A 139,550-nucleotide genomic window follows, 5' to 3' on the forward strand; every position below is an offset into this window, starting at 1 on the left:
GCGAGGCCCGGGAGAAGGAATCGATGAGCTGCGCTTAAAGGCTCCCCTCAAACGACCGTTCGGACCCGGAGGGACAAGCTGCGGGCCGGGGCGGTGCGTGTGCAGGTTCCGCGTCCAGGACACACCGAGCGCGGCGGGAAATCAGGGCCACCAGCAACTCGGTGCAACAATCCTGGGTCCTTCGCCAGAGGAGTGCCTATTTGCATATATGCAAATGAGCAGATGAAAAGATTCTTACATCATCGGTCATTAGGGAAATGCAAATTAAAAGCCTCTGGATACCACTTCACACCCATCAGGGTGATGCTAATTAAAGAGGCGCCTCCCCGAGGAGGAGTGGCGGGAACACGGAGGGGGGAGGGGGAGGGGGAGGGGGAGGGGGGAGGGGGAGGGGGATGGGGAGGGGAGGGGAGGGGAGGGGAGGGGGGGGGGGGGGGGGGGAGGGGGAGGGGGAGGGGGGGAGGCGCCAAGTGGCGCAGTCGCGGTGATGTTCACCCACCAGGAGAGGAGCCGCGTCCACACTAACACTCGCGCATGCGTGTTCGGCAGCTTTCCCGTCAAGCACCCAGATGTCCGTCAGGAGGCTGAATTCGTGGCCACAGCGCTGTGTCCACGCGCGGGCCCGCGTGTCAGCAGGAAGAAGCTGTGAACCATTCCCTGGCACAGAGGAGCATGGAGGGGCTCAGCACGATTCCCTGCGTGAACCCGACGGAGGAGAGGAGGGACGTGTATGATTCTGTGATTACGGACATTCAGGAAACGCACACGAAAGGGCAGCAGCCAAATCCACGGGGAGCGGGGGGCGGGGGGGGGGGGAGCGGGGGAGGAGTGGGGGAGGGGCGAGGAGGAGAGGGGAGGCGTGGGGGGCGGAGTTGGGGGGTGGAGTGGGGGAGGAGTGGGGGAGGAGTGGGGGGAGGAGTGGGGGGAGGAGCGGGGAGGGGAGGGGCGAGGAGGAGTGGGGGAGGCGTGGGGGGCGGAGTTGGGGGGTGGGAGGAGTGGGGGGAGGAGAGGGGGGAGGAGTGGGGGAGGAGTGGGGGGAGGAGTGGGGGGAGGAGCGGGAGGAGGAGGGGGGAGGATGGGGAGGAGCGGGGAGGAGGATGGGGAGGAGTGGGGGGCGGATCACCAGGGCCAGGGCAGCGGTTTGGGGACGGACACGCTCATTCCCGCGACTGTGGCCACGTGGCCGGGAGCGCTCATGGCAGAACGTAGACAACTGTCCGCTTCAAAGAGGTGCTGCTCGTTCTGTGCAGCTGAGCCTCCTGGACGGTCAGTGCCGTGTCCACGGGACCCGCTGTCGTCCCAGGTCAGCCTGGCTGCCGCGGGGAAGGCGTCTGTTAGATGCGATGAGTATTGAAACCAGGAAACTTCGAGCAGAACAGGTTCACGTTCATAATGTGGGTGGGCCCCGCCCTCGCAGTGGAGGCCTTAGGAGAAAACAGACTGTGGTCCCCAAGAATGGAGAATTCTGCCTCCAGGCTGCCCCCCGTCTCTCTGTCCCTCTCGGTCCCTCCCTCCCTCCCTCCCTCCCTGACGTGGGTGCCGTTTCTCCCGAGAACCCTGACCCCCACAGGATGTAAAGCAGCTTGAGGAGATGAGCCCCTCGGCCCGGCGCCGTCAGCGCATTTCCATCCCGAAAGGCAGACTGGGCGAGAGGCAGTCGGCAGCTGGAAAGACGGGTGTGCGACGGGCGGGAGAGCCGCCAGCCCCTGTTGCCTTGCTTACACCTTTCTGTGTGCTTTCCGTCTCAAAAGCATTAAAAGGCATGAATTCCCCCAAATTAAGAGTTCTTACTAATCAAAAGACACACACACACACCGGGAGGAAAACTCGCTGAAGGACATGAACAGTGGGTTCACAGAGACCTTACATGCCATTCACATCCACACCCTGAGCCCTCGTAGCTCGAATAACTGCGAAGACAGCAGCGCTGACGGCGGCGTCGCCAAACAGCCGTCTAAGACGCCGGGTGAGTGACAGGCCCGGGATACGGGCGGACCGAGGCCGGTACCGCAGCCTCCCTGGGAGAAACTCACGTTAACGTCACATTCGTTTAGAAATCCATTCGGCAACTTCCAGCCGGCAACTCACACTGTGTCCCTATTTTGGCCTAACAATTTCTAGTTCTCTGTTTCTTTACAAATCGCCGTAACTACAGAAAAGGATTTAAGTTCCAAGTGTGCTCATTGCTGAAACGTTTAAAAGAAAAACTAACTCCGGGGGGCGTGGGGAGGGCGGCTGGAGGGCGTCGATGGGGAAAAGGGGGTCCATAGGCAATACTTTCAACAATGAATAAACAAATGAGTGAAAAGAATAAAATAAAACACGAGAAATAATCCAAATGTCAAAAAAAAGGCCGAGTAACTGCACGGCCGCCGTCTGCCTTGCCGACGTCCAGGCTGCTGTGCGGCACCGCCAGGAGGCCGGCCCCGTCCGACCGTGAAGGCAGGGCTGGCCCGCGGCCCCTGAGCTCCCGCAGGGCGCGGTGCGGGCGCGGAGTGGCAGGCGGGAAGAAGGAACGAGTGTGTCTCCTTGTCGCTCCCTCGCACACCATTCCCTCTCCAGGAGCTGGATTAGTGATGGGAGGCAGCTGTGGACACACCCACCAGTGCAACAAAACAAACAAACACCAGACGCGGCGACAGGAAGGACAGCGCAAGCCGGGCGTTGGGTGGCGGCCTGCGAGACTGGGTGTCTGGAGGGCAGGTGCGCCCACAGCGGTGACGGTGACAACCAGCCTTGTGCCCTGGTGCGCATTCCCCCCGGCCCCTGAGGCCAGTGCCATGGGGGCACAGGCTTCCCCGAAGCCCCCCGAGTTTCACTCTCCCCACAGGGTTCTTTCCCTCCCAGTGTAGACGCCTGTGTCAGCAGCCACCCCGCACCCGCCCGCCGGGCTCCCAGGGGCCTGAGCTTGTCGGGCGCAGGTGCCGTGCAAGCGGCCACCAAGGGTTCCCATCGGGGTTCACGCCTGACCCGACGCCTAACGCAGGGAGCACCTGTCTGCAGCCAGATGGCCTGGAGCCCCTCGGCCAGCCGTGTCAGCCGGAAACCCAGCCCGCCCCGCCTCCTCCCCACCTTCCCCCTCCTGCGGGCGCAGGTGCGGGCACTCAGGGTTCCCGTGAGGACGGAGGCCGGGCCTGTGCGGAGAGCCCCGCGGTGGGACCTGAGGGCACGGCCGCCCTTAACATGACGCATCACTCCCCCCCCCCCCCCCCGCCCCGGCCCGGCCCCACCACCAGCCCCTGCCAGGCCCTGGCTCAGGTGCCGGGGCTCAGCAGCGGCTCCTGCCCCCGGCCCCTCTCACCAGGTGCTGCCCCCCTGCCTCCTCCGCCCCCTCAGGCGGTGGCTGACCCCCGATTTCGACATCTGCCCCCGCTCCTGTGGGCGTCGCTGCCACCTTCCCGTTTCCCCGCCGGAAGCACGGGACCGTCTGGCATCTCGTCACGGTCCACGGGGGCCGGTTCCCCATCCGACCACCGGCCCCCAGAGAGCCGGAGGCCAGTGCGCCCCCGTCCTCACAGCTGCTCCGAGGAGAAGCACCGGGCCCCGCCCTCCCCTGACCCCACGCCCGCCGGCACTGCTGCCCGCCCTCCCCTCCCCGTGGCCCGGCCACAGCACTCAGCCGCGTGGCAGGTGGCTGCTCCCCGACGAGGCCTGGACCGGCCCGCACCGTCCACCCCTCCAGCTGCCTGTGCTCCTGGGCCGCAGGCTTCTCTACGCAGCAGCGCCTTTTCCTGAAACTCGCCTCCTTCCTGTCCCAGGGGAGGCCCCCCACACCTCACCCAGCCGGACCCCCCTCCCCCGCGGACTGCCCTCGGCCCGTCTGGGAGCCACGAGTAAAGGACCTGCACCTCCGTGCGGAGGAGCGGGGAGACGCACAGAGCAGGGGCCCTCCGTGCTCCTGATGGAAAGGCAGGGCAGGGGCTGCCCGGCCGGCGTGGCTCGGTGGTTGAGGCCAACCTAGGAACCAGGAGGTCAGGGTTCGATTCCCCGTCAGGGCACCTGCCTGGGTTGTGGGCTCGATCCCCGGTGTGGGGCGAGCAGGAGGCAGCCGATCCATGATTCTCTCATCGTTGATGTTTCTGTCTCTCTCTCCCTCTCCCTTCCTCTCTGAGATCAATAAAAATATATTCAAAATAAATAAATAAAGGCAGAGCAGGGGCCGGGACAAACTGTGTCCTGAGGAGGCTGAGCTAAGATTCCCGCCCAGACGTGGCCTGGGTGCCCCGGCCACCACCCCCGCAGCCATCTCCCCGCCCCTCCTGCACCCCTGGTGCACCCCGCGGGCACCCGAGCCGTCCACGGCGAGGACGCCCCTCACCAGGCCAGGTCTCGCCGCCAGGCCTGCCGTCGGTGGGGGACACCAGGGCCCCCCCCCTTGCCTGCTGGGCGCGGAGCAAAGGGGGAATGGCGTTTCTCTGCTACACGTTCGATGCGTCTGTCAGTCCTGGCCGCTCATCAAACCCGCCAGTTAACAGCAGCACTGGCCACGCGGCATCGGGGATCCAGCTCCCAGCTTTCTGTCTCCTAGCAACAGAGCCCAGTGCTCGGCGCCCCCACCCCCGTTTCCATCTTGGTCTGTGCCCAGCCCCCAGGAGCCCTCAGCCCACCCTCCCCTCGGGGCTACGTCCTGGTTGAGTCTTTGCAGGGAGACCAGGGCTGCCCAGTCCCTTGTCAGGGGGCCCGATCTCACTTCCAGTCCCAGCTCCGGCCTCTGGGTCCACACTGGGCTCCAGGCGCTGCCCCTCCTGGGCTCCGGGGCCTGAGGGCCCAGGGCTCTTCCCTTCCTCGTCTCTGCAGGGGGTTCAGTCCATGGGGAGCGGCCAGCACCCGGCTTCCCCCCAACAGCCTTTGCTGGCTCCGCCTCCAGCGGCTCCTGCGCCTACTCCCAGGCCCACCTGTGCCCACCTGTGCCCACCTGTGCCCGTGCTGGTTCGATCCAGTCTTAGCAAGAACCCTGCTGAATCCGGGTAACCAGAAGGCCCCCCTCAATATCGGACCAGGCTCCTCACCCAGCACGCCCCCCCCCCCGTGACCTCTGACACCTGGCTGCCTTCAGCATGGTTCCGCCAGACCCCCCTCCCCAGACCCTGCTCCTGGCGGGGACCCCCACAAGCCCCACCCACACTGTGACCCCTTCCCTGTGGCCCCCACACCCTCCCAAGGGCCTTGAAGATCCTCCTTGAAGGCGTCCGGTCCCCCCCTCCCCCGCACAGCTGCACAGTCTCTGCCTGGGGTCCAGGAGGAAGTCGCCCTGAGCACCCCGTCTCCCCGCCCCCTCGGAGCCTGCCCAGAGCCCCTCCCAAGGCCAACACGGACCCCCTCCCTGGACCAGTACCCGCCGCCCGGACCATCAGTGCACAGGACGGGCGGCCAGCTCGTTAGGACCGAACAGGAGCTGCCAGGAGAATGGAGGGGGGGGGGGGGGTGCTGGGACATTTCCAGTCCTGTGTCCTGGGGACCCACCAAACACGTGTGAAAGCCACTCCCCCGGGAGCTTCCTGAATAGCCGCAGGCAACCCGATCTGATTTGGGGCCAAATACTGCCCACTCCACCCCTAATACTCCCCCACCCCACCCCTATAGTCCCCCCCCCCCACCCCAAAAACTCCCCCACCCCTAATACTCCCCCACCCCACGCACTAATAATACTCCCGTCCCCCACCCCCACCCCAAAAACCCCCCCACCCCTAATACTCCCCCACCCCACCCCTAATACTCCCCACTCCACCCCTAATACTCCCCCACCCCACCCCTAATAGTCCCCCACCCCCACCCCAAATACTCCCCACTCCACCCCTAATACTCCCCCACCCCCACTCCAAGTACTCCCATCCCCACCCCACCCCAATAGGCCCTTTGTCCCCACCACTGGGCACCCACATTGGCCTGTACCTCCCCATCTCCCCCTCTGCCCCCACCCACCTGACATTTCCTGGGGCCAGAGAGCAGGTGTGTTGACCCGCCTCCCGCACTTGGCAGCCAGTAGGTGCTCAGTGAAGGAGGCGAGGCTGGACGGAGGATGAAAGGGGTGCGATGTGTTGAAAGGGCTGTGCTTTGTAGCAGATGAAAGGGGGGATCGAAGCAGAGGGAGAGGTTCAGGCCCCAGCCGTCCTGCCCCAGCACCCCTGCCCCTGCCCCCGCCCGGAGGCTCTCCCAGGGCCTGCAGTCCCTGCCAGCAAGGGCATCGGGAGGGAGCGCAGCTTTAATTAGACAGAAATAGAACATTTATGAAAACTCAGCCTGCTCGCCAGCATGCTACAGCGGGAGGCGCTCCTGGCCGGCAGCCTGCTCCCCGGCCTCGCCGTCCTGCAGGGGAGGGGGTGCGTGCGTGCATGTGTGTGTGCAGCATGTGGTCTCTGTGTGTGTGTATGCAACCTATGTGTGTACGCAGCATGTGTGGTGGGTTGTGGTGTGTACATGCAGGGTGTGTGTGTATTAGGGTGTGCAGTGTGTGTGTGTGTGTAGGGTGTGTGGTGTGTGTAGGGTTGTGGTACATATATGTGTGTAGGGCGTGTGTGAGCATGTGTGTAGTGTGTACATATGAGTGGCATATATATGCTGTGGGGTGTGTATGTGTGCACATGTGTGTACGTGGGGTGTGTGATGTGTACACACATGCATGTGTGAATGGCATGTGTATGCTGTGTGGTGTATACATACGTGTGTGCATGTGGGGGGTGTTCAAATTCTGGGGAGCCAGGGCGGGCGGAGGGAGGGGCTGTGGCCGTCTGGGCTCCTCCGGCTCCTGGGAGGGGCGCCGGGCTCCGTGGGGTCGGGAGCGGGGCGGGCACTGCCCTGGACAGAGGCACCATCTCCGCCCCCGACTTGTCCGCTGGCGGGGGCAGGTTTGCAAGTGACGGTTAGCGGTTAGCGATGCGGCTGAAACGAACGGTCGTTGCCATCCCGCTGGGAAAACCCACGCAAAGGGCCCGGCCCTGGACCCGAGCTGGAGACACCAGCCCGAGGCCCGGGGGAGATGGGGAGGAGCCCCCGGACACGGCCGCGCCTGCCGGGGCCTGGCTGCTCTCCGTGGCCGGGGCTCCACGCACAACCACGGACCCGGCCACACCGTGTCTCTGGGGAGACGGCCCGGCCGCTGAGACTTGGGGTGACTCGGACGCCTCCACCCAGGCCGACCCGGGACCGGCTCTGCAGGCCGCGCCTGGGAGGATGGGCGCGCCACGGGCCTGCAGGTCCACAAACTTCCGCCGCCCGGCCCCGCCGCCCAGAGGGGCCCCAGGCGGGAGAGCCCGGCCACCTCCGCCGCCAGCCAGAGGCGCGGCTGGGGCACCGCGCGCTCCGCCGCCTCCCGCTCCGGCCCGGCCCGCGGCCCCCACAGCGCCCCTCGCGGCCCGGCCACGCGCACCGGGCGCGCTCCCCGCACGGAAGGCCGCGCGCCCAGCCCTCCGCTGAGCGACGCCCAGAGCGGCGGCCGCGTGCCCGGCGGGGCGGTGCGGGGCGGCGCGGGCGCGGGCGCGGGCGCGGGCGCGGGGCGGGTGCGGGGCGGGCGCGCGCGGGGCGAGCCGGCGCGGGGCGCACTGGGCCGGAGCCCGGGCGCGGCGGCGGCGGATGGCGCGCGCGGGGCCCGCACGTGGAGGCCGGCGCGGGGGCGCGGGCAGGGCCGGCCGCTGAGACGCGCTGCTGCCCCCCGCGCGGGCGCCGCGGCCCCAATGGCGCCGTCGCCCAGGACCGGCAGCCGGCAAGACGCGGCCGCCCTGCCCGGCGTGTCCTCAACTTTCTGGGCGCTCGTCATCCTGGCCGGCCTGCTCGTCGCCTACTGCAGTGAGTACCCGCGCCTGGAGTTGCGATCTCGGGGCGCACGGCCCCGGCGCCGGCCGGCCGGCCTGGGCGGGAGGGGGGTCCGCCCGGCCCCCGGCGCCCGGGCAGGGGAGGCGGAGGCGGCGCCGCGGCCCGAGCCCCCTCCCCCGACTCGGAGTCGGCCCCGGCGCCAGGCCCCGGCGATGCCCGCGGCTGCTCGGCCCAGGCCGGCGATCCGAGCCCAGCGGAGACTTCCCGGCCGAGCCCCGAGCCCCGGGGACAGAGGCAGGTCTGGGGGTGTCCGCGGAGCCCCCGGCTCAGCGCTTCCCGCCGAGAATGAGGGGGACGTGGTGGCCGAGCGGAGCGGGCGCCTGGGGCCGGGCGGGCGGGACTGGCTGGGACGGGGACAGGCGCTTCTTCCGAGAGAAGCAGGTGGTGCCGGGAGAGGGTCCCGCCGCGGGCATCCCTCCAGGGGCGTCCGGGGTCTGAGGCGGCGCCCCAGCGGCGGGCGAGGGTCTGGGGTGTCGCGGGCTGGGGGGCGCCGGGCTCAGGCGGGGGGCCGGGGCGCCTGTGGGCTCACGGGGTCGGGAACCGGCTGTAGGTCGGCTGGGGCGAGTGGGGTGTGGGCTGTGCCCCGGGCACAGGCTCAGGTCCCGGAGAAGGAGGCGGTCAGAGCGGGGCCAGCTGGAGTGGGGCGGTGGGGGCGGTGGGGAGGGGTCACCGTGCTGGACACAGGCTTGGCGGGTTGGCACGGGCTCCTGGTGCCCCATCTCCGTGGGGAGAGAGGACGGGTGCTGGGGACACCTGTCCTGGATCAGCCAGGGGCGCGGAGGTGGTGGGAAAACATGGATTCTTTAAAAAATTTAAAAAAAGAGGCAGCAGAGCAGGCTCCCCAGTCACCACCTGCAGCCCAGCCCGGGCGTCCGCGCTTCCTGCCGGAGCCTCTCGCTTTCTCCCCAGTGAGACTGGGGGGCCATGGAGCCCGGGGCCCAGGCGGGGTCCCCGAGTCCCGGGACTGGACAGCCAGCCCTCAGACCGCGAGGTGACGGTGCCAGCGCAGGAAGTGTCCTGCTGGGTCCAGCGAGGCTGTGAATTTCCCTGCAGTTGCTGGGCACCTCCGGGGAGGGTCACGGAGTGGAAGGAGCCGGGGCTGTGACCCTGAGTGCCAGGTGGCACCGCCAGCGCCCCTGGGAAAACGCTCCTGGGCCGAGTGCCAGGAGCCGGTCTGGGGTTGGAGCGAGTTTGCGCCCGACCGCCAGCGCCCCTGGCTCGGCTTCCTGCTCATGTGCAGAGGGCTCGAGGCAGATACACTCCGCTGCGGGAAGAGGTGCCATTTGCCCGTCCTCCCTGGTGGCATCGCTGGAGGGGTGCATTCAGCAGGGTTTGGGGAGGGGACTGTAGCGTCCTGAGCCCCTGGCGCCATCCCTGGCAGCCCTGGCGGCGGCGTCCTTGGGGCCATGCCTAGAACGTGAGGGCAGCTGGCCTGGAGCAGGCCTCCTTCGGGGGGGAAGAGCAGCTGCTAGTTGCTGTTCAGGGCAGACACCCGGCCCCGTGGCTTCAACACTCCACAGCCCAGCGCACACCCCAGCGCCCAGCCGGGGCCCCCCCACTCCCACCTGCTCAGTGTGTGGGATCTGCCCGCTCCACCCCCAGACCCGGAACCCACCCTGACACACACCTTCCTGGCCGAGGCCTGCCGGGAGTCAGGGGTCAGAGCCCACCGGCCTGCGGCGGCTCCGATGAGGGACCGGGAGGCCAGGGCCCCCCTCACGGGCCCAGCGGCCTTCCGGAGCCTCGCGGATTCTGGAATGGGTCTTCCACCAGCACCAGGCATTTGCGAACAGTCGCACCCGGAACAGCCGGCATCGTTCCTTCGCAGGAGCTCGGGCAGCCGTCTCGGTGCTTCCCCGTGTGTGCAGTGGGGTGGCTGACAGGCTGGTGGCATCCCCGACACACCCCAGGCATGCACTCGGAGCAATGAAAACATTTCCCTAAAATACAAAACAGACACCATCAGAGTCCACAGCTTGGAACAGCGTCCTGGGGAGGAAAAAATACTCTCTCTCTCTGTCTTTTTTTAAGGCTGGAAAAGGCCAATGAAACGCAGCCGAAACAGTGCCCGTGGCCCTGAGTTCCGCCCTCTCTCCCAGCGCATCTGGGGAGGAAGAGAGTTAGCATCCTTGCTTGTAAACCGTTTTTGTTATCAGTCGGGACTGTCAGCACGCCCAGCGCGTCCGTGTTACAGAGCAGATACATGGAATCATATTAATTAGGGAAAGTGAGCCGTCGTCCCCGGGATTCAATTTCCCGGCCTGTTCCGTCTGTGCGCCTCGCAGCAGCGCGCAAGGTGCCGTTTCCTGGCGCTGCTGCTGCGAGGAAACCGGATTACTTCTTGGCCTGGTTTCCCCCGTTCTTGGCGGGTGAAAGGCCGTCCTTCTGTGCAGCCGGCTCCCGGCCCGGTTCAGGCGAGGGGCGCCACCCGCTGGCTGGAGAAAGACCTGCAGTCCGCCCGCCAATTAGGTTAGTTGCTATAGTGACACAGCCTTGTCATTTTTCTCCGATTGGGGAAGAATTGCCAGGAAAAGCGGCGGCGGAGGAAGGGGGGCCGCGTGTCTTTGCTGAAGACGCAGACTCCATCCCCGGGCGCGTCCGTGGGCAGCGGGCTGGTCGGTGGCAGGGCTGACGTGGGCAGCGATGGGCGTGCGTGAGGCAGTGGAAGGTCCCTCCTGGCCTGGCAGACCTCTGCCCCGGGGCTCAGGTCACCTTGCCCGTCGCACATCTGGAGAGCAGGGCGGCCCGGGCCTGGTGGTGGGTGTCATGGGACCGCCCTGCGCTGTGGGCTTTGCACACCAGCTTTCAACCCGTTGGCTGTGGTATCGCCGAGGGACATGGTGGGGGTGGGCGCCTACACGCTGGGCCATGACGCGGACGCTGGCCGTGACGCGGGCACCGGCCGCAGTATTTAATCCAACAGTGGAGCCCGGTGCTCCCGTGAGGACTGCACGCCCCTGTGAGGAGCGGCTGGGCGGACAGAGGTCCCCAGCGTGGACGCACGCGGCGGGAGGAAGGGCTGTGTTTTAAAGTTTCCACAGAGCCCTAGCTGGTGGGGCTCAGTGGGTAGAGCGTCGCCCTGTGGACTGAAGGGCCCAGGGTTCGAGTCCGGTCAGGCTCCATCCCCAGTAGGGGGGCGTGCAGGAGGCAGCCAATCAGTGATTCTCTCTCATCATTGATGTTTCTATCTCTCCGTCTCCCTCTCTGAAATCAATAAAATATATTTTAAATAAATTGAGTTTCTGGAGGATTGGGGGGGCAGGGTGCCTGTGCTTTGGGCATGAACTTCCCCCAATAAATCCCACCCGCACGGAACAGTGTCTCACTGATCTTGGCCTTGGCGGAACGATGGGAGGAAGTGACAGCTTCAGGCTTCCTTCATCCACTAGAATGTGAATGGCGCGCAGGCCCCGGGCGTTTCCTGTATGAGTGCGATTCAGGGCGTGTCCAGGGGCGAGGGGGAGACGCCACTCTCCGCTCCAAGTGCACCTCTGGGTGCTTGGAGAGGAGGCGGAAACCGGAGGCTCGACGGAGGGATGCCTTTCAGAGTTCACTTCTCGCCTTGTCTCTGTGACGGGCAGAACCAGGGTGCCGGGGCCCCGCTGGACCTGGGAGAAGCAGGACCCCTGCCCTGTTGGCCGCGACTGCTTGTTCTGGTTAAAGGAGGCGCGTGCTCACCTGCTGGGAGGTGCCCGCGGGACCTGGGGGCTCACCTGGAAATGCGGCCCCTCCTCCCCGTCCGGGAGCCGCCCCTGATCACCGAAAGATGAGCAACTGGTGGCAGAGACCAGAGTCTCCAGCCCTTTGACGGCCCCCGGCCTTTGCCCACCCCCGGCCTTTGCCCACCCCCGGCCTTTGCCCACCCCCGGCCTTTGCTCACCCCCGGCCTTTGCCCACCCCCGGCCTTTGCTCACCCCCGGCCTTTGCCCACCCCCGGCCTTTGCTCACCCCCAGCCTTTGCTCACCCCCAGCCTTTGCTCACCCACAGGCCTTTGCAAGCCTCCAGCCCCAGGACCTGTGAACGGCCCATTTGGCTCACCCTGTGCCTCCTTCCCATGTCATCTCTGTTCTTCTGCCCAATATGAGCAGCGGCTCCTGGGGGGCAGAGCAGATGTTTGTGGGCGACCTGCTGCTCTCCCTGCTGCCGGCAGGATTGGAATACACGCCCACGTGATCCAACCCTGTGCCTGCCCAATTGGCTCAAGTCGTGCCAGGTGCCCGGACCCCTTGATGGTCCTGTTACATCTCCTGCTGTTTGCCGTAAAGGATGTGTTAGCGCCATTTGAGTCTTTCGCCCACAGAAGGACGTGCTGCCTCTCCGTGGGGCTCCTGTGAGCTGCCCCGATGCCCCGGCTCAGCCCTGTGAGGACACGGAGAGGGTCTCGGACCATGTCCCTCTGGTGACGGCCAGCTAGGCCGCCTGCCTCCACTGTCCCCTCCCTGGGCCCACCCCCTTCCCTTTCCCCGGTGACATCGCAGGAGAGCTCAGGCCCCCAGGTCTCCCTGGCACCACAGAGGGCAGCGCACCCACCTTCGGGCCTTGTGCCTGCTCAGCTCTCCGCACCTGCATCCCGGCCCAGTTCCGCTCGGCCTCCCCTGCCCAGGGCCCGCCACTCCGCAGCCGCCGAATAGAACATGCGGATCCCCTTAGTGGCGGAGGTATTTCCTGGTGACTTTACGGCGTAATCACGGGGAGAGGCTACGACGACGGGGCTCCGGAAAAGGGAGAAGCCAGGCATTAAGCCCTGTCTCCTTATCTAGCCTGCAGCTGTGCTGGTTCCAGGGTCCGGCTGGCAGGGGACGCGGCGCCCCGCCGTTCGTGACCCAGCAAGTGCCACCTGTCGGCGCATGGGGGACAGCGGGTGCGGCCGCGGAGGAGGCTCGCTAGGGGGACGGGCACCTGTGGGCGGCGGTTGGGGGTGGGGGGTGGAGGCTGACCGAGCCCATGGAGAGCGAGAGGCCGTGGGGCTGCCGCGTTTGCTGGTTTGGGGGGTTGTCTCGCTGCCCTCTCGGGGCTGCGCTGGCACACGGCTGGCGAGCTGTGGCCTCCCTTGCTGCACGGCCCCTGGGCCCTGGCCGGTGTGGCTCAGTGGACAGAGCCTCGGACAGGGACTGAAGGGTCCCAGGTTCCATTCCGGTCAAGGGCACGCACCTCAGTTGCGGGTTCCATCCCCGGCCCTGGCCAGAGCGCATGCAGGAGGCAGCCAGTCCCTCACATCAATGTTTCTCTCTGTTTCTCCTTCTCCTTCACACGCTCTAAAATAATCCCTGAGAAAGTACCCTCTGGTGAGGATTAACAACAAAACCAGACGTGGCTGACGGCGGCCTGCACGCGTTCTCGGGTGCCACACCGGGGTCTGGGGTGGCCGCCCTGGAGCGCCTGTGACTTCAGGGAGGGCCCGGGGCTGGCCTGGAGGTTCCCGGGGGCCCCGGGGCCACACGCCGCCCAGCACCCCTGCTCCCCGCCTTCCAGGTCAGCGTGGCGCTGGCACGGCTTTCCCGGCGCAGCTGTCTGGTGGCTCCGTTTCCAGGGCCAGCCCAGCAGTTGGCAGAGGATCTGGGACACTTCTCATCTCCCTGTCACCCCGCGAGTGGGGCGGGGGCTCCCCGAGGCTCTGTAACGGTTACTGATGTGTTAGCGTGGCTGGCAGCTGTCGGGTGTGGAATCCCTTCCGTCTCCAGCCCAGGAAGCGGGACTCCCGGGTGCCCTGGTCCCCTGGCTCGCAGGAGGCGCAGCTCCGAGCCCCTGGGCCAGCGGCAGCCTCGCGATGGCGTCCTGGGCCTGGGCCTGGGCAGACTCCCCTGACAGTGTGCCTGAGGGGCCTCACTCCTCTCCTGGGGCGCCTGCCTGGGCCCCTGGTGTGTCCCTGAGGGGTCTGCCTGCCGTGGGGGGTTGGTGGGCCCAGCAGGGACCTGGCTCCCTGTCCAGCTGAGAAGGACGCGGGAGGGGCAGGGCTGGCGGCGTCTGCAGGCGGCGGAGGCCCAGCCTCGGCTTATTCCTGCAGCTGCAGTCCGGGAGCTGGGCACAGAGACGGCCAGTGGCAGCCCCGGGCTGGCGTTCGGGGGCTGGGTGGTCAGCAGAGGCGGTGGGGAGTGGACATGCGGCCCGGGCCAGGCATCCTGTGCTGGGCTCAGAGCCGCCCCAGCCTCTGAATGGCAGGTGCCTTCCACGGTGGCGGGTGCAGCCCAGGACTGCCCTGAGCCCCCCTCCATTTCTCCTCTTTCCCTGCCGGCCCCGCTTCTCCTGGCCATGTCTGCCTCGTCCCTGGTCCCTCTGCCTCCCGCTGGCCCCGCCCCCACACAGCCCCCAAGAATGCAGCTCTGCACCGCCTCCCCTCACCCTCACTCACCATCTCCCTCACTCCTGTCGCCAGGGCGGCCCGAAGCCGGTCTTTCCTGCCCAGGGGGGCTCTCCATCCCTCCGTCTGGCCTGGCCAGGGCCTCCCTCATCGGCTCTGGGTGTGTGGGTGCCCCCCCTGCACTCCGGCCTCTCTCGGTCACGGTCACTGTGACGCCCACAGGGCCTCCACGTGCTGCTGTGCAGAGGGAGCCCCAAGTCAGGCTGACCCAGTGTCAGAGCCCCCCTCCCAGGAGCCCACGTGCACACACTGCCTGGTCCCCTCCCCGGGTTGCTGTGTGCCTCTGGGTGCCTGGGGGCTCGCTTCCTGCCTGTTTTAGACGCTGAGCTCCTGGGCCTGGCTTATTGCTCCTGGGCAGTGGTTGGCAAACCGCGGCTCGCGAGCCACATGCGGCTCTTTGGCCCCTTGTGCGTGGCTCTTCCACAAAATACCGACTTCTGCGCATGGGCCATGAAGTTTCAATCGCACTGTACGTTCGCGCCCGCACGTGGTATTTTGTGGAAGAGCCACATTCAAGGGGCCAAAGAGCTGCATGTGGCTCGCGAGCCGCAGCTTGCTGACCATGGCTCCTGGGGATTGACTGGCTGACAAACACTTATTGATCCTGGCACCTCCCGACTGAGCTGAGAGGAGCAGGCAAGCCTGGGGGCGGGGCCTAAGGACAGGGCCCAGCCAAGCTCTGGGTGGGTGTTACCGGCTCCCAGTGACGGAGGAGGGGCCAGAGGCCTGGGGGCGGGGCCTAAGAACAGGGCGGAGCCGGAGCTCTGGGTGGGTGTGACTGGCTCCCAGTGACAGGGGAGGGGCCAGAGGCCTGGGGGCGGGGCCTAAGAACAGGGCGGAGCCGGAGCTCTGGGTGGGTGTGACTGGCTCCCAGTGACAGGGGAGGGGCCAGGGGCATGGGGGCGGGGCCTAAGGACGGGGCGGAGCCGAAGCTCTGGGTGGGTGTGACCAGCTCCCAGTGACGGGGGAGGGGCCAGGGACCTGGGGGCGGGGCAAAGATAATCAGGGCGTGGCCAGAGAGGTGTCCTCTGAGAGATGGAGGTCAGGGCCCCTGAGGATCAGTCTGGGGCTCACACATCTGGTGAAAACGGAAGGGATGGGGAGTGTGCGAGTCCCAGTGCCACGCCCACTGATGCGCAAGGCTCCTGGCCCAGGGGGAGCAGCCCGCCCGCCCCGCCCGCCCGCAGGTCTCGGCACTCCCGGCACCTGCGGCAGGTGCAGCACCTTCACGCAGGCCCGCAGCTGGGTGCGCTCAGCCGACCGCGCTGGAGTAAACATGGCTCCAGCCGCCTGGGTGCCCGTCTGGTCCAGGCTCGAGTCTCCAGGTAAGGGGTGCCTGGGTGCAGGGAGAGGCGGCGTAGGCCTGGGGTGCAGGAGAGACAGCTGCTTCTCTCAGGAGGCCTCTGGGAGCAGGGGGTGCAGGCAGGTCCTCTCAGGGTCCGGGGGAGAGGGGGTGCACCGCAGGGGGCGTGGCTGGAGAGGGGCGTGGCTTCGGAGTGCAGATAAGCACTGGCTGCCTGTAGAAGGCCCTGCCCTCCCCACCCACGCGAGGGGTGACCCAGGCTGGGCGAGGTCATGGCCTTGGCTGGGGCAACAGGAGCCAGGCAGAGTGGGGCAGCACCAGGTAACTGCCGGCTCCAGAGGGGGGTCCTGCAGAGACGCTGTGGCCCCGACCTGGCCCCTCCCTGGCCCCCCCATCTCTGTGTCCTGGGCCTCAGGCTGTCGGGTGTCTCTGCGGGGTCCTGGCCCACGGCCCTGGGGCGGCTTCTTGTCTCCACCCGGGTCTCACCTGCTTCAGCAAAATCCAAACCAGAATCACATGGTGATCTCACCCCTGGCTGTTGAATTCTGGGGTAAGGAGAGGCCGGGGCGTGGAGCTGCGCCGTCTCCTGTGAATGGACCAGACTGGACTGGCGGCCGCTGCGGGAGGAACGCGCTGTCTCTGAGGACGTGGTGTGTGCTTGTGGGGAAGCCAGAGCCGGTGACCAGAGCCTGGGGCTGCATCCGGGAGCTGGGCGGGTTGGGAGCGCTTCCCTCACGGCTGCCACTGCGCGCTGAGGCCTCCACAGCGGCTGGACTTAGGGAGCCCGGTGGTCCCCAGGGGCAACTCGGACACAGCCAAGGGCTGGGGGCTGGTGCTGATGGACGGCCTGGGTGAACGGAGGTGGCCCCGGCGCCCTCCCTGCGCTGCCCGTCGGCGTCCTGGCTCCTTTACCCGCTGCTCATTTGGGGGCCCAGCGGCTGCGGGGGAGCCGGGTGCTCCCTGCGCTGCGATGGAGGCCCCCTCGCCTCCGCCGAGCCCTTCTCATCTGCAGGCTGAGGGGCCCTGCTCCCCCTCTCACTGCCGGGAGGAGGGGCGCCTTGAGGATGGGTGGCTGCGGTCCATTTGTTTGACCGGTGCGGCCGAGGTGGGAAGCGCTGCCCCGTGCCTGGGGTGTGCGGACCTCCGGGTCCTGCCTCCCGGGCAGAGGCCTTTGTCCTGCTCTCCTGGCCCTCCTCAAGCCACACGGAGGCTGCACGGTGTCCTCAAGACCCGACTCCGAGGAGACGGTGCGAGGGAACTCGAGGAGGCCGCGTTTGTTGTATCAGCCATTCACACTTGAGTATGAATGAGGCTCTGACGCTGATTTTGGTCGGAGGCCTGCAAAGAGCAGATTCGGAAAACATGAATCCAGATCAACTGCCATCGTCAGCCATTCACACTTGAGTACGAATGAGGCCTGATGCCGGTTAGGCTGACGGGGCGGTCTGGACATAGGGTGTGCCCCTTGTGTGACCCTGACTTTGAGGACCCGCTGTGTCAGGTTGTACCTGGTGGTAGAAGGGCCTTAGCCACTTCCTAGTCCATTTACTGCAGGCGGGGCCTGAACTCCCTCCCAGCCCCAGGCGTCCTCGTGGCCAGTCCTTGCTGCTTCCGGTTCTGGTTCCAGCTGGGACCCCCAGGAAGGTGCTGGCCCAGCTCCATTTGGCTCAGAGAACACCGCGTGTCCACCGGGGAGGGTCTCTCAGCCAAGAGCTGCATATTCCGAGGCCACAAAAAGGTGGGAGACAGGAGAGGGGGAGGGGCTGGTCCCGTACCCCTGCTCACCGGCAGGGACCTGGAGCGGGCCCCCCGCTGGCCCAGCCACGCTGTGACATCAGGAGGACCCAGCATTGCCCTCCGGGGACGAGGAGGGAGCGTGTGCCCAGGCCGTCAGCACCTCCGTCCCGTTGAGCTTCCTGGGAGCCATGGCAACAAGGGAACCTCCCCTGGGTGTGTGGCTCCCTGTCCATCCAGGACACATCTCAGGACGTTCCCCGGGGCTGTGACAGGGCTGTGCCACCCCCGACAAGTCTCCCCCCAAACCTGCCAGGTGGGCACTGTCATTCCCTTTTTCACTGGAACCACAGAGGCTAGAAGAGGGTCAGCCCCACCTCCCACCCGGCACCCTGACTCCCACCCGGCACCCCACCTCCCACCGGCACCCGCACCCCGCCTCCCACCCCGCCTCCCACCGGCACCCCGCCTCCCACCCCGCACCCCGCCTCCGCTAGGCACTGCGCCAGAGTCTGAAGGAAGAAGGCACATTGTCAAGCAGGAGGGCCCGGGCCCCTGGGGGCTCCCTCAGCCATGTGGGTGCTGTCCTTCCTCCTGGGGTCTGAGCACCGAGACCTTGCCCTGCCCAGGGCCACCCTGCAGCCGTCCCACCAGCCCCTCGCCTCACACCTGCTGCCCACGCCCACCCCTGCCCACCCTGTGCCTGCCGCCATGCCCACCCTGTGCCCACCCCGTGCCTGCCGCCCACGCCCACCCCTGCCCACCCTGTGCCTGCCGCCATGCCCACCCTGTGCCCACCCCGTGCCTGCTGCCCACGCCCACCCCTGCCCACCCCGTGCCTGCCGCCCACGCCCACCCCTGCCCACTCTGTGCCTGCCGCCATGCCCACCCTGTGCCCACCCCGTGCCTGCTGCCCACGCCCACCCCTGCCCACCCCGTGCCTGCCGCCCACGCCCACCCCTGCCCACCCTGTGCCTGCCGCCATGCCCACCCTGTGCCCACCCCGTGCCTGCTGCCCACGCCCACCCCTGCCCACCCCGTGCCTGCTGCCCACGCCCACCCCTGCCCACCCCGTGCCTGCCGCCCACGCCCACCCCTGCCCACCCTGTGCCTGCCGCCATGCCCACCCTGTGCCCACCCCGTGCCTGCTGCCCACGCCCACCCCTGCCCACCCCGTGCCTGCCGCCATGCCCACCCCGTGCCCACCTTGTGCCCACCCCGTGCCTGCTGCCATGCCCACTCCGTGCCCACTCTGTGCCTGCCGCCATGCCCACCCTGTGCCCACCCCGTGCCTGCTGCCCCCCACAACCTCCAGCTTGACCTCCGTGGGCGCCAGGGGAGCGGCAACCTTGGAGAAAGGCGCGCGTGGCAGCCGCCCCGCGATTGGCGCAGCGGTGTCCCCATCAGCGCCGTGGCTGCCACCCGAGGACTAATTAGCCAGATGGCGGTGGAGCCCGCGTGGAGACGTGGGGATGCTTTACATTTAAGTTGATCAAAATGAGGGGAGCGGCATATGCTCGCGGAGATTAAGGATTTTTAACTACATATTAACGGCTTTTCCTAATGCCCTTCCCGGGACCGGCTCAGCCCCCCGCTCCCCGCTCCTCGCTGCTCCCCTCGCCCGTCCTGAGGCCGGGGCGCCGGCTTGGCGGGTGTCAGTGAGTCTGATGTCCGGTCATCGCGCGTGGGGGGCGCGAGCCGCTGGAGGAGGGCGGCCCCCTCTGGGCAGCAGCTGCGGGCCTTTCCCCGCCAGGACCCGCCGTGGTCGGGCCTCTCCCTGGCGCCGTGCTGCGCCCAGAGCTCCGGGCGTCCTGGGGTCCCGGCCGGGGCTCAGGGAGCCTGCCCTCCCTGGAGGAGGGGGGTGAGGTGCCTGCCAGGAATGCCAAGCCCCCTGCGCCTGTGGGTGGGCGGGCGCCGGCCGCAGGAAGCGCTGCCGTCTGGGTGGGGACCGCCTGCTCTCAGAGGCCGGCTGGCCTCTGTCCTCGCGGCTTTCAGGACTGCGCGCGCGGAGGTGCGGCTCACAGGACATCAGCCTCTGTGAGTGCATTTCCTGTGCGTCCGCACGCTCGGTGTCACATGACCAGCGTCTCTGTCAGGGTCTCCTGGTCCTCACCCCAGAGGAAGCTCGTACCTGTTGAGCAGTCACCGCCCAGACCTCTTCCGCCCCCTGGAGACCCCCCAGGAGCCCCTCTGGGGCCCCCAACCTCACAGCCTTTTGAATGAAGGCAGAGAGACCGGCACGTTGACATCCAGGCGTGTGGACGCCCCAGCATGTGCACGTCCAGGCGTGTGGACATCCTGGCATGTGCACGTCCAGGCATGTGTGTGTCCAGGTATGTGCGTGTCCAGGCGTGTGGACACCTGGCATGTGCACGTCCAGCCGGGATTCTGGACACTCTGCAGACGTGCGCTCCTCCTTCTCCCCGAGCAAACAAAGACGGTGGCTCTGCCCCAGGCCGGCCCGCTGCCCCGCTGCCCAGGGTTGCCTGTGCCTGACCTTCGGGGAGACCCTGGGCACGAGGGAGGAGAGCACTCACTCCTTGACCCACCCCCCTCTGCCGCTCTCACCCGCCCGCCTCCTGCCCCCCTCTGGGATGCCAGCACAGCGCCAGCCGCCTCTGGCCTGGGCTCCGGTGGGTGGGATGGAGGGTGCAGGCTGTGGCTGCCAGGACAGCACGGGCATCGGGGCGTCTGCCCAGGTTTGCTGGGCCCCGGGGCCTCGCCCTGAGTCCCGTGGAAGTGGCCCCTCCTCCTGGACACCAGGTCCCTCTGCCCCTGGCAGCCGCGAGGTCGGGGCCAGGTTGCCTGCGGGGCCTGGGCCTGGGCACCTCCCTCCCTGTGTCCTCTGTCTTCCTCCCCCGCCTGTCCTCCGGGCAGGCCCCGCGGGCGAAGCCTGGCAAAGCCCACTCTGTCTCCAGCCCAGTGACGCTCCCATGTGACGGCCCAGCGGGCAGCGCTCATGAAAAGCCCTTTGTCCACTCGGCTAATTAAGAAATAGCAGCAGGCCTCAGAGGGCAGGCCACGGCTCCTCTGGACGTCGGCCACGGTCAGCAGGGGCTGGACCAGCCGCCCAGCAGCGGAATAGCGTTCCAGGGAAGCCTCCCAGGCCCGCAGAGCCCTCCCCGGGCCTCCAGCTCCGACAGCTCGCTGCCGCCTTCCGTCCCTCAGAGCCGTGCTGAACGGGCCTGGGAATGGGCACAGGAGCTGGGCACGTGGACTCGAATTTGGGAGGCCAGGCGGGGCCCCCTCCTGGGGCTTAGTCCTCCGACCTGTGAAATGGGCGGGGCGGCCGCTGGTCTGCTGGGAGGGCCCGAGGCGGACGAAGCATCGAGGGTCTCTGTGCAAGTCCCGTCCAGGCCCCCACACCGGCCACAGGCGCTGCGCCTCCTGGGGGTTGTCGGAAGTGGCACCCGAATCCACAACCCCTGGCCCAGCGGGGTGCCCCCCCGTGTCCCCTCTGCACGGCTGCGGGTGCTCGCGGGCACGGGGACCCCTGCAAGGCTGGACAGGATCCAAGTTTGTCCCTCAGCGGCTGTGCCCGCGTGCCCGCCCTCTGCCCGTGACCGTGCAGAGCAGCAGGCTGTGCCCAGCCGGAGGCTGGCTCCCCCCCAGCTTGCCCCTCGCCGACGGTGCCCATGTGGCGGGCATGGCACTCACTCTCGTCTGCTTCTCACGGGCGCTCCCACCCCCAGGCTCCGCCAGCGGCCACAGGGACACGGGGTTTGAGTGCGTCTTACAGACGTGCCGCGGCTGGTCCTGTGTCGCTGCCACAGGCGGGGACCACAATGCGGACGAGTTGCTCGGCCTCCGGGCCTTGGGGGGGGGGGGGCGGGAGCCGAGGGCCCTCACCCAGGCTCCTTGGTGGCCGCGTGGCCCATGCAGGTGCATGCCGTGGTCAGGGCACTGCCCACCCGGGGCTGCCCGGCCCCTGTCACCGTTGTCCGAGTCGCCACGGCGACCTCCCGGGACTGTGTCCGGCAGTGACCCCGGGTGCGGGCAGAGGGCCCAGGCACCCCTCCTGCCGACAGGCACCTCAGGCGCCCGCCCGGGAGCTCGGAGAGCGGCAGCTGGGGCGACGGTTACAGATGAGAACAGAGGACCCCCAGGAAATGGTTGTCCCAACGAGCCCGGGAAGCTAGGGGGCTCTGCCCAGGTCCCCCCGTGCCAGGCGGTGCAGGCGGCACTCTGAGGTGGGAGGTGGCCCACACCCGCTGCCCCGGATGCAATATCGGGCGTGGGGGTCACGTCTGCACCCTGGGCGGGCGGGTCCAGGACAGCGAAAGCACCACTCTTCTCCCCAGCGTGACATGGGGACCGAGGCTGGTCCCCCAGCACCCAGTCACCAGCACCCAGTACCCAGCACCCAGTCCCCAGCACCCGGTCCCCAGCACCCGGTCCCCCAGCACCCGGTCCCCAGCACCCAGTCCCCCAGTACCCAGCACCCGGTCCCCAGCACCCAGGGCCGAGGGGAGGCCCGAGTGCGCGGTGCCTCCCAGACCCCGTGCAGTCAACAGGCTCTTAGGGGCTGACCCCATGCAGAGAGCTCGAGGGCCCTTTAAATTTGAAAATTAACGTGGAATCAGAAGAGACAGAGTAATTTTTCATTCTCCGGAGAGGTTGTTTGCCTTCCCGGCAGACGCACAGCGTGCTGATCCACGGTGTCAGAAGGTAAATGATTTTAAACCAGATTCAATTTAAATTTCATTACGTATTTGTAGGAGACACAGGCTCCGAGAATCCCTCGCCCGCTCCTGGAAGATTTTTCACTTTTAATAACTCGGCTCCTAATGCCCTGATCTACTCTCCGTGCCCTGGCGAGGGGGGCGGGGCCGCTGGTGGTGCCAGGGCCAGGCTCGGAGAGTCCGGGACAAAGGCCCGGGCGGAGGGCTGCTGGCTGGGGACCGGCGTCCCAGGGGCAGCTCGGCGCGGACTCGGGGTGACCGCAGCGAGTGCACCTCCTGAGCCCCGTCATGGCCTCCCATGGGGTGACCTGGAGCCAGACCCCCCGGACCTTTCCAAGGGCGAAGGGACTCCCTGGCTCCTGCCGACCCTGGAATGGGCTCGCCACGGACGGCTGTGCCAGCTCGGACCACGCACTCGGCCTCTCTGTGCCGGTCAGACACGGGTGCTGGTCGTGCGTGTCGCTGGGTTGAATGTTGTCCCCTCGGGATCCGTGTCCCCCCGGGACCTGGAGTGGGACCGTGTTGGAAGTGGGGTCTGTGTGGGCGTAGCTGGGGGGACGATGAGGGCCTGTGGGGCCGGGCGGGTTCTGCTGCAGGGACTGCTCCTCACAGGAAGAGGGTCCCAGCCCGGCCGGCGGCTCAGCGTCGACCTGTGAACCAGAAGCTCACGGCTCAATCCCCGGTCGGGGCACAGGCCCGGGTGGCGGGCTCGATCCCCAGTGGGGGGCGTGCAGGAGGCAGCCGGTCCATGATTCTCTCTGATCATGGATGTTTCTCTCTCCCTCTCCCTTCCTCTCTGACATCAATAAAAACATATTTTTTAAAAAGGGGGGTCTCAGACACCCCCCTGGGAGGGCCCCGTGAGGACAGAGCCGGTTGGAGGCCCCTCCCCCAGGGCCCAGGACGCCCCGATCCCAGCAGCAGCAGCGACAGGGCCCTGGCAGGGCTCCCTCGGGGCCGCGGGACCATCCAGCGACACCGTGACCTTGGACTCCGGGGCCTCAGCACCAGCGTTTCCTGTGCCGCGCCCCGTCCCCGGAGGGCGGGAGGCTCCAGGCCAGGGCCTCTCTGTACAGACAGGGACACAGGCACACAGTGAGGGCCCCGCCAGGCGCCCGGGGACGGACACCGGCTGCGCTGTGCGGTGGGGACGCCCCCACGCTGCCCGTGGACGGCCGACTCCAAAATCCTTCTCGACGGGCAGTGGGGGCAGGTGCGGGGCCACGCAGCCCATGGCCCCTGCCCGTGGTCGTCCGAGGCCCAGGAGTCCCCCTCGTCCCTCGTCCCTGGGGCCCTGGTCCTGGAGGGACAGGATGGGCGTCGGAGCCGCCGTGTCCCGTCCCCTCTGTGCTGGCCGCTCCGCACAGCGCCTGCGCGGTGGAGCTCCCGGGCAGCTCTCATCAGCTCTCATCGTCCCCCCCACCCCCCCGGTCCCGCCGGCGGAGACCACGTCCCGAGGGTGCGTCCGCGTGTCCACACGCTGCCTCTGTGGGCCCGGGGTCGTGTCGGGAGAAGCATGAGGTCATCGCGCCGGGCGGCGGCGCTCTCTGAATAGACTCAGGAAGATTGCGAGGCGGCACTTCCACGGAGCCGGCGGATTAGCCTAAAAAACACGCTGTCAAAATATGTTGTTGCAAATGCCGGGTTGACGGCGATCTTGTTTTGCTTTGTTTCTTAAATGTGTCATTAGAAAAGTTAGCGATGACATCAGCCGCCAGCCGGGCTGAGGGAGGCGTTGGGTGCCCTTGGAATCTTCTGAAGTGATTTCGTTGCCGTCAAACACTCCATCTCCCCTCGAGCAGGCCCAGCGGAACTTCGTTTTGTTTTGTGACTGTCAGGTGCGCGTGCGGGAAAATCAGACATGAAATGGGACCAGGTGGCCGCCCAGGCCCAGGGGCCTCCCCAGGTGCCCCCGGCCTTCCACCTGCTCCCCGTCCGGCCGGTCCAGCGGGTTGGACTCGGGGCAGGAGGTGGAGGCTCTGTGGCCGCGGTGACGCTGCCCTGCCCTCCGGCACTTAGGAGAGGAGGCCACATAGCACGTCCAAGACCGATGAGCAAAAGCAGGTGTCTGCACCCCGACAGGTGTCTGCACCAGTGGGCGAAGGAACAAACAGATGAACGAAGGACTGAATGAACAAAAGATTGAGTGAATGAATGAATGAAGGTCTGAATGAATGAAAGGAGGAAAGAAAGAAAGAATAAATGAAAGCGAAGGAATGAACGAATGAATGAATGAACAAAAGAATGGATGAATGAACGGATGAATGGATGTGAGGTGGTCTTCGCGGGTGGGGGGGGCGGTGTGGCCCGGGAGCCCCACCTGCAGAGCCGAGGCCGCCCCTGGTCCTGGAAGCCCCTCGGGCCCGGCCTGAATGAACCCCACGCTGTGCCGTCCCCAGGAGCGGGCTTTGTCCGTCCCTCTTCATTCTCCCGTTTCCTGCGTCCTCTCTCTCAGGACAGAGGAGCCGGTGTCTACAAATGCGACGGGAACGTGTGGCCGAGCGGGCAGTGCCTTTGGAGGGACCAGACGAGAGGGCACTGGGCGTGGTTGTGGCCCCAACGTGTGCCAAGGGGGCCTCGGAGCCCCAGCTCCTGGGGTGGCCGCGAGGGGCACAGGGAGGGGCCGACAGAGGAGCCCCCGCAGTCCTGGGGAATGGGCGGCAGCGTCCAGACGGACTGTGGCGGCCTCCACACACCTAGAGGCGCGGAGCCCGGCCCTGGGGTCCGGGAGGGAGCGTGATGGCGGCCTGTTTCTCTCCTCCTCCGGGCTTTCTGGGGCACGCGCTTTATGAGGTAGCAGAAGGGCCACGAGGTCAGGCAGGAATAAATCCGTCTTCGGGGGTCACTCGTCCGTGAGCCCCAGCAGCACAGGGGGCCTGGAGACCTCCGGCGAGAAGCAGCACCTCCCGCTCTGGCCGGCGGGCGGGCTGCCTCCTGCAGAGAATCCCCGGGGAGAGGCCCAGCCATCGCCCTTTCAGACCTCGCTCTCCCGGTAAATAGCAACATTTCCCACCCACAGAGGAGGCCGCGTGTGGACATGAACTCACGCCGCGCGGCCAGGCCCTGGGGAGGGTCCAGAGGCCGCCGTGAGCCCCGTGTCGGTTTATCTGCCAGATAATCAGAGGCAGAGATGGCGCCGTGACAGGACACGGCTCCCGCGGGGCCTGCGTGGGGCCGAGCCTGGGGCCTGCGCGTGGGCGGGGGGTGGCCGCCCCGACCGCAGCTACTGGCTCCCCGGCAGGAAATGCTGCTGATTTCCCCGCTGGCCCCGGCGAGACACAGAGAATTACTGTGTCGATTTCTCCTAAAGACGAGTTTCGTTTAGGCCGGTGCCCTGTGTCACGGCAACTCCTCTCCCCGCCTCCGGGGCTGTTTGTTTGGAGTGGGCAGAGCCCTTGGGGAGCCGCGGGCACGCAGGCGGGTGGCCGTGCAGGGCGCGGGGGGCAGCCATGCACCGCTCCGGGCGCCAGGCCGCGGGCTCCGCGCTCTCCGTGCTCTCCGCCGCCGCAGGCGTCCTGTGTCCTGCTCCTTCTCTGTGCCCTGTGGACGCCTGGAGGGGCTCCGGGAGGGAGATGTTGCCTGACCCCCCAACAGACTACCTTCCAGAGGCCGCTACTCCGGGGTCACTTGGAGCCGAGATCGCACACCTCATGGCGAGGTGACCAGGTGCCGGCCTCTCCGTTCCCGGGTCCCCACGTCAAATGAGGCCTCTGCGCCTTCGACCCCCAGGGACCCCTCCAGCTCTGGCAAAACCGACCAGCTCCACCCGGAGCCGGACGCCCGGGGGCAGGTGCGCATGGCTGCCCGCTCGGCGCTGCCGGCCCCACGTCCTGCTCCTGCTCCTGCCCCGCGCCCTGACCCCCTCCTGCCCTCCTTCCTCCAGCGGCTGCGCCGAGATAATCCCATAATCCGCCAATTACTCCCTCCCCGCACACGGGCCGTGCAGGCTCCATCGCTGACGGCCGGGAGCGTGGCCGCGGCCTCGTCGTCCCCGTGTGGAGGGAGCCCAGGTGCAGGTGCTCGCGCTGCGGGGGCTGTCGGCCCGGCGGCCGCTCCCATCGTCAGGAATAGAGGCCGCTGTTTAGGGGACGCCCGCCCCACGGTGCCTGGCGGTGAGCCCTGTGGGGACACGCAGCCTGTCCTCGCAGGAACCTCGAGGGGCTCGCACTGGGCACGGGGCCGGGCTGGGGCGCGTCCCGGACACCAGGCCAGGAGGAGGCCGGGCCAGCGGCCAAGCCCCGTGTGTCCCAGGCCCAACTCCAGGCCTTCCCGCGGCCCAGCCGCCCGGGTGTGGGCACAGGGGCCCCGGCACCCCTGCCCCGACTTTCCCAGAACTCCCGGCTGCAGCCACGGCCCCCCTCCCCACGCGGGAGACGGGATGGAGCCCCCACTGGCAGGTGGTTCCGGGCGCCTTGTGGCTGTGGACCAGGGGGCGCCCCCTTGTCGCTATTCGCCCCTTTAGTGGGGGGCCGATGGGCAAGGGCCGTGGGCCCCAGGGTTTCGGGACAGTTCCCGCCGCCGCCGCCTCCACTCCAACACCGCCCTGGGCTTGGCACCTCCATCCTTTGCAGGGAGGTGGCGTCGACGAGGCAGCGTGGTGCTGACACGGGCAGGCCTGGCACGCACGCGGGTTCGGGGCTTTACTCGTGGGCAGCAGCGGGCGGGCGCCAGGCCGTGACCACGTGTGGACGACATCAGCACCTCCGGCCTCCGGGGCGGCGGGGTCGGGCACCAGCTGCGAGGAGGCGGCTGCGTGTCACCCCGTGACTCACGGGAGAGCGCGAAGCAGTGGCTCTGAGGATGTGCTGCGTCCGTCCGTCCATCTGTCCGTCTGTCCGGGAAGGCCTCACCTTTTCCTGTCGCCTGGGGGTGCGCCTTCTGCAGGAGGCCCCGTGGGCTCCGTCCCCCGCTGGGCCTTGGGGAGCGCCGGCGCCAGGCCTCCCGGGTCCCGCCTTCCTGGCAGTGCCGCCTGCAAAGCACAGCAGGAGGCACGCTGTGACCTTGTTCCCTGCGCCGCCCCCCTCACGTGCTGTAAATGTTACATGTCCCGCGTTCATGGCAGTCCCGGGCGAGGCTGGACACAGGCATAGGCGGGGGGAGGGGAGCGTCTGTTGAAATCTGGGTGGAGAGAACGCGGACGCTTGCGGGAGCCGACGTCCTGAACCCCAACCGTCCCTCCCGCCCCCAAAGGGTCAGACGAGAGGGCGAGGCTCAGGGTCCTTCTCTCCAACCAGCACGCTGGCCCTGGAGTGACCTCTCGGGGGGTGAGGGGAGCAGAGGCCGCCAGTTCCCCACGGCCAGCTCCGTGGGCCAGGACGTGAGTCCTAGAAGCGAGGACCTGGCCGCCTCCGGCTCACTCCCGAGTTGGGCTCCCATGAGGCCTTAGAGCAGTGATGGCGAACCTTTTGAGCTCGGCGTGTCAGCATTTTGAAAACCCTAACTTAACTCTGGTGCCGTGTCACATATAGAAATTTTTTGATATTTGCAACCATCGTCAAACAAAGACTTGTATTTTTGATATTTATTTTATATATTTAAATGCCATTTAACAAAGAAAAATTCAACCCAAAAAATGAGTTCCCGTGTCACCTCTGACACGCGTGTCATAGGTTCGCCATCACTGCCTTAGAATGTGCCGTCCTCGCCCTCTGTCCCTCGGCCTTTCCGTCTGTCCTGAAGCCCATCGTCCTGGCCACGGCCACGGCCACAGCCATGACCACGGCCACCACGTTGCCCGTGCCTCTTGGTTTAGTGTTTTTTTAAGAGAACGTCTCTTTTTTTTTACCGTTGTCAATTTCACTTTATTTATTTATTTTTTAGTATGTTTTTATTGATTTCAGAGAGGAAGGGAGAGGGAGAGACAGAAACATCAACGATGAGAGAGAATCGTGGATCGGCTGCCTCCTGGGCATGTGACCGTGACCGGAATCAAACCCAGGACCCTTCAGTCCCCAAGCTGACGCTCTATCCACTGAGCAGCACCGGCCAGGGCTTCATCTTCTTGGGGCAGTTTTCCTGATGCCACCCGTCCTGTTGTCCAAGCATCCTGGGAACTCCTGCCTCACAGCCCCCACCCCCCCACCCCCCGGCCCCCTGTCACGTGTGATAACATGTGACGTGGCTCTATGACCACATGTGTCCCCGAGAGGGCAGCAACCTGGTGTCTGTGTCCCCAGCGCCCACAGACAGACAGCCCAGCACACAGTGGGTGCGAAATGGATGTTTGTAGCCAGGAGGTGAGGGGCGGGAGCTGGGACAGGGAGGAAGCCGGGGGCGCCCCGCTCCCCAGACGTCTGACCCTCGGACGCCCAGGACCCATGGGGGACGGGACCAGGCGGGCCCGGTGCGGACAGCGGGCAGGCGCGGCGAGGGGAGTGGGGGTGGAGCTGTGGCCGTGGGTCCGGAGCCTGTGGAGGGGACACGGGAACGGCCCTTCGTTTTCCCCGGGTGCCTGCCGGGCCTTGGGGCTGTGCCCTTGGCCAGCACAGCTGGGGGGTCCTCAAAGGACGGGGGGTGGGCAGGGACTCCGCCGTTCCTTGCGCTGACCCCCGGGCCTTCGAGAGCTGTTCCCGGTGCCCACGGGCCTCGCTTGGCCCCCGGCGTGCGGCCGGCGCGGCCAGCAACCAAACGCTTCTCTGCGGTTCCGAAAGGCCCAGGCGGCGGTGCCGGTGTCGGTCGGCGGTCCCAGAGCCGGGCCCGGTCCTCCCGCGAAGCCGGGGCCTGGATGGGGAGGCGGCCGCGGCTCCCACCGCGTGGGCTGGGCTCCGTCGCGAGGCTGCAAGGAGCCAACTGGCCAGCCGCGGCCTTTGTCTTGTTCGAAAGGAGTTTGTTTTCGCAGACGCCGTCCAAGTCTGTTTCCATCCACCACGCGAGGCGCTAAGTCCGATAAATAAAAGAACATTAAAAACGGGAGAGAGATGTGTTTCCCCAGCTCCCGGGAGAGCGCGGCCAGAACTGAGATGTAGACACAGAAATAGAAGCGATCGGAACCCGAAGCTATCTCGGCTTTCAAAGGGGGCGGCCTGCGGTTCCGCCTCCGGAGACCGCCCCTGCCTGCGGGAGGAGGACTCGCCCCCTGCCCGCCCCGGGGCTGGGCCAGGGGACCCCTGAGCTGCTCGTGGGCCCATTGGGGGGCTCCCCGGGCTCAGGTCTCCCCGATGCAGCCCTCCCGCTGGCGTCTCCGTCACTTTGCCTGAGATGTGCCTGCGGGGTGGGGGGTGAGGACGTTTGCCTGGGATGTTCTAGAACAGTGGTTCTCAACCTTCTGGCCCTTTAAATACAGCTCCTCATGTTGTGACCCAGCCATACAGTTATTCTCGTTGCTGCTTCATCGCTGTCATGCTGCTCCTGTGATGAATCGTCATGTAAATATCTGAGATGCAGGAGGGTCTTAGGCGACCCCTGTGAAAGGGTCATTCGACCGCCAAAGGGGTCGCGACCCACAGGTTGAGAACCGCTGCTCTAGAATCTGATGCCAGGCGGGGGGGGGGGGGGGGGCCTGGTGGGGTGCCCCTCCTGTAAGTGAAGCGTAGTGAGGGGGTCGGGGGGTTTCCGAGATGCCGCGAGGGACGGCCGAGAACCCCTTCTCCGAGGAGGACTGCACGAAGGAGCAGTTCACCCCCTGAGCACGGGGCCGCGGGGTTCAGGAGATGGGCACTGGCACCACCCCGTGTGGATGCCCACGGGGCACACTCCCTGTGGGGGCAGCGGCTCCTCTATGCCGCCGGCCTGCCCGGCCCCCCCCACGTGGCCCTGCCTGTCTCGCAGGCCCTTAGGACGTGCCAGCGACAGGGCCCCGGACCCGCGCCAGGCCTCTCCAAGCTCGCACGGCGCCCTGGGGGTCCTGGGACCTCGCAGGTGAGGGCAGGGCTGTGGGTGCTGGCTGCCCCGGCGTCCCCGCCCCACGGGACCCGCCCTTAGTGAGCGATCAGGACCTAGAAGCGGGTGCTTCTCCTGTGGTCCCACGTCCGAACCCCTGATGGGCCGGAGCCCTGGGGGCCTGGCGGAAAGAAGCCCCTAAAAGCGCCTTTGGAAGGAGGGAGGCCTGTGCCCAGCAGCCCCCCCCCCCGCCCCCCGAAGGTCAGCTCCCCGCAGGGAGCAGAGGGCGCGGCCCAGGGGGCGGGGCCGCCGGGAACCCCGCTTGTCTCTGCGGATCGGCCGGGAGCCTGGAACTGTGAATTCCCTCGTGTCGGTTCAGGGGGTTGGAAGGGAACGCAGGAGACGCTGGCTCCGGCTCGGGGGCCCGAAGGCAGTCGGCGGGCACTTCTGTGGGTGTTCCAGCCGGGGGCGGGGGCCTCGTCTCAAAACCCTCCTGGCGCCCTGAGCCCTGAGCCGCGTCGCTCAGAGCCCGCCGTGTCCCGAGGCCCAGGCATCTCAGGAGCAGCGATGGAGCCTGGGATGCGGACAGAGGCCCTCTGGCCTCAGAGCCCCGCCCACGCGTGGACACCCGCTCTCCCTCACCTGCCGGACGGGGCACCCGCTCTCCCTCACCTGCCGGACGGGGCACCCGCTCTCCCTCACCTGCCGGACGGGGCACCCGCTCTCCCTCACCTGCCGGACGGGGCACCCGCTCTCCCTCACCTGCCGGACGGGGCACCCGCTCTCCCTCACCTGCCGGACGGGGCACCCGCTCTCCCTCACCTGCCGGACGGGGCACCCGCTCTCCCTCACCTGCCGGACGGGGCACCCTCTCTCCCTCACCTGCCGGACGGGGCACCCGCTCTCCCCTCACCTGCCGGACGGGGCACCCGCTCTCCCCTCACCTGCCGGACGGGGCACCCGCTCTCCCTCACCTGCCGGACGGGGCACCCGCTCTCCCTCACCTGCCGGACGGGGCACCCGCTCTCCCCTCACCTGCCGGACGGGGCACCCGCTCTCCCCTCACCTGCCGGACGGGGCACCCAGCAGCCAGCGCAGAGCCCCACCAGCTGGGAGGTGACAGGGCGCGGAGGGACCCTTGGTGGCCGTGACATGAAGTTCAGCTCTAAACGTAGCCCCCAGGGCTGTCACATGCTCCCTCCGAGCTGTGTGTGGTGTGTGTGTGTGTGTAGTGTGTGTGTTGTATGTGTATGTTGTGTGTGTATGTTGTGTGTGTGTCGTGTGTGTCGTGTGTGTCCTGTTTGTGTATGTTGTGTGTGTTGTGTGTATGTTGTATGTGTGTTGTGTGTGTAGTGTGTGTCGTGTGTGTCATGTGTGTGTCCTGTTTGTGTATGTTGTGTGTGTAGTGTGTGTGTAGTATGTGTATGTTGTGTGTGTGTGTTGTGTGTGTGTCGTGTGTGTAGTGTCGTGTGCGTCGTGTGTGTGTCCTGTTTGTGTGTGTTGTATGTGTGTTGTATGTGTGTTGTATGTGTGTTGTATGTGTGTTGTATGTGTGTCGTGTGTGTTGTGTGTGTCGTGTGTGTGTCCTGTTTGTGTATGTTGTGTGTGTGTTGTGTGTGTTGTGTATGTTGTGTGTGTATGTTGTGTGTGTTGTGTGTGTTGTGTGTGTGTTGTGTGTGTATGTTGTGTGTGTGTCGTGTGTGTCGTGTGTGTAGTGTGTGTGTCCTGTTTGTGTATGTTGTGTGTGTGTTGTGTGTGTATGTTGTGTGTGTCGTGTGTGTAGTGTGTGTCCTGTTTGTGTATGTTGCGTGTGTGTTGTGTGTATGTTGTGTGTGTCGTGTGTGTTGTGTGTGTAATGTTTGTGTATGTTGTATGTGTATGTTGTGTGTGTTGTATGTGTATGTTGTATGTGTATGTTGTGTGTGTCCTGTTTGTGTATGTTGTGTATGTTGTGTGTGTGTGTGTGTGTCATGTGTGTAGTGTGTGTGTCCTGTTTGTGTGTGTTGTGTGTGTGTGTGTTGTGTGTGTTGTGTGTGTAGTGTGTGTGTCCTGTTTGTGTATGTTGTGTGTGTGTTGTGTGTGTGTTGTGTGTGTATGTTGTGTGTGTTTTTGTGTGTGTGTAGTGTGTGTGTCCTGTTTGTGTATGTTGTGTGTGTGTTGTGTGTGTATGTTGTGTGTAGTGTGTGTTGTGTGTGTGTGTCCTGTGTGTGTGTTGTGTGTGTGTGGTGTGTGTCCTGTGTGTATGTTGTGTGTCGTGTGTGTGTCATGTGTGTGTAGTGTGTGTCCTGTGTGTGTGGTGTGTGTGTCCTGTGTGTATGTTGTGTATGTCATGTGTGTGTCATGTGTGTGGTGTGTGTCATGCGTGTGTAATGTGTGTCCTGTGTGTGTGGTGTGTGTGCCCTGTGTGTGTATGTTGTGTGTGTCATGTGTGTCGTGTGTGTCATGTGTGTGCAGTGTGTCGTGTGTATGGTGTGTGTGTGTGTGTGTGTGTGTGTGGTGTCGTCCAGGGCACTGTCTTTGTGTCTCTCACATTCGCAGCCGCAGGGAGGGAGACAGGCCGTGACCGGGCCCCTCAGCCTTCCCCAAAACCTCGTCCAGAGTGAGGTCAGCCCCTGCCCCACGCCCCTGGCCACAGCGACCCGTCTGCCAGCTGCCCAGGGGGAGCCGTTGGTGGCAGACTTGCAACATCAAATGAGGGGTGTTAGGGCCAGTGGCGGGAGCCATGGTGGACAGGGGCCGCTGAGATTCAGAGCAGGAGGCCGGACACAGCGGCGCCACTCGGGAACGTTCCCCTGGCCCTGGGCTCCGTCCTGCACCGCGGCCTTGGGGGGAGCCCCGTCTCAGGCAGCGGGTCCCGTGGGATGTGGGGCGAGGCTGGGCTGGCCCACGGGAGGGTGTTGATGCCGTGCAAGGCCTCCCTCTGTGGCCGGCGTCTCCATCCCAGGGACGCCTGCCACACCCAACAGCATCGGGCCCTGGCCCTCCGCCCGTGTTCGCCCTGTGATGGGAACTCACTTCTCTGGCCCAGCGGCCTGGAGCCCGCAGTGCCCGGCTCTGAGTGTAATTGGGGACTGACCTTCGACCCCTCGCAGAGCTCTGAGTGGCAGGCAGAGGGGACCTGCCCTCCGGAGGGTCTCCTGTAGATTAACTCAGCTCAGTGGAGCCATTGATTTTGTCAGGGGTCCGTTTATCACCCTGACAACTGGGAAACCTTACATAAATATTTATCACGTGCGGAGGGGCTGGCCAGGCTCCTGCTGACAGAGGGAGCAGCTGGATCACACCAGTTGCTGCGCCTGGTCCGTCCACCCACCCACCCACCCACCCACCCATCCACCCACCCACCCACCCACCCATCCACCCACCCACCCACCCATCCACCCATCCACCCATCCACCCACCCGTCCACCCGTCCACCCGTCCACCCACCCACCCACCCGTCCACCCATCCACCCACCCATCCACCCATCCACCCATCCACCCATCCACCCACCCACCCATCCACCCACCCACCCACCCGTCCACCCGTCCACCCACCCACCCGTCCACCCACCCACCCACCCGTCCACACATCCACCCACCCACCCTCCCGTCCACCCATCCACCCACCCACCCACCCACCCGTCCACCCATCCACCCATCCACCCATCCACCCACCCACCCACCCACCCATCCACCCACCCACCCACCCGTCCACCCATCCACCCGTCCACCCACCCGTCCACCCGTCCACCCGTCCACCCACCCACCCACCCGTCCACCCATCCACCCACCCACCCACCCATCCACCCATCCACCCGTCCACCCACCCACCCATCCACCCACCCACCCACCCGTCCACCCGTCCACCCCCCACCCGTCCACACACCACCCACCCACCCGTCCACCCATCCACCCACCCACCCACCCACCCTTCCACCCATCCACCCATCCACCCATCCACCATCCACCCACCCACCCACCCCTCCACCCATCCACCCATCCACCCATCCACCATCTACACATCCACCCACCCATCCACCCACCCATCCACCCACCCACCACCCATCCACCCATCCGTCCACCCATCCACCCATCCACCCATCCACCCATCCACCATCTACACATCCACCCACCCACCCACGCACCCATCCACCCACCCATCCATCCACCCACCCACCACCCATCCACCCACCCATCCACCCACCCGTCCACCCATCCACCCATCCACCATCTACACATCCACCCACCCATCCACCCACCCATCCACTCACCCACCCACCCATCCACCTACCCACCCGTCCACCCGTCCACCCACCCACCCATCTATCCACCCATCCACCCATCCACCCACCCACCCATCCATCCACCCACCCACCCACCCATCCATCCACCATCTACACATCCACCCACCCACCCATCTACCCATCCACCCACCCACCCACCCGTCCACCCATCCACCCATCCACCCATCCACCATCTACACATCCACCCACCCATCCACCCACCCATCCACCCACCCACCCATCCACCCACCCACCACCCATCCACCCACCCATCCACCCACCCGTCCACCCATCCACCCATCCACCATCTACACATCCACCCACCCATCCACCCACCCACCCACCCGTCCACCCATCCACCCATCCACCCATCCACCATCTACACATCCACCCACCCATCCACCCATCCACCCACCCATCCACCCACCCGTCCACCCATCCACCCATCCACCATCTACACATCCACCCACCCATCCACCCACCCATCCACTCACCCACCCACCCGTCCACCCACCCACCCGTCCACCCGTCCACCCACCCACCCATCTATCCACCCATCCACCCATCCACCCACCCACCCATCCATCCACCCACCCACCCGTCCACCCATCCACCATCTACCCATCCACCCACCCACCCACCCATCCATCCACCCACCCACCCATCTATCCACCCATCCACCCATCCACCCACCCACCCATCCATCCACCATCTACACATCCACCCACCCACCCACCCATCCACCCATCCACCCATCCACCCATCCACCATCTACACATCCACCCACCCATCCACCCACCCACCCATCCACCCACCCACCACCCATCCACCCATCCATCCACCCATCCATCCACCCATCCACCCATCCACCATCTACACATCCACCCACCCATCCACCCACCCATCCACTCACCCACCCACCCGTCCACCCGTCCACCCACCCACCCACCCATCCATCCACCCATCCACCCACCCACCCATCCATCCACCCACCCACCCGTCCACCCATTCACCATCTACCCATCCACCCACCCACCCACCCACCCATCCACCCACCCACCCATCCATCCACCCACCCACCCATCTATCCACCCATCCACCCACCCACCCATCCATCCACCATCTACACATCCACCCACCCACCCATCTACCCATCCACCCACCCACCCATCCACCTACCCGTCCACCCACCCATCCACTCACCCATCCACCATGTACACATCCATCCGCCCACCCATCCATCCACCCATTCACCCACCCATCCACCCATCCACCCACCCATCCATCTACACATCCATCCACCCATCCATCTATCCATTCATCATCTATACATCTATCCACCCATCCATTTATCCATTCATCCATCCACCATCCATCCACCCACCTATCCATCCATCCACCCACCATCCATTCATTCATTCATTCATTCATTCACATCCCTTGAAAGACACAGCAGCCAGGCCTTGTGCTGGGATGTGACATGGGTCCAGTGGTTTCCTGTGGGAGACCCAGTCCACACAGTAGAGGAGCCCTTGGTCAATGCCGGCAGCCATGGGTGCCACCCTTGCCATCCTTAATGTGCTCACCCGCCTCATGGCCCGGGTCTCCCTCTGCCTGGGGCCCTGCTCCTTTCCAGGGGGCCGGGAGGGCACAGCTTTCTGGAAGGTTCCTCAGCGTTCCTGAGCTCACGGTTCATGCCCACCCAGTCCAGGACCATCCCCACAGCGATGCTCTCCTGGCCCATCTGCCTGACTTCCTTTGGGGCCCGTCTGCCCGAAGCCCCCTCTGTTCAGACCTCCCCCTGCTTGGAGGGCATCATGCAGCCTTGGAACCTGGCCGAGACCTTGGCATTGGCAGGTGCTGATGCCCGTAGGTGAGCACAGGTTGCCCACCCCGATCTCAGTGTCCTCCCCGCTGAGTGGGGGACAGCGCGCTCATCCAGGCCACTGACCTCCCAGTGTGAGCACCAGAGACGCGAGCGAGATCCCCCGCGAGGGAAGCAGGCGCAAGCCCAAGGCCTCTCATCTGGTGCCTCTCCCACCGTCATCCTCGTCCTCGTCCGTGCTCCCCTCCCCCCTCCCGGCCCCGCCTGGGCAAGAGGGTGCTGGGGCCTGGGTGGGCGAGGGGGTGCTGGGGGGCTGGCAGGGGAGAGGGTTCTGGGGCCTGGGGGTGGGGGCTGGGGGGAGGGAGGAGGCACCCCTCAGACACTCTGCCTGGCTCCCCGCGAGGCAGCGGGTGGGGAGCGTGGGCTGAGCCTGGGAAGGTACCGGAGTCTGACAGCTGGTTTAGTTCATCATTTTTTTTCATTAATAAAAATTAGGATGGGAGAGAAATTATCATAATCCAACAATGGCAGTGAAGCTTTCCATTTACTTCTCGTTTTTTCTTTTAATCAAAATGAATGGTGATTAATACAGTGCATATTAAAACATTTAACCCGGTATCTTCCTAAAGCCACGAACTGCTCCCACGTCGTCCGTCTGTAACCCTGTGCGTTAGTTACTCTTCAGGGCGCTTTGGAAATTCTGGGAAGGCGGGTGCTGCGATTTCAAAGAATGAGACAGAAACTGTCGTTTTAATGAGAATGCAAATGAGAGTTGGGAGGTTCAGCGAAGGTCACGCAGCTTAATCACCAATTATTGTGGCCATTTATTGCCAGTAACAAATGAATATTAAACGCCATTGTTTTAACAGATTAGAGCAGCACATTATTATTGCAAAACTTCCCAGGCGTCTGGGATGTAATTTAAGAATTACCAAACACTGCCCCTCACGCCTAGAACCCCCTGCATTACTTTCGTTTTCACAAATATGTGGGCGTGGGGGTCCCCAAGTGGGAATTTGGGGGATCGTCTCTGCAGGGAACTGTGGGCAGGCATCACGTCCTCTGGGGTCCCTGCGAGCCTCCAGGGGCAGCTGCGCTGTGTCCGAGAGGTCGCCAGTCAGTGCGTGGGTGGGGCCGTGGCCGTGGCTGCGCGTGGCATGGCCACAGGGTTCTGAGGCAGCGGAGGTGGCGGCAGGAAGTCGAGGGGCCCCTAGGTCTCGGGGTGCAGGAGGAAGGCGGAGGAGACCCCATTAAGGGACCACCCAGCCCCTGGGCTCTGGGCAGCTCTCTCTGCTCACTGACCCCTGGGCACAGCCCGAGCCGGACACACTGGGTGGGGCCTGTGAGCACCCATGGGGGAAGGAGAGAGGGAGTAGAGAGGCCGGCAGCAGGGCCTGTGGGCTCCGTGGTCTGGGCAGCTGTACGTGTGGCCGCTCCCGGGCTCCCGCTCCCCCTCACCGGCCCTGGTCACTCCTCCCGCCGACCTCAGCGCCGCCCCTCCCGGCCGCCGGCTCACCCTCCGGCCTGGCCTGTGCCCTTCCACCTCCCGCGGTGGGTATGCAGGTGCGTCCTGGGGAGGGATCCTCACTGGAGGCGGAGAAGGAAGCCGGGACAAAGGAGAGAGCGAGCGCCGAGGTGCCCAGGGACGGGGTGCCCCCGCCCTGAGTGGACGCCAGCCAGAGAAGGGGTGACTTTGCCGGGTGCCTTTATCCCAGCCCCTCTGCCCACTGAGGGAGCTGGGGAGGGGTCGGCAGGAGACGTGCCCCAGGACACAGGCAGGGAGGGGGCTGTGGCTGATGGCGGGGGGGGAGGGCGGGGGGGCGGTCACACCCACTGGGAGCAGCCCTGCCAGACCAAGGGCCTCACCCTCGGCCCCAGCAGGTGTCCTGCTGCCCAGAGGGTCCACGGGGGAGCCGGGGCCCAGGCTCTGAAGTCAGCTCCTAAGGTGGGACAGGTGACGGGGAGCTTAGGAAAGGTGACCTCTGGCCCCACCCGTGGCCGTGGCCGGTGACAACTCTGAGTGGCATGGGGTGGGGGGTGGGGCCGAGGAGATGTGTCTGTCCTGGGCGCTGGGGGACTTGGAGGCGCCTGGGGCAGGGTTCCTGGGGGACCTGCTCCCACCCCAGGCTCCGTGCAGGTTGGAGGGAGCGGGGGGGGGGGGGGGCGGCCTTCTGCGGAGCAGCCCTGGGTCCCCGGCTCCCAGGGGCACTGTGATCACTGGGTCTTGCTCCCGCCACCACAGGGAGAGGTAATTCCACGGAATGGATGCTGAGCTTTGGAAATCCCACGGTGAGAAGCCGCGGCATACACAGGTGCACCCCACGCTAAGCGGGGATCGTGGAGGGGGGTCTGAACCTGCCTGTGCCATCTGCACCCCCGGGAGACGCGCCCCCGGGGCCGAGCGGAGCACCTTCCGTTAGAGGAAGGGAAGCTGGGTGTCCCCAGGGGCGAGGTGCGCCGGGACCTGACCAGGGACAAGACCGAGCTGTGGCCCAGGGCAGCCAGGCGCAGCTCGGAGGGCAGAGGGCAGAGGGCAGAGGGCAGGGTGCGGGTCCCCCGGTGGGAGCTGCCACCACAGGCCCCCAGTGAGACGGCACCTCGGGCACACGGAGCCTGTCTGCCTGGGTGGCTCCTGGAAGCAGCCGCACGCACCCGGCTTCCTGTGGCCCAGACACCAGTCGTCTCGGGTGGGGTCCCCGCACGGGTCTTCCTTCTGAGCGGCCAGCCCAGAGCACGTGGTGCCGACGAGGGGGTGCCCCTCCGGACCGTGGCTGGGCCGCACGGCCGGTGCACACAGGGGTCAGGGTGTGCTGCCGGGCCCCCTCCTGCCCCCCGGGGAGACCCGCCGCCTGGGGTCCTGCTCAGGCTTCACATGGGGTGTCTCTGCTCTCAAGCCCACCGTCTGGGGTCTGGGGGTGAAGATGGCGGGAGCTCCTGTCCTCACGGCTGGTTGTTCCTCGAGCAGTTTCTGGGCTCCTGCTCCTCACAGGGTCTGGGGCGCCGTTTCGGGATCCCTGTGGTGCGGTCCCAGCCCTGGCACGCCTGTGTGGGCGGCTGTGGGGTGGGAGGCGGTGAGGCAGCCACATGTGGAGGCTGAGAGGAACCTGGTCCCGACGGGGCGCTTGGTCTGCATGTCCTCGGCCTGCAGGCCTGGCCCTGAAGTCAGGGCGCCTCCCAGACCCACGGAAACGACAGGCCATGTGCCACCTCGGCTCCCAGACGGACGGTTCCCTGCAGAGGCTGTAGCAAAGGTGCCTGGGCTCCAGCGGCCATGTCTCTCCATCCCCGTGGGCAGAGGGCGGAGGGCGGAGGGCCGCCTGCATGCCCGTCCCCCGCCCCCACCGGCTCTGCTCGAAGCCCAGCGCCAGCCGAGCGGAGGGACGGTGGCGGCACTCCCAGGGGGACCGGGCCGGCGGCGGCGGTTCATTCGTATTCAGGGCCACCGGCGCCACATCCCAATGTGGTCATTACCGCGCGGTCACTGCCTGTGGCTGCATGACAATGGGAGCTTATGTTCAATTTGCCGGCAGCGGGCAAATCGCTGCCCGCGCTGCCGCGGCACACACTCGTCGCCGGAGCCCAGGCCACGGCGTCCCACACGCAGGCGGGTCACAGCGGGTCTGGAGGTGCCCCCGGAGCCCGTGCGACGTGAGCTCATGGCCACCCCCTCTCGGGCCCCAGAGCCGGACCGTCTGCCTCTCCGGGCAGCAGGGCACTGACGGGGACGTGGCCGCAAAGGCAGCGATGAAGCTGTGGGGGGGGCGGGCCCACACGGCCTGGCCACGCTCTCCCCGCCCTGGGCTGTGGGCGCCATGAGGAGGGGCGGCCGCTTGCAGGAAAGGGGTTCGTTTACTACTGGGCCGAGCAGGAAACGAGTCCCGGCGTCTTCCGTGGGCTGCGCCGGGCAACGTGGACACGAACACGTGGGCACGACATGTGGTCCAGGAGCTGCAGGCTGGGAGGTCCCAGCGGGCGTGCAGGCTGGACAGCGAGGGGCCAGGTCCAGGTGCCGCTGACCATCCACAAGGTCCAGAAAGACACCTGAGTGCCCACTTGGGAATCGTGCCCCCCAGATTCCCATGCTGGATCGTGCCCCCCAAATTCCCTTGCTGAATTGTGCCCCCCGAATTCCCATGCTGAAACTCCACCCCCGAGGTATTTGGAAGTGCGGCCTCTGGGGGACGAGCAGTGGCCCCGTGACGGGACGAGTGAGCTATGAGGAGGGACTGGACAGACGGCGCCCCCGGGAAGCAGGTCCTTGCCAGGGGCCGGTCTCCACACCCTGATTCCGGACTCTGGCCTCCAGAGCTGTGGGAACCAAGGTCTGTTTCCAGCCCACGTCTGCGTCCATCGCCACGGCCACCGAGCCGACAGAGACAGCGGTCACTCCCGTCACCGCGCCAGGACACCAGCAGGGGACCTTACGGAAGCCGGTGACGAGTGATGTGGGCCGCACGAAGGTGGCTGATTTGGGGACCCCCCGCCCCCGTGAACAGCCAGGCCCTCGGGCAGAGCCCTCCCGGGGAAGCCCAGGCCCCGGCCCCTCCCCCCGCCGGCCCTCCCGCGTGGCCTCCCCCGCCTTCCTGCGCTGCCCCCTGGCCCTCGGCAGGACGGGCCTGGGGGGCCCCCGTGTGGCAGCGACGCCAGAGCAGGCCTCCGAGCCCTTTCCTCATGCAGGTCCGGGCGCTGGTTCCCGAGGTCCCGCCGGACAGACCTGCTCCGCGCCCTGTGGCTCAGGACACGCTGTGCGGGCGGGGGGCCGGCTGCCACTGTCTGCTCTCAGCGGACAGACAGACAGGACGGCCCAGCGGAGCCCCCTCCCGCGGCTGCAGGACTGCTGCCCGGGGACCCGTGCTCCTGCTCCGTGACGTGGGTCCTGCAGCCGCTCCACGGACAGTACGGCCGATGGACGGGCCGCTCAGGGCGGCTGGCGTTAGCCCAGGGCCGCAGTGGTTGTGTCCCCCCACGTCTAAAGGGTGAAAAACGCACCCAACCCCCTGGCCCCGGGCCGGGCACTGGACCGGCCGCAAGGCGTTTAGCATCCACCCTCCTCCCGGGCTCACGAGAGCCGGGATGATGGACGTCGGTTATGATGGAGGTGACGGTGGCCGCGGAGACCCAGCTGCCCTGCGGAACGTTCCGGACGCCGGCGGCGGGAATAAACCGCTTTCACAGGCAGCGCTCCCGCATTTGAAAATCAATAAGCCATTTCTGATGTGCTGGCCGGGGCGCGACCTTATTTAGAAGCTGGTGCTCTCGGTCCCCTACGCGGCTGCTCAGGGTCGCCCCCAGCTCACGCTCTCCGCAGAGGCGGCCGCTGACCACAGCCATTGCTGCGCCGGGGCCACAGGGCCTGGAGGGACGCAGGTGGGCATCCGGCTGACGGCCCCGGGTCCTGCCCTGGCCTCGGCTCTGGGGTTTGGGGGCTCGGCCTGTTTTCTCAGGAATGAATGCCATCCACCCCCTCCGGGCCCCTGTGGGGTCGGGCCAGGCCCCGGCATTAAATGAACGTCAGCAGCACAGTTACTGTTGTCACTGACATTCCCAGGCCTCACGCCCTCGGCCCTGTCCAGGAAGTGGGGTGGATGGGGTGCAGAGGGGCTCCTTGGGGTGGCCCGTGGGCAGAGGGGCCCGCTGTGGGGCAGGGAGAGGCCTGGCCTCCCGCAGGGCAGGCATCTCCTCTGGGCAGGAGTGGCCTGGACCCGGGACAGGCCTCTGCAGCCACGTCCCGTCCCTGCCTGGGGGGCGGCGGCCCATTTCCATCTCTTCTCAGGGCCGCCCCGGACTGACCGGTCTCTGGTTAGCGGGGGCTGGGGCGGGAAACAGGGCAGTGCCTGGAGGTCAAAGTCAGGGGTCAGGGGACGGGGAGAGGTGCTGGAGCGAGGGCTGCCAGGGCCACCTCGCTCTCCTTCTGCGGGTCCTTGTCCCTCCTGCGTCCATGTCCCCGGGGAGGGTCGCGCAGACCAGCCCCAGCAGTCCCTTTTGCAAAGGATGCGGCCCAGCCAGGGGCCTTCCTCTGGGTCCCCAGAGCAGCCTCCGGACACGGACACACAGGCCTGCGGCCCGAGGAGCAGCCTCGGGCTTTGGAAGCGCGGACCCTGCGTCCGAGCAGCATTTAAAGGGACAGTTAGGAGGCAGGGTCTCACTGTGCCTGTGGTGAGCAGGGCCTCACAGCTCCCCTCGGGGGACGCCTGTGATGTCTGCACAGAAGCCTGGCTGTTCTCACACTGACCTTCTCTAAGTCCTCTGTCCCTCAGACCTCTAGTGTTCTGTGTCCTCTCAGCCTACACTCAGCTCTCAGGAAACCTATGTTGCCCCCAATCTCAGCTCTGGCTTCCTGGGCTGATAGATGGGTGGATAGAAGCGTGGATTAATATGTGGATGGATGGATGGGTGGATGGATGGATGATGGATGGATGGATGGATGGATGATGAATGGATGGATGGATGATGGATGGATGGATAGATGGGTGGATATGTGGATGGATGGATGGAAGGATGGATGGATGGATGATGGATGGATGGATGGATGGATGGATGGGTGGATGGATGGATGGAAGGATGGATGGATGGATGGATGATGGATGGATGGATGGATGATGGATGGATGGATGGATGGATGGATGGGTGGGTGGATGGATGGATGGAAGGATGGATGGATGGATGGATGATGGATGGATGGATGGATGATGGATGGATGGATGGGTGGATGAATATGTGGATGGATGGATGGATGGATGGATGGAAGGATGGATGGATGGATGAATATGTGAATGTATGGGTGGATGGATGGATGGATGGATGGATGGATGGATGGATGGATGGATGGATGAATATGTGAATGGATGGATGGATGGATGGATGGATGGATTAATATGTGAATGTATGGATGGATGGATGGATTAATATGTGAATGGATGGATGGATGGATGGATTAATATGTGAATGTATGGATGGATGGATATGTGGATGAATGAGTGGATGGGTGATGAATAGCTGTATGATGACTGGGTGAATGGATGGATGATTAATAGGTGGATGGATGGATAGGTGGGTAAATGAATAGGTAGGTAGTTGGATGGATATTTGATGGATGGATAGATGCATGATGGTTGGGTGTATGATGGAGGGATGGATGCACAGGTGGATGATGGATGATGGAGGGATGGAGGGGCTCTGAGGACACTATAACGTCTTCGGGGAGGCAGCAGAGCAGCCTCGGTAGACTCAGCCCCAGCTTCTAGGGCTGCAGGCAGGTTACTGACCTTCTGAGCCTCAGTTTCCTCGGTGGCAAGTGGGGAGCTCTGCCTGGGAGGTGGCTGAGGATGGGCCGGGATAGTGCCCAGGCAGGGACTCCACCCATGACCCTGGCCATGACCTGGGGGAGGGCTCCCAGGGCGTCCTCACGGCCTGTGGGCCCCTGGCGCTGGTTGGCAGCGGGTCTAGGTCAAGTCTCTTCCTCTGCTACAGTGTCCTGTTCCCCTGCAGGCCCGTCCTGGAGAGGGACACGTGGTTTCCAGGGTTTACTACACAGAAGCCGCCCGGCGTCTGAGTGAGGCCTTGTTCCCACGCGCCAGCTCCGCCCCGGACACATTCCAAGGAGCGTGGCCTCCAGACTGAGGGGCGGGACGTCTGTAACCTGCTTACCTGGCCTCAGAGACACTTGAACAGGAAACTATGGTTCTTATTTATTGTTATTGGTTTTTCTTAAATCCACACGAGGATACTTTTCCATTGATGTCCAGAGAGAGTGAAAAGGAGGGAAAGAGACACAGAGAGAGAGACGTATCACGTGAGAGAGACACAGCTATTGGCTGCCTTCGCACACGCCCCGACCATGGCCGGGAAATGAGCCTGCAACCGAGATAACGTGCCCTTGAGCGGACTCGAACCCGGACCCTTCAGTCCGCAGTACGACGCTCTTTCCACTGAGCCAAACCGGCCAGAGCAAGAAATTATTTGTTTTTAAACAAGAAGAAACTCTCCGAGTCTGTCCAGGAGGGGCAGTGTCCACCTGGCCCTTCCCTTGGGCAGCCCCCAGGCCCCGAGGCAGGCTCAGCCCAGGCACCGGCGTCCTCACGGCCTGCGGGCCCCTCCCAGGCCACCACAGGCGATGCTTTCAGGGGGAGCCCGCTGTGAGCAGCGGAGGGGCGCTAACGTGTGCCCAGAGGGTGAGCATTTCGGAAGTCGGGGGGCAGCCCCGGGCAGGGCGGGGGCCGGAGCCAGGCAGAGCTGCTGGCATGGCGGGCGGGGTGAGCTGGGGCCTGTGTGTCCGCTCTCTGAGCCCCTCCTGGGCGCCCAGCACGGCCAGGCCTCCGGGTGCACAGCCCTGCCCTCAGAGGCTGGTCACGCCTACTGCTGGCCCAGGCACCCCGCGGGGCGGCCTCGCAGGACGGCGGTTTCATGAGGCCTCCTGCGGTGCCCGGCCGGGCCGTGGGTGTGGGGGCCCGCGGGGTTTGGTGTGACGTGAGCAGCCTGGCATCCCAGACCCGCGAGGGGGTGAGAGCCGTCGTGGGGAGGCCTGAGTGCCAGCCGGAGGGGGCGGAAGGGGGTGCTGCTGGGTCAGAGCATCTATTTTCTGGGGGGCTTGAGGGGCCCACAGACAAGGGAGCGTGGGAAGAGCGGCCTCCGGACAGCAGGTCTGGCTTCCTCCGTGCGGCTCTCTGGTCTCCGCATCGCAAGCGCAGCCTGTGGGCAAGGCCAGCTCAGAGCTGCCTGGTGACCACTCAGACGCTGCCCAGAGCCACGGACAGGACGCCGCCCCCACCCCGCTGCAGGCCCTGGACGAGGGGACGGCGGGTCTGGGCAGGTGCTTTGTGTGAATGAAGACCCTGGGGCAGTGATGGCGAACCTATGACACGCGTGTCAGAGGTGAGACGCGAACTCATTTTTTTGGTTGATTTTTCTTTGTTAAATGGCATTTAAATATATAAAATAAATATCAAAAATATGTCTTTGTTTTACTCTGGTTGCAAATATCAAAAAATTTCTATATGTGACACGGCACCAGAGGTGAGTTAGGGTTTTTCAAAATGCTGGCACGCCGAGCTCAGAAGGTTCGCCATCACTGGCCTAGTGGGTGGTGATGTGGGGCTGCGTGTGCTGTGCTCCCTCCCTCCGCACTTGGGGTGTCCACAGCCCAAGGGAGGCCCCCAGCCATGCACAGGCCGGAGGAGGAGGCCGCAGGCTGTGTGCTCGCCTGCGTGTGTGTGTGTCTCCGCACGTGGACTCATTAGCAGCTTCCGGGAGAGTTTGTCCCACGGGGACGGACAAATCTGCCTTCAGAGCTGAGGCGTCAGGCGCTTCCCGGCCCCTGGGACCGCGTGTCTCCTCTAAACCAGCTGAGGAGCGTGTCCCAGGGGTGACGCTCACAGACAGACAACCCCGGGCCCCATGTGCACAGAAGCGCACACCCAGACACAGCTCACAGGCACACGTGTGCACACACATGCCCGGGAGCTCACACCTGCAGCCAGGGCTGTCGTCTGTCACCCATGAATTCACCCGGCTCTCACTTTGTCATCACATGGGTCACGTGCCCCCTTCTGTTGTGTATGTATGTGCCCTCCTGCCATGCATGTTACATATCTCCCTCTATGCGCATCATCTGTCATGCCTTTACATGTGCCTGACACGCCACCACAGTGCTCATCATGCATGTTCCACATGTCCTTGTCATGCATGTGTGTCTCTGAACATGGCACCAATGCTATGAGTGTCCCTGTCATATGTTACATGTGTCGCCTCATGTCACGTTATGTGTGCTTCTGTCACAATGCTACAAATGCTCAACCCAGTGTGCCATGTGATCAACATGTGACACATGTACCCGGCCATAGGTGCTCAGTGCCCCATCACATGTGCTGTGTACCCTGTCACATGTTACAGGTGTGTGCACGTATGCACAGTTTCACCAGTTGGGCCAGCTCTTCTGGCCCACTCCCATGCCTGGCTCTGCCGCAGGCTCCCGCACAGAGACCGCCCGCCGCCTCCCGGCCCGGCCCTGGGCCTGCAGGACAGACTAAGGAGCTGGAGGTGTTGTCACGCGCCTGCGTCCGCCCCAGGCCTTCTCCAGCCTGCGTTCCAGGCCTGGCCTCACGGCGCAGCATTCTTACGATACAGGTTTTCTCAATCACAGGACAGGGTAGGACTCACGTGTTAAAAACCCAAGAGCAGATGAAGCTTCGGAATGAAAAGCAGGACTCCGCCTCGGTCCCCCCCTCTCCCCCCCCCCCCCCGGCCTCGCCCTCCCCGTCCTGGCCCTTCCCGCCTGCCTTCTCATGGGCTGGATCCTGCCCGCACGATGACCCCAGGGACCCTCCCCCTCCCTCCTGACTCATCGCCTCGGGACGCGCCGCTCCCTTCCCAGCAGAAAGAGAGCCCTCGCTCAGCGTAACACTCCACCTCCCGGTTCTCAGACATTTAAAACATCGTTGAGGCTGAAGGACTTACATGGCTTTTCTGCTATAAATATTTTCCTGACCTTCGTCTACATGTTAATTCTGAAACGCGACACGCGATGCCTGACATTTGTGATGCGGCACCAGCAGTGTTGTTTACCAGGGACGCCAGGCGCGGGAGCAGGACTCCGGAGAGAGGCGTCGGCGGGTGGGGCAGCTTTACCCGTCGAGGGGAGTCTTCCGAGCGCGGGCCGCATGCGCGCACGTGCGGGGATATCCTCACAGCCACTTCACTGCCGGAGAGTCGGGCGCTCAGCGAGCCTTTCCCCATCTCCCACCCGCAGCCTCACTCCCTTCCCTGCGGGAGCGGCATCCCAGGGTCCGTGCCTGGTAAGCAGGGCTGTGAGCGTGCGAGGGGTAGGCGGCACTGATAGCGCAGCCGGGTATAAAAGTCTGCCTGCCCGTCTTTTCCCTTCAAGACCCAGAGACCCGGCCCCGGGGTTGCTCACGAAGCACCCAGAGTCCGACTGTTTCTGAGCTCAGACAACACACAGGGCGCTGCTCTCCCCGTGTCCTGCAGGCCTGCCCTGCACACCACGGCCTGGGGCTGGCCATGAGGCCTGTTCCGAGCACAGCGGGCCCTGCCACTGTAAGACGCTGTTCCTTTAGGGGACTACCTCCTCCTCCTTGCCGCCTTTCCTCTTCTCCTTTGGAGTTTCTACTAAATGACAGGTGGTCGCCCGCCTTTCCTTATCTCTGTCTGCTCCCCACACGTCTCCGACCTTATTTTCCGCAGCCTGGCTCCCGGTCACGCCTCCGTTACCCTCAGTCCATCCTCCGTGGCTTAGAATTGGTTAGTTATGTTCATTTCCATGAATCCTCTCTTTTGTCTCGTGTTCCTTTTTATCTTAGCCGCCGGATTTTCTTTGACGGGCACTGCATTCTCTGAACTTCTTGGAGAATGCTGCCGTTTAGAGTTGTTATTATTGCTGTTATTGTTACTATTAGCATCGTCCTTTTCCCCGCGTCGTTCATGATTTCCCGCCCCAGGGACACGCGGAAGGGACATGCGTCCGGGGCCTGCCTTCTCTCGCTCCACCGCCGGCCTGCGAATGCCTGCGCCCCGCCCCCGCGGCCTCTCGAGGGGACACAGGTGGAGGACGGACAGCGCCTGGTCAGTGGGGTCACCTCGGCCCCATGTCGCCCAGCGGGCTCTTGCCTGACCAGGGGAGCCGCTTGCAGGCCTGTGGGAGCGGGCACGGTATGAGATGAGGCATGGGTCTCCCTGGAAGTGGCAATGACCTCGTGGACAGGGAAGCTGGCACATGGGCCACGGCCCCCGGGGCCTGTCCTGCCCCTGGCTCCCGGCCCGGCTTGCTGAGCGTGGCCCTTGGCCTCAGCTCCGCCGCCCTCTCCGCCCCTCATCCCCCCTCGGAGCGGGGCCCCCAGCTTCTGTGCGCGATCCCTGGAGTCCATGGAGCCCTTCCCAGACCAACATAAAATATGCGAGATTACGGGGAAAACCAATTATATCGAAAGGCAGTCTTATCAAATGTTGAAAAATCTTTCCTGATAAGGGAGTGCGTCTGCTTCTTCATCAGCACATCCCACCACATGGCTGTGGGGGCAGTGGGAATGGAAGCCAGGGGACAGGAGTGACGGGCTGAGGTGCTCCCAGGAGCCGTAAGGGGATAGGGAGGTTCCTGTCACTGCGTGCGCGGAGCCATGCGGCTAGAGACGCCCAGACGATCCCGCCCCCACGGTGCACCGCTGGCCTCCCCTCTGGGCGCCGGCCTCGGGCTCCCCGCGCCCCACCGCCCCCTCTCCTAAGGGCACCCCCATGTCATGACACTCACTAGAAGGGGTTCTCGGTGTCGGGGGAGGGGGCTCCGGCTGCACCTGGAAGAGAAATCAGGGCACACTTCTCTCCATAGAAGATCCCCCCAGTGCGGGTGCTGAATTCTGACGACTTTCCAATGTTCGAAGTTTTGAATAACATGCACTTGATTGGGGGGGCCCAGCCATGTCCAGGGCTGGGCCCCTGGCGGAGGCCCCTTTGGGGTCCTGGGTAGCGTGTGTCACCAGCATCCCCGTGGCCCTGAAGGCCCAGTGGTAGCTCAGCTGCAGGTGAGGCCGGAAGGCCGTGACCTTGGGGGAGGTCAGGCTCCCCACACACACTCACACACACACACACACACACACACACACATGCCAGGGTGTCTCCCTGGAAAATGGCCGAGGCTGACGGCAGAGGCGTGAGGTGAGGAGCTGCAGGAAATGGGGCTGTGAGAGGGGACTGTCCACGGCGACATTGTCGCCCCTTCCAAGCCCGTCTCTTAGTGGTGTGGCCTGCGTGAGGCTGGGCCCCATCTCCAGGGGAGACTTGGACCCGACATTCCTGCCTCCGGAGCCCCCAGGATGCCGGGAGCTGGGAGGGCTGCAGCCACAGGCGGGGACTCCTCAGGCGGCCTCCCTCCCACCAGGGCCGGGCACGCCGGCTCGGGACAGGCTGGCCGCAGCAGGCCAGGCACTAGTGGAGTGCTGCCCTGTGTTGCTGGAGTTGGGACCCGCGGCCATGTGGCTTATGGGGGCCTCAGTTTCCCCAAATATGCACTGAGGGGTTTGACCTGTCTGACCTCTAAGAGCCCTGCCTGGCCGCGGTCCCTGTGCAGGAAGGACACGGCCTGTGTGAGCCCCCGTGGGCACAGGCTGCCTCCCGCTCTCCAGGGCCCGTCCTGGCCCCACCACCCCACACAGGGGGGCACAGGTGCAGGCAGAGGCCCTCCCTGACCCCGGCCCAAACCCTTTGCTGAGCATTTGGAATTGAACTTGAAATTCAGCTCAGACAAAAATGCCTTGAGGCCCTGGCACTGCTTCCGTGGACTCCGAGCGAGTGGGCGCTGCTCGGGGACAGTGCGGACAACTGGCCGGAAACACACTGTCCCTTCCCAGAGCCGGGCCTGAGGCCGGGCAGGAGGCGCGCTGTGTGTCGGAGCATTGGCTGTGCGCCCACGCTCCGCGCCTGCAGCTGCCATAGCCTGACCCACGCGGTGTGTGGGGGGGCGGGGGGGTGTTTCCAGTCGGAGGTGCCAAATTTTCAGGAGCCACCGCGCGCGGGTCAGCCCTGGGCCGTGGCGATGGGCTCCCAGTCCCTCTGGGGACCGCGGGGCGCGAGGGGGCTGGGGGCGCGGAGGCCGCTCCCGCTCGGCTCCCCCGCCCGCCGCGGCCGCTCTGCAGTGAGGCCCCTGCGCGCCTAGGTGGAGCCCGACCCGCGGTTTTCGGCTGGACCGGCCCCGCCTGACCCGCCGGCGCGCCAGGCGGGGGCGCTGCGGGGCGGCGGGGATCCCCCGGGCCCCTCCGCGGCCCAGTGCGCATCGGCGGCCGGGCGGAGAGCAGTCGGCGGCGGCGGGAGTCGGATCGCCGCGCGGGCCTGGTCCCGCTCCCTCCCGGCGCCTTCCCAGGAGCGGCCGAGCCCAGCGATCGGCGGCGCGTCCCCGGCCGGAGAGCGGCAGCCCGCGGGCGGCCAGGAACACGGTGTCGCCGGCCCCACCTGTCGGCGCGACCGGCACGGGCAGCAGCAGGGCCAGCAGCGCGAGGCGCCGCGGGGAACCGGCCGGGCCCCGCTGACCGCAGCGGCGGGGGCGCGGGCCCTGGAGGGCGCGGAGGCCGGCACCGGCCCGGAGGCACCGGCCCCCCGGCCCCGGCCGCGCAAGTTGCCTCGCTGCGAGCTCTGCCGGGCCGCGCGGGCCCCGGCGGCGGCGATGGTGCGGCAGCCCCGTGCCCAGCGCGCAGCCCCGGCCCCGAGCCCGGCCCTCCGCACAGGCGGCGGCGCGGCGGCCCCTTGAGCCCCAGGCCGGAGCGAGCGCGGGCGGCGGCGGAGGAAGAGGAGGCGGAGGCGGCGGCGGAGGAGGAGGAGGAGGAGGAGGAGGAGGAGGCGGCGGCGGCGGCGGTGGAGGAGGAGGAGGAGAGGAAGGCGCCGCCGAGAAGCGGCAGGAGGCCGGGCCGCCAAGACCCCCCCTCCCCCGTCCCCCCAGCGCCCGGACCGTTGCGCAGTCCCCGGCTCGCCGTCCGGGCCCTGCCGGCGGCGCGGCACCGAGCGCGGCGGCGGGGCTGATTCATGGGGCCGCGGCGGCCGCCCCCCCGCGCCCGGGCCCCCGGCGCCCCGCAGCCCGCGATGGTGGCCGAGTGGCCGGAGCGGCGGCCGCCGCGGCCGGAGACTCTCTGCTAACCTTCCCGCCCCCGCCCCCCTCCCCTTGCCCCCTGCTCCCCTCCCCGCCCCGCACCCCGCCCCCCCTCCCCTCCCCCTGCCCGAAAAGACGCGGATCGCTGCCTGGAGTGGCGCCTCCAGTCGCGGGGAGCGCGCGCCGGCGGCGGATGGAGGGCGCGAGCGGGCGGCCGCGGTGGCTGCACCCGGCGGGGCGCTGATGCGGCGCCGGCACCTTCGCTGCGCGGCTCCGGGGGCGTCGGCCGAGGGCTCTCCGCGATGCAGCTGCTGAAGGCGCTCTGGGCGCTCGCGGGGGCCGCGCTCTGCTGCTTCCTCGTCCTGGTGATCCACGCGCAGTTCCTGAAAGAAGGTAATTGTCCCGGCGCTGTCCCCGCGCCCGGCCTGGCTTCCAGCGCGTTCCGCCGCCTCCGCTGCTGGGCTCGGCCCCGACTCGCTGAGCGCCGCGGGGCTGGAGCGGTGGCCGACGGTGGGGGACGCGCGGGAGCGCGGCGCCGGCCACCAGCGCGCATCGACGTGCGCGGGCGGCCCACGGGGTCCAGCCAGCGCGATGGTCTCGGTGACTCTTGCACCGCCCGTGCCCGGGCCCACGCCGGCTCCTGTGCCTTCTCTGCCCTGCCAGGCCGGCGGGCAGCGCTTCCTCCGAGGGCTCAGTAGATGGCACCAGCACTCCAAGCTGGCGGGCGGGCGCTGGGCTGAGGGCGGCGGGAGCCCAGGGGAGGCCTGCGCGCTGGTACCCTGCTCCTGCGCTGCCTCGGGACCCAGCGGGGAGATCACGGGCTCTGGGAGCAGGGACTTCGCCTGAGCACCAGGCCCCGTGCCACGTTCGCCGCTGCCCACTTGGTGCCTCTGGAGCGCAGGGCCGCTGGGGTCCTGGTCTGGGACTTGGTAGGGGTGCACATGCCAATGGCCAGACCCTGGCAGCTGGAGGTGTCTCGGACTGGGCAGCCCTGCACCAGGGCCCAGGGCACGCGCAGGGGCTGGTACGGGTGGTGCTCACTCCAGGACCCTGGCCGTTCTGGAAACTTCCTGGTCCCCCAGCGGCTGGGCTCTCCTGGGCCTGGTGCACACAGGGCTCAGCCAGGCCACCCCTCGCAGAGCAGCCTCACTCACTGCCCACGCTGGCCTGCCCTGGCCCCGAGGCACCTGCCACCAGTGCTGCCCGAAGCCGTCCCCCCCCTCCACCCCCCATGGCCATGGCACAGAAGGATGGTGTGGCTGTAACGCAGGCAGATCCTCATTAGCTCTGGGTCCTACAAGGCGAGGGCTTGCAGCCTCCAGCTGCTTCCCTCCTAATTAACGGGCTGCTGGCTCCCGGAGGCAGAGGTGTGGGCGGCCAGCCCAGGCCGGTCCCTGCTTCCCAGCCTGGGTCCACTGCCCTGTCTGGATTTTGGGTCCCGGCCCTGAGGGAGAGCGCTGTCCCCGGGGGCTGCTGCAGGCCTGGCTGTTCTGTGAGAGACTGACGGGGGCCTGGAGCCAGTCCCCCGCCTCTGGCTCCCTGCCCGGCTCCGGGACAGTGTGGTTCTGGGGGTTGGGGGTTGCCTGGGGATGGCCAGTCCCCAGAGGACTGTGCGCGCCTGTGTGGAGGAGCCTCGACCCACCCGGTGGCCAGGGTCCCTGTGCGACGGGCCTTGTGTGGGCCGCACGCTTCTCACCCCTCACTGACCTTTCTCTTCTGGGTCCGCTTTGGGAAGGGGAGCGTGTGGAGTCCCGGCTCCTCCCTGAGGTCAGCAGCGCGCGGGGGGCTGACCCTGACTCAGCTGTGATCTGGTAAGAGGACCGCTGGCCGCCCGCTGCTGCCGCCCTGTGCTCGCCTGCCTGTGGGACTGAGCGACCGGACTCCCCAGGTGGCGAGCTTGGTCGGGAAGGAGTGGCTGCCCCTGGAGTAGACGAGGGCGGGGGGGGGGGTGGGCAGTGTGTGCGGAGGCCGGTGCTCTGGGAGCGGAGCCTGTGCGTGGATGGGAACCGGAGCCTCCCGGAAGCCTCCTGCTCACCCCGAAGCCCACACTCAGGTCCGCGCTCAGAGACGGCGACGGGGCAGGCAGAGACGGTGGGGTCGGGAGCAGGTGTGCTGGGAGGGCTCCGCGTCTCTCACGCGCCCCCAGGGGAGCCCAGCACCTGCCCCCACAGCCCTCGAAGGTCCTCGGACGGCCGGTCCTTCCTGAAGGCCTTGCTCCGTGGGGACCGAGTCCCTCTGCCCGTCTCTGGCAGCCAGGGCGGCGGGCGCCGTCTCCTCTGAGATGCCCCTCTGGACCCCTGAGGCTCAGGGGCCCAGGCAGGCCTCGGAGGGGATGGGGGCTGCCCCCGCCCCCGCCCCTGCCCCCGTGGCCACGGGCTGCAGGCTCCAGGCCACTCACTTCCAGCGGCCATGCTGGCCAGCAGGGGTTGGGGGGGAGGGGAGCAGGGGGAGAGGGAGCGGCGGTGGACAATTGCGACTTGTTGTCTGCGGGCGAGTGGGAAGGAGCTGTTCAAATCGCCATTTCCGTGGGTCTGGTTTGTTCGGGTGGAGAATGGGGGACACAGGGAGCCGCTTGTACACACTCCGCCTTTGTGTGGAGATGCAGGTCAGCCCCTGGCCAAGCCGTCCCCCTCCGGCCAGTGTGTCCTCCAGTGTTCGCCCAGATGAATAGGGCGGTGAGCGGGAGAGAGGGCCATTGTGTCCCTAATTGAGGCCTTGGCTGCCACAGTCTTGGTGAGAACGGTCCCGCCGGCCTCGCCAGGCCTGGCCCGGGCAGGGAGGAGCCCCGGGCAGGGCCGCCGGTGGGGTGCGGGGCCACGCCTGGGTGTGCACCTTCCCTTGCTCGCCCCTCGAGACCCCCCCACCCGTCCTCCCCCTCTGCGAGCCAGAGCCCCGTCCTGCACACGGAACACAGACGCCATGTTTGTGAACTCCAGGGCCAGTGGGGGCCAGGGTCTGGGGACCCGAGCTAAGACCCAGCTGCCTGCGTGGAGGGCGCAGAGCGCACGGGTGAGGAGGGGCAGAGGGAAGCCATTCTTTCGTGTCCTTACCTGCGTTTGGTCTCAGAACACAGAGTTGAGGCAACAGCTGGGTTCTTTTCCACCTCCCTCTTCCAAAGACTCTCCACTGTGTCTCCCCCCGTCTCCCCGCCCCCTGGATTACAGCGCCGTGCAGATTAACAGCTTTCATCTCGATCTTCATGTACCAGGAAGAAGAGAGACGTACAGAGAGCAGCAGGGGCACGGAGCTGGCGCCCGTCGGCCAGCCTCTCGAGGGAAGGGTGTGGGGCTCTGGGACCAGGGAGGCCGCGCAGGGCCAGGACATCTGGCCAGAGGGGTGTGTGCGGGTCAGTCTGTCCCTCCCTCCCTGGGTGGCAGGGGCGGTACCAGCTGCACACAGGCCGGCAGCACCATGCGGTTCCCGCGGGGAAGTTGGGGTGAGTGTGTGTGTCTGGCCCCCGTGCAGGGACGCCCCCCAGGCCTGCTCTCGCTGAGTCCCCCTGCGGCTCCAGGGCCCGGCTTCCCTCTATTTACCTCACCAGTGATGTGGGCGCCAGTGATGGTGGGAGCCAGTGATGCTGGGAGCCAGTGATGTGGGTGCCAGTGATGCTGGGAGGCAGTGATGGTGGGAGCCAGTGATGGTGGGAGCCAGTGATGGTGGGAGCCAGTGATGTGGGAGCCAGTGATGCTGGGAGCCAGTGATGGTGGGAGGCAGTGATGTGGGAGCCAGTGATGCTGGGAGCCAGTGATGCTGGGAGCCAGTGATGCTGGGAGCCAGTGATGTGGGCGCCAGTGATGTTGGGAGCCAGTGATGCTGGGAGGCAGTGATGGTGGGAGCCAGTGATGCTGGGAGCCAGTGATGCTGGGAGCCAGTGATGTGGGCGCCAGTGATATTGGGAGCCAGTGATGTGGGTGCCAGTAATGGTGGGAACCAGTGATGCTGGGAGGCAGTGATGCTGGGAGCCAGTGATGCTGGGAGCCAGTGATGTGGGAGCCAGTGATGTGGGTGCCAGTAATGGTGGGAACCAGTGATGCTGGGAGGCAGTGATGCTGGGAGGCAGTGATGCTGGGAGCCAGTGATGTGGGAGCCAGTGATGTGGGTGCCAGTAATGGTGGGAACCAGTGATGCTGGGAGGCAGTGATGCTGGGAGCCAGTGATGTGGGAGCCAGTGATGTGGGTGCCAGTAATGGTGGGAACCAGTGATGCTGGGAGGCAGTGATGGTGGGAGCCAGTGATGTGGAGCCAGTGATGTGGGAGCCAGTGATAATGGGAGCCAGTGATGTGGGAGGCAGTGATGTGGGAGGCAGTGATGTGGGAGCCAGTGATGTGGGAGGCAGTGATGTGGGAGCCAGTGATGTGGGAGCCAGTGATGCTGGGAGCCAGTGATGGTGGGAGCCAGTGATGGTGGGAGCCAGTGATGTGGGAGCCAGTGATGGTGGGAGCCAGTGATGTGGGAGCCAGTGATGGTGGGAGCCAGTGATGCTGGGGGCAGAGCGGAGTCTTAGGAGGGCGGCCGGTGAGGGGCACACTCCGCTGGGGGCCCTTCAGAAGCACTCGGGTGAAGGGAATCATGGCAGCTGTAACCTGAGCTCATGTCTGGTGTCCCGGTATCAGGGTGTCCAGTGCCTGGGTGTCCCAGTGTCTCTGTGTCTGGGTGTACCAGTGTCCGGGTGTCTCTGTGTCCGGGTGTCCAGGTGTCCCTGTGTCCGGGTGTCCCTGTGTCTCTGTGTCTGGGTGTCCCTGTTTCCGGGTGTCTCTGTGTCTGGGTGTCCGGGTGTCCCTGTGTCCGGGTGTCCCTGTGTCCGGGTGTCCCTGTGCCCATGTGTCCCTGTGTCCAGGTGTTCCAGTGTCTGGGTGTCCCTGTGTCCGGGTATCCCTGTGTTCGGGTGTCCCTGTGTCCGTGTCTGGGTGTCCCTGTGTCCATGTGTCCGGGTGTCCCTGTGTCCAGGTGTCCCTGTGTCCATGTGTCCGGGTGTCCCTGTGTCCATGTGTCCGGGTGTCCCTGTGTCTGGGTGTCCCTGTGTCCAGATATCCCTGTGTCCGGGTGTCCCTGTGTCCAGATATCCCTGTGTCTGGGTGTCCCTGTGTCCGGGTGTCCCTGTGTCCAGATATCCCTGTGTCCGGGTGTCCCTGAGGGTCCGTGGGCAGGGCCTGTGGCTGCCGCCCTCGGTGGTAAGGGCGTGGTGGACCAGGAGGCTCGGACAGCGGGCAGCTCTCCTGGTTCTGGCCCCAGGCTGTGCTGAGTCTGCCCCTCAGAGGGCCCAGGTGCCGGGCCTGCTCTAGCCCCTCCCGTCCTGCTGCGCCCACGCCCCACCCAGACTGCAGGGCTCTGGCCTGGGGCTGCCCGCCCTCTGCCCGGGTCTGAGGCTCTGGGCTGCGTGCGGAGGGGCCCGACCAGGGCGGCCCTGAACCCACAGACTGTTCCAGCGGCCAGTGCATAGGAATGGCTGCGGGGAGGGGCGGAGTCAAAATGAAAGACTTGAAAGGTAACCTGCTCCTTTGTCACTGACTGTCATTTCTCGGGGGACCGAGGCCCTATGTGAACCCACACTCACCCGGGGGGCCCCTCCCGGGGCTCTGGCAGCTGGAGCCGCTCAGGCCGAAGGGCTGGCGCTGAGGTGACTGCTCAGAGGAGACGGGGTTCCCGCCGCCTGGCCCAGCCATCGTCCGTGTTACCAGGGACCCGGAGTGGCTGGGTCCCCCGAGCCCGTGAGGTCTCACGTGGGGGCACCAGGAGGGGAGGGCACAGTGGGGCCGGCACACCCCGTCCTGTGGCGAGTGCCAGCCATGGCCTGGAGACCCCTGCTGCTCACGCTGAGGGCGGTCTGCAGGCTCCTGGGCATGTGGGGTCCCCTGTGTTGCTGGCAGCGCCCACTCCCTCTCGCCCCACCCGTGCACTGCACATCCCGGGGGCCCTCTGCCTGCCTCCTGTTATTCTTCCCCTTTCGCTCTGGGAGACAAATGCGGGCTTCGCTGGGTCTCAGGAGCTCGCGTGAAGCCTGTGGGGGCTCTCGGGGCAGAGGGCCGGGAGGGGTGACCCTGGGAGGGGTGCCGCCAGGACGGCCGCAGGCCCCGGTGAGGGCGCCGCCCTGGGGACCTGCTGGGGGCTCCCGTGCATAGTCAGGAGGCCCTGCAGCCTTTAAAACACACTTTTCAAAACGGGCTCCTGCCCAGGAAGGTGCATGTTCTTAGCCAATCACCTCCTCCGCTCACCGCGCCGGGGGCGGACCTCTGACTCGGTTGCCCCAGCGGAGCCCAACTCGCTGATCAGCAGCTGTGCTTTGCAGAACCAGAACCGTAAAACCCGCCTCCTGCCCCGACCTGGGGGCGCCCGCACAGCCACGGCGCCCCGCTCCCAGGGCGGCTGCCTGGGTGACAGCACATGTTGATCGCCTGCTGTATGCCAGCCCGGCTGTGTGCGGGGGTGTGTGCTGGTGAGCCAAGCACAGCGGAGGGGCCGGGCGGGGCCCCAGGGACAGGAGCAGCGTAACCCGTGCGCGTGGCCTCCTTGGTGGAGTTAAGGTGAGGCTGTCCGGACGAGGTCACTGTGGCTTAGGGTCCACCCTGGTGGATCCAAAGACGAGAAGAGACGCGGGGAGAGGCTGTGTGAAGACGGAGGCAGAGGCTGGAGCGATGTGGCCACGGGCCGGGGACGCCTGCGGCCACCACGGCTGGGGTCACAGGAGGGGCCGCCCCCAGGGCCCCTGCAGGCGGCGCTGGCCCCACCTGATGTCGGACCTGCGGCTCCAGGACTGTTTGAAGCCCCAGGAAATGCCGCTCAGCCCAGGAGCCTGAGGGGACACACACAGATGACCCACGCGGGGCCCAGCGTGTCCTGGGGGCCTGTCACCTCCCACCGTCTGCCTCCAAGAGGCAGGCAGGCCATCGGGGTCTCCCATCCGTCGGGGGGTCTGGGTCCCGGAAGCGACGACCCTTGAGTTTCAGGCGGAGGCAGAAGCTGACCCCCCAGGAGGTTGGGTCTAGGGGGCAGCCGGATCCTCCCGCGCCTCCTTGCAGACATTCGGCGTTTCCCAGCCCGAGGGCACGGCGCTGTGGCGGGCAGGCGGCTCTCGGTGGGCGCGGGGGCCGCTTCACTGCCATCGCTGTGTTTATTTTTACGGCACCTTCTATTTATGGGGTGGTGCCGGCTTCCCGTTCACGGGGAGACCGATTTCCTTGTCCTGGCACAGTGATGTCGCCGTGGAGACGTGTGCTGTCCAGACAGGTGTTTCCTGAGCACCTACTGCGCGCTGTGCAGCAGTGGGCTCGCCAAGGAGAGGCGGGTGGTCAGTGGTCTGAGCTGCTCGGCCTCCGGAGCTTGGCAGGCGCAGGTGGGGTGGCCTGCAGGTCTGCCCTGAGACTCCTGGGCCCCTCCCCGGGCCTCCAGGCCGGCTGGGGACTCAGAGGCCCTGAGATGAGGGCGGGGCCTCCCAGTGACAGGGGAATGGAGAGGGGGGCGTGTCAGCTCCCTGGGCGCTGTCACGAGGACCAGGCAGGGACTGGGAGCAACCGACACTACTGCCTCCCAGTTCTGGGGTCAGACGTGCAGGCCCCGCTGTCGGCTGGGGTGCTCCCTCCAGGACCCGTCCGGCCTCCGGGTGCCAGCGGCGTCTGTTGGAGGCCACCATGGCCGGCGGTCACCTGGCCTCTTCTCTCCCTGTCTCTGGTCTCCCCTCTTCTCTCCTGTAAGGACACTGGTCACTGGACTCAGGGCCCCCAGGTCCAGGATGGTCTCACCTCGAGGTCCCTAATTCAATCTGCCAGGACACTCACTCCACACAAGGCCTCTCTCTGAGGCTCAGGGTGGGCCCATCTTTGGGGACCATCGTCAGAGCCCCACTCGGGGTGGAGGGAACCCCCCCCCCCCCCCCAGGGCCCAGCCTCCAGTCTGGCAGATCTTAGAGCAGCCGTGGGCAAACTACAGCCCGCGGGCCGGATCCGGCCCGTTTGAAATGAATAAAACTAAAAAAAAAAAACAAAAAACCGTACCCTTTTATGTAATGATGTTTACTTTGAATTTATATTCGTTCACACAAACACTCCATCCATGCTTTTGTTCCGGCCCTCCGGTCCAGTTTAAGAACCCGTTGTGGCCCTCGAGTCAAAAAGTTTGCCCACCCCTGTCTTAGAGCCACAAGCCCCGGCCCTTGGGCCCATCCCCTCCGTGGTTTTGGGTTCCCTGGGCGGCTGTGGGCCAGCGCAGTTTGTAGGACAACGGGGTGAGAATGGGGTGACAGTGGGGTGACCGCGGTGGATTCTTCCCTCTCGGGGACCCAGTTGCTGGAAGGGGCTGCCCCAGGGAGGCCCCTGCACCCTTTGTCCTGGGCGAGGCCCTCCGCCCACCCTGGGCCCTGCGACCCCGGGGTCAGGCTGACTGAGTGGGCCCAGGGCTGTGCCGCTCAGAGCCGGTAGCTCGTGCCCATCAGAGGGCTCATGTTTCTTTATTTTTTTAAAGAAAATTGTGAAACCAGTTTGACATTTGTGTCTGGCTCCCCCCCAAGGCATTTTTTGTTCCAATTGGAACAGACGGTTGCCACTTTAGCGGGTACCTGGCATGTTATTAAAAACGTGTCTCTGTTTATTCTCTTTATTCCTGACTCGCTCCTCGGGTGTTAACTCGCACCCCTTGACCTCACGGAGCTCTCCGTCCATTATGTGTGCGGCTGAGCGGAGCGCGAAACGCCGAGCTGTCGCTGCTGGGGGGCGTGTGAGCAGGGGAGAGGGGGTGAGGAACCTTCTAGAATGGGAAGCGGTTCCTCCGGGGTGGAAAGCACTGTTAGAGCCAGAGGCTCGGGGAGCAGGACAGGGGCCCCAGGCCAGGCTGCAGGCTCCCGGGGTCCTGCTCCCCAGTCCTCTCATCAGAGCGCACCTCCCGGCCTGCATCCCTGTGTGCCCCCTCCCCCGCCAGCCTGTACCCTGTGCCCTCCTAGTATGTGTCCCTGTGCCCTCCTGGCCTATGGCCCTGTGCCCTCAGGGTGGGCAGCCCTGTGCCCTCCTAGTATGTGTCCCTGTGCCCTCCTGGTGTGCGGCCCTGTGCCCTCCTGGCCTATGGCCCGGTGCCCTCAGGGTGGGCAGCCCTGTGCCCTCCTCGCCTATGGCCCTGTGCCCTCAGGGTGGACAGCCCTGTGCCCTCCTGGCCTGCAGGCCTGTGCCTGCTCTGGTCTGTATCCCGAATTACAGAGGAGTCACTCCCCCTCTAAGATCTTGGTGGGGGCGGGGGGGAGTGAAACCCAGGGCCTTGAAAGGCGTGCAGTCTGGCTTCAGGGCTCACTGTCCACAGATGACTGCCGGCTCCCCTGCCCGCTGCCCCGGGTGGGCGCTCACCATCTCGCCACCAGTCCGGCCGGCGTGGGCCAGGCCCAGGCAGCGGGCCGCGCAGGGCAGGCTCGGACATAGACGCGCTTTGTCTGCAGATCCGCATGCGGCTGCCAGCAGTGATGAGACCCTCGCTGGCAGCAAAGCCAGACCTGGCTCTCGGGGCCCAGCTGAGCGCAGCAGGGCCTGTGGGGCCGTCCCAGTGAGCGGGGGCCGGGGGCAGGAGTGGTCGCAGAGGGTGGGTGTGGCCTCAGCCCGCAGGGAGCAGCCCACCTGCGGGGGAAGGTGCCCGCCCTGTGCCCGGGGCCATCCTGAGCTGATTAGTGCCCGGTCTCCCAGGACCGCGATGGCGGCGCCAGCCCTAATCCTTTAAGAACCGAGATCAGCTCCAACCACAGCTGAGTTCCAAGCCAAATAAATTAAACTCCTGCCTGCTACCCCGCAGCTTATTAAGTGGCCAGATTATGCAAAACGCCCTCAAGTGCGAGAATGCAGCGTCTGGCATGGCTGCCACAGGCCTGCCTCTCCCGGGGCGTGGCTCCCTCTCCCAGGACACTCCTTACCCCAGCCCGTCCAGCTCCACGTGGCGATTCCGGGGGAGTGAGTGGTGTGATTGCTGAGCATAACGTTCATGTTCAGAAGGCGCGTTCCAAAGCCTGGGAAACGTGTCTGTCTCCAAGCAATGCCTGCTTTTCAGGGCTGAGGAGGGAGGGGTATGGGGGTGCCGGGCTCCCTGAGCTGCAGCCCCCAATGATTGTTCTCTTATATAGAGGCCCAGTGCACGAATTCGTGCACCAGTGGGGGTCCCTCGGCCTGGCCTGCGGGATTGGGCCGAAACCAGCTCTCTGACATCCCCCAAGGGGTCCCAGATCGCAAGAGGGCACAGACCAGGCCGAGGGATCCCACCGGTGCACAATTGGGGCCGGAGAGGGACCACAGGAGGGCTCCAGGGTGTGTCCAGCCTGTCTCAGTCCAGATCAGCCAGACCCCAGCAGCAAGCTCACCTTCCAGTTGGAGCATCTGCCCCCTGGTGGTCAGTGCACGTCATAGCTAGCGGTTGAGTGGCCTTAGCATATCATTAGCATATTACACTTTGATTGGTTGAACGGACGACTGGATGACCAGACACTTAGCATATTAGGCTTTTGTTATATAGGATATATATTTATTGATTTCAGGGAGGAAGGGAAAGGGAGAGAAACATAGAAACATAGATGATGAGAGAGAATCATGGATCAGCTGCCTTCTGCACGCCCCACACTGGGGATGGAGCCCACCACCCGGGCCTGTGCCCTGACCAGGAATCAAACCCTGACCTCCTGGTTCATCCATCGACATTCAACCACTGAGCCACGTTGGCTGGGCAGTTCGATGACGGTTTTCCTCTAATTTAAAATAAAAAGAGCGCTGCCCCGTTTGGCTCCGTGGTGCGAGTTTCGATCCTCGGACTGAAGGATCTTGGGTTCGATTTTGGTCAAAGGCAATACCTCAGTTTTAGGCTCGATCCCCGGCCCCAGTTGGGGCACATGCAGGGGGCAGCCAATCGATGTATCTCTCTCACGCTCACATCGATGTTTCTCTCCCTCTCCTCCCTCTCTCCCACTCTTGCACTCTGTCTAAAAAAAAAAAACTCAATGGGAAAAATGCCCTCGGGTGAGGATTAAAAGGAGAGCTGTGTTTTCCCGAAAGCGATGGAGACAACCTGTTCCAGAGAAGGGGCCCAGGGAGCCTCCTTCCCGTCATGTCACCGTGGGCCACGCCCCGTGTTGGGCTCCGGGACACGGCCAGGCGCGTGGACAGCAGCGCCCCGGCTCCTCATAAAGGCGCCTTCGCATGTCCGTCCCCAGGTGGGAGGGTGGCACCGCACACGGCCACACGGTGGGGTGTTACTCGGCCCTGAAGGGGAAGGCGAGTCGGACGCCCGCTCCCGCGCGGCCGAGCCTCAAGGGCGTCACGCTCAGTGACGTGGGCAGGCACCGAGGGGCACATACTGTGGGGCCACGGACACGAGCCCCCAGAGGAGTCACAGTCATAGAGACAGGAAGTGGGAGGGTGGGAGCCAGGCTGGGCCGGGGCGCGGGGCGGGGAGTGTTCATCGGAGGTGACGGTGGGACCTGCACAGCCGCGCGGATGGGTGATGCGCTGAGCTGTGCGCTGGGAGACGGGAGACGGCGAATTCCATGTGTATGTTTCACAGTTTGAAAACGGGCAGGTTCCCAGCGTGTCAGAGCAGCATGTCGCTGTGTCGCCTTTTTAAAGCACAGGCTTATGTGTTTTTAAATACTTTTACTCATTACAGAGAGGAAGGGAGCGGGAGAGAGAGAGAAACATCCACGATGAGAGAGAATCATGGACCGGCTGCCTCCTGCAGCCCCCCACTGGGGATGGAGCCCGCAACCCGGGCCTGTGCCCTGACCGGGAATCGAACCCTGACCTCCTGGTTCACAGGGCGACGCTCAGCCCCTGAGCCACACCGGCCGGGCAGTGATAGGCTTTTATAGATGCCCAGTGCCCTGCATCCACCCTCACAGCCTCACACAGAAAGCAGTTCACCAGCCGGAAACGCCTGCTTCTCCTCTCCCTCCCTTTGTCCCTCCCCTCCCTCCCCTTCCCTTCCCTCCACTCTGCCCCTCCCCTCCCTGCAAATCCTTGGCAGCCACTGATCTTTTATTGTCCCCATGGCTTTGCCTTTTCCAGAACATCACGGAGCTGGGATCACACGGCGCAGACCGTTCAGACTGGCTTCTGCCACGTAGTCACAGGCACTCACGGTTCCTCCGCGCCTTTCCGTGGTCTGCGAGCTCATGTCTCTTAACTGCTGCTCACACCTCGCTGGATGGGCCACGGCGAACCGTCCGGGGAGGGCACTGGCTGTGCCGGGTTTGGGATGTCCCCGTCCGTGTGCAGGGTTCTGTGTGGACACGTTTCCAAGTCGATGGGGTGAACCCCAAGGACCGTGATTGCTGGGCCGCACCGTGAGGCCTCCCAGGGACCCTCCCAGGTGACCGCCCCGACACAGCCACCATCGGCTCACACCTGCCTCCCGGTGCCCGGGTGTGGCTCTCCTCCCAGCCAGGAAGCTGGTCGGCCGGGTGGGTGCCCCTGGCCACATGGGAGAGAGGGTGGTCCTGATGCCCCATCCGAGCTGGAGCCCCCGTGTCCTCCCTGGGAGCCGCCACCCCTGGGTGATCTCCCGCAGGGCAGAGGGCGCAGGGCGGGTGGCGCAGGGCGGGGGGCGCAGGGCGCAGGGTGGAGGGGGAGGGCGCAGGGCGGAGGGCACAGGGCAGAGGGCGCAGGGTGGAGGGGGAGGGCGCAGGGCGGAGGGCACAGGGCAGAGGGCGCAGGGGGGAGGGGGAGGGCGCAGGGCGGAGGGCGCAGGGCGGGCAGCTGTGCCCACAGCGCCTTCCGTCCTGCGGGGCCGGGAAAGTCAGGCCAGGTCAGGCCAGCACTCCAGGCTCCTGGGAGGGGCTGCTTCTGAGGACAAGTCCCGCTGGCGGAAGCAGCTCGGCAGGACCGACGCCCCGGAGTGCCAGGGACACGTGGTAGCCAGAGGTCACCGGGGGTGCTGCGAGCTGGGGGAGCTAAATTCATGTGAGGGCTCCCTGTGCCCCGCCTGGATGCCCAGTGCTACGGGCAGTGCCCTCCCTCCCAGGGCCCAGGTACCCCGAGGGCACCCTGACCCCCCAGAAATGAAGGTGAGCTGAGGAGGGGACTCTGGCTGCTGAGGAGGGGGCTCTCACCCGCCCGCTGCCCGCGTGCCTGCAGGTGCCCCTCCCAGGGGATGTGCGGGGGCGGGGGGCGTGGTGAGGAGAGCTCGGGCTCCCGGGGTCCCAGGCTGGCCCCTCACGGTGGCTTCTCTCCGTCGGAGCCGCAGGGGCTGGGAGACCAGCCGGACCCTGCCCTGACCCCAGGCCTCCCCTCCCCAGAGACCACAGGGGGCCCCATGGTCTGTCCCCTCTGTCCCTGGCCCACACCCAGGGCCGCCTGGTGCCCCCAGGCCCGGCTGCCTCGGGCTGTGCGTTGGGAGCGCGGAGCTCGCCTCTCAGTGCCTGCGAGTCCGGGAGTGCAGCGCAGTCACAGTGTTTACGGGGCGGAGCCGGCAGCCTCCGGTCCAGCAGGCCTGCGGGCGGCTCTCATTAATGGGCACATTAACGGGGTGATTGACGGGGTGCCAGCTGGATGGGCGAGGCCTCGGTAACTGACGGCCTCGAGGAGAACGGCGCGTCCCATCCTGTCCCCGTCCCTCTCTGTCCCTCCATGCAGCGCCCGCCGCGCCCGGGCCCATGTGGCCCCGTGGCCTCGCGCACCCAGCGCGGGAGGAGCCGCACAGTCTGGGTGGGGCTCTGGGCCCCAGGACCCAGGGGGGAGCCCCGATGCCACCCTCCCTTGCTGGTAATTGGGGGCGCGGGGTGGGAGGTCGGGCTGTGGGGCTTCGCCAGCCCCTGGCCCTGCACTTCGGGTACAGCATGGACCCCAGGCCCGCCCTCAGGAAAGTTCCGGGAGGGTCTGCCTCAGTCGCCCTGTCCTGCCCCTGCCACCCCAGATGGAGGAGCTGTGGGCTGCTCCTGAGCGTGGGGGTGAGCCCGCTGCTGGGCGAGGGGGCTGGCCTGGTGGTCCTCGGCGACCTCGGGGTCCTGCCCCCTGTGGGCCAGGCCGGGGGCAGTGGGCAGCTCCGGGCTCCCAGGCAGGGGTGCGCTGGCCCGGGCACGCGGGTCCCACTGGGCAGCCCACCCCGCACGTGTCCCCCGTACATGTCCCCGCACATGGGCTGCACCTGCGTGTCCAGGAGGGAGGCCTTGGACAGGCGTCTGGGTAGGGCGGGAGCTGTAAGACCCAGCGGGGCTGCTGCTCCTCTGGGGTCCCGGTGCCTGGAACCCCAACAACCCGGAGCTGGGCAGCCCGCGACTGTGGGGTCCGCTCGCTGCCCCCCACGCCAGCTCCGCCTCAGAAGGGCCTGGGAAACGCGGGGCGGGCGCCGGGGCCCCTCGAGGCCTGAGCTGCGGGGCCTGGGAGCCCTGCTGTGAACTCCCGATTTCATTCATTTCGTTATCTCACCCACACGCTGTCGCAGAGATAACCTCGGCGTCCGCAGGTCCCTGGGGAATCGGACGGGGTGGGGGGTGGACAGGGCAGGTTGCGGGGGGGAGCCCTGCTGCCGCTCTGACCGGCCGGGTGGAGTCACACCGGACAGAGATGTCAGGGTCACAGCGGCTCGGTCGCAGGGCGCGCAGGCTTCCAGGCGGCCGCCCTCCAGGTGGCCTTCGCTGCTCCTCTGTGTCTGTGATCTGCACGGCGGAGGGCCTGTGCGGCCGGGACACGCCTGGACGGCGGCCACTTAATGGGGAGCGTGGTGGCAGCTCAGGTCCAGGGGCGACACCCCCACTGTGGCCAGAGAGGCCGGATGTGGGTGAGGGCGGCCCGGGTCAGCTCTGGACGCAGCTCCTGCTAGAGTCTGGGCCCTGGCTCCCCACTGCACCCGGGGCTCCCCACTGCACTTGGGGCTCCCCACTGCACCTGGGGCTCCCCTCTGTGCCTGGGGCTCCCCACTGAGCCCAGGTGGGAGACAGGGGGACGGCATCCTGCTAACGTGGTGAGACTGTGACACGTCAGCACCACGGATAGCACCAGGGCAGCCTGGTTCCCAGGCCTTGCCCAGGGTGCACCCCATTGCCAGGGGCCAGGGGCCCGCCCCATGGTGCCAGGTGCTCTGCGTGGTCCGGTTTGTCCCCGTGACCTGGGGTGTGACCCCCTTTCTCAGCTGTGCCCAGGAGCCGGCGTGAAAATGCTGCCTTGGACTCCACAGGTAGAGTGATCAGTGGGCGCTGACACGGGTTTCGTGAGCACTGGGCACCCGCCCCTGCCCCCCAGGACCTAGCCCTGGGCATCCTCGGCCCGGGCAGAGATGCGAGGAAGAGGCTGTGTTTCTGACACTGACATTGGCACGAGGCCTCCGTGAGCTCTAACTGAAGCCGGCGCCTGTGTGACCACGAGGCTGGTCCCCCACGGCGCTGCGGGCCCAGGTCACCGGCAGCAGGCTGACCTCGCCACGCGGCTGGCCGGGCGCAGGCAGATGCCGTGTGTGCCCCCGGCCCCCACGCTGCCCGTCGCCAAGCCCTGCCGCCCTACCCACCAGACGCACCACGTGGTCACAGCCCTGCCCACCGAAAGCACAGCATGTGCTCACAGGTGAGGTCCGCCCGGCATTCCTGCTGCATCAGCTTCTCCAGGCACAGGGCCTCCCTGGGGCTCACAGGTGAAGTACACGGCCCCAGTGCCTTGCTGGGCTCCGGAACGCAGCAGTGGGAGCGGTGGGGCAGGCGGGGCGGGCGCGGTCCCAGAAGCCTCACAGACCCAGCCGTTTCCGTGACATGGAGCGTCCATGGTGTGGGGTGACGGCCGCGGGGCCCCCGATCCCGGCCTCGGCCTGGTGCCCTGCTCTTCCCAGCCCGCGGGGCCTCGGGTTTCTCTGCGCCTCTAGTGTGGGCCTGTGGGCTGCCACCCTCCCCACCCGCGCCCTCCCCACGGGTTTGCTTCCAGGCGCCCAGGCCTGCCCCTGGGCCTCCAGGAGGCGCGGTTGCGAGATGTCGTCCGGGGCTGGGGCCCGGGTCTGAGGTCGGCGTGGTGGAGCCTGGACAGCGGTGGTGGGTGTGGCGCGCCTGCCTGTGAGCTCCCAGGAGTCAGGGACAGCATCCCCCACCCGGCCCAGCGGGAGGACGTCCCTGCGCAGGGAGGGAGGGCATGGAGGTGGCCTGGGCCAGGCAAGGGGGCGGGGGTGGGGGGGGCGGTGTCAGTCTGCACTTCACCAGGAATTGAGGGGTGAAAATCAGGGCGGGGCCTGGAAGAGGGGCGCGCTGGACACTGAGCCCCTTGTAGTGCCCAGCACCCCTTAAGATGGGGTCCAGCCAGGAGGTGCCGTGCCCAGGGCAGGCGGTCCTCACAGCTGGTGAGAAGCCAGAAGATCGCTTAGTTAGCACCCGGGGGCGGGGGGGCGGGGAGGGCGTCACAGGGCCCGGTGTTTGCTTAGTTAATTAGCAGCCAGGGCTCAGCGTGAGCAGGTCCCCAGGAGAAGGCCCCTGCTGGCCACCGCCCACACCCGAGGTGTCAGCGGTCAGCGGAGGGGTGGGGGGCAGCGAGGACCAGGAATAGCAGGCTGCCCGTCGCCCTACGGAGCCTGAAATAGCAGCAGCCAGGACGGCGCCCACGTAGCCGCCATCTGCAAACCAGGCACCAGCCCGCGGCCACCTCACCTTTCCCCTGCCTGCGGCCACCTCACCTTTCCCCTGCCCGCGGCCGCCCAGCAGACCCCGAGCACCCCGACGGCCTCTGAGCCCCGATCGCTGTACCGAGAGCGGCAGCCTCCGGCCCTCCCCCGGCCGCGTGTTCATCTGCTTGTTTATTTATGTCTCTCTGTGTATCTCTGCCTGTTCTTAGCACAGCGTGTAATTGCGCGTAATTAGCTGGTGTGAGTCAGGATCTGCAGCCCACGCCTCCAGGGCGGCGCTGGGTGTGGCTGCGGGACGGGGTGCTGTTGGGAGGAGGGGCCCACACTGACCTGTGCTGTTCGCTCACACAGCTCCCCAAGCAGGCCAGGCCTGTGGGGGCCACTGCAGACGCCTCTTGGGGCCTCTTGGGCTGCACCCAGATTCTCCCCCCGACCCCCCCACACCACCCACCTCATCCTGCCCTGGACCAGGCTCTGGGCGGAACTGGGGGTGATACAATGACAAAATGTGGGGGGCAGTCCTGTGCGGTGAGCCACCTGGAGGACGGGGGGCTGCCTGGAGGAGGGGGCTTGAGCTGACGCGGTCGAGTGGATGAGGAAGGGGCTGAGGAGAGTGCGGCTGCACCAGGGCTGTGGCCTCCACCCGCGCCCACCTCTCCTGCTGTCACCGCCACCTCCTTGCCTGTGAGGAGCCACACTGGCAGCCCCCACTTCCTGTGTCCCCAGGTGACCCGTGGGCGGACCCCAGCTGGGGGGGTGACCGAGGGGCGCAGTGCCTCTGCTTTGTTCCCACAGTGCTCCCGGGGCCCAGCACGAGGACAGCACACAGTAGGTGCTTACTGTTGGCTGAGGGACTGGCAGAGCCAGGCAGTGAGGGCGGGCCTCTGGGCGGTGGTCATGCGTGTGAAGGCCAGGGCTGCGGGGCCGCCCCGAGGTCACGGAGGGGCTGGGCGCACACCTCGGGAGGGATGGCTGCACCGGCCCAGCTGGGGGAGGAGCCCCAGGCCTCCACCGGGCGGGCATCCGGCCGCCGGATCGGTGGGTGGCGGCTTGTCTCCAGGCCGGCCACTCAGCCCCGCCTGTGCTCTCTTGCAGGTCAGCTGGCCGCCGGCACCTGTGAGATTGTGACCCTGGACCGGGACAGCAGCCAGCCTCGGAGGACGATCGCCCGGCAGACAGCTCGCTGCGCCTGCAGGAAGGGGCAGATCGCGGGCACCACCAGAGCGCGGCCCGCCTGCGTGGACGGTAAGCGCCCACGGCCCGAGAAGGCCACGGAGGCTGCATGGCGGGCGTCCACCTGGCGCAGCCACGCCCCCAGATGCTCTCTGGGTCAGGCCTGAGGCTGACAGTGTCGCCTGGCATGACTGTCCCTGAGGGCGGCGTTGGCTGGTGCATGTGGGCGGGCGCAGCGGAGGGGCCGGGAGCCGGGTCCCCAGCAGGCTCCCGGGATTGACCAGCCTGCAGGCCGGTGTGCCTCGGTGCGGCCGTGAGCAGGGGGAGCGGAGGTCGTGCCGTCTGCAGGAGGCGCTGCGGTGCCCGAGTGTCCCGCACACGTAGTCGCCAGCTGCTCCGGGCCCCTCCCCGTGGGGTCTGGCAGGCGCGGGCACCCTCACGGGCCCTGAGGACGGGCTGTTGAGCTGGTGCGGTGGCTGCAGGTACCTCCCGCGCTGGTCGAGCTGTCTGGTGGGTGAGGTTAGGGCTTGCGGGTGGCGCGGGCTGTGAAAGAACTCACAACCAAGAGGAGACGGAGAGGAGGCTTATTTTCCTCTTCAAGAGAGCAAGGGTCGGCGCGCGGCTAGTCAGCACGGGGCGGGGGGCTGCTGCTACGCCGCAGGGACGGGAGGAGGGTTTTGTTGCAGTTGAAAATACCGGGGTTCGTCTTGAAAAGCTGCAGCGTGTTTGCTTTCCGGGAGACCACCCGCCGGCGTCCGAGGGAGGGGTCTGGTCAGTATTGTTCTTGAGCCTGTAAATCGGGCTTAGAGCAACGTTACGGGGAGTCCAAGAGAGGCTTGTCTGAAGGGGCGGGGGAAGGGCCCTTTCTACGAACCAGAGACTCCTTGCTGCCAATTATCCCCCGAGTCGTGCAAACAGCAGGGAGGAGGGGGATGCAAGAATGCAGCCTTGAGAGCAGCTCACCTGGTCCTGCGGTTGGAACGGAGGGGCCGTGTGAACCAGAGGAGGTAACAGTCCGGGGGTCACCGCCAGGTGCTCCGCACAAGTGTGGAAGGGCCCCCGCGGGAGAAGGAGCAGCCCTTCCCGTCCTCACAGCCAGACCCGCAGGCTAATCACCCTCCTCACTGAGTGAACACTCACGCTGCCCTCGTGAGGCGGGGCCCCAGGGGTGTCCGTGGAAACGGAGTCACAAATGGGCTTCCAAGGAGGAAGGGAGGTGCCTGCCGCAGCTGTCAGGGCGTCGACGGGGGTCAGTCTGCTGTGGCGGAGGCCGTGCCGGGTACGGGCGCCTCGGTTCCTGGGTGCTGAATGCGGGGCTGGGTGCACACCCAGTGGGAAAAGCACCCGCAGGTGTGTGTGTGGGGGGAGGGTCGTGCATGGGGAGTGATGCGCTGTCACCGTGGGGAAGGCTAGCTGCTGACCCGGGTGGGGTGAGCCGGCCCAGGAGGGGGTCAGCAGGGCCTTGAGGCCATGTTGGGAGTGGAGGCCTATTGGCTCAGGGACTCTTGCTGATGTCACCAATGAGTGAGTCCCAGGACTGTCCAGGGACATGCTGGGCCGTGAGCCGGCCTGGGGCCCGTGGCTGGGACTCTGACGCCTGGCCTCCAGCAGGAAGGGGAGGAGCTGGGCAGGCCCAGGGCTCTTGGCTGCAAGGAGCAGGCCCGGATGCTGCCATCCATCCTGGCGCCCTGTGCTCTCCAGGCAGAGCGGCTGGAGGTCCAGCCCAGTGGGGGCCGCGCCCACAGAGCCAGGACGGCCAGGAGAGTCTGGGGGCCAGGGGGCTCTCGGGGACCCCCCAAACTTCACCTTTGCCTCCCCATGGCCCCCCCGGCCCAGTGCTGCCAGCCCTGAAGGGCGCTTCGGGGACGTGGGGGTCCCTCGGAGGTTGTGGGCAGGGGCTGACCTTGCTGTGGCGGGGGAGGGGGGGCGGGGGGACAGGGGGGTCGTTCTCAGGATCTGGGTCACGTCCCGGCTGCTGGTTCTGTTCTCCTTTTTGGAACCTGTTTCGGGGACATTGTCACGGACACTGAGCGCATCTCAGGTGAACAGTGACGGTTCAGAATCCGTCTCCTCGCCGTGTTCGCACCTCCCGATTCCACCTCCCTCCCGAGTTCACCTCCCCCCCGAGTCCACCTCCCCCCCGAGTCCACCTCCCCCCCGAGTCCACCTCCCCCCGAGTCCACCTCCCCCCCGAGTCCACCTCCCCCCCGAGTCCACCTCCCCCCGAGTCCACCTCCCCCCGAGTCCACCTCCCCCCCGAGTCCACCTCCCCCCGAGTCCACCTCCCCCCCGAGTCCACCTCCCCCCCGAGTCCACCTCCCTCCTGAAATGATGCAGCCCCCTGGAGCTGCTTTTGCTTTTAAGGAAAGGTCGTCTGTCCCTTATGAAAACCCTCCTGTCCGGCTGGTGTGGCTCCGTGGCTGAGCGTCAACCTGTGAACCAGGAGGTCACAGTTCGATTCCCAGTCAGGGCACAGGCCTGGGTTGTGGGCTCCATCCCCAGTGGGGGGCGTGCAGGAGGCAGCCGGTCCGTGATTCTCTCTCGTTGATGTTTCTATCTCACTCTCTCCCTCTTCCTACCTCTCTGACATCAATAAAAATATTTAAAAAATAAGTAAAAAAATGAAAACCCGCCTGCCACTCCTATTGACCAGCACCCCATACAACGTGTGGATTTCACAGCCCTCGGGCAGCTTCCCTGCCACCACCCTCTGGACTCCAGATCCATCCGGCCTCGCCCGCCGGATTCCTGGTCCATTCGGGCCCAGGGCAGGGCCACCTCGGCGCCCAGTGAACTGAACTCTCGCCCCGTCCCGCCCGCATCTCCGGCTCCTGGCGTTGCAACCGGCTCGCGCGTGACGGCGAGTGTGCGTCTCTGAGCTGATTGATTCTTCCTGGGATGGGGGTGGGGGGAGCAAGCACAGGCCCTGAGCCTCTGCCTTCCCTTCCCGGCCTCATTAGCTCCGACAGTCCGCGGGAAGGTGGGGGCCACGGTGGATTACTAATTGAATCGGGGTCTGTTCTTCGTCCGCAAACACGGCCTCGCCCCCTCTCTCTCTCTCCCCGGAGCCTGCCGGCGCCCCAGGCGCGGGCCCCAGAGCCCCAAATTAAAGCCCGCCCGTTTCCCAGGGAGGCCACACAAATTAGCCAGCCTGCGGTTTCTGCTCCGTGGGCATTTTCTAGCTGCCACCTAATTTAATTTCTGCTTTCCTGTGTTCTTGCTCGGTGTGCATAATAAGTTCCCTCGCGTGCGGATCCCGTCTGCGGCAGAGAAGACGTGGCCGCGTCGGGCTGGGCGGGACCTTGTGGGCGCCGGGGTGCGTCGGGGGTTCACGCTGGCCCCGCCGTGTTCAGGGGCGTGTGAGCGTGAAGACGGCCCAGCTGCCCCCGTGCCTGGCTTATCCGTGTAGTGATCACTCGCTGCTCACTCGCTAACTCACTCCTGCACGGATTCAGACGAGGTGCCCACACGTGGGTGCAGGAGCGGTGGCGGGGCTGGCCCCCGAAGTAAGGAAAGCCCGGGGCAGGCAGGCCTTGCCTCTCACCCGCGGCTGCCCCCGGGGCCTCTGAGCACAGTCCCTCCCCCGCTGGCTGGCCCTGGCTCAGCTGCCCGGAGAGGAGGCCACACGCCTGGGCCTTGGATGGACCGCCCCCTCTCCCAGGCCTGGGGGCCCGGTTCCTGGTCCTCAGGCTCCCCCAGCTCGGCAGCGACAAGACCCCGAGCCCCTCGGAGGGGAAAGGCCTGGGCGGGCAGCAGGCACCACGCGTCTGCGGGAAAAGTGTTGGTGCACGTCGGCACTTAGAAGAGTGTGTTTGTGTGTGTGTGTGTTTAGACGTGTGTGTGTATGTTTAGCCATGTGTGTATGTTTAGCCGTGTGTGTATGTTTAGCTGTGTGTGTTTAGCCATGTGTGTGTATATTTAGCCATGTGTGTATATGTTTAGCCGTGTGTGTGTTTAGCCGTGTGTGTGTATATGTTTAGCCGTGTGTGTTTAGCCGTGTGTGTGTTTAGCCGTGTGTGTGTTTAGCCATGTGTGTTTAGCCGTGTGTATGTTTAGCCGTGTGTGTATGTTAGCCGTGTGTGTGTAAGTTTAGCCGTGTGTGTATGTTTAGCCGCATGTGTGTATATGTTTAGCCGTGTGTGTGTTTAGCCGTGTGTGTATGTATAGCCATGTGTGTATGTTTAGCCGTGTGTGTGTATGTTTAGCCATGTGTGTGTTTACCCGTGTGTGTGTTTAGCCGTGTGTGTATGTTTAGCCGTGTGTGTGTATGTTTAGCCATGTGTGTGTTTACCCGTGTGTGTGTTTAGCCGTGTGTGTATGTTTAGCCATGTGTGTGTGTGTGTTTAGCCGTGTGTGTGTGTGTGTGTGTGGCCTCCGGCAGGTCCACTGAGCTCCGTGCGCTGTGGGCAGCGGCGGCGGCAGGACTGTGAGGAGGCCCAGCCCGTGTGGCTTCCGTACCCGGTGTCGCCCGCTCTCTGGTCCGATAGACCCGCCCCCTGGCGCTGCACCCGGCTCGCGGCTGCTGGCGAGAATTGTGGTTAAATGTTCAGAACGCAGCGCCTGGCTGTTAAATGCGGTCACTGCTGAACACGGGGTTGTCTAAACTTGCCCGCAGACGAAATAACGTGGAAACCAAGGCGCTGCCGTAAGGCGCCGGGAGAGAAGAACCGGCTGCAGGCAGACCCGGGAGGAGGGGGGACATAATGAAGCTCCGCGCGGAAACGCATGCGACGGGGCGTCGGACACCCAGGAAGCCAAACGCCGGTTCTTCGGAAGACGGACAGAACGAGCAGGTTTTCAGCCAGGCTGATGGCGAGGGGGAGGGCGGGAGAGACCGAATCACGGAACCGGGCGGAGAGAGGAGGCCCCTCCTTAGTCCTGCGCCCTGCTCTGCAGGAACACAGAGGTTAAAGGGCTCACACCGCCCTGGGCCCGCAGGTGAGAAACTCCGATGAGCCGGACGCGGTCCCGGAAACACACACACTGACTCCAGGAGAAACGGAAAGTCTGAATAGCCCTGTGGCCGGTGAAGACGGTGCGTTAGTAACAGTGGCTTCGCAGCGAGAGAAGCCCAGCACCGATGGATTCTTCGGCGAAGCCGACCACATCTAAAGAGGCATTAGCCCGGCCCGTGTGGCTCGGTGGTTGAGCGTCGACCTAGGAACCAAGAGGTTGCTGGTTCGATTCCCGGACAGGGCACGTGCCCGGGTTGTGGGCTCGATCCCCTGGGTGGGGGGTCAGGAGGCAGCCAGCCGATCAGTGATTCTCGCATCTTTGATGTTTCCATCTCTCTCTCCCTTCTTCTCTGAAATCCGTAAAAACCTATATTATAAAAAGAAGCATTAACACCAATTCTTCTCAAATTCTTCAAAGATAAAAAAATAAATAAATAATGGGAGAGGAAACACGTCTTCGCTCACCCTGTGAGGCTAGTCTTGCCCCGATGCCGGAAGTCTCAGGCAGCGATCTCACAGTAAAAGTACGGATCTCCTGACTTAACGCACAATCCTCGACGCCACTCCAGCGGGTCCAGTCGGGCGCCGAAAGCTTGGAGCGACACAGGAAAGCCAGCGGGTCCCATGTTGGACCCGTCACGTCACATTCACGGCGTCCTCTCAGCAGCTGCAGGGTGAGCGATCCAGAGTCCAACACGCCTTCCTGGTAAAGACGCCCAGCAAACGGGGGGAAGGGGGCGGACTTGGCGTGCGAGGGGCTCGCGCAGACGTGGACGGTGACGTCGCGCCTGTCGTATCCGTGGGGAGGCCGTGGCTTCCGCGCCGAGGTGGGAACCAGGCAGCACCTCTGCCGGCGCCCCTGCCGGTCAGCGGGGTCCGGGGGGCGGGGCCGAGCGCCGGCAGGAAAGGTAAACAGGAGCCACCGGGTGGGAGCAGAGGAGCCGGCAGGCCCACGGCCGGCCTGACCTTCACGGGCGACGTCTGCAGGGACACACACGCACACGCAGAACTAACACAGGCGCCCAGCAAGGCTGCCGGACACGGGATCGATATGCGGGGTCGATGGCGTTTCCCTACCGCCCGACACCCGATCTTCAGGAAGCGACTCCGTTTACAATGGCCTCGAAGAGAATAACACTCGAGACTGAAGCGAACAAAAGAGGCGTCGTATGCGCACACGGAGCACAGGCTGCGAACGGGGCTGGGGCGGAGGCGGCCGGAGAGCCCTTCCCCATGGCCGCTCGACTCATCTCCACCCTCCACTCCCCCCTGTCCCTCCCCAGCCAGCCAGGGGCCCCCAGGACAGGACGGCCTGGCGCCTGTCTCCAGGTCACAGCCCGCTGCCAGGGCTCTGACAGGTGCCCAGGGCCATCTGTCCTTCAGTCCTGACACCTGGTGACTCCTGCGGAGCAGCCGGAGCCTGTGTCCCCGTGGGGAGGGGGCGGGGGGGGGGGGTAGGGCGCGGTGGGGGGAGGGGGAGCAGGGCCACCGCGGCCCCTGATCTGGGCGACGTCCGCAGGCCCTCGACAATCATGTGGAGTGTCCAGTGCGCTGTGCTGAGTGTCGCCGCCTCCTCTCAGACATTGTAATCAGCTCTCGGGCTCATCAGCTGGTCGGGGAAGGCGTGAGTGTGTGGAAACCTCTGAGGACGTTCCCCCAGGGCGCGGGAGCCGGTGCGCCCAGCGTGAGGGGCCCGCAGCTGCGATTGGCCAGCACCGCCCAGGCCTCGGACCCCTGGGGGCCCTGGTCCAGCACAGAGGCCCTGCCCTGCGTCCCCAGGGTGACCTTGTGGAGGCAGAAGAGCCGGGCAGCCCAACCTGCCCTCCCGGCAGCTTCTGGGCCGAGTCCCAGAGATGGACCCAGGCGCCGGGCACAGGGGGGCCCCTTCCCTGCCGCTCAGCCCCTCCTCCCAGGGCGCCGGACACACGGGGGCCCCCTCCCTGCCGCTCAGCCCCTCCTCCCGGGGCGCCGGACACACGGGGGCCCCTTCCCTGCCGCTCAGCCCCTCCTCCCGGGGCGCCGGACACACGGGGGCCCCCTCCCTGCCGCTCAGCCCCTCCTCCCGGGGCGCCGGACACACGGGGGCCCCTTCCCTGCCGCTCAGCCCCTCCTCCCGGGGCGCCGGGCACACGGGGGCCCCCTCCCTGCCGCTCAGCCCCTCCTCCCGGGGCGCCGGACACACGGGGGCCCCCTCCCTGCCGCTCAGCCCCTCCTCCCGGGCGTCGGCTCGGCTCCCGGTGACAAAGACAGACTCAGAGCCAGGTCCTGGGTGGAGGCCGTGCGGTGCGGGCGCTGGGCCCGGGCCCCGCACCTGGAGCCAGCGGCGTCCACGCCCCCCGAGTGGGCTGCCCTTTGATGAGCACAAACCTCCTGCTCTTTGATGTGACTCGAGATTTCAAACTCCATTAAGTCGCGTGACAAACAGCGCGGCCGGGAACCTGGAGGAAACAGTGTGATTTTGATCTTCGCAAAAGCTTTGATCATGGGGATGGGCGATGGGGCGCCTGCCGCCCCGCCTATCGGCCCTGGCACAGAGGGCTGCTCTGCCTGGTTTCAGGGTGCACCGGGCTTTGGGGGCACCAGGCTTCGGGGTGCACTGGGCTTCAGGGTGCACTGGGTTTCGGGGTGCACCGGGTTTCAGTGTGTACCGGGCTTCAGGGTGCACTGGGTTTCGGGGTGCACCGGTCTTCAGGGTGCACTGGGCTTTGGGGTGCACCGGGTTTCAAGGTGCAGCGGTCCAGGGTACACTGGGCTCTGGGGTGCACCGGGCTCTGGGGTGCACCAGGTTTTGGGGTGCACCGGTCCAGGGTACACCGGGCTCTGGGGTGCACCGGGCTTTGGGGTGCACCAGGCTCCGGGGTGCACCGGGCTTTGGGGTGCACCATGCTCTGGAGTGCACCGGGCTTTGGGGTGCACCATGCTCTGAGGTGCACTGGGCTTTGGGGTGCATTTGGCTTTGGGGTGCACTGGGCTCCGGGGTGCACCGGGCTTTGGGGTGCACTGGGCTCCGGGGTGCACTGGGCTCTGGGGTGCACTGGGCTCCGGGGTGCACTGGGCTTCGGGGTACACTGGGTTTCGGGGTGCACTGGGCTTCAGGGTACACCGGGCTTCGGGGTACACTGGGTTTTGGGGTGCACCGGGCTTCGGGGTACACAGGGTGTGGCCTCCTTCCTGCCCCTTTGTGGCTCAGCCGGTGGGAGGACGGACTCCCAGGCCAGGGACGGGTTCCCACCTGCTGGGAGCGTGGGGGTGCCTTCTAGAAAGATCCATCTGCTGCTCTCTGGACAGTAGGTTCTGGGCAGCAAGAGTGAGCGTCGGGAGAGGTCAGGCCGCTGACGGAGCCGCTGTGACCGGCCGAGGGTCTCTCCTCAGGTGCCAGGACCGTGGGACGGACCTGAGCTGCCCTGACCGGGGCGGAGCAGCCAGGCGGCGATCCGCGCCAACACTGGTTATTCTCGGGCGTCCCGGCTTAGCCACCCTCCGCGTGCACAGGGCTTGTTTCCTGCAGCTGAGCTGCACTTCTCCGAGGGGTGGTGTCGCCGGACGCGCTCTCACCGGCCCTGGACGGCAGGAGGGCGTCCGGCCGCGCCTGCCCAGCCCCCGCCCGTGTTCCCTGGGCTGCTTGTCTTTCTAAATGGCTCGCAGGGTCTCCGATGGCGCCTCCGACCCCGTGCTGGTCCCTCTGGGCTGCTGTGTCCCCGCCCAGCCCGGCCTTTCCATGGGCCGGTCGGCTGACCCGACGGGCGGAATCCTCCGTTGGGGCCGCGTGAACGCATCCATCTCTCCTTTCACGTTTTCTGGTTTGCGTTCTGTTCAAGAAACAGGGTTTCACCCGCATCGTGGGGACGCCCTCCGTGCAGGCCCGGCCGCTCTGGCCGACGTGTCTGGGTCCGAGGCAGGTCGGCGGTTTCTCCTCCCCGTGCGGTGCCTGGCAGACCCAGCTTCGTTTCCTGTAAGGCCCTGGCCTGTTCACCCACCGTGACTTGGTGTAAAGTTCTAGAAGGGTGTTCGAGGCAGGAGGGGAGCACTGGCCTCCTCCCGGGTCCTGCCACACCTCATGGCTCATCGTCCCTGCCGGCGTGGCAGTGGGGAGCCCGCTGGGTCCGCACGGGCGACTGTGTGGCTGGACCCTCCCCCGACGCCGAGAACCGAAGGGTCTCTCTTCCTGGTTCCTGTCCACCTTCACCAGCATCTCAGGCTGCGATTCCCTGAGGAAGCAACGGAGCCCCACCCCAGGCCCAGCCCAGGCCTGGCTCCCGGGCCCCTGGCCTGGCGGCCTTCCCGGCGGACAGTCAAATGGCCCAGGATAGGACATCACCCACTGTGTGGCGGCTGGAATGTCGGCCCTGGGCCCACCCTTCCCTCCAGCCTCTGCACAGAGGTGAGCGAAGCACCCAGAGCACGGAGACCTGAGCTGCCTCTCCGTTCAGTGAGTCGTTCCTGGGACACAGACCTCAGGTCTTTGGCCGCTGGACCGGGATCAGCGAGGCCTTCGGGGCCACTTCCTGGTACCGCCAGAAGCAGCTCCTTAACTTCCCAGAGCCTCAGTTTTCTTATCTGTAAAGTGGGCGCAGCACCTGGCCAGCCGCCTCACCCGTGTGAATCACAGAAACATGGGTGCAGCGGTGAGGAGCAGGAGGCGAGGACTCTGCCCGGGTTAAGCATTTAAATCCTCTGGGAGCGGCCGCCCTGGGCCCTGAGGGGCTGGAGGGCAGGTGTCCGCCGCCCGTCTCCTGGAACCGGCTGCTGATCACTGTGGACTTTTCGGGTTGGTGTCCTTAGTGGTGGTTTTTAAGTTGAACAGTCGCAGTCCTTGTTACAGTCCTCGACGGAGGGCGTTTTTCCTCTGAAGTGGCCGTTGGGATTGGGTCGGAGAGGCTTGGAGCCGCTGTGATGGGGGGTCCGGCTGCAGGAAGCCCCGAGGCCCTGCCCGTGTTCGCTCGGTCACTGTTTAGTGTCCGAGCCCGTGGCTGGCTGGCAGCTTGGACCCAGGGGAGCGCTGGCCGAGGTCAGCGCCACGCCCCCACCTGACCCCTTGGACAAGGTCCCAGGGCCCGAGGAGGGAGGGGCCCGTTGGGGGGCAGCTGGGGCGGCGAACTCACGGCCGAGGCGCCCGGCAGCAGAGTCCATGTCGGAGCTGCTGTGAGGACCTGCACCTCTGCCGCCATCGGAGGCGGAGACCCGGGTCCAGGCACTTGCCGGGCTGAGCAGCGCCGGCCGCGGGCGGAGGGCTCCCTGGCGGGACGGAGCCGTGATGAGTGGCGTCTCCGCAGCGGCTGTACGGGCCCCTGGTGGCTGTAACCTGAGTGACCGACGGCGGGACCGCGGCGCTGACGCCTCCGTGTGAGTGAACACCCTCATCCGCTACGTCAGCCGTCATTGCTCGTCACCCGTGAATTAGGGCCCGAGACGCCGCCCGCGTGTTTATCAGGAAACGCGGGGATCACTGTGCTCCGCCTGGTCCCTCGGGGGGGGGGGGGGGGGGCTGGGTCGGGTATTCGGACGCACTTCCTGAATCGCCTCTGAGGTTCCGGGGCACAGAGCTGGGCGGACGGGCCGCCCTCCGTGGTGGCAGGAGGAGCAGAGAAAACCCCCATCACAGAGGGCCCTGGCTGAGTCCCGCGGGCCCTCCAACCTGCACCGCGGGGCACCCGCTCTCTCTGCCGGGGACCCCGACAACAGGTGCATTCTCAGAGAGGCCCCCCCGCCCCCAGCCTGGCGTGTGTGTGACCCCCGGGTGCTGCACTGCGAAGCACAGGATGCGCAGCTGGGTGGGATCACCTGTCGCCTGGGGTGGCCTCCACTCCCGAGGGGGTCAGCGTGCGTCCTGCCTTCTCCGTCGGCGCGCAGCCGGACGGAACCAGGAGCGGTGAGGCCTCTGGGCGGCGTTCTGGTGCCGCCAGAGCAGCCCCTTAACTTCCCTGACCCTCCGTTTTCTCATCTGTAAAGTGGGCGCAGCACCTGCTTCGAGGACCAGAGACAACATCAGTAAGTGGCAGGTGTTGTCACGTGGTATTCGCCCGTCTCAGCGAACGTGGGCACCTCCATCCGTGGACGTCCCTCTGCTGGGCGGGCCCGCCGACGTTCCTACCTTTCCTTTGTTTCCGCCCCGGGCCTTCCCCGAGGACACGGGGAGAGGGGCCTTGCGGGAAACTGTCCTGCTTTCCCTGTTGGCAGGTGACACCACTCCCCCTTTTACATGTACCTTTAAAATTAGCGTTAGCTTTGAAGTGCGTGCGGCAGGGGGTCGGGACGGTAGAGGGAACCAGTGTGAAGGAGAGAATGGAAACCTGGTTTTCACACCCAAAGGAAAGTGCTATTCGCTTTCTTGAAAGTACTTTCCCTGGAAAGATCAGGAAGCAACAATAAACCAGACACCGGGAGGCTGCAGACGTGGCTGGGAGTGGCCGAGCGTTCCCTTGGAGCAGCCCCGGGGTCTGCGCCGTCTGAGAGGTGGGGACCGCTGCCTGGAGGGGGTGCCGTCGGCTCTCGGCTGGGTATAGAGCCACAGCTCCGGCCCCTTCTCCAGCCGTGAAGGCAGGGCTTCCCGCGGCTCATCACAGCCCCGGCCACGTGTCCTGACGCCAGGGTGCCGGCCAGCCCCTGGGCCATGACCTCTGAGGGTCCCGCCTCCCATCCCCCCAGGAGCCCTCCCCAACTTGCCTTTGAACGTGGGGTTCAGAGCCATTGGGGGCTGCATCGGGCGGTGTGGGTGCTCCCTGGGCGATGGGAACGGAACGCTCAGGTTCAGCTCGTGCCGTGAGCGCCCCTTAGACGCGTTTTCTCGGCGGGGGACGGAGCCTCGACGCCCAGGCGTGTGGGGGTGTGGAACTGTCCTGAAGGCCGGAGCTGGTGGCACGGGTGCTCCGGGCTGAGCTTGGGGCAGAGCCAGCCCCCAAGGCCGACGGCGCCCTGTCCAGAGGTGTCCTCGCTTGGGTCTTGGACGGGGCCTCAGCCGAGTCCCTCTCTCCGCGTGTCCTTCTCCGCAGCCTCCTCTGAACTTCCCACGGCTCCGGCTTCGGCCCCTTGAAGCCTTTGGTGCGGCTTTTACATCAGCCGCGTCCCTGCGACCGGCTCTGAGGACAGAGCCTCTTTGAAGTGCGCTGACCAGTGTCTGCTGCTTCCTCTGCTTCCTCTGCCGCCCGCTTCCCTTTGCGCCTCTTGGCAGCACCCCCCTCCCCCCCCCCCCCCGTTTCTGCCTCTTTCCAAACCAGAGAACTGGGTTAGAGAGCAGGTGGGTAGCTGGGGCCTAGGCGCGGGCAGCAGGCTGTGTCCGAGGTCGGAGGCCCCGCGCCCGGCTCTGTGGCAGGACGGCAGCTGGGAGCCCTCCTGCCAGGTAGCAGGTGGGGAAGCGGGCCCATCATGCCCCTGAGGGAGGCACTGCCGTCCGTCCGTCCATCCGCTCCGGCGTCCTGGTCTGTGTGCAGGGAAGACGGGCCAAGCGAGGACTGAGTTCGGGCTCCAGTGACCCCCCCCTGGAGCCTGAGTCCCCCGGGTGTGCCCCCGCCCCGCACGCCTGCCGGCCAGCCCTGGGCAGTTTGTTTGTTTATTGTCATTTTTAACAAATTAACTTATTTTTAATTTTTTTTGTTAATCCTCACCCGAGTTTATTTTCCCATTGATTTTTAGGGAGAGTGGAAGAGAGAGGGAAAGACAGAGAGAGAAATTCTACGTGAGAGAAACACATAGATTGGTTGCCTCCTGCACGTGCCCCGACCAGGGCCTTGGCTGGGAGCAGCCAGCAACCAAGGGACGTGCCCTGCACTGGAATCGAACCCGGGACCCTTTGGTCTGCAGGCCGATGCTCTGTTCTCTGAGGAACATGTCCTCCAGAATGAGGCCCAGAAGTCAGGATTTTAAAAAGATCCCAGGTGATTCTGCTGTGCAGCCGAGGCGAGAGCCCTGGTTCAGCCTCGTGTTCCTGGCTTGACGGGAGCTACTGCAGCAGGCGCTCTGCTGGGCGCGGTGGGCGTGGCAGGGCTGGCCCGTCCCCTGCGGCGGCCTTCGTGCCCAGAGCCTCTGGGGCAGCTTGGCACCCGCTCAGCGCACTTTGGGGCCCTGGCCTTCTCTGCCGCCGCGTCCCCGGCTGCTGTGACCCAGGACGGAAGTCCAGTGGCACCAGGGCGTGCGTGGCATCCGTGCCCCTCCTTGCCCCGCACCCGGGGAGGACGCCCCAGGGCAGCACACGCGCCTGCTCCGCCCGCCTCACGCCCCAGAGCTGGCCGGTGGGTCAGGCAGGGCTCCAGGACCTGGGCCGGCTCCGCCTGCTTCTGGAGGGAGCTTGGGGGTGACCTTCCCAGGTCGTCCGTCCTCGGAATGCGACACCGTCCCCACAGAGGGGGGTGGGGGAGCTTTATTGACTGAATCACAGTCTGCAAACGGCACTCCTGTCCGGCATCGACGTTGGGCTGATCCATATTAATGCAATTAGGTGCATCACCGCCCACCCGCAGTGACCTGCTGCAAGGTGGTGGCAGGACCACAGCCCGGGAGGGGCGGGGCCCGGGGAGGAGGGGCGGGGCCCAGGGAGGAGGGGCTTCCTGGCGGTGCTCCCTGTGGCTGACCTTCCAGACCTGGCGCTGGGCCCCAGCTTCCCGAAGCTCCATGAGTTTCCATCCAAGAGCCTGATGTTGGAAACGCCCTTCCCCACAAGGGGATTGTGGGGTGCGAGCTAGTGGCCAGCCTCGTGCACCAGCTGGGCTGCAGACCCCAAAGCCCTCAGTCACCTCCTGTCCCCCAGGGCGCCGCCCCCACCCCGCCCCCACCCCGCCCCCACCCGGAAATACGAGGGCGCCCCACAGAGCCCCTCCTCAGGAGAAGGGCTGCAGGAGGCCCCCTGCGCTGTCCCTGAGCGTGGCCTGGGGGAGGGACAGGCTGCAGGCCGGGCCTGGGAGTGGACGCGGCTCTCCTGGGCACGGGGCCTCGGACGGGCAGGCAGAGCCCTGAGCTGCCCCGAGTGCCCTGGTGGAGGCTGGTGATGGAGGGACCTGTTCCAGGCACCTGCTGGCAGGACCCCTCTCCCTAGACCAGTGGTCGGCAAACTGCGGCTCTCGAGCCACATGCGACTCTTTGGCCCCTTGAGTGTGGCTCTTCCTAAGCCTTGGGAGTACCCTAATTAAGTTAATAACAATGTACCTACCTATATGGTTTAAGTTTAAAAAATTTGGCTCTCAGAAGAAATCTCAATCGTTGTCCTGTTGCTATTTGGCTGTTGACTGATGAGTTTGCCGACCACTGGTCTAGACAGTCACCACTCATGACCCCAGAGACTGACCCCCAGCACAGTCCTGTGGCCACGGCACCGGGAGGGGACTTCCTCCAGGGCGGAGGGGTGTCCCTGTCTGAGTGGAGGAGGGGGTGTCTGTCCTCCCCACAGAGTCGTGGCCTTCCTGGGGCCCCCACAGGGCTGAGCGCCCCCACACCCCCGCACGGAGCCCGGGGCCCCCAGGAGGGGACCCTTCCCTCCCCTCCCCTCGCGGACGTGACACAGCGGCCGCCTCGCTCTTCTCCCGCTTAAGCAGCTTCTGTCAATTTGTGGAAATTGGCCCAAGACAAATGACTGGAGTGGTTTCTCCCCGCTCCGGCGTTCCTTCCTCCTAATGAAGGGAGGAGGCAGGTAGCGCGGAGCCTGTTTTCCTTTCTCTCCGTCTCAGCTGATTGCCGCCGAGCCCCTCGCTGCGCTGCCCTCTGATGAGCACCCACCCCGGCCTCCCCGGCCCGCGAGCCGGGGGACCGTTCCCGCGCTAATGAATCACCCTCATCAGAGGGCCGTCCTGGAAATTAATCCGCTCTCCTGTAACTATTTAAAGGAAAAATAATTATCGGGACTGTTCTCACTCAATTATGCTGCCGAGAAGTTGTAGGAAGAAGATTCAGTCTCATTTGAAGGCGTAATCTGGGTTTTGCAGATTTTTCTTTTCCAAAATGATGAAAGGGCTCAGCGTGCGGGGCGGGGGAGGGGGGGGACAGGCCCCTCTTCCTCCTGTCTCAGGGTCTGGGGGGAGGAGCGGACGGCCTCCTGCAGCCAAGGCCTAGAGCCCCCAGACCCTCGGACCCTTGGGCTGCCCTGGGGGTGGGGGCCTCCCCGCTGCCTCCAAGGTGGCAGCACCCCCCGCCCGATGGCCCTGCTCCACGTCCCATGGGCACCCTCACCGGGTGGGTCCAAGCATGGATGTTTCCTGTGTGGCTCTCTGGAGCTCAGAGGGTCTCGGGGGTGGGGGGGGGGAGGGTCCTAGGTTTGTTTGCATTTTCCTGAACCCGTGACAGCCAACTCTGCAGGCGGGGCAGGCGATGGAGCCCCCCTGCACCCCCAGGGCCCCAGCGTCCGGCACCTGTCCTCACACCGTCCTGGTCCCGTCCAAGGTGCGCTCCTCTGATTCCTCCAGGTCCCCAGGGCAGCGCCTCAGGACGGCACCTGGTCCCCACATCCAGGGGCCCTCTGACCTCCTGGCCCCACCGCCTCTGTCTGAGCTGGTACCTGAGCTTCTGGAGCAAAAAGGTGGGGGGCCAGGGCCTCCTGAACCTCAAGAGGTGTCTGCAGGGGTCCTGCCTCAACCCTCACGCGGTAGATTCTTCCGGAACCCTGGGCGTGTCCCACCAGCTGCGACTCTGTGGGTCAGCATGTGTGATGTGTGTGAGCGTGTGTGCATGCGTGCGTGTGTGCGTGTGAACCTGTGTGGGATGTGCATAGGTGTATAATCGGTATGTAGCCCTGCGTATTAAGTGCCGACTGCCCCTTTTTCATGCATCGCCTGACACTCCCCCCCCCCCCCCCCCCGTCACAGCGAGATCCGGGAGGTTGGGGCCGGTCCTGTGGGCCGCCCGCCGTGGAGGCCTGGTCCTAGCTGTGCCGGGCCATGCCAGCGTCCGCCACAGCCCCGCCGCTCGGATCTGGATGACTCACTTTTCCAAGTTGTTGAGTAAAGCAGGCAGATTCCTGTGTTAATGGAAACGAAGAAACAGCTTATTCTGCAGGGAGCCCCGCAGTCTGTGAGCAGCGAGGCCTGGGCATGCGATGCACAGCTGGTCCCCGAGCGCCCGCCATCCGCGCCGCTGGGCCCGTCCATCTGTCCAGACAAGTCAGCAGCACGTGGCCACATGGCTGTCCCTGGAAGCAGGCCACCAGCTCGAGCCCAGCAAGGTCACCCCGAGGTCCAGGCCCTTAGATTTGGGGGGTGAGGGCGTCGGGAGGACCAAAGGGACAGCGGGCAGCTACACCAACCCGTGCTCCCTGCACACGCCTGCGTCCTGGTCCCCACGCCCATGCTCCCTGCACACGCCTGCGTCCTGGTCCCCACACCCCTGTTCCCTGCACACGCCTGCGTCCTGGTCCCCACACCCCTGTTCCCTGCACACGCCTGCGTCCTGGTCCCCACACCCCTGTTCCCTGCACACGCCTGCGTCCTGGTCCCCACACCCCTGTTCCCTGCACACGCCTGCATCCTGGTCCCCACACCCCTGTTCCTTGCACACACCTGCATCCTGGTCCCCACACCCCTGTTCCCTGCACACACCTGCGTCCACATCCCCACACCCGTGCTCCCTGCACACGCCTGCGTCCTGGTCCCCACGCCCGTGCTCCCTGCACACGCCTGCGTCCTGGTCCCTGGGTCTCTGCTGGGCCTCCTGCAGGGTGACTCCCGGGCACTGGAACCCCTGTGGCTGGGCCTGGGGGCCTCCTGGCCGAGGACAGGCCCTCGGAGCCCCTGCTGCCGCCCAGCATTCCGTTCAGTGTGCAGCCTGGCCCCCGTGGAGGCCCCTTGGTCAGCCCCTCCCGACAGGCCCCGTGGGCAGGCAGCCCGGTCCTCGCCTCGGCCATGTGAACCCGGTCTGAGGGAGGGGACCCCACACTGACCTCAATGGTTTTATTGTCATGTTGCAAGAATATAGCAAACTCCTCATTAGACTGCAAACTGGAGTAAACTGAAGCTGGTTTAAAAATTAAACACAAACACAAAAGCAAAACCAATAGAATTCAAATCGGCAGCATCAATCTCACAGGCAGATGGTGCAGCAGACACACACTCACAGGGGCTCACCACGGGGGACCTGCGGGCTCGCACAGCGAGTCCCCTGGCTGATGGGGGCCGTGGGGCAGGGGGCGCAGGACGGGGGAGGCCGGGGGGCACAGGGTGGGGGGCGCAGGATTGGGGGCGCAGGACTGGGGGGCGGGGGCGGGGGGCGCAGAGCGTGGGGTTGAAGGTGCGGTGTGAAGCGCGGTGTGAGGTGTGTGTGCAGACACCTGTTCTCCCAGGACGTCCCACCAGGCCCTGGCGCTGGGGGCTCCCATGTCTCCCCCACCACCACCCCGCGAGGCCTGTTCCTGTGGGATTGGCTGCCGCGAAGGGCCTGGCCCGTCACCGCGGAGACTGGCGAGCGGCCAGGCTGATGCCCGCGCAGGGCAGGTGCCCGACTGCTCGGAGAAAAAGGCCTTGGCAGGACCGAGCTGGCCCGGCCTCGTCATCCTGACGCAGCAACGCGGCCAGGGCGAGGCCCGTCCCCCTCGTCTCCCGGAGGGTCCTGAGGGTGAGGCCGTGGCCGGGGGCTGTGGGGGGCCAGTGGGCACCTGGCCTGGCAGACCTCCTTCAGTCTGTCCTGGTGGCCGAGTGGGGTGTGGCCGGGCCCATGGGGAGGGGCTGCCCTGGCTTTTAAGGAGCCGTCCCTGCGCCCCTCCCTCCCTCCCGCTTAGGTCACCCCGTGGCTGCCACACCTGTCCCTCACCAGCCACCGTTTGTCAAACCGGCCTTTCGGCTGATGGGCCAGAGCCTGCCTGGGCCGCTGCGTGTCCAGGACCCACAGTCCGTCGTGCCCACCGCTCCTCGGCCGTCCCCTGACCCAGTCCCAGGACCCCAGACCCGCGGGCGCGGCCGCTGCCTCCCCCTCCGCCCTCCTCCTCCCTCCGCTCCGCCCCTCGGCAGCCCCGCCCTCTGTGTCCCCCTCCTGTCCTCCTGGCGCTCATGTCATCAGCCCCGCTGCCCACAGGTGTCTGGGCGGCAGCAGCGGCTGTGTTCGGGGAGTTGGGGGCCGAGGAAGGAGCCCCTGGGCCCAGAGCCACCACAGGTCCTCACAGAGGGGGTCGCGGAGCCCAGAACGGGCCAGGTCCCCCTGGCTGGGCCCGAGCCCCTGGGGTCCTCACTAGGGACACCCGGGAAGCCCACAGGCCAGTGCCTGTGCGTGCACGCCTGCGAATGTGTGCATGTGTGTGGTGTGTGGACGTGTGCATGTGAGTGCACATGTGTGTGTAGATCAGCGGTTCTCAACCTGTGGGTCGCGACCCCTTTGGCGGTCCAACGACCCTTTCACAGGGGTCGCCTAAGACCATCCTGCATATCAGATATTTACATGACGATTCATCGCAGTAGCAACATGACAGTGATGAAGTCGCAACGAAAATAATGTTATGGTTGGGCCACCACATGAGGAGCTGTATTAAAGGGCCAGAAGGTTGAGAACCACTGGTGTAGATGCATGTGCCTGTGTGGATGTGTGTGCATGGACGTGTGTGCATGTGTGGACACGTGTGCTTGTGTGGACGCATGTGCATGTGTGAGGTGAAGAGGTTGGGGGGAGGCCAGGCTGGGCAGTCCTGGGGCTGCACTGACCCCTCAGAGGCCCAGGCTGGACTCACCTGCTCTCCCTGGGCCTGGGGACAGGCCTGGGGGACACGGCATGAAGGGCCCACGCTCCCGACCTGCCGTGGGGGCCCCTGTGGCTGTGATGCAGGGACAGGCTGTGACCGCCGTCCCGGCCTCAGCCCCTGCCCCAGGCCCTCAGCACGGCCGGCCCTTCGCGGACGCTCTGCCCCGGCCAAGAGCTGCCTGGAGCCCGGGCAGAGGAATGAAGTTGTGACGTGTGGGCATGAAAGGCCCTTTGTCCCCGGGACGTGGGGGCCCGGCGCTGCGCCTCCCGCAGCCTCCAGCAGGAAGTGGGCCGGGCAGGCGAGCCCAGCTTCCTTGGCAAACAAAAGGCGTGTGTGTGAGCGTGGCCTGTAGCGCCCTCTGCAGGCTGGCTCCGCACGCCCCGTGGTCCCTGGCTCCAAGGTCCACTGTGTTCATTTTGCAAACACGCCCACCTGCCCACTGAGTGCCAGGTTGCACGCCTGGCGATGGGTGCAGGGTACATGCACACATGTGTATGCACATGTACACGTGTGCTGTTTCATGTGCTGGTGCATGAGTGTGTGCCTGTTCGTGTGCATTTTGTGAGTTGTGCATTTCTGTGTGTGTATGTGTGCACCATGTGGCCAGGCGCCGTGGCTGAGGTAGGGGCAGGATGCAGCAGGCCGCTGAGTGCGGGCACGCCGTTGGCGCTGGGTGTGGGGCAGGTGCCTGAAGACGGGCCCGTTCTGTCCTCACTTGGACCCGGTTCCCCAGCTCCTCTCGGACCCCATCCCTGCTTCTCCCTGCGGGCTCAGTGTGGGGCCGTGCTGTGTGTGCGTGACCGAACTTGGAGCTGAAACACCACCCGGCAGCTGGTGGCATCACCGCCAGGCTGATCCGTCCCTGAGGCCCTGCGGAGTCGGGTGCGGGGTGCGTCCATGTCTGGGCAGCAGGGCTGACAGCTCTCCTCTCCCCGCAGCGCGGATCATCAAGACGAAGCAGTGGTGTGACATGCGGCCCTGCCTGGAGGGCGAAGGCTGCGACCTGCTCATCAACCGCTCCGGCTGGACCTGCACGCAGCCCGGCGGGCGCATCAAGACCACCACGGTGCGTAGGGGCGCCGGCGTCCTGGGGGCCCTGGCGGGGGAGCGGGCTCGGCTGTGCAGCACACCTGGGGGGTGCCTCTCTCATCACTGATGTTTCTATGTCTCTCCCTCTCCCTTCCTCTCTGAAGTCAATTTTAAAAAAATGTCAGCGTATCGGTGTCCAGACCGGTGCCCTTTCTGGAGACCCGCGTGGTCCGTCCGGCGGGAGGCGCAGGGACAGAGCGTGGGCCGCGGGCCCTGGCGTCAGGCGGGTGTCCAGCTCGGCCTTCTCCCCGGCTCCGCTGGGGGCCTCGGTCTGGAGACAGCGTCCCCCCAGGGCCGAGGCCTCTGTGCAGGAGGCGGAGGCGCAGTGGGTGGTGGGGACCGACGGTGGCCGCCACGGCAACGACACGGGCCTGCGCCCGGCTCCTTTCCTGCAGGAACGGCGAGCAGCCGATCGCTTCTCGGTTCCGACCGCAGTCCGCCCGGTGCTCCTCCCGTCGTTGCTATCGTCACGGCGGTGCCGGCCGCGTGTTAGTGGTTCTGCGTGTGAACAGCAACGCGCCGGCCACGGCAGCAGCAGCATCGCGAGCTGTGACTTCCCTCATTTTCTCGGCAGAAAGGAGCTCAGATACAACAGTAAAGACGTGGTTTGCCCAGCCCCGTCCTTTCTGGGGGCACTTTGGGCCGATTTCCTAAGAGGAGGCATCACCGCGCGGCTGTTCTGGGATGCGCTGCGCCCGTCTCGCTTCGCCTTAAAGCAGCGTTTCTGTGTCGCTTTATACAAAAACGAGAAAGGCTGCCACGGAGGAAGCGCCCAGCCGAGGAGCCCGTCCCAGTGGGGTGGGGTGGGGTGTCCCTGAGGCCAGAGAGGTCAGGGGTGCACAAGGGCTTGCCGTGCCCCTCCCCTCCCCCACCATTCCTCACCGCACCCCTGCCCTCTCCCCCACCCCTTCCCCACCCATCTCTGCCCTCTCCCCCCACCCCTTTCCCACCACACCCCTCCCTCCTCCCCCCACCCCCACACCCCTGCTTGGCTCCACACTGGACGCTGGGATGCAGGGTGGACCCTCCTGGCCCCGAGAGCTCAGGGAGCAGCCGCACCCCCGGGACACCCTGCAGGGCTGCTGTTTGGTGGCCGAGGGGCCGGGCCTGCACGATGGGTCCAGTAGTTAGACTGTAGGGGCCGTCCTGGCTGGTTTGGCTCAACGGATAGAGCCTCGGCCTGTGGACTGAAGGGTCCCAGGTTCCGTTCCCTGAAAGGTGGACTCCTCAGTGTGCGCATGCCTTTAAACAACCTTATTTCTAAACGAGAAAGAGTGAAAGTCATCTCAGCCACGAAGAAGCCACCCTAAGAAACGAGGAGAAAGAGGCCGTGCAGAGAAAGACGCGTTCGTGGCCTTGGAGAGGCCTGGGGTCGATGGCTGCGCCTGGCGGGACTGTCAGGATGCGCTCGCGCCGCCGTCACGTGTGGTGACTGTGTGAGCTGGACAATGAATCTCCCGGAAGACGGGCCAGCAGCCGCACGGGGTCTCGGATCACCCAGGGGTGCACTGCGCCCCAGTGTATTGAATGTGGGGGAGGGCTCCCACAAGCAACCAAAGAGGAGAGACGTGTTCCCCGCGTTCGCCAGCGGAAGGCCCGGCGGGAGCCGGCGGGAGCCGGCGGGAGCCGGCGGGAGCCGGTGGGAGCCGGAAACGCACTGTGCGGGCGACTCTCCCAGAACCTGGGACGCTGCCCAGGTCCTTTGGGGCGAGTGAAGCCGATGCCAGAGGCGCCCCCAAAGGTCGACAAGGTCACGGCAAGGTCACCTCATTCAGCACAGCGCCCTTGAGGCCCCGCGGACCCCGCATTGTTTGGGGGTTGCTGATCAATGTGGGGGACCCCGCCCCTGGAATGTGCACTCCCCGGGGCGGAGGCGATGGGTCCTGTGCCGTCTGAACCTGCACAGAATCACAGCCCGCTGCGTCCTGCTGCCCTTTAAGGACGGAACACGCCACCACGCTGTGGATTTATGTGGGAGATGGAAGCGCATTTTAATATTTCAGAGTCAGGAGCGGGACCGACCCCACCCGGAGATGAATAAAAAATGCGTCCTCACCCAGGAGAGGCGCAGAGTCACAGGCGACACCCGTCTCCCTGCTCAGAAAAACAGCAGCATCGAGCACAGCGGACCTGCCGCCAGCCTAGGGAGATGGCGGGGCCTCGGGGACCAGGTGCCCCCCTCAGGCCTGAGCCCACAGGGCGGGGAGCCAGGCCCCGCCCCCGCCCTGCGACCAGGTGTCATCCCTGCGCCCGCTCCGGGGAGATCTGGCAAAGGCACCCGCGTGCGGATTTGGTGCGAGGAAACAGGATCGTTACTGCGTGCAGATGAGGCAGGCAGGTGCCTCCCGGGCCCTGGAGAATCCGCTGAAACGCCTTGAAAACTAATTACAGTTTATTACAGGAGACCCGCCAGGAATAGAGAAGAGCCTCCGCTTGCGTTCAGCGGCACGGTGCATGCATACAGACAAGCGGTGGCCCAGACCAGAGTCGGCCAACCACAGCCCAGCGGCCACATCGGCCCCCACCGGTTTTTGTAAATAAAGTTTTACTGGGACTCGGCCCTGTGTTCACGCACGTCTTCGAAGGACGCGTTCGCGCTGCAGTACCAAGCAGAGTCGTTGCGGGAGAGACTTGATGGCCGGCAAAGCTGCCGCTATATCCCTCCTGGCCCTTTCGCACCTGTCTGCCCACCTGGACGGGGTTAACCAGGGTCAGCAGCCCCGCCCCGGGGCGTGGGGTCGGCGGCCGGGAAGTGCCAGGTGGGAGGTGAGCAGGTGAACTCCCAGCGGCCTTCGGAGCGCCCAGCGGGTGCTCTGGGCAGGCCTCCCGGCTTATGAAAGTGAAAGTAAGTGGAGCCAGCAGGAGCAGAGGGGCTCTGAGCAGCAGCACAGCGTACGGACCGCCTCTGGCGGCGGGAGAGGCTGGGGCCCCGGGGGTAAGGGGAGACCCTTAGAGGGGAGGAGACCCTTAGAGGACGCGACCAGGTAGAAGGGAAGCCGGCCCAGGCTCGGCCCAGGAGAGGGCGGGCTCGGTGCTGCCCTGGCGGAGCCCCGGCCGCCCGCTGTCACCTCCGGGTCCCTGTGGCATCGATGGCCTGTGAGCTCGGGACAGGCGTCCGCTGGGGCCGGGGGGCCGGGGAGCTGCAGCGAGGAGTGATGAGCCGCCGGCGGTGCTGCTGGGAGCCCAGCCAGGGGACACAGAGGACGCGCCTGTCAACACGCTGTCTGGCGAGCCGGGTGGTTCCAGAAGCCAGCGAGATTTCCGGGGGCGGGCGCAGCCCCACGGCAGAGCTGATGGTGACCTGGCTGGGCTGAGAGGCGTGAGGACGCTACCTGTCTCCCCTGGGGTCAGCACAGGGCGGAACTGCAGGGAGAGTGAACCCCGAGGGGCCTCAGGGCTGGGCCAGCGGGACACGGCCGCCCTGGGCTGGATCCCCTGAGACTGAGCCTGGGCCCCGCCACCCAGACCCGCCTGCAGAGGAGACAGAACCTGAGGCACCCGTGGGGGTCGGGGCTCAGGAGCCTGGCTGAGGTGCAGGGTCCCCCTGCCTGCTGGGTGCTGACTGAGGGGGTCAGGGCTCAGGAGCCTGGCTGAGGTGCAGGGCCCCCCCGCCTGCTGGGTGCTGACTGAGGGGGTCAGGGCTCAGATGCCTGGCTGAGATGCAGGGTCCCCCGCCTGCTGGGTGCTGACTGAGGGGGTCGGGGGTCAGGAGCCTGGCCCAGGTGCAGGGTCCCCCCGCCTGCTGGAGCTGGGTGAAGGGTGCCCTCCCTGCACAGGTGGGTCTGGAGGACCCTCTGTGACAGGGCAGGTGGTTGTCACCTCAAAGCACTGAGAGAACAGAAACGGGGCATGACCTCAGGGTCGCCCGGCGTCTCCGGGCCAGGCTGGGAGGGGCTTGTCCTGGTTGAAGGGAGCGGGGACCTTCCCTGAACCCACACGTTAAACTTGGAGGTGACTCAGCAGAGCACACATCCTGAGGGTGCGAGTCGCAGGCTGCGACCCCCAGGCCACGTCACCCGCCCGGCCCAGGTGGACGTCCCAGCCCACAGGCCCCTGCCCCACCCGTGGCCCTGTCCCAGGTGCAGCCCCACGGGGCGAGGGTCGCCCTCTCCTCCCTGCAGGAAGGGGACAGGAAGCCACAGCGTCCGCACAGGGCCCCCGCGGTGAGGCCCCCTGGGTGCCACCCCCGGGGGCGGGCATCAGGGCACAGCCTCCGGCTCAGCCCCTGCAGGGAGCGGCGGCCCCCATACCCTTCCTGGGCCCTGATGGGTGAGGAAGCCGCACCGTCCCAGGACCGACCTGCAAAGCGCGGGCGGCTCACGGGCCCCGGCACCGGGCAGGCCCCTCAGACACGGTTCTGTATTTAAAACGCATGAACGCACCTCACTGCCCAGGCCGTGCAGGTGGTGCGCACCGTTTTCTGTGCTGCTAACAGCGCTGAACACTCAGCCACTAAAACGGCTCCCAGGCTCGGCAGGGCACTTGCGGGGCCATGGCCATGGGGCGGGCCCTCTGCTCAGGGCCTCACAGGTGGGGGTGGGGGGCAGGGGGGTGCTGGTGTCCCCAGGAGGCTCTAGGAGGCCAGTTATGGGGATGCCAGCACAGCATGGCCCACGTCACACCGCGGGCAGCCAGGCGGGCCCTGCCCTGCCCCCGCTCACAGGCCGCGGCTCAGGGACGCCTTTGCTGTGATTCGCGGACTGTTCCGGCGCCTCCTTTAACTGAGGGCTCGGAGCAGCCTCGCCCGTGCCAGGTGGGGGATCCTAGTGTTGGGGACCCAGCCCCAGGCGCCAACGATGCTTTGCTTCCTGCCCCGGAGAGGAAGCCGCGTGGCCGTCACCCAGGCGCCAGCCCTCCCCAGAGTCCTCGCGGGGCCCAGCCTGGCCCAGAGGCTTCCAGCTCCTCCTGGGAGTCAGGCTCAGACGGCAGCTCAGAGCAGAGAGGAAGCGAGCCGTGGTGAGGGCAGAGAGTCGTTTTATTCCTTTTCTAAATACATTTTTATTGATTTCAGGGAGGAAGGGAGAGGCAGAGAGAAGCATCGATGATGAGAGAGAATCCTGGGTCGGCTGCCTCCCGCACGCCCCCCGCTGGGGATCGAGTCTGCAACCCGGGCCTGTGCCCCCACCGGGAATTGGACCGTGGCCTCCTGGTTCAGTGATGGCGAGCCTTCTGAGCTCGGCGTGCCAGCATTTGGAAAACCCTAACTTCACTCTGGTGCCGGGTCACATATAGATATTTTTTGATCTTTGCAACCAGAGTAAAACAAAGACGTATAGTTTTGATATTTATTTTATATATTTAAATGCCATTTAACGAAGAAAAATCAACCAAAAAAGTGAGTTCGCGTGTCACCTCTCACACGCGTGTCGAAGGTTCGCCATCCCTGGCCTAGTTCATAGGTTGACGCCCAACCACTGAGCCACACTGGCTGGGGCAGAAAAATAATGTTTCCACATTAGATTCAAGACGCGATTTTTCCTAGAGTAGCGAAGTTACTTACTAAACAATAAATATGTTTACAGCCATCAGCCTGCGTCCAATAATGAGACTCCAGTCTGGTTCTCTCTGCAGCATCTGAATAGCCCTGGTACTGCCCACGCCCCCGCCACCACCACCCCCCCGCCTCCTCCCTCCCCCCATCCCCCCCCACCCCCCCTCCCCCTGCCTCAAGGGCTGCGTGGTCAGTGCTACCCACACTCACCCGGAGCCCGGGTAGCACCTTCTGCTGCCCCGGACGCTGGCCTCCAGGTGCCGCGTCCGCACAGCTGGCGGAGGGCAGCGTGGTTCCTGCTAAGCCAGGTGCGCCCGAGGCGACACCCTGGAGCGCGGCCCAGGTTCGCGGAGGCCAATAAGGAAACGCGCGGGCAGCCCGGCCGGCTGGGAGGAAGCTGGGAGGACCCCACCGGCCGACGGTCCCAGCCCCGCCTCTGGGACAGGAGCCCGGAGCGTCGCCGGGCCTGGGTCAGGGCGGTGTGACGCCTCCGTGGCCGTGTCCACGTGGCCCCGTGAGGAGGGCCGGCAGCTCAGGCAAAGTGTTAAATAAGTGTGACCTGGGACAGAGATGTCACCCGTGGCTTTTCTGTGTCTGTCCTTCTGACGGTGGTATTTCCGCTGCCCCAGAGCCCTGACCTGGGACACACGTTCCCCCCTGGCAGCCGCTCGCTGGACTCTGAGATCCGGGGTGGCTGGGGGTGCTGGGGCCTCATGGACCAGGGACCTGCATGCCCCCCACTCCCCGGCTCTGGGGCCACCCAGGGGCTCCGCGGGTCCACGCGCAGGCACCCACCGCTATTCTCTGTGCAACGAGGCAGCGCCTGCTGTGTACGGGGCACGGCCGGGGACACCCCTAGAGACACCCGCGGAGGGACCCAGACCCCCAACCCCGGCCGGTCGTGCCCTGTCGTCACCGTCCACGAGGCATCCCACCAGGACACGAGGGGGCGGGGGCTGCTGAGAGCTGGTGTCCACCCCCGGCACTCAGGCCTCTGTCCAGTGTCCGTCCTGGGGGTCAGCGGGCAGCGGCTGCGGGGCTGTCCCTGCCGGGCGGCCTTGGGGGTGTCTCCTGGGCTCCGTTGCTCCCGACAGGGACCTGTGGTGTCCGGAGGCCTGACCACTCTCTTCTCTCCTCCTCAGGTCTCCTGACAAACGCAGGCCCCGCAGGGCCCGGAGGGGCTGGGCTCCCTGGAGAGGCCGCTGGGCCGGGGCCCTCCTGCCGCGACGCCCTCTCTGCCGTCGGCCGCCCTCCGTTCTCCGCAGCCCGACCGGACGGACGGCCGCGTCCCGGGCCTTCTGAGCTGAGCCTGTCCGGCTGCACGAGGAGTCCCGCCTGGGACGCAGTGGGGGTGGCCCGCGTCCCCCCGAGCCTGGCCTCGCCTGCCTTCCCTGGCCAGACCCTGGCTGTGCCCCCGGAAGAGGAGGAAGAGCAGGAGGAGGAGGAGGAGGAGGAGGAGCCGGAGGGGCTGCAGCCCAGAGACCGACAGCCGGTCGGCAGGACTGACTCTTGGGCGCCGCAGGGGCCTCTCGGCGCCCAGACTGTCCGAGTCGCTTTTATTTTCTTACCCTTCAGTATACTCGATAGACCAAAGAGCAAATCTATTTTAACGCGGACTCGCCCCCACGCCCAGGCCCGGGCCCCACGGGCACGGGCACAGACATGCTGGCGGCCCCGGCCCCGCGCAGAGGGCGGCCCCGGCCGAGACCCCCGCCCCACGAACACTGCGGGGCGCCCTGAGCCCCCGCACCGCGGGGAGGATGCCGGCTGCCCCGCGGGACGGCCCGTCCCCACGCGGGGACACGGCCGCGGGCCGCCCCCCACGCCACACGGACTGACCTACTAAACCCGTTTTAACCACGTCGCCCGCCTCGTCGCTCCATTTCCGACCGATCGCGGGAGGCTCGGTCTTCGCCGCGCGCATGCTGCGTCTCCTGGGACTGCCGTCTCATCGATGCACCATTTAGCTCCAGAAAGCAATGAAAGGAAACTGAAGTAACCCTTGTTTGAAAGAGATCATTAAATGTATTTTGCAAAGCCTAAAGTTATATATTTAACAGTTTTTATATGTTGTATATTTGTAGGAAATCCTATTTAACCATGAATGTGGCAGCCCTGGGCGCGGGACCTGGGCGGGTGGGCCTGAGGGTTCCGGGGGGGCGTGGCGGGAGCTCCGGGTCGGGGGCAGCGAGCTGAGGGCCAGGGCGTGACCACGCGGGAGGGCGGTGCGCGTGGGTGCACGTGGGGGGGCCCCGGCTCGGCGCCGGCTGGCTTCCGTGTCCCTCCCGCCGGCCTGTCTCAGGGACCGCCGATGGACCATCCTCCGTCTCCCCCGTTCTGGGGAGCAGTGCCCCTTTTTCTTCCCCATCACAGGCACAGACTCGGGGGGCAGCGTGCGCCCCCTCCGGCTGCCCCTCAGTCCTGGCTCGTGGCAGAGGTCGGGGCGAGGCGCACGGCAGGCGTCGGTCCCCCAGGCCCTCCCTCGGAGGGTTCCCCTGCCCCGACGGGACGGGACGGGCTGGTTTGCCACTGAGCCCTTTCTTTGGTTAATCCCGACCCGAGGATATTTCCCCGTTGATTTTAGAGAGAGTGGAAGAGAGAGGGAGAGAGAGAAACGTCGATGTGAGAGGAACACATCGATGGGCTGCCTCCTGCAAGCGCCCGACCAGGGCCCGGTCCAGGAGGAGCCTGCAACTGAGGTACGTGCCCTCGACCGGAATGGAACCCGGGACCCTTGGGTCCGCAGTCCGGCGCTCTACCCACTGAGCCACACCGGCCAGGGCAGGACGGTCCTGGCTTGCCCTCCCTCGCCCTCCTCGCCAGGCCCCTCCATTTCCCGCGTCTCTGGTGAAGTATATACTACCTACGAGCCATTAACAGGAGTATTATGCTAGGTCTATGCTACTAAAAGTTAAAAAAACACACAACTATATAGCAACCGTTCCCGCCCCCGTAGACTCCAGATAGGACAGGAAATCGCGTATTTAAGTCCCGCCCCGCGTTTCATTTACCTTTCGGTCACCACACACTTAGGCACGTGTGTCCTGGCGTGAAGGCGCCGGCCGAGATGTGGGTTTCCCGTCACGGAGGCGGTGCCCCGCACGGGGCGGGGTCCCCAGCAGCCGCCAGGCTCCGTGGTCTGGCCTGGCTCCGGGAGCCGGGGGGGGGGGTCCCCAGCCCAGCACACCTCGCCCCCGCCAGCCAGCACCCCTCCACCTCCCCGCGCCCGTTCCTTGGAAAGAGCGGGTGCAGACGCCGAGGGCAGAGGCCGGGAGGATACGCTGTTACACACTTTCCTCTTGTTTTACAGTCTCCGATTTTGTGTTGATTCAGCTAAATTATGACAATAAAGAGAACACCCTTTGATGCACATGGCTTTTGTTCGCTGGCCGCGGTGTCCTGGGAGAGGGGCCGTGGCAGGCGTGGCCGGCGTGGCCGGCGAGGACGGAGCTCAGAGCCCCGTGAGGACGGGCCCCGCCCAGGCTGGGCCGGCCCTGAGGACATGGGGCAGGAGCCTCCGCACCTTCCTGGCCCCCAAGGGCGCTCCCGGCACGCAGCCCAGGTGAGTGGCCATCGCCTGGCCTGGGAGTGTCAGGGCCTCCCTGGCCCCCAGTGTGACTCCCCGCCCCCCACCCTCAGGCCGGGTCCTGGTCCTGCCACTGGCCCAGGTGCGGCCCCGCAGACAAAGCAGCACCTCACTGCCCCTCGCTCTCGTGGGGCGCAGGGGCCCCGTCAGACAGAGGGAAGCCAGGCGGCGGCCACACCCGTCCCCCTCTCCCCAGGGTCTCCCCTGGGTCTGTGGGCCCCACACACGTCCCAGGACACGGGTCAGAGCCGAGGTCAGGGCTCCCCTTCCGAGGGCAAGTCCCCCACTCGGGGCTTTAGAGTCGGGCAAACCGCCAGGCACCCCCGGAGGCCGAGCTCGGGCAGGGCAGCTGCCCCTGTGGGCGCTCAGGGAGCTCTGTACACGACTGACCCTCAGAGCCGCGGCCGCCGGGGCCTTGGGCCTGCGGAGCCTATGTGACTTCACCGGACCCTCGGCCCCTGGAGCTGTCAGTGGGCAGACGGGACCCCCAGCCCCCGACATGCAGCCCAGCTTGTCCTGAGAGGGAGGGGAAGGGGGGAGTGCAGGCCTAGGGCCGCCACGGCCCCCGGGCGCCCCTCCCTTGCCAGGGGGCCAGTGCCCACGCTGGGCAGGCCTCGTGCTGGGGCGCACCTGGGCGAGCAGCCCTGGGTACAAACAGGGCGGGGAGGCAGGACCAGCTGCACCCACTCCTCCTCTCAGGTGTCCCTGTGCCAGGAAGGCAGTTCAGGCCGCTCCTGCATGGCCCCCCCACCCCCCGAAACCCAGGGGACACATCCGGCTAGAAGAGAGGAGGAGGCCTTCATGAGCACAGGGCTCACAACAGGAGGAGCCCTGCCCATCAGCCCCCTCTGCCAGGGCCCCGCCCACCAGGACCCCGTCCACTAAGGCCCCGCCCACCAGAGTCCCGCCCACCAGGGCCCCCCTCAGTGAGGTGGGGCCAGGCCAGGGGCAGTAACAAGCGGACCCTCAGAGGCTGGCCTTCCTTCAACTTGGCTCCCGGAGCCACAGCCAGCGCTGCCTGAGCAAGTCTCCCAGGAGGGTCCCTGGTCGCTGCGACCCGGGCAGGTCAGGGGTGTGGGGGGCGGGGACAGCACCTGTCTCCTCAGCTCCTCCTCATGGAGGTGTCACTTCAGAGTCCTTACCCACCTCACAGGATCATTGCTGCCGCCTCCAGGGGGCGAGGCGTCCGGGGGCCACGCAGCTGGGATGGGGGAGCGGGGCTGGAGCCAGGACCTCATGACAGCTGGGGCCTGCAGCCCACCTCCCACGCACCCCTGTCCTGTGGTCCCTTTGTCCGGGGACCCCTCTTGGCCCCCTGGACCTCCTCACCCTGACGGGCTGACCGTCTCCCACTAAAATGGACATTCACGAGGGCACCCCTTCGTGGGTGCTGCTCCGTGCGTCCTAGGCCCCAGGGTCACGCCTGGGACGCCAGCACCTACTGTGCGCAGGCCTGTGCCGCGGCCGCGCCCGCTGGAGGCACCTCGCACACACCGCCCCGGGTTCCAGCAGCTCCCAGCTCCGGGCGGAGCTGGCGCTCAGAGCCTTGGGGTCTCTTTCCAGGGGCCGGCGACCGGTGGGGGCCTCTGCCTCCCTGGCTGCCGGGCGGAGGGCGGAGCGTCCTGGGCTCGGGCTTCATGGAGGATAAAGGAGCATCTGCGTCTCCTCCGTCTGAGACCCGGCCGTGCGCGTGGGGAGGACGCGACTTCCATCCAGAAAACGTGGCCTGGCCCGGCCGGCGCGTCGACCTAGGAACCAGGAGGTCACGGTTCGATTCCGGTCGGGGCACAGGCCCGGGTTGCGGGCTCCATCCCCAGTTGGGGCGTGCAGGAGGCAGCCGGTCCATGATTGTCTCTCATCATGGACGTTTCTATCTCCCTCTCCCTTCCTCTTTGGAATCAATAAAAATATTTAAAACAAAAAAAGAAAGAAAGAAGCGAACACGCCCTGTTGCCCTCACAGTCCCTGAGCACCTCCCTCTCGGATCTAGACAGCAAGCGTCCCCAGGCCCCCCGCCCCCCGCCCCAGGACCCCACCCCAGGTCCCCCGCCCCCCAGGCCCCCCGCCCCCCGCCCCAGGACCCCGCCCCAGGTCCCCCGCCCCCCGCCCCAGGCCCCCCGGGAAAGCAGACCCTCAGGAGCAGAGTTCACTGCGCACCCCCCCCCCCCAGTCTGCACCCGACCCCCCGCCCCAGGCTCCTCACCCTTCCGTCCGCACCCGCCATCACTAACTGCACATATGACAGACCCGCTAATGAGATCGACTTGGTCGAGTTATCAATTTCATCCCTAAAACGGGGCCGGTGCTGCCGGCAGGTGGGCTGGGCGGCTGGGGCATAAGTCACGCAGGGAACGGGCCTCCTGACTTTTCAATAATTAAACTCACTTTTCTGCTTCGGATTCGCAAGCTTCCCGGTAATTACGGCCGCCAGGGCCCTAAATCATGGGGCTGCGCTGAGGCGGAGGGGGCTGCGTTTGGGGAAACGTCCGGGGAACCGAGGGCCTGGGCAGGGTCCTTTCCCTGGGGAGGAAGCAGGGCACAGACACCCCAAGGCTGCGGGTGGCGGACCTGAGGACTCAGCCACCCCTCGTGAACAGCAGCTGGAGGGGCAGATGCCTCTGGGGGGGTGGGGGGGCACCTCTTTCTGCCAAGGGCCGCCTGGATCCTTATGACGTCACCCCGGGCCACAGTCACCACCTCAACACAGCCGGTCCACATGCTCACACGTTCCGTCAGCTCGCCCTCGAGCCTGGGCCGGGCCGGGGGTGGTTCCTGCCTCAGGTGGCCCAGACTCTGTCTGCAGCCAGGCCCAGCCCGCAGCCGCCGGACCGCCCCTCCCAGAACTCGGACTCCACCCCCAGGCTCCCCCCTCCCTCCCCAGCACCCCCCCTCGGCGCCCCCTCCTCACCCCCTCCCCTCAGTCCCCCTCCCAAGGGGCTGTGGTTCAGTTCTGGGCAGTTTTTAAAAAGGAAAAGAGAAAGTGACAAAGGCAACAGGTGCACTTGGGAGGAACCTCACTCCGCTGGGGGCCTCGGGTTGGGGGTCCCTGGGCCTGGCCTGGCTCCCCTGGGCCGCCCTGCAGGCCCCCCACCTTCACTAGAGACACCACATCTGCCCCAGCTTTGAGGTTCTGCGGCCCCTGAGAGCGGGGACCGCTGGTTCACCCCCTCTGCACGCCCACTGGGCGGGGACAGATCCCACGGGGACCGGCGAGGAAGGCAGGTCTCCGGGGCCGAGACGGACACTCACACGGACAGTGGACGCCACTCCTGCCCGGGGAGACCCCGCTGGGCACAGGGAAGGCCTCTGTGACAGGGACCTTGGGAGGGACACGTCAGTATTTCTGTCCGTCTCTCCCCCTCTCTCCCACTCTCTCTAAATCAATGGAAAAATATCCTCCAGGGAGGATTTTTTTTAAAAGGCATTTGAAGAAGTAATGGCCACGGCCCTCCCGCTTTGGCGAAAGCAAAGGACAGATCAGCGAGCCAGACAGAGCAGGGCCGACACGAGAGGCCACAGCGAGGGGCAGGGCGGTCAAGCTCCTCGGGCGAGGCCCAGGCAGTGCTGAAGGCGCAGGAGGAAAGCACGCCTCTGAGGGGGGTCACCGTGGCCGACGCCAACCCCTGAGCCACGCGGGCCAGGCGACATTTCTGGTTTTAAAACGAAGCGGAGAGCCCGGCCGCCCACGTGGCTCAGGGGTGGGCATCGACCTAGGAACCAGGAGGTCAGGGTTAGATTCCCGGTCAGGCACAGGCCCGGGTTGCAGGCTCCATCCCCAGTGGGGGGCGCGCAGGAGGCGGCCGGTCCGTGGTTCTCTCTCATCATGGGTGTTCCTCTCTCTCCCTCTCCCTTCCTCTCTGACATCAGTAAAAACATCTCTCTCATCACTGATGTTTCCATCCATAAAAAATAGCAGAAAATTCAGCGCCAGGAGGACTGCAGTGCAGACCCCGAAATGCTACATAAACACGAATAGAGCCGCGCGTGCACGGCCGCAGCCGCCCTTTAGAACGCAGGCCCCGTGTCCCCGCGGAGGGCGGGCGGCCCGCAGGCAGGAGGCGGGGCAGGCAGGAGGCGGGGCAGGCAGGAGGCGGTCGGCGCAGTCCCGCTTCCCTCCCGACGGCATTTGCCTGAAATGGGTTGTGATGACAGTGCGATCCCAGCACAGGCGCTAAAAGTAACGGAGCGACCTCCCGGGAAAGCTCAAAGCCCACGGGGCTGGTGTGCTGGAGACATTTTTCCTCTGAGCCCCACCCTGGCATGTTTTCTATTGATTTTTGAGGGGGGGGGGGGGGGGAGAGAGAGAGAGAGAGAGAGAGAGAGAGAGAGAGAGAGAGAGAGAGACACCGATCGGTTGCCTCCCATCCCCTCCCTGACCGGGCATCTCACCCACAACCTAGGCGTGTGCCCTGGCGGGGATGGAACGGAACCTGGTGCACGGACCGACGCCCCCGCCCACCGAGCCACCCAGCCCGGCCTTGAGACGTCCGATGACCACAGACAGAGGCCAGAGAGGAAGGACAGTGAAGTGAGACACTCGACAGAGACCGCTCGGGGCAGCTAGTCCGCGCACAGCAGGGCGCACGCGAATGTGGAACAAACCGCCCCCCGGGAGGCGCCGACAGGTGGGAGGGCGGCAGGACCACGCGCGCTGCACGGACACCCGCCAGGGCCGCAGGCTGCCGGGGCCGGACCGGCGTTCGTGCGGACAGACGCTTTCCCACCAGCGGCGTGGCCGCGACGTGGAGACCCCACGGGGAGGCGGTGCCGCCGCGGCCGGAGCACAGGAGAGTAAGGAGCGCGCGTTTGCCCGGAAGCAGACACACCGCGCGGGCGGCGCGCCTCCTGGGGCCGCGGAGAGCGGAGGGTCGCTGCTCCTCTCCGGCCTCTGGCGGAATAAACACGCCGGGAACGAGGAAGGAGAACGGAGGCTCTCGCAGAGGCCAGCGTCTCCTCATTTCCAGAACATTCCAAACGAGGAAGATGCGCGCCTGGGAGTGTGCGGGCTAAAGCATCGGCAGGGATATGTTTGTATTCTTTTTTAAATAATATATTTTATCGATTTTTTACAGAGAGGAAGGGAGAGGGATGGAGGGTTAGAAACATTGATGGGAGAGAAACATCGACCAGCTGCCTCCTGCACGCCCCCCACTGGGGATGTGCCCGCAACCCAGGGACATGCCCTTGACCAGAATCGAACCCGGGACCCTTGAGCCCGCAGGCCGACGCCCTATCCACTGAGCCACACCGGCTAGGGCGTGTTTGTGCCATTTTCAGTTGCCAAAGTCTTTTCAAGAATGGTTCTGCCACAGCGGGCGGCCCATGAGTTCCAGCGATTGCGACAGATACAGTCTCAACTTCATAGTTTGCACTTTATCTAACGCTTCGAGACACGGGGGTGCTGAAGCAAGTATAGCAAAGGCTGGACAAATCGCAAATCTCAAAACATTTCAAGGAGCGAAAACTGTGTAGTGCATGTTCCCCGATCCCCGCAGGATTCAGTTAGCAAGAGACCCAGAGGCACAGGAACACGGAACAGACCGACCAATCGCAGAGGGGAGGCGGGTCGGGGGGAGTAAAGGGGACCTCACATGCATGTATGCAGAGCCGTGTCTCAGGCGATGCTGGGGCGCAGGCCTGGGAGGGGTGGGTGCGGGTGGAGGGGGTCAATGGGAGGAAACGGGGGCGTCTAGAATGCTTTTAACCATAAAGATACATTTTAAAAAGAAATCAATAAGGAAATGATATCTGAAAAGTCCCCAATTATTTGGAAATACTTTCTAATTCACCTGTGAGTTTTTTTTTTTAAAGGAAATTGAAATTGCATGTATTTAAGCTCACTTAAGTACTTGATCTGAACGATAGTGAGCGCCCGGGATGCTGAAACCTGTGGCGCTGCCCTGGTGCTTGGAGACGGTGCTTCCTTAGGCGGCTGTGCCGGGCGGGAGCGCGTCCGAGAGCCGATGTCGGCTCCCGTGCGAGGCCGGACACGGGCGCGGAGTGACCCCAGTGTAGACAGAGGAAGCAGACAGGCACGAGCAGACGCCAGGAAAACGAAAGTGGAGAAATAAGAGGAGGCGGTGAGGCCCAAAGCTCCTTTGAAAATGGCACCAGAGTTTCGGTTGACACGGACTTGCCTGCACCCGTGTAAAGTGCACCACTAGCCCTGCCGGCGTGGCTCCGTGGCTGAGCGCCAACCTACGAACCAGGAGGTCAGGGTTCGATTCCCGGTCAGGGCTCATGCCCAGGTTGGGGTGCGGGCTTGATCCCCAGTGTGGGGGGCGTGCGGGAGGCAGCCGATCCATGACTCTTTCATCATTGATGTTTCTCTCTCTCTCCCTCTTCCTTCTTCTCTGAAATCAATAAAAAAATATATTAAAAATAAATAAATAAAAGTTTTTAAAAAAATAAAGGGCAGGATGGACACGGCTGCCCACTCGCCAAACCTAACCCCTTCGTTAGAATAAACGTGTGTCCTGTGAACGCTGGGGGTGGCGTTTTATAAATATCCACGAGGGCAGGCCGGTTGGTAACGTCGCTGAAATGTTTAGCTTTTACTAATTTTTAGGAAAATCTTTATTGTTAAAAGTGTTAACATAAAAAAACATTGAAACCTGTAAAGAATTTTTGTGAGTTTATTTGAGCCAAACTGTCGACATATGCCGGGAAGCAGAACCTCAACGAATTGAGATAGTCCTCCGGAGAATGGCAGGGTTACATCCGTATTTATACATGAACTTCATTGGTGATAGATTAAGGAGGAGGGATAAAGCGAAGCGGGGAAACCTCTGGGATTGGATAAAAAGTAAAATGATGGACACATACTTAGGTGGGTGCAGGATCAATTCACATGATAAATGAAGGAATCTGCTGCATCTGTCCTGGGCCCAGCACACCTGGCTGTGCCCCAGGGGCTCCATAAAAAGAGAAGTCACAAGTTACCCAGACATCCCAAGGACATGTTATCATAGATGCAAAAAGACAGATGGGCTCAGTTACGGTAAAGTGGACCTTGTCAGTGAAGATACAGGCCTAGGGCGTAACTGCCCACCATACCTGCGTTCAGTTTCAGTTTAATTTCAGACCATCCTTGGTGGTTATTTTAGGTCTCTGAGTCTGCTCGGCTGCCACGCAGGCCTTTCCTGAGCTTGTCAGGTCAGCGGGTGGCCCCTTTCGTCCACAAAAGTATTGCAGATGCCCTTCCCCCCCGGCCCTCCCAGCCTGCACCGCCCTCTGGCCTTTATTAACGTTTTTCCAACGTTGGCTGTGCATTGGCGAAGACAGACGTTCAAATACTCTGCTCTGGGTATGCAAGTAGCTCAGTTTTCTTCTAATGCGGACACTTCTGCCTCGTGTATATGAGTGTCAACTCCATGGCGCCTTTGCTGTCCCGGTCCCATCCTGTCTGCGTCTCTGGCTTTCGGCTGAGTTGCTGCATGAGCTGCTGAAGGGGCGGGACTGTGGGGCTGTCCACGTCTCCCTGGAACCATGTCATGTGTGCTTTGCGTGCTCACAGCCTTTGTGATTGCCATGTCATGTGTGCTTTGTGTGTTTACAGCCCCTATTATTGCCATGTCATGTGTGCTTTGTGTGTTTACAGCCCCTATTATTGCCATGTCATGTGTGCTTTGTGTGTTTACAGCCCCTGTGATTACCATGTCATGTGTGCTTTGTGTGTTTACAGCCCCTGTGATTACCATGTCATGAGTGCTTTGTGTGTTTACAGCCCCTACTATTACCATGTCATGTGTGCTTTGTGTGTTTACAGCCCCTACTATTACCATGTCATGTGTGCTTTGTGTGTTTACAGCCCCTGTGATTACCATGTCATGAGTGCTTTGTGTGTTTACAGCCCCTACTATTACCATGTCATGTGTGCTTTGTGTGTTTACAGCCCCTGTTATTACTATGTCATGAGTGCTTTGTGTGTTTACAGCCCCTGTGATTACCATGTCATGCGTGCTTTGTGTGTTTACAGCCTCTGTGATTACCATGTCATGTGTGCTATGTGTGCTCACAGCCTCTGTGATTACCATGTCATGTGTGCTATGTGTGTTCACAGCCTCTGTGATTACCATGTCATGTGCTTTGCGTGTTTACAGCCCCTGTGATTACCATATCATGTGTGCTTTGAGTGCTCACAGCCCCTGTTATTACCATGTCATGTGTGCTTTGAGTGCTCACAGCCCCTGTTATTACCATGTCATGTGTGCTTTGTGTGTTCACAGCCTGTTATTACCATGTCATGTGTGCCTTGCATGTTTACAGCCTCTGTTATTGCCATGTCATGCATGCTTTGTGTGTTTACAGCCTCTGTTATTGCCATGTCATGTGTGCTTTGCATGTTTACAGCCTCTGTTGTTATGTCCTACAGATTCCTGGTGGTTATCTCTTCCTCCATAATTAACTCTCTGTCGTTAATGGAATGTCCCTCTTTCGCTCTGGTAATTTGTCAGAGTCTATTTTGTCGGCTGCTAATGTGGCCGCTCTGGTCTCAGGCTTTCTCACTTCACCTACTTCCTCCCTGTCTCTGCCATTCGCTCTAAAGTATATCTCTCCCAGGAGCAATGGTGTTAGGCCCGGCTTTTCTTACATTCACTCTAATATTCTCTGTTTTTTTCACTGGAATTTTGGGGCGTTCACGTGTAATATACTTATTGGTGAGCCCGCATGTAGGTCTGCCAATGTGTTTTTTTAGAGTTTGGTTTGGAGCCCTCTATTTTTTTGTTCACCTCTTCCTGCATTCTTTTATATTTAAAAACTTTTTAGTATTTCATGTTAATTATCCTTTCGCTTCTAACTATTCATCCTTGTGTGTTTTTTTACAGGTGGCTTTATCCCCATAAAGTTTTTAAATAACCTTTTGTTTTTAAATTTTATCCTGATTGCGTGGTGATCAGATATCTTCTTCTAATATATATAAGTATTAGAGGCCCAGTGCATGAAATTCATGCACTGGGGAGGCACGAGGGGGGCGGGTTCCTCAGCCTGGCCTGCACCCTCTCACAGTCTGGGACCCCTCAGGGGGTGTCCACCTGCCAGCTTAGACCTGCTCCCAGGGGGATCAGGCCTAAGCTGGCAGTCAGACATCCCTCTGGCAGCCCTGGAGCCCTTGGGGGATGTCCGACTAACAGCTTAGGCCAGCTCCAGACATCCTTAGCACTGCGGAGGAGGTGAGAGAGGCTCCCGCCACCGCCACTGCGCTCACAGCCGTCAGCCCAGCTTGTGGCTGAGTGGCACTCCCCCTGTGGGAGCGCACTGACCACCAAGGGGCAGCTCCTACATTGAGCGTCTGCCCCCTGGTGGTCAGTGTGCATCAGAGTGACCGGTTCCAGGTTGTTCTGCCATTAGGGTAAATTTGCATATTACCCTTTTATTATATAGGATTTTTTTCATACATATATATGCATATATAGTTATGTAAGAGCCATTCTTCATGATTGATTTTTGTATTTTTTCCTATGTGTTTGGAAAAAATGTTTATTTTTGTTTTGTTCATTGCATAATTCTTCCCGTTTACAGTAAGTATCCTTGCTGGGTTTTGTGTGTGTTTCTCCTCAGCCTGGCGTATCCAAAGGATGTATTTAATACCCCACTAAAACGACGGCTTCTTATTTTTCCCCCAGTAGGCCCACTGGTTTCTTTATGTGCTTGGAAGCTCTTTTATTAAGAGCATGCATGGTAAATACTGCTAGGTCCTATCATTGCGCTAAACTCTGATCTCTATGCGGTGACCTCTCTATTGGAAACATACTTCCGTCGTCGGGTTCATTTATGTTACCCCGGCGGTATCCGAGGCTTCTGGGGTGGGCGTTGTCCTCACAGGCCTCTGTCCATCCTTTTTCTTCCCACCTTCCCGGGGCCCTGAGGTTGAGGCATGCCCCATGAGTACCACCCATGAGATCTGAACACACACACTGTCACTTCAGTTTGTCCGTTGTCACCAGAACTGTTGCTAGAATTTTCATGAGAAGTGCATTGGATTTCGGGGTAAATGTGGGACCTTTTAAGTTCCCAAGACTTTACATAAGTGGGCATAACGGACCTCTCCACGCATTTAGGTCTGTCGTCCTTCAACAAGTTCCTGTTCACCCGGAACAGACGTCAGCATCGTCCGGTTTTATGATTTTTTATTTTTACACAGAGCAACTTGGGGGAACTTCTGTCCCTTTGAACCATATGTCTGTGTCACACAGTCAAGTCGCCATGATGTGATCTTTTTCTTTTTAGTCTTTATATTATTTGTTTTTCTCTTCTTACTCCACTGATCGAAGGATCCGCAGCTTCTCCCAGATTTTATAGAGAATGTGTCCAGAAGCATCGTCCCGAAGAGAACCCGTCAGGGACGTACGCGCCGATTCATCATTTTCTTACGGCTTTTGTCCAAAATGGGGTTAAATCTTCCCAAAGCGCTCTCCTGCCCTCGCCCAACAACCGTGCGGTTGTCACGTGGAGAATTACGGCCTGAGGCGTGAGTGCGTCCTTTCGCTCCTCAGAAACCCAATTGGCCGTGAGCAATTTTTAATGGATTACTGCACTTGAACTGTTAATATTTTGATTGATTTTTTAAAATCTCTGCTCATGAATTATATCGACCCGCAGTTTTCTTTTCTTACACGGTTCTTGCCTGGTTGCGATCGAGATTATATTCAACTCATAAAATGAGTTCTTTCGTTTTTTATTGTCTGGAAAATTCCTTATGAAATTGGAATGATCTGTTCATTGACTATTTGGTAAAAGTCACCCATAAAGCCGTCCGCGCCTCTTTTTAAAGGGGAAATATGGTGCGTGCGGACTTTAAAATACTGAGGCACTTTATTGAACGCGTGTAGGTCCGGGCAGGCTGGCAGTTTCTTTGGGCTTCTTGTTTGTGAAGTGATACGTTTCTGGAAGTGTCTCTGGTTTACTGAGCTTGGCACGTTCATCACCACATGTTTGTTTATAGAGTTCTCTCCTCCGTGAGGCCTTCGCTGTGAGTTTACCCTGTGTGCACATGCGCGAGGACAGTCAGAGGACAGTAAAGAATGGGGCGCTCGTTCCCCCAGCACCTGGCTAAGCATCGGACCCCGGGCTGCCCCTCCCAGCCCCCACACCCTCACCCCCGGCTCTGCCAGTTCCCTCTCCCGACAGCTGCCATGGCCCTGGCTTTGCCCAACTCATTTTCTTACATCTCTTTAGAGTCTTCTGGTATAAGAACTCATCACAAAGATGTCATTTAGTTTAAAATGTGTTAAAGACAAAATTAGCTTTGTAAGGAAAGAGGTGGTATTTGGGAGGAACAGGGGCGTTGCTGTGTGCAGAGGAGGGACTGCTCTTAGGGGTCATGGGCCCCCTGGCTGCTGTGGGGACCCCAGACCGTGGGAAGACACTGCCTCACAGCCGGGAGCAGAGGGGGGGCCGGCCGGGCCAGCACAGGGCACGGGCGGGCCCAGCGCACTGTGGGTTCCCGGGGACCCCTGTCCGAAGCCAGGCCTCTGTCCCACTGACGGGGGAGGGGGACACCAGCCCCCTCCTGGGGTGATGGCCTGTGAAGGGCGAGGACGGGAGCCCTGAGCCAGCAGGATGTGGACGTGGACAGAGGAACCCATCCGTTCACGCCGAGGGGCCATGTACCCTGCGCTGGTGGCCGACGGGAAACCATAAAACGGCCCATTTGCCTTTATTTGCCTGTAACCTTGGACTTTGCAAACTTCTCGGAGCAACTTATTTAAAATTGAACTGGACACCAGCCGACCGGCCGGCTCAGTGCGCTCGGCCCAGACGGTCCTCTCTCCTCCTGCCCCCGCAGAGCTGTGCCCCTTGGGGGGGGGGTGTACCCCGAGGTGGGCTGCTGGCTCCTGCTTGCTCCTAGGGCAGCACAGGGGGGCCCAGACCACCGGGAGCAGAGAGAGCGACAGAACGAGGGAAGGGCTGGGGGGCACGTACCTGGGTTGCAGGCTCCGCCCCGGCCCAGGTCCTTATGGGCGCAGCCAGGAGGCAACCAATCAATGCGTCTCTCTCACATCGATGTTTCTCTCTGCCTTTCCCTCTCTCTTCCACTCTCTCTAAATCAACGGAAAATGTCCTCGGTGAGGATTAAAAACAAACAAACATAAAGGAGGTGGAGCCCTGGCCCAGTGCCTGCAGGGCCAGCTGGGCCGGCAATGGCTGCTGGTGCCTCAGGCCACACGGGAGGCCTGGGACCTGGATGGGCAGAGATGGGGGCCCAGGCCTGAGTTGCAGGTCCAGCGCCAGGAGTGCCCTGTCCAGGGGACGAGCTGGAATGTCAGCGCCCCTCCCCTCTCTCTGTTCTGTTTGGACCCTGGACAGGGTCAACACCGCCCCCCACCCCCGCCCCCAGGAGGTCAGGTCCTTACTTGCTGGAGGCTAAGACCAACACGTAGTTAGGATAATTATGGAAGAAGTCGCTGGAAGGCTAATGGACTTTGATATTCAGCAAGGGCTGAGCACCAGCATAACATCGCTGTTGGCTGAAGGCGGTCTCCTAACCCGATAATCCTTTCGTTGTTTGCCAAACTTCACCATTGATATGCCTGTTTGCTTTGCTAAAGGGCAAATGTGTATTCCAGTAAATAAAGGCAAAGGGGACAGAGAAGTCAGAGAGCCTCCCTGCTAGAGAGTAAGGCCTGCCTGCTCCCCACGCCTCTACAGTTATGCTTCTTGTCTAGTGTATCCGTTTGTGCGCTGCCCCTTCCCCGGACCTGGAGCCCCCGCAGACGGGTGCGGCGTCCACACTCACTCCGCTCTCCCACTCCAGCCCTGACCTCCTCCAGGGCAGGCTGAGGGCTGCGCCCAGAATTAGGCCGGTCCCAGCTCCCAGGCTGCCCACGCCCAGCCAGGTCGACCCAGGCCTGATGTCACAGTGACAGGTGCCCCGGACCCGCTGAGGAGGGACCGGGAGGAGCAGGTGACAATGGAAAGAACCGCTGAGCTGGGACGGGGTAGAGCGTGCAGGCGTCCGCCAGCCGCGCCCCGTGACGAAGACCACAGCCTGGGCCTGCACCGCGGCCGGTGCTGTCCCCCAGCCCGAGATCCAGGCGTGGCAGGGCTGGCCTCGCGCCCGCCGCCCCTCTGTGTGTCCCCGCGTGGCCGTCCCCGTGTGTGTCTGCATCCTGGCCTCTCATAAGGACACGGTCACCCGGGGTCAGGGCCACACACATGCCCTCGCGTCACCTCGTCACCTGCAAACGTCTGTCTCCAAACAGGGTCACATCCGAGGTCCTGGGGCGAGGGCGTCACCCGGGGATTTGGGGACGAGACTCGGCCCCTGGCGGCGGTCACTGGGTCACTGCCGAGGGCGGCCTGGTGCTGACCTTGGACCCGGAGGCGCGAGGGGGCCCTCACGCTGCCTCGCCGGACGCTCGCGAGCTGCTCTCCGGCTCCGCGTCTCCAGCCAGTTTCTGACCCGCGGCCTTGACGCTGACCCGAGGCGTCCGCAGCTTCATTCAGGCCGCAGCCTCTCCCTGGAGGAGCCGCGCCCCGAGAGCGGAGCCCCGAGAGCGGAGCCCCGAGAGCAGTGGGGCCGGGACAGCAGGGCCGGGGGCCCCTGGGCCCGGGGAGGCCCCGAGGGGAACCCCACACCCACCGCGGCGGCTTGCCCGGCTGTCCAGCACGGCCACCCTCCTCCGCAGCATCACCCCCAGGGTCTGCGGCTCCTGCAGGTGCTGTGGGGAGTGAAAGACACACCCAGACGCAGAGGAGGAAGTGAGGAGGCCCGGCCCCGCCCTCAGGCCACGCCCCTCCGGCCCCGCCCCTCCGGCCCCGCCCCTCAGGCCCCGCCCCCTCAGGCCCCGCCCCTCAGGCCCCGCCCCGCCCTCAGGCCCCCCCCCTCAGGCCCCACCCCCCTCAGGCCCGGCCTGGCCTTTTCCAGGGAATCCGGCTGGTTCCCGCCTGGGCACCCCACCCCGCACCCGGGCGGCCCTGCTCACGTCGGGGCGGGGGGTTCGGTGTGGGCCTCCCTGCTCCCGGGCCTCCCTGCTCCCGGGCCGGGCCCAGTGATGGAGGCTCAGCCCGAGTCTGGGGGACCCCAGGGAGGCCCCGCCCCAGGTGTCCCGTCCTGGGGAGCTCAGAGGACGCAGGGCCCGGCCGCGGTTTCCAGGGAGGTGCACGTGGTCGGTGAAACTTCGAGGAAAAACAAAGAAGTGATGTCCCTGAGAGTCAGAGGCTGATTCCCGGGCCGAGGCAGGCGGCCGGCATCGCCCCCTCGGACTTCCCGGCGCGGAAGGAGCCGCCGGGGGCTCAGTGATGGACCTGCCACCTGTGAACCAGGAGGTCACGGTCCGATTCCCGTCAGGGCACCTGGGGGTGCGGGCTCGATCCCCAGTGGGGGCGCGCAGGAGGCGGCCGGTCCCTGATTCTCTCATCACTGATGCTTCTCTCTCTCATCTCCCTTCCTCTCTGACGTCAGTAAAAACATCTTTTTAAAAAGTTAGAAAAATGAAAGCTGTGGCAGGAGGTGGACCCTGCCTTCCAGGGTCGCCTGGGCAGAGGTGTCCGCGGCTGGAGGGGTGGCCGGGTCAGCGTGTCCCCCCAGAGAGAGTGGGGCGGCCGCGTGTGCGCCCACCTGCCCCAGAGCTGGGTCCGCTCCGCCCCCCGCCCCCGCCCGGCCTCACTCACCGATAATCTCGTGCTGATGGACAGCACTGGCCTCGGAATTGTAATGAGACGGCGCCCGCAGACAGGCAGCTCATCCCCAGACCAGATGAGAAAAACGGCCTCTTCTGCGGGTCGCTCCAGAAGCTCATTTGCATTCTGTCCGCTTCTATTACGGACCCGAGCCAGACATTGAGGGGAGAGGGTGGGGGGGCCCTGGCCGGGGAGGGGGGCCATGCTCGGGGCTCCCTGCCATCTCCGGGGGCGGCCGATCCCGCCCTGCCTCCACCTCCTCCAGCGCAGGCCGCTGCCGCCCTCTCCCCACCCCAAAGCGCTGGCGGGAGTGGGGGCACCCCCCCCCGCTGTCCTGGAGGTGGGGCAGAGGCCCGTGTCTCCCCCCCCCCCCCCGCGGGCTTTCCCGGGGTCCCTGAGGGCCGGGCAGAGGCGCCTCGGGCTCCCTCTGTGTTTGGGGGACAAATCGCCCCCCAAGCGTGTGGCTGACGCTCCAGCCGCTCACCGTTCCCTCCGCCGTTCTGCCCCCCCCCCCCCCCCCCCCCCCCCGCTCCCACACAGGTCGCGACCCCCAATACCAGCGCTGACCCGTGGGACTCACTCCCCTGCCCCTGACAGACCCGAGTCCAGAAGGGCCCCAGGGCCGAGGGCGGGGGGTAGCGCAGCACAGGGACCCTTGCAGGACCAGGGCCACAGGGACCCAGGACCCACGGCAGGCGAGGGGCCCCTCCCCCAAGGCCCCGCCTCCCTCCACCGGCCCGTCCCGCCTGGGGCCCCTCAGCTCTCAGGGCGTCCGGTGACCCCCCAGGGCTGCGAATGGACTGTTTCCGATTTTCCTCCGTGAAGGCGAGACCACCAACCCCCAGGGGAGCAGGACCCGGCCCGGGGACCAGACGAGGCCCAGCCGCGCCCCCAAGGTGAGCCAGCGCCCCTGCAAAGCCAGCGGCCCAGGCCCCGCCCGGTGCCCCGTGACGAGGTGGGCAGAGCTGCTGGAGGGGCTGGCACCAGGGAGGGCGGTGCCTGGTGCAGAGGTGGTGACAGAGGTGGTGGCAGCAGTGCCCGCGGCAGGGCAGCCCACCCCCCACACAGCCCGGTGTGAGGCTGAAGTCGCCCCTTAACCCGCTGCCCCCCGCGACCCCTCCCGTGGGCACGTGGGCACGGCGTCCGCTGTCCTTACACCGGCGCAGGAGGCGCTTTCACCGGCGGTGCCGACCCTTGTGCGTCGGCCTCGGGCTGGGCGACAGGTGCCCTCGAGTTAAACACAGTCCCTCCTGTGGGCTTTCCAGAGGAGACGCGACCAGCACCTCCCGCCCGTGACCACACGGACCCTCTACCCCCCTGCTCCCCCCACCCCCCACGCCGTGCCCACACGGTCGCCCTCAGTAACAGCTCTGCCCCGTGGGCACTCTCTGTGAACGGCCCCAGGTGTTGGAAAGACTCCAAACCAGTGAATGGCCAGCGGCGGGGGGGGGGGGTAGGGGGGGATGCGAGTCCTTGGGGAGGAGAGAGGTCCGCGGAGCAGTGTGGCTCCAGGGCAGCCCATGCCGAGGGGGGTGGCACCCGGACCGCTGTCTGGGGACAGGTGTGTCACCAGGGGCGCGAGGCAGGGGCTCCGGAGGGCGGTGTGCAGGGGGCGGGGCAGAGCCTGGCTCGGGTCCCCCTGCAGCACCCTATGGGGCCGGCGAAGGCCCCAGGGGGTGGGCGGGGCAGCCCCCAGGGTCCCGAAGCTTCTGGGGCAGAGAGGGGAGCGGCCCGGGAAGGAGCAGGAGGTGGGTGCTGGGAGGGAACGGGCCAGGAGGGCGGGGCGGGCAGGCCGGGGGCTGCCTGGATGCTGACCCCCGGGGCCTCTCTGGGGCTGACATTTCAGAAAAGTCCCAAAGGAGGTGCAAGAACAGGTCACATGACTCACAGGAGGCGGGTCAGGACAAGGGCTCAGGGGTGCAGGGTGCTGAGCCCGTTGTTTCCTGAGAGTGACAAGACCAGTGTGGCCGGAGGGGGTCGGGGGGCGGGTCTGGGGGCCCAGGCAGGTCCCGAGGCCCCGGGTCTCTTGCTCTGAGTGGGGACCCCGGGCTGCCCCAGGCTCAGCGGGCGGCCCAGCCGAGAGCATGGGGGTCCCTGCGGGGCAGCCGCCCCTGGGAAGTTGGGGGGCGGGGCTCTCAGGCTGGACTGGGGCACCTGAGCCCGCCAGGCGCTCAGAGGTGGGTTCTGTGAGTCAGAGCCGCCTTCGGGAGCGAGGCCGAGCTTTGGGTCCAGCAACTGGGGGTCAGACGGGGCCCTTTTTCATACCGTGAGCCCCGGGCGGCTCAGCCCAAACTCCCGCAGCTTCCGGGGCAGGGCCTGGCGCTCTGAGCATCGCCCCGGAGGCGGAGGAGGGCTGTGCGGTGGTTTGCGGACCCCCAGCCAGCTCAGGAGGAGCCCCCGCTGGGCTGGGCTGGGCTGGGCGGGGGGGGGGGGGGGGGTCCCCAGCAGCAGAGGGTCCTGGCCTTTGGCCTGTGAGCACCGGGGCTGTGGGTGCTGCGGCAATGTCAGGCCTGAACCGCGTATCATTCAAAATTTGAGATCATTCTAGTGACAATTCGCTTTAGTAATTCAATGAGGAGTCGATTCTAATTTGTAAGTGGTGATGTCTGATTATAGATCCGTCACCCAATGGTCTTTGGTGCCAATTCAATGCCACCAGGAAGCCCCGGGGGCGCCGTGAAAAGGACCCTTTATTGGGGAACCTGCACTCGGGGGAGGAAGCAGGGCTGTGAGGAGGCTCTGGGCCAGGCAGCCCTTGGGAGACGCCTCTATGAGGCAGGAACCCCGCTCAGCTCCCATGTGCCCTGCTCTTTGCGGGTCACCTAGGCCAGCTCCCCTCCGTCCACTCCCCTCTGTCCAGCTCCCCTCCGTCCAGCTCCCCTCTGTCCAGCTCCCCTCCGTCCACTCCCCTCCGTCCACTCCCCTCTGTCCAGCTCCCCTCCGTCCAGCAGGACTGCTGAGCTGCTTCAGCTCCAGCTGGGGAATAGGCCCGGGTCTTGGGTGGGAAGGGAACGTGCACCCCAAGAGCCACAGGGGAGGGGGCCTGTAGAGACAGGAGGCTCCGCCCCTGCTCCCTAAGTGGTCCATCCTTATGCAAATGAGGACTCCAAATCCTCACAGTTTGATTGGTCCAAAATGCAAGAAAGCACTGTCCTGATTGGTCAGAATAGAGCTGCTTTGATTGGTTGGTGAAGGTGTGATGGGGGATATAGCTGGGCACCTCTGATTGGATGGGGAAGCTTCACTCCTATTGGTTGGCACAGGATTCCAGGACCTGCTCTAAAGGCTGCTGCTGCAAGAACCCAGTTCAGGCGGGCAGCTCGGTGCAGGCGGGCACTCGGTGCAGGGGGGGACACTCGGTGCAGGGGGGACACTCAGTGCAGGGGGGACACTCGGTGCAGGCGGGACACGCGGTGCAGGGGGGTAGTTTGGTGCAGGGGGGACACTCAGTGCAGGGGGGACACTCGGTGCAGGCGGGACACGTGGTGCAGGCGGGCACTCGGTGCAGGGGGGACACTCGGTGCATGGGGGACACTCAGTGCAGGGGGGACACTCGGTGCAGGCGGGACAACGCGGTGCAGGGGGGTAGTTCGGTGCAGGGGGGACACTCAGTGCAGGGGGGACACTTGGTGCAGGCGGGACACGCGGTGCAGGGGGGTAGTTCGGTGCAGGGGGGACACTCAGTGCAGGGGGGACACTCGGTGCAGGCGGGACACGCGGTGCAGGGGGGTAGTTCGGTGCAGGGGGGACACGCGGTGCAGGGGGGACACTCGGTGCAGGGGGGTAGTTCGGTGCAGGGGGGACACTCAGTGCAGGGGGTAGTTCGGTGCAGGGGGGACACTCAGTGCAGGGGGGACACTCGGTGCAGGCGGGACACGCGGTGCAGGGGGGTAGTTCGGTGCAGGGGGGACACTCAGTGCAGGGGGGACACTCGGTGCAGGCGGGACACGCGGTGCAGGGGGGTAGTTCGGTGCAGGGGGGACACTCAGTGCAGGGGGGACACTCGGTGCAGGCGGGACACGCGGTGCAGGGGGGACACTCGGTGCAGGGGGGTAGTTCGGTGCAGGGGGGTAGTCGGTGCAGGGGGGACACTCAGTGCAGGGGGGACACTTGGTGCAGGCGGGACACGCGGTGCAGGGGGGTAGTTCGGTGCAGGGGGGACACTCAGTGCAGGGGGGACACTCGGTGCAGGTGGGACACGCGGTGCAGGGGGGACACTCGGTGCAGGGGGGTAGTTCGGTGCAGGGGGGACACTCAGTGCAGGGGGGACACTCGGTGCAGGCGGGACACGCGGTGCAGGCGGGCACTCGGTGCAGGGGGGACACTTGGTGCAGGGGGGAAGCTCGGTGCAGGGGGGACACTCAGTGCAGGGGGGACACTCGGTGCAGGCGGGACACGCGGTGCAGGCGGGCACTCGGTGCAGGGGGGAAGCTCGGTGCAGGGGGGACACTCAGTGCAGGCGGGACACGCGGTGCAGGGTGGTAGTTCGGTGCAGGGGGGACACGCGGTGCAGGGTGGTAGTTCGGTGCAGGGGGGACACTCAGTGCAGGGGGGACACTCGGTGCAGGCGGGACACGCGGTGCAGGCGGGCACTCGGTGCAGGGGGGACACTCGGTGCAGGGGGGAAGCTCGGTGCAGGGGGGAAGCTCGGTGCAGGGGGGACACTCGGTGCAGGCGGGACACGCGGTGCAGGGTGGTAGTTCGGTGCAGGGGGGACACGCGGTGCAGGGTGGTAGTTCGGTGCAGGGGGGACACTCAGTGCAGGGGGGACACTCGGTGCAGGGGGGACACTCGGTGCAGGGGGGACACTCGGTGCAGGGGGGACACGGTGCAGGGGGGACACTCGGAGGCGTCCTCACTTACGGGCCTGTTGACGGACACAGACCCTGGGCCAGACCTCAGCCGGCTCCAGGCAAACCCTCCGTTTCCTCACCCCCACGGCTGTCGTCTGGGCCTCCAGGCGTCAGCACCCGTGGGTGTGAGGACGGTTAACCACCTTCCCTGTTCCAGCCTCAGAGGCAGGGAGGCAGGGCCTGCAGGGAAGGGAGCACGCGGAGAACAGGGACAATTCATGGGGCACGGGGTGCGGGGGAGTGGGGGCACCGGGTGTGGGCACAGGGTGTGGGGGGAGTGCAGGCACGGGGTGTGGGGGGAGTGTGGGCACCGGGCGTGGGCACACGCAGGGCGATCTCTGCCACACACTCCACACATATTCCAATGGAATGACACGCGTTTGGTGACGAAGGTCCCTCTGCTGTCACATGTGCCGAGCTCCCTCCGCTCTTTAGATTACAAGACCATCAGCACGTGAGGGACGAGCTGAGGCTGACGCGTCTCATCGAGCCCTTTGTCGTCTGGGGGCCTGATTGTAAAGTGGGAGACGCCGTTCGTCGCGTGAGGAGATGCGTATTTAAAAACAATAACTGTTTATGCGTAGCAGTGATTTGTCAGGTGTGCAATAGGTCCACAAGCTTTTAATTTTGTGTTGCTGATAATTATTGTAACAATAACTCGGCCCAGGAGAAATGCTGGCGGTTAAAGCCCCTGGGTTATTAAACGCATCCATTTATATAAAAATTTGTTCATATTGTGATAGTGAGTTATGATGGTGATATCAAAACCTTGGGAGCAAAGAGCCGTTCCTATGGAAATAGCACAATAACTAATAAGTAATAATACAAGAGCGAACTCTGTGCTCTTCCCATTCACAGCTGTAAGCTTACCTCTGCCCCACCGTGTCCATTAGGCTACACTGTCAGGGAGGACTAGAATCTACTAATCAAAGCCTCGGGCAGGGATGGCGAACCTTTTGAGCTCGGCGTGCCAGCATTTTGAAAAACCCTAACTTAACTCTGGGGCCGTGTCACCTATAGAAATTTTTTGATATTTGCAACCAGAGTAAAACAAAGACTTATATTTTTGATATTTATTTTATATATTTAAATGCCATTTAACAAAGAAAAATCAACCAAAAAAATGAGTTCACTTGTCACCTCTGACACGCGTGTCATAGATTCGCCATCACTGGCCTAGGTGGTTCTAGCGTGCGACGTCGTCTGGGGGTCCTGCAGCTCTGTGTGGTGCAGAGGAGGCGAGTCCGTGTGGAGGAGGCGGATCGCAGCAGGGGAGGGCAGTTGGGGGCGATCAGGCCGGCAGGGGAGCAGTTAGGCGTCAATCAGGCTGGCAGGGAAGTGGTTAGGGGGCGATCAGGCTGGCAGGCAGATGAGCGGTTAGGAGTCAGTGGTCCCGGATTGTGAGAGGGCAGTCGGACATCCCCCGAGGGGTCCCAGATTGGAGAGAGTGCAGGCTGGGCTGAGGAACACCGCTCCCCCCCCGCCGCCCCCCCCCCCCCGCACGAATTTCGTGCACTGGCCTCTAGTGGAAATATGAAGGCAGGTGAAAGCCTTGCTGTAAGTGAGACCCTCCGCCACTGTCCCCGGTGGCTCAGGTGCTTGGAGCATCTTCCCCTTCACCAAGGAGGTCGTGGGTTCCATCTGCAGCCAGGGCCCATGCGAGGCAACCAACCCATGTCTCTCTCATCAATGTCTCTCTCTCTCTCTCTCTCTCTCTCTCTCTCTCTCTCTCTCTCTCTCTCAAATCAATTGTAAAAAGTAGATAAAAAAATGAGTGCTCAGTTTGTTTCAATTGTCAATCAAAAATGTACTGAATTCTTTTAAAAGTAGATGATGGCTGTATATTTAGATCCTGCTGGGAAGTGTTCAATGACAGGAGAGTTTTGTTCCAATATGTGAAATACCATGAACATTGCCTTTTTGCAACTACTGCCAGTTATGATGACCCATTGCCGATGTCACCATTCTTAGGCACACGAACGTGGAGAGGGACACATAAAGTGACGTAATAGATGACACATACCTTCGTCTTCATTGCATTTTGTCCAGTGAGCACCTGTGGGTTAGGCCGCGAGCCACTCGGGGACGCCCTTCTGCTCTGGACCCTTTGAACGCCAGCCTTTCACGTGTGGACACTCACCTGGCTCCTGCAAGAAAGGGGCAGCACATGGGGCAGCTTCCCTGATGCCAGGGGCATCTGCAACATGTACACACACACACATCGCACACAATGCAGACATGTATGCACAGCACACACGCACACATACATACACAGCACGCACATGCACACAGAGATGCATACATGCACAGCACACAAACGTAAAACACATGTGCGCAGTACATGTGTGTTGTGCAGACATGTATGTATAGTACACATGTATGTGCATGCATACAGTTGCACGCATGCACATAGCATGGACACACGTGCAGCATGCCTGAGTGTGTGTACATGCATACACACATACATGCATGCACCCACGTGCACACAGTGCAGACATGCACGTATAGTACCCCAATGCACACGCACACGCACACGCACAGCACACACACACACAGGCACGCTGCAGTTTTCATCGCCTCCACTGACCCCAGAGTAGCAGCCGTTCGCGTTTCATGCTGCCGCTGAATGTCACAGTAACTGAAAAGCGGCGCCTTCGTGAGGCTGTTCTGAGCGTGTGCATTCCGTTTGCTCAGATTCACTTCCCCGTCAGCGTCCTGCCCTTGTCTTCACCGGCCGCGCATCCCGGGAACTCATGCATCGGTGTCACTCCCTCTGCTGCACTGTGAATGGGACCCGCGCACTGACCCCGGCCGGCAGGTGCTGTCTGAGCCGGCAGGTGCTGTCTGAGCCGGCAGGTGCTGTCCCTGAGCCGGCAGGTGCTGTCCCTAAGCCGGCAGGTGCTCTGTCCCCCATCTGGCAGGTGCGCTGTCCCCCATCTGGCGGGTGCTGTCCCCCATGCGGCGGGTGCTGTCCCTGAGCCGGCAGGTGCTGTCCCTGAGCCAGCAGGTGCTCTGTCCCCCATCTGGCAGGTGCTGTCCCCCAGCCGGCGGGTGCTGTCTGAGCCGGCAGGTGCTGTCCCCCAGCCGGCAGGTGCTGTCCCTGAGCCGGCAGGTGCTGTCCCTGAGCCGGCAGGTGCTGTCCCCCAGCCGGCAGGTGCTGTCTGAGCCGGCAGGTGCTGTCTGAGCCGGCAGGTGCGCTGTCCCCCAGCCGGCAGGTGCTGTCTGAGCCGGCAGGTGCTGTCCCCCAGCCGGCAGGTGCTGTCTGAGCCGGCAGGCGCTGTCCCCCAGCCGGCAGGTGTCACGCCCCGTCCGGGGGCCGCTCCGTGTGTATTTCCCAGTCAGGCTCCCGATTAGATTTCTGTCCAGGCTCCGTCCTCTCCCGGCCGCCGGTGTCTGGCCCGGCCTCGCGGGATTGGGACGTCCCTCTGGGGCTCCCGTTCTCCGTCACTCGGGGACACCTCTGCTGCAGGCGTCCGGACCTGGCCTTTGAGGGGCACCAGGCAGACCCTGCGCCCCGGAGCCACCGTCCCCCGAGAGGCGATGCCGCGCCAGGGGCCCCTCGTCCCTCGCTCGCCCGCTCACGCTGCCCCTTGTCCCGGGCGCCTCTCCGCCTCCCGGGCAGACAGAGCGGTGGGGCCGGGCTGGCTGGGAAACCCAGGTTCCTAGGAGCGCATTCCAGCAGCTTCTCCCGGTGCTGACCCCGCAGCCAGCAGAGGCTGAAAGTCAGTTCCCGCAAACCCGCCCCGGACCTCCCGGAGAGCGGGGTGGTCCCCCCGCCCCGCCCGGCACTGACTCACCCGCGACCTGACTCTGTGGTTGACTCCCATGTTCTCAGGCCTGGAATCCAGCCCGGCCACCCCAGCTCTGCAGGCTCCGCTCTCCCCGCGAGGTTACGTGGGGGTGGGTCCTGGGAGGCCCGGGAGGCACCCGCCCCACCCCCGCCCCATTCCTTCCCAGGGGCAGGGCGGCTGGCTGGGCGGGAGCTCTGCCGCCTGCACCCCGGGCACCGGCCACACTGCCCCGGGCCCTCCTCTGGCCTGGACACCAGGAGGCGTCTCTCTGCCGGACCCGCCTCAGCGCCCAGGTGACAGCCCCTGTCCCAGAGCTTCCGTCAGCCCCCGGGCCCCCTGCCCCCCCCCCCCGCCCCAGGCACAGGGACGTCCTGCACACGGACTTTGGGGCCCCAGGCCCGCAGCCACTGTCCTGATCCCACGGGCCTGGCCCCTCGTCACTGGAAGCTCCGCTCATCTCCCCACGCGAGGTCGTCTCGTTCTCCAACGGATGCCCCGGTGCCAGGCTGACCTCCGCCCTGGACGCACGCCCTGTCGCCAGAACACCACGCCCCAGGCCATCACTCCTCCCTCCTCCTCCTCCTTCCCTCCCTCCTCCTCCCTCTCTCCCTTTCTCTTCCGTCCTCCCTCCGTCCTCCCTCCCTCCATGAATAAGTGCTTGGGGACCCTGCTGTGCCAGGCTCTGTGGTCAGCGCGCGGCTACCAGCCTGCACGTGGCGGCACTGCCCTCCCCTGGCCGCAGCGGGTCCTCCCTCCCCTGGCGGCTGGTCCTCCCTCCCCTGGCGGCGGGTCCTCCCTGCCCTGGCGGCGGCCCTGCCCTCCCGCCCTGCCTGGATGTGCTGGGGGACAGCATGTGTCCTCCCTGGGGCTGTTCCGGGAAGGCAGGCCGGGTCCTGGGCGTGGGGCCAGCCCGTCCTGTTCTCAGGGGCAGGTCCAGGAGCTTTGCCTCGTCTGCGTCTTCAAACTCCCCGTCTGGCGGCTCCCGGCCACGCTGTGAGGTGGACGTGCGTCTCTCCTTGAACACGGCCAAGGAGCGGGCACCTGACCCACATCTCTGCACCGGGCGCTCAGCCTCACCCTCAGCCCCGCAGCGCGCTGGGCCTGCTCGGCCAGGGCGCCCGTCACGCCCTCGTCAGGGCCCTGTCCCCCCCTCCTGTGAGGGGCAGGGCAGAGGCCGCACTCACACGTCACAACCACGGAGCCCAGGCAGGTGGAAACGCTGTGGGGCTGTGAGCTCCCTTTGCTACGTGCGAGCTAAGAGCGTGTCCTGAACCCCACATGCCCTGAACCCCACATGCCCTGACCCCCACATGCCCTGAACCCCACGCTTGGACGGGACACCTTCACCTCTAAACTGTCCACCAGCCCCTGACGTGCGGGCGCTGGGCACGGCCACCAGTGCCGCCTCGTCCTCCAGGCCCAGGTAACAGGGGAAGCCCCGCACGGACGCCCCCCTCCCCACAGCCCTGCGCCTGCCCTGGCCTCTGGGGAGCAGGGGAGCGGCCTCGGCATCCATCTTTATTCAGGGCCCGGGGGCCGGCCCTGGCGCAGGGAGTGCGATGGCAGACGTCCTCCTTCCCCTCCACGTCTCCAGCCCTCGTCACCAGAGGCACCGAACAGAGGCCAGTCGGGAGCCGCGGTCCCTGCAGATTAAACGCCCGGAGCTGCTGGTGGGTCGGAACCGAGCAGACGGCGCCGTCTGAGCCGGGGGCAGGCGCGTGTCCAGGCTGCCCCTCCTCCCGGCCGACCACGGGCTGTGCACGGAGGGAAGGTCAGGCGGGCGGGGAGGACGCACCTGGGGGCCGAGGACAGAGGGGCTGGACCCCGTGGCCCAGAGCACAGGGAGGACGGCGTCCTGGGGTCACAGCCGGGCAGTCGGCAGCAGACGGGCTGGTCCTGGGCCCTCGGAGGAGCGGCTCCTGGGCCCCTGCCGTCGCCATGGTGACACCAGCAGCCTCCTCTCTGGGGCTCCCGCAGGAAGAGGGGCCAGGACCCAGAGCGGCACGGGCACAGTGGGTCCTCCACCTGCCCACGGGGGACACTGGGACATGCACATCCTGTGGGGGTCCCGACCTCCCGGCTCCTCCTGGGCGAGCCGGGCCTGGGCTCCCGGTGGACGGGGGTGTGGGAGCCGGGGAGGCGTCTGGGCTTCTTCCAGGCACGAAGGAGACAGGGCCCGGCCGGGTGGCTCAGTGGCTGAGCGTGGACCTAGGAACCAGGAGGTCAGGGTTCCATTCCCGGTCGGGGCACAGGCCCGGGGTGTGGGCTGGATCCCCAAGGTGGGGCTGCAGGAGGCAGCCAGTCCATGATTCCCTCTCATCGCTGATGCTTCTCTCTCTCTCCCTGGCAGATTCCTGGTGTCTGATTCCCTCTGTGGAATCAGTAAAAAACATATAAAACATTGTTTTAAAGAAGGAGGCAGGGCCTCGCCCACTGCAGGTGTCTGACCTTGGGCCGACCGTGGGCTGCAGGCCCGTGTGTGCCCCTCCCTGGGCAGCGACTCCGGCCGGACTCCGGCCCCTGCCTGCAGACTGGACTAACCTTGAGCTTGGACAGTGGTGGCCGGGCTGCTGAGTGACAGCATGAAAAGAGCAAATATTGACTCCCGCTGAGGGCGAGGGCCGCGCGTCCAGGAGAGACGGCCGCTGACCTCGCCGCCGGGGATCGATGGAAGCCTCTGGTCAATAAATCTTAATGTTCTTCCAGCCGGAATCAATGAGGCCCTTCCCATTGTGCCCGCGTCCGCGTCCGGGGCAGGAGGGGGCCTCACCGGCTCCCGTGGGCGGGGTGGCTGCCTGACCACACGACAAAGCCCCTCAGCCCGCTGGCCGCCCTGACCCCTCCCGGCCCGGGGATGGTGCAGCCAGGCTGGGGGGGGGGGGGCGGGGGGGGTGGCCGCGGCCCTGCCCTGGGCGAGGCTGGAGGGGGCCTTCAGGGCTGGACAGCCTGTCCTGGAGCATGAGGGAGGCCTGACGCCCCCGAGAGCTGTGACCCTAATGAAGGTCAGAGGTCAGGTGCCGTCCAGCGGGCACAGCAATAGCGCTGTCAACACTCCATGGATCACCTCCATGGCTGTGCCTCCTGATGGATGGAGAGGGCGGGGCCCCTGTCACTGTCCGTCAGAGCACTTTCTGGCACGAGATCAATTTGAAGGAAATTGAAATATGGTATTTAAGTGAGTGACTAGGCTGAAGGAAGAGTCAGATCGTGTGAGCCCATCAGATCGTGTGTGTGTGTGTGTGTGTGTGTGTGTGTGTGTGTTTGTGTGTAAGTATGTGTGACTCTGTGAGTGTGTGAGTTAGTGTGTGAATGTGTGTGTGAGAGTGAGAGTGTGAGTCTGAATGAGAGTGTGTGAGTGTGTTTGTGTAAATGTGTGTGTGTGAGTGTGTGTGAGAGTGTGAGTGAGACTGTGTGTGTGAGAGAGTATGTTTGTGGCCAGGAGCCACTTGTCCTGAGCTTTGACCCAGAACCAGAGTCCGGTGGACACAGGCCTGAGGGTGGCCAAGTCCCAAAGAGAACTCACTGCTTGGTTATTGAGGTTCCGGTGTTGGGTCCCCAAAATGTCCCGAGGACTGTAGGGTTCAGGGACCACCAGGCCAGGAAATCATGAGCACAGGACAGAGCTCCGCTCTGAGGGAGACATGGCTGTTCACCACAGTGAGTGCTGCGTGTTGGCGGAAATGCTTCCAGAAGGTTCCAGTGCACTCACGCTCACATTCACACTCACACACACACTCACTCACATTCACACTCACACTCATACACTCATATTCAGGCTCTCACACACACTCAGATTCACTCACGCTCACACACACACTCTCACACATACACACGCAGCACACTCAGACTCACACTCACACTCATGCTTGGGGAGGTGCCTCCGGTCAGAGGTGTGAGTGTGTGCTGACAGCTGTCACGAAGACCTGGGTGGTGCTGACATGGAACGTGACTCCGTACATTTGAAGCCACTGGGTTCATTCACAGAAGAAGGCGAACAGGGTTAAACGTTTTATCGCGTGAAGACGGGAGGCCCCCAGTGAGCAGAGGTTCCGGAAACGGCAGGTGAGCCGCCGGGAGCGCGTTGGTGGCACAGCCAGCGAGTCGCAAACAAGCAAACCACGGAGGGGAGTCGGCAAGGCGCGCCGGCGTGTGGGTCGTGGGCGCTGACTAGCACACGCTCAGGCGCAGGGTGAAGACTCAACAGCCTTGGAGCCACAGACCTTAAGAGCAGCACCAATAACGGGGGACAGCAGCAGGGACCCCAGGGCGCTGGGGGGGGGGAGGGGGAGGGAGGGGGAGGGAGGGAGGCTGCTGGTCTCTCCACCCAGAGCTGATCGGGTCGGCCAGAACCACAGAGACGTGCACACCCCACACTCATTCACACTCACACTCACACACGCTAACACACATACCCGCACTCACACACCAACATACTCACACTCATGCACATGCACACTCACACTAACCAAACTCATACACACTCACATTCACACACGCATACACATGCAGTCACATACACACACACACACACACTAACACACCCTCACACTCACATACTCACACTCACACACTCTCACGCACGCATACACATGCAGTCACACTCACCCACCCACAGCCACACACTCACTCTCACACACACATACACATGCAGTCACACACCCATACTCATGCATACGCACATACACTCATACACTCACTCACACACACTAACACGCATTCACACACTCACACACACACACTCACACACTCACACACACACTCACACTCACACACACACTCACACACACACTCACACACACTCACACACTCACACACACACTCACACACTCACACACTCACACACTCACACACTCACACACTCACACACTCACACACTCACACACACACTCACACACACACACACACACTCACACACACACTCACTCACACACACTCACAACACACTCACACACACACACTCACACTCACATACACACACACACACTCACACACACACACACTCACACACTCACACACACACACACTCACACACTCACACACACACACACTCACACACTCTCACACACACACACTCACTCACACACCCACACACACTCACACACACTCACACACTCACACACACTCACACACTCACACACTCACACACACTCACAACACACTCACACACACACTCACTCACACACACACACTCACACACTCACACACACACACACTCACACGCACTCACACACTCACACACACTCACACACTCACACACTCACACACTCACACACACTCCACACACACTCACACACTCACACACACTCACACACACTCACACACCACTCACACACACTCACACACACACACTCACACACTCACACACACTCACACACACTCACACACCCACTCACACACACTCACACTCACACCACACACACACACTCACACACACTCACACACTCACACACACTCACACACTCACACTCACACACACACACACTCACACACACTCACACACACACACTCACACACTCTCACACACACTCACACACACACTCACACACACACTCACACACTCACACACACTCACACACTCACACACACACTCACACACTCACACACACACACACACTCACACACTCACACACTCACACACTCACACACTCACACACACACTCACACACACACTCACACACACACTCACACACTCACACACACTCACACACTCACACACACACTCACACACTCACACACTCACACACACTCACTCACACACACTCACAACACACTCACACACACACACTCACACACACCACACACACACTCACACACACACACACTCACACACTCACACACTCACACACACTCACACACTCTCACACACTCACACACACTCACACACTCACACACTCACACACACTCACACACACACGCACTCACACACACTCACACACACTCACACACACTCACACACACTCACACACACATGCAGATGTAAATCTCACACTCATCATTGCTTCCAGCATTTGTTCCTGAATAAAGGCCCTCGGGAAGGATCATTTCTCCGGTAAAGAACTGCAGATGAGCAATTTCCTCTGTTTCGCTTCACACTATCTTTTCTGTGTTGAATGTAATTGAAATTAAATTACCTGATTTTAAAAGTGCGTAGAGGGTGACGACGTCCCTCCCGCTGCCTGTCTCCCGCCACCTGCCGGCGCTCCCTGGGGCGCTCTGACAATGAAGACAGCCCTTTCCCGCTGAGGTTTGGGGGGATTATTCTTCCCATATTTAACTGTTTTCAATGCCCGTGTGTCATTTTCACAAAAATAGGATAATCAGACTCTACCAAAGAGACCAAGCGATGGCTCTCCTCGGACGCCCGCGCTGGCCGGCTCTGGTCCCGCCCCGGGACTCATGGCTGCGGGAGAGACGGGTTCTCAGAGGGCTGCCAGGTGCGCACAGGTGAGCAGGATGGAAGCCTCTGGAAGGCGGGGAGAGTGGAGCAGGCAGCCACCGCCTTCCCTCCCTTCAGCCACCCCGCTGGTCCTGGCGGGAATGAGGGCAGGTCGCTCAGAGCCGAGTCCCCAGGGCAGGGCCTGTGGGTCCCGGTGAGGAGCGAGGAGCCGCAGGCAGGACGGGCCGCACAGAGGAGCAGGGACCCTGGCTCCGCTGGCAGCAGCTGGGGATGCACATCGGCTCCGCGAAGGGGCGTGTGACATGCTGGTTGTGGCCACACCCCCCAATCCAAGGAGGTGACCTCCGGACTCAGGCCGCGGTGCCGGAAGCCTGGCCGGCCCCTGTGGTTCCTGTAAAAGTCCATGGCTGGGCCGGCCTGAGGTGCGGCCGGTCAACAGTCCTCAGGCTCCAGCCCCGGGACAGCCCTGGGGCCCCTGAGGGCAGGAGGAGCCCCTGGCCCCGCCCGGTGCACCCAGGCCTCAAAGGGAAGCCGCCTGGCTGTGGGCCGCCTCCCCTGCAAGCAATTGTCTGACCCTTTGAGTGTGTGCATGAGCGTGTGTGTATGTGCGCATGTGCACGTGCACATCCACATGCATGTGTGTATTCATGTGCACGTCCGTGTGTGCACACATTCACACGAGTGTGCATTCGTGCATGTGCACCCACACAAGCTCGTGTGCATGTGTGGTCATGTGCGTGCACTCATGTGCGACCATGTTCACTCACGTGCGTGTTTGTGTGTGCATTCCTGTGTGCGCGCACATATGCATGCGTGTGCATTTGACACTGGGGTGTGTACCTGCGCTTCACTGAAACCGTGCGTTTTACAGAATCCGTGTCATTGACCATCTTCCTCTCCCCGCACCCGCTCCTGCCTCAGTGACTCAGCCCGACCCCTGTCGTCCTATGAGTGTCTCGGGTGGTGCCAGCCCAGAGCTGAGGATGAAGGCTGCCAGGATGGCCACGCCTATGCCAGCTGCGTGCCCCCGAAAGGGGCCATCCGTGGCCATGGTCACGGGATCAGCTTCATTTCCCCCGGTGTGTCTTCCTCCCTCGCAGGCCACGTGTGGTGCACCCCTCCCCCCCCACCAGCGCGGACACTGCAGCCTCCGCCGGAGTCGGGGCAGGGCCGGGAAGGGGCATCTGACGGAGGTGCTTCCGCTCCCACAGAGCCGACCTGCGCATGAAGATCAGGATCGCCAGGAAAACAAAGCGATAAATCACAAAATAAGATAAAACACAAACAATACTGAAACAATGGCAGTAAATGAGCATTTTTGATGCAGTCGATGTTTTAAGATACAGGAGAAAATGCCTCCATGAAACTCTAATAAATCACTTTGGTTTAATCACAGGAGTATAAATGGAATTTACAGTGTCAGCTGAGAGGCAGTCTTTAAAATAACACATTAGTTCCTTATCTATGACAGTTCAGGAAAGAGATGGCATTTTCTGAGTTTGTTTATTTAATTTATTTTAAAATTAATAGCTTATTTGTTTGCTATCTTTAAACACGAACTTAAAACCATTAATCTTTTTTATTTCCTTTCCCCTAATTTCAGAGGCGATTCTGTGTCTTTATTTCCATGAACACAGAGAGCATCCATGGGGACTCTTCTGAAGGGTCATGAATGGCCCTCCCCTCCTTTCCCATGGTCGTCATGAGTCAGGACTGGAAGGCATGGCACCCAGGACTCCATTTCTACTCACCAGTGGCTGGAAGGACAAACCTCTCTGTGGAGAGATGGATGGAAGGAAGGAAGGAAGGAAGGAAGGATAGAAGGATGGAAGGATGGATGGGTGCATGGATGGATGGATGAAAGGAAGGAAGGATATGAATGGATGGATGGATGGATGAAAGGAAGGAAGGATAGATAGGTGGATGGATGGCTGGCTGGCTGGATGAATGGATGGATGGACACATGGAAGGATGGGTGGGTGGATGGATTGATGGATAGAAGGAGGGTGGATGTATTGGTAGATGGATGGACGGATTGGTGGATAGAAAGGTGGTTGAATAGATGAATGGGTGGGTGGATGAATGGATAGATGGATGGATGGGTCGATGGATGATCTGACTTCTAAGTCATCATTCACTGTGAGGCCACTCCACCAGGGTGGACACACAAGCTCGCACAGGAGTTAGATGACCTGGCTCTTCTTCAAGAGTCGCTGGAGTGACCCTTGTAAAGCAGAGGTCAACAGAGCATGACCCGGCCACTGTCACTGAAATATTAAACCTGCACTGTGAGCCCGGCACGGCCCGGCCCGGCCTGCTGCCTGGAGGATCTTGTCGATGGTGCAGGGTCCCCCCCTGTCCCCCGTCCCCACCGTGCAGGGAAGCCACGTGGCTAGTTCTGGCGAGTGGGCATGAGGGGCTGTAAGATGGGCCGCACACGGAAACGCTGGCACATAGATCCCCAGTTCTCTCCTTTCTTCTGCACAACCCGGCGGCCACGTGGGCTGTCGGCAAACCAAGATCAAAGCCGCCCGGAGTACAAGTCACTGCCTGGAGGCCACCCACCCACCACGGAGTTCGTGGGAGGGGACTTGAACCTTGGCTGGGAATTCAAGGTCAGTTCTCACCGCTGCCTGCCGATCCTCTCCTCGCCAACACCAAAACGGGTTCCCAGAGGGGCAGCCACGTGTGGTCACAAAACTTCTAACTGTGACCCCAGTAGCAGTGATGGGGAGACCATATCTCGGCTGGGCCAGGGCCCAGGTCACATCGTTGGGAAGGCAGCCCCGTGACCATGTGGGAGCAGTACAGCCAGGTGCCCTCCGGCTCTCCCCATCTGGCCCTGGACTGGAGCGCTGAGCGTGGCTGTGGGAACCACGGGCTGGAGCGCCACCTGCAGGACAGCACCCGGAGACACTGTGTGCACAGGAAGTCCTGCTGGTGGTGGAGAGGCGCCCAGGGGACCTGAGAGAGATGCCTGGCCTGCAGTGGGGGGACCGCAACTTGCTGCTGACCGGTCGGGTGTGGTCCATCGCAGAATGACGGGCCCAGTGGCTCCTGGGAGACCAGCCCCACAGCCTGGGCTTCCCTGAGGGAGAGGGGGGAGCCTGTAATTCGTGAGAACCTTGGGTCACATCTGGTTTATGTTAATGGGGTGACAGGCCCCGACCTAGTGCCAGGAGGGGGTTGGTCACCAGAAAGCTCAGCCGTGTGGTTAGAGGGATGGGGCTTTGAGCCACGTGGTGTGAGCCCAACCTCCAGGGAGGGGAGGGGCACTGGAGGCAGTTCCATCATGCGGTCTTGGTTCCATCACACAGCCGTGGTTCCATCACACGGTCGTGTTTCCATCAGGCAGTAGTGGTTCCATCATGCGGTCACGGATCCATCATGTGGACATGGTTCAATCACGTGGACATGGTTCAATCACGTGGTTGTGGTTCCATCACGTGGTCGTGGGTATATAACGTGGACATGGTTCAATCATGTGGCTGTGGTTCTATCACGTGGTCGTGGTTCCATCACATGGACATGGTTCAATCATGTGGTCGTGGTTTCATCGCGTGGACATGGTTCAATCATGTGGTCATGGTTCCATCATGTGGTTGTGGTTCAATCACATGGTCATGGTTCCATCATGTGATCATGGTTCCATCACACAGCCATGGTTCCATCATGTGGTCGTGGTTACATCACGTGGTCATAGCTCCATCATGTGATCATGGTTCCATCATGTGGACATGGTTCAATCATGTGGTCATTGTTCCATCACTTAGCTGTGGTTCCATCACATGGCCGTGGTTCCATCACACCATTGTGGTTCCATCACGTGGTCGTGGCTCCATCACGTGGACGTGGTTCAGTCAATCAGCCACCACTATGATGAAACCCCAATAAAATCCCTGGGTGCCCAGCTCCATGGGGCTTCCTGGTTGGTGAGACACCCCTGGATGCAGAGACAGTCCTGACTCCCCTTGGGTCTCCTCATAGAGCCGGCCCTAATGTGCTGCCTGATAGAAAAACTGGAATTTTCATTTCTTTCTGTGAGTCGTTCTGGCAAATGGCCAGCCCTCCTCAGGGTCAGGGGACCCCGTGTAAACTGACAGAACATACTATAGTGGAGAGTTAGCTAGTTATTAACTATAGAGAAGGGAGCTGAGCTGAATTAGGTCTGGAAGCCACAGAGTCCGGACACGCCGGGGGCCAGCTGCCTGCCCGCCAGGTACCACCATCCTCCCTCCTGGGTGGGGAGGAAGGACCGGCTCTCCCAGCCCTTCCCGTAGATTCTGGGGGTAGGGGTGCGGGGGGGACAATGAGGGGGAGAGTCCTCTGCCCAGGCAAGTGCAGCAGAAACCAGGATGCTGACCACAAAGGGGGGAATCCTGGGGGAGGATCAGATGGGATGAGGGCACTCAGCCCCGGGGACCCCCAGGGAGGGGGCTGGAGAGGGCGCGGGCCCAGCACAGGCCCGGGGAGGACTAGGAAGGGGTTAGTCTGCTCTCCACAGCCCGAGGTCACGTGACCGAAGCCTTTTTCTCCAGCCCGTCTGGCATTCATCACGCCTTTATCTTGCAACGCGTTGACTTAGGGAATCTCATGGGTAGATTTTCTCGTCTCGAAACAGGCTCGCCCGCGAGGAAGCATGATAAGCCATGTGTGAACAATTGTCTCCACGTGCCCTGGAGTCTGAGGACATTTATTCGGGCGCCTGCACCTGTGGTCATGAGTGAACTAGGCCTGAGGGGCTATGACCTGGGATGTGACTGTCCAGCTTGCAGGCCAAGCTGTGGTCACCTCCTCGCAATGCCCCCACGGGCACAGTCCCTTCCTCTCCCAGCCCGACATCAACGCACACACGCCTCAGGGGACGGCCTCAGGCAGCAGGCGGCCAGCCCCTGACTCAGGGGGACAAACTGAGCCCCCAGCCCTGCGCCTGGTTCTGGGGCTCACAGGGTGGCTCCTTGTTCACAGCCCACCTGGATGGAAGATCCAGGTGTGTGCATGTGCGCATGTATGTGCACATGTGTGGGTGGTGTGTACATGCATGTGTACTGTGGGCTGCATGTGCATGTATGTATGTGCATACACGTGTTTACTGTGTGCAGCTGAGTGTGTGGTGTGGTGACATGTGCACGTGTGTGCTCACGTATGTATGCAACTGTGTGTGTGCATGCTGTGTGTGCACACATGTGTGTGTACGAGTGTGGGGGGGAGTCATATCTGCTGGGAGTGGAAGATGCAGGACGACACATTTCCTCCGGCCGGTGCCTGCGGGCTCAGGGCTGTGGATGGTACAGTTCGCGGTGCTGGCGACACCGTGTAACGATCCGGTTTCTCCTCGGGAGCCAGGGAGCCCTGCGGGCTCTGCGGTCAGGACAGACGCTCCCAGCCCCGCTGCGGCCCCGGGAAGGTGACCGCGTCCACAGCCGGCCGCCCAGCCGAGCGTGTCCCCAGCAGCGACGCGCCGGCCGGGCTGAGGGTAATCGCAGGCCTCACAGCAGCTGCTCAGCGCCCGCGGATTCTGCTGACGCTACAGGGAATTTGCACAATAAAATAGGGGAAAAGCCGCCATCGCCAGTGAAGTCAACCCTCATTCAATCAAATCGGCCGGCCAGTGCCCGCGGAGCCCGTGCCAGCTCTCGGCCCAGCCTCTACGCACCTGACGGTTCGCCTTCCTGCCTGTCATTTCTGGTTCGGTTTTGATGCCACATGTTTCTGAGGGGGCTCTGATCGAGGGAGGGGAGGGGGCCGGGGGCAGCGGCCTGGGACAGCACATGGCCCGTGTCGCTGGGCTGGGGCCCCTTGGGCTCGGCCATCTGCCGTTGAGACAGGAAAGAGGCTGTGGGGCAGCCCAGGCTTCTGGGCGGGCGAGGGGAGGCGTTAGTCGAGGGGACAGGCAGACGGAGAGACGGAAAGAAGTGGGTCTCCTACTGACCCACCTGGAGGCTGTAACTGACTCAGCGCAGAGGGCTGGGTGGGGGCCCCCAAAAGACAAGTCCACAGCCCGGTCGTCAGAGACTACGGAGGTGACGTCATCTGTTTTGTGTGTGACGTCATCTGGAAAGGGCCTCGCAGGGGTCACTAAGGGTCTCAGGATGAGGTCACCTGGTCAGGGTGGCGTGAAGCCCTCAACAGGTGCCCTTGTGAGAGAGGAGAGGACACAGACTGGGGGGCGGGGGGCACAGGGGCCTGAGGCAGGGGATGCGGCCACAAGTCCGGGAGCCCTGGGCCCCGGAAGCTGGAGAGAAGCAGGAAGGACCCCCCTGGGCCTTTGAGGGCGCGCAGCCCGGCCGCCCCTGGTTTTCCGACTCCTGGTCTCAGAGCCGGGGGAGGAGGGACTGCAGCCGCCTGGCTCGTGGGGCCGTGTCCCGACGGCCACAGGAGCCTGGGACAGGGCTCCCCACACACCACGCCGGCCGCACACGCATGGCCGAGCCCACCCCACCTGCCCGCCGGTGTCCCTGCCCTGCCCCCGGGTCTCAGAGCCGAGCTGAGAGTAGACACATCCCCACGGTGAGGAAGGAAGTGGGTCCCGCCCGGCCGGCGGGCTCAGCGGCTGAGCGTCGGCCCAGGGACCAGGAGGTCAGGGTTCAATTCCCGGTCCGGGCACAGGCCCGGGCTGTGGGCTCCATCCCCAGTGGGGCGTGCAGGAGGCGGCCGGCCCATGATTCTCTCTCACTGATGTTTCTCTCTCTCTCCCTCTCCCTTCCTCTCTGACATCAATAACAATATAGTTAAAAAAAAACATTAAAAAGTGGTCCCTCCCTGGGGTCTTGTTTTCAGGGAATGAGTATCTCAAGCCCAAGAGCCAGGCGGGCTCCGCTTGCCCGATGGACGGCCTGCCCACGGCCACGGGACCGCTGACGTGGCCGCCAGGCTGTCCTCCCCTGCACTGGGGGGGGGGGGGGGTTGGGCCCCAGGAGCACTGAGCAGGGAAACGTTAGGGGGACACGGCAAAGGCGGCCTTCGGGGAGGCCGGAGGCGGTGGCTGAGGGAGTCGTCGGGCTGGGGACAGAGGCAGTTTTGGGGGAAGGTGGGAGGTGTTCTGTTCCTGGGCTCGAGGCGAGGGCCGGGCTGAGCGTGGGGGTGTTGGGGCGGAGAACGGCCCCGAGAGGCTGCGTGGCTAGCGCATCCGGTGGGTGAGAGGCCTCGGAACAGCCCCGAGCTGCCCGCCCCTCCGGGCGGAGCTGACCCTGCGACAGACGCCGTCACCCTGCGTGGCCATCCCCTCACCTGCCGGCCGGCCCGTGCTGCCGCGCCTCTGGGTGCGTGTGCACATCCACATCACCCCCTTACAGAGCCCAAGGAGGAGCCTGGAACGCACCCTGTTTCGCTTCTAGCAATACACTTGAAGGCTTTCAAATCCATTCTGTTGTAAAGAGCTCGATGACTGGCCATCAATCACTCACTCGTTCTCATGGTAACAGGTGGTGAAATTGGCGAAATTAGTCCCAGGCACTTACAATTAGTATTATTACTAGCGGCCCGGTGCACAAAATCCGTGCACTGGGTGGGGGTAGGGGGGCCCTCAGCCCGGCCTGCACCCTCCCGGAGTCTGGGACCTCTCACTCCTTACCGCCGCCTGCTCGCTGCCACTGAGGTGGGAGAGGCTCCCGCCACGCCGCTGGGCTTGCCAGCCGTGAGCCGGCTTCTGGCCGAGCGGTGCCCCCGCTGTGGGAGCGCACTGGCCACCAGGGGGGAACTCCTGCGCTGAGCGTCTGCCCCCGGTGGTCAGTGCGGGTCGCAGCGACCGGTCGTCCTGCTCGGTCCGCGTAGCTGTCGCTTTGGCTTCCGTTATACAGATTATTACTTTTTAAAATTTGTTCCCCAGGCCAGATCGTCTTTGTTTGCTTTCTTTCCTCTGTTTCCTGGGTAAGCCTCACTCCAGGATATTTTCCCATCGATCTTCAGAGTGAAGGAGGGGGAGACAGAGAGAGAAGCATCGATGTGAGAGAAACATCGACTGCCTCCCGCGCGCACCCAACCAGGGCCGGGGATCAAGCCTGCAAGTGAGGGACGCTCCCTCCGAGGCCGAGAGCCGGGCCTTCAGCCCGCGGCGACCCTCTCCGCTGAGTCGGACCGGAGGGGCTGCCGGTCTTTCCAGGAGGAAACTGTGTCTCTTTGCTCCTGTGTGCACGGTCGCAGGCAGCCTGTGGAGGGGGTGCTGGGGCCGCTGCGGCCATCTGGGACCCAAGGGGGCTCTGGGATGGGGCTCCAGGGGGTTTTGAGAGTCGTGTGCCGCCGGCGAGGGGGGGCGGGCTCCGCGGCTCCGGGTCCCTCCGGGCCCGTCACACGCCAACGGGGCCCAACGCACGAGGAAGACGCCGTTCCGTGGGCCTGGCATGGGCTCGGCTGCCTGTGCATGAGAATTCTGTTCGTTCTGTTACTGTGTCCTCTTGTGGGGTGGCCTCATGTGCACCCCTCGTGCTTTTAAGAGGGGGTATTTATGTGGCCTTGAATCATCGGATATCTCTCTCATCATTTATGGCCGAATCCGTATTAAATTCCCAACAGTGACGCCGTCTCCCGGCTGGGACCCGCTCAGTCCCGGGCGCTTCCATGCACCGTGACCCTCCCTCTCCGGTGCCAGCGGCTCTGCACCGAGAGTCACAAACGAGATACACGTCTGGCTGTGTGCACGTGTGTGTGTGTGTGTGTGTGTGTGTGTGTGTGTGTGTGATATTTTGGTCATGTCAGTTACAAACCCAAAACAGAGAGGTTTCCAAAATTTTTAAGTGACTTCTGCATTCTTTATTCTCTAAACGTTGATAGAATTAGACGAAGCATTTTGATGGCAAGAGTGATTTAAGGTGAAGTAGCTACTGGGGAAGTTTCTCAATTTTGTATCAAGCCATTGGTCACTCTGAAATAAAGTTTAGAATTCTCTCGATATAGATAGATGATAGATGATAGATAGGTGATAGATAGATCAATAGCTCTATAGATGGATAGACAGGTGGATATATTTATCTATCTCAGTATAGATCCATTTGTAGATCTATCATTCTATCATCCTCATCTCTCTATCTTGGGACAGTCCAAACTTAACTTTAGACAAGATTGGAAATCTCATTCCTCTATCATCTATCTATCATCTATCATCTATCTATCTATCTGTTATCTATCTATCATCTATCTATCTATCACAGGGGTGGGCAAACTTTTTGACTCGAGGGCCACATTGGGTTCTTAAACTGGACCGGAGGGCCGGAACAAAAGCATGGATGGAGTGTTTGTGTGAACTAATATAAATTCAAAGTAAACATCATTACATAAAAGGGTACGGTCTTTTTTTTTTTAGTTTTATTCATTTCAAACGGGCCGGATCCGGCCCGCGGGCCGTAGTTTGCCCATGGCTGCATCTATCATCTATCTATCTACCATCTATCGTCTATCATCTATCATCTATCTACCTATCTGTCATCTGTCATCTATCTATCATCTATGTATCTGTCTATCTATTATCTAGCTATCTATCTATCATCTATCTCCTATCAATCTATCATCTTCATTCACCCGTCCACCCATCCACCCACCACCCACCTAGGTCCTGCCTATCTGTTCTTACACAGCCACCCTCTCCTCTAGCACTTCAGGTTGTCGATGTGGCCCTGGGGAAACCACGTGTGTCATGCTCAGCCGTGCTCCCCTCCCCGTCTCACCGTGTGCTCCCCTCTGCCTCCCTTTGGGAACCGAGTTCCTCAGTGAACCCCTCGTGGGGACGGCCAGCGCTTCCAGGGGCATCACAGGAAGAAGGGGCCTCTGGCTCCTGTAGGATCGGGGGCCCGTGCTGCCACCGGCCACCTGGTCAGACAGCCAGGCCCCTCGCCGCTCGGCCGCCCTGGGGGCCCCGGGAGTGGTCCTCGCTCAGCAGACCCCCGGGCACCTCAGGGAGGCAGCTGGACACACAGCCCCGCCGGGCACTGGAGGAGGGGCTGGACGGGGCCGGCTGCTGCCGGGTCTCACCCCCCAGGGCGGCCACAGTTGCAGCTCACCCCACGGTAAACACTCGGTTCCCGGATGTCTGGCCTCAGCATCTCCTGTGTTGATCAAAGAACAAAAATAAACCCCGGCCGGCCGTCCAGGGAGCAGCGCGTCTCTATTCGCCACGTTAATTTGGGCGCCGCTGAGCGGGGACTCCGGTGAGTCACTTCCACGGGAGCGGCTTCCAGGAGCCTGGGGGGGGGGGGGGCTGCCCGCCTGCCCGCTCCCGGCTGGGGCGGTTCCGGGAGGATCCAGGGCCCAGAATGAGATAGAAATGAGATAGACGTGGCGGGGGGGGGGGGGGGGGGGGGGACAGAGCCCCGCGGAAGCGCCTGCCGTGGGGACCAGGGGCAGGGAGGGAGGGGCTGGTCTCTGCCCACATGCCCAGGCCGGGCAGCCGCCCTGAGACACAGGCTCCTGTCGGCGGAGTGGGCCCCGCGCTGGGCTGAGCGGCCCAGGGACCCGGGGGGGGGGGGGGGGTGCCGCAGGGACCAGCCGTCCTGCTTCCGATTCAGGGGAGAAGGCGAACGGTGATCAATTTCCCCCAAATGTAAATCGTAGGGAAAATCCATGGCTCTCGAGAGCCCGGTAATGAGGCCATAAATCACCGCAGGCAGCATCTGGGAGCAAACGTCTTATTTGTTGGGCAGAGAGGCAGAGCCCAGCGGGGGCCGGGGAGGCCCCCCAGATCCCAGCCCAGCCTGTGAGGTGGGGAAGGGCCCCCAGATCCCAGCCCAGCCCAGCCCAGGGCCCGAGCAGGGCTGCCCTTGGCCCTGAGGAAGGGCCCAGAGACCGAGGTGGGGTGTCCTCTCCCCTCTCCCTCCACGAGGGGAGGAGCTTGTGGAGGCAGGAGCCACGCGGAGACACTCAGGCCCGGGGCCCGTCCCGCTCACGGTGAGGCCGGCCCACGGGACGGAGGCTCGGACGCCCTCAGAGCCGGAGCTGCCCCACGACCCGCCCCGACTCCGAGCCTGGGGGTGGCCCCGCGTGAGGCCCTGCGCCCGCACTCCTGGCCGGGCCGGAGCTGCTCCATCTGCCCGCTGCCCGCGCTCTCCTGGTGACAACAGGCTCCTGGTGACAACAGGTACACGGCTGGCAAGCAGCTGGGCACACCTGGGCACACCTGGGCACACGGCTGGGCACACAGCTGGGCACACGGCTGGGCACACGGCCTGGAGCGCGTGTCCCTGAGAAGGAACCTGCACCTCCCTCTCGGAGCCAGGAGCCGGGCGCCGGGGGACCCTGTGCGGCTGCAGCAGTGAGGCCGGGCCGCCCCCAGTGCCTCCGGGCGTCCTGTCCCCCCTGAGCGCCTCCAAATAGAGCTGCGCAATCAGAGCGTGAGGATCGCCAACGCGGGGAGCCCTCTGCGAGGGAGAGAGCGATGGAGGCTGCGTCCCGCGGAGAGCCAACCGCTCCCCGCACCGCCCTTGTCATGGCCACGGTCCCCAGAGCTGAGAAACTGGGACGGAGGAGATGGGGGAACGGCTGGAGGCGGGGGCGGGTCTGGGACTCGGGGACCAGCTGCCGGGGGCCCAGCCGGGACGGGTCCTGCACACGTGGGGCGAGGCCGGGCGAGGGGAGGTCAGCGCAGGGCGGCTGCGGCCGGGTCTCCAGGCGGGAGGGGCTCCCCTCACTTCTACTCGGCAGGTCCCCATGAAGCCGGGGTGATCTCTGTGTTCACTGAACCCAGGTGTGTGGCCCTTTAAGTGGATGCGTCACCTGGATCGCGTGGCAGCCCAGGCGGCGGGGACCTGCTGGGCCATCCTGAACCCCTCACCCGTGGGCTCTGTGACCCTCTGAGGCCGGACAGTGGGGGACACTGAGGCGCTCACCCAGGACCAGAGGGGTTGTGGCCGGGTCCTTGCCCCGGTCGGCCGAGCCCTGAGCCCACCCGCCAGAACCCCGAGCCCCTGTGCCCCGGAGCCTGTCGCACGCCCGGAGACCCCGGTAGGCCCGCCCTGACCTCCAACCAGGCCCGCGCTGGCCTCTCACCTGGGCTGTGCGAGCGGCTCGGCCAGCCTGGCGGAGACCGTCTGCAGGAAAACCCGGCCTCGAGGCAAGATTTCAGCTTCTTCTCCTGGAATGACACCGGGCAGCAGGTCAGAGCGGCCGCAGGGAGAGGAGAGGGAGAGCAGCGTGGGTCTCCGTGCCCCTAGCGGGCTCCCTCCTGCTGCTGACCACGGTCCGTGTTCTCGCCCGCCCTGGGCCCTGCAGGTGCCCGCCCCCCCGCCCCGGCCACATGTCCCCCTGCAGAGCTGGCTGGGGCGGGCCCAGGGCGTGGGGCACAGAAGGGGCAGAGGGTGTGCCCGGATCCCTGGCGGGTGGACACGCTGGCGGCACCTGTGGAGGGTCTGGGCCTGGGCCTCATCCGTCAGCCAGAGCCTGTGGCTGAGGACAGGACCTGAGGGCGGTCACTGCTTCCAGGGAGGTTTGTGCCTGGGCCCGCCCACCACGGGGAGACGGCTGGGGAGGGTAGACCAGGTGGACGAGTGACTGTCCTGGGAGGGAGGGAGGGAGGGAGGGAGGGAGGGAGGGAGGGCCGTGGCCGTGGGATGGAGGTGAGCTTGGCGTGGGCTCCTCCAGGGACGGTCCCGTCTCGCACACACAGTCACCAGCTTGTGTTGCACGCTTTTTGCTGAAGACGCCGCCGACCGCCGTGTGGAGAAGGCGCAGCAATGCAGTTTCCCGGCAACGGACACTCCGTTCTCCGGTTCCAGCGCCACCGGCTCCACCCTCAGTCCGCGGGCGAGATGCGGGCGGACCTGAGGGGCCCGTCCGAGGGCTCTGGTGGCGCCTCAGTGCCCCGGGCGTCCAGCCGAGGCCCCCTGCCGCCCCCGGAAAGGAAATGGCGCTGAGTGACAGCTGGGCGCTCACCACGCGGAGGCGCCCCTGTCTGGGCTGCGGGGGGCGGGAGCCAGGTTCCAGCCATCATCAGGGCCCCGCGCAGCCGGCCTGTCATCCCGCCATGAGGAATCGCTCTCCGATCCTGGGGACGCCCCCAAGAGTCGCTTCCTGTCGCGGGGAGATGAAGGCGACTTTGATGGGACTCATAGCTGA

At 64.3% G+C, this 139,550-nt stretch overlaps 1 protein-coding gene across 2 annotated transcripts; it reads left to right on the plus strand.

The window, feature by feature from the left end:
- The first annotated feature begins 7,577 nt into the window (after positions 1 to 7,577).
- On the plus strand, positions 7,578 to 95,889 carry TAFA5 (TAFA chemokine like family member 5). 2 transcript variants are annotated; one of them, XM_036301641.1, is made up of 4 exons: positions 7,578 to 7,782; positions 68,009 to 68,158; positions 87,619 to 87,746; positions 94,403 to 95,889. In XM_036301641.1, the coding sequence occupies exons 1-4, from the start codon at positions 7,671 to 7,673 to the stop codon at positions 94,409 to 94,411; spliced, it is 399 nt and encodes a 132-aa protein (XP_036157534.1). In that variant the 5' UTR covers positions 7,578 to 7,670; the 3' UTR covers positions 94,412 to 95,889. The 2 variants fall into 2 exon arrangements, with proteins under 2 accessions (XP_036157534.1, XP_036157535.1); XM_036301642.1 differs by lacking the exon at positions 7,578 to 7,782 and adding an exon at positions 50,508 to 50,769.
- The last annotated feature ends 43,661 nt before the right edge of the window (positions 95,890 to 139,550 follow it).

This window comes from Myotis myotis, unplaced genomic scaffold (genome assembly GCF_014108235.1).
Source record: "Myotis myotis isolate mMyoMyo1 unplaced genomic scaffold, mMyoMyo1.p scaffold_m19_p_3, whole genome shotgun sequence".
In the NCBI taxonomy this organism is placed as follows: domain Eukaryota; kingdom Metazoa; phylum Chordata; class Mammalia; order Chiroptera; family Vespertilionidae; genus Myotis; species Myotis myotis.

Coding starts and splice junctions, on each gene's coding strand:
- TAFA5 (XM_036301641.1), top strand. CDS start 7,671: ATGGCGCCGTCGCCCAGGACCGGCAGCCGGCAAGACGCGGCCGCCCTG. Junction 7,783..68,008: donor CCTGCTCGTCGCCTACTGCA/GTGAGTACCCGC, acceptor GCTCTCTTGCAG/GTCAGCTGGCCGCCGGCACC. Junction 68,159..87,618: donor GCGGCCCGCCTGCGTGGACG/GTAAGCGCCCAC, acceptor CTCTCCCCGCAG/CGCGGATCATCAAGACGAAG.